Source organism: Cuculus canorus, chromosome 8, assembly GCF_017976375.1.
Source record: "Cuculus canorus isolate bCucCan1 chromosome 8, bCucCan1.pri, whole genome shotgun sequence".
NCBI classification, from domain to species: domain Eukaryota; kingdom Metazoa; phylum Chordata; class Aves; order Cuculiformes; family Cuculidae; genus Cuculus; species Cuculus canorus.
This window is the reverse complement of record NC_071408.1, coordinates 25,858,831-26,000,991: the sequence shown is the minus strand read 5'-3', so window position 1 is coordinate 26,000,991 and position 142,161 is coordinate 25,858,831. Positions and strand designations below refer to the sequence as shown.

At 45.6% G+C, this 142,161-nt stretch overlaps 5 protein-coding genes across 15 annotated transcripts; 1 reads left to right on the top strand and 4 right to left on the bottom strand.

Moving 5' to 3' along the window:
* Positions 1-25,805: 25,805 nt before the first annotated feature.
* On the bottom strand, positions 25,806-47,678 carry MKNK1 (MAPK interacting serine/threonine kinase 1). Of its 5 annotated transcripts, XM_054073198.1 has the most exons (16): positions 47,542-47,632; positions 46,540-46,604; positions 45,936-46,054; positions 44,701-44,769; positions 43,114-43,207; positions 39,654-39,752; positions 38,756-38,853; positions 38,126-38,205; positions 36,586-36,659; positions 33,343-33,447; positions 30,245-30,300; positions 29,559-29,654; positions 28,402-28,596; positions 27,891-28,055; positions 27,239-27,282; positions 25,806-26,306 (listed from the first exon to the last, which is right to left on the bottom strand). In XM_054073198.1, exons 6-16 carry the CDS (start codon positions 39,748-39,750, stop codon positions 26,078-26,080), a joined length of 1,239 nt encoding a protein of 412 aa, XP_053929173.1. In that variant the 5' UTR covers positions 39,751-39,752; positions 43,114-43,207; positions 44,701-44,769; positions 45,936-46,054; positions 46,540-46,604; positions 47,542-47,632; the 3' UTR covers positions 25,806-26,077. The 5 variants fall into 5 exon arrangements, with proteins under 5 accessions (XP_053929173.1, XP_053929171.1, XP_053929174.1 ...); XM_054073196.1 differs by lacking the exon at positions 45,936-46,054 and having other exon boundaries at positions 46,540-46,626; positions 47,542-47,678; XM_054073199.1 differs by lacking the exon at positions 45,936-46,054 and having other exon boundaries at positions 27,239-27,279; positions 46,540-46,626; positions 47,542-47,678.
* A 6,538-nt stretch (positions 47,679-54,216) lies between these two features.
* Positions 54,217-78,878, bottom strand: MOB3C (MOB kinase activator 3C). Of its 5 annotated transcripts, XM_054073646.1 has the most exons (6): positions 78,576-78,876; positions 78,122-78,182; positions 77,515-77,677; positions 69,917-70,416; positions 59,931-60,133; positions 54,217-55,941 (listed from the first exon to the last, which is right to left on the bottom strand). In XM_054073646.1, exons 4-6 carry the CDS (start codon positions 70,332-70,334, stop codon positions 55,912-55,914), a joined length of 651 nt encoding a protein of 216 aa, XP_053929621.1. In that variant the 5' UTR covers positions 70,335-70,416; positions 77,515-77,677; positions 78,122-78,182; positions 78,576-78,876; the 3' UTR covers positions 54,217-55,911. The 5 variants fall into 5 exon arrangements, with proteins under 5 accessions (XP_053929621.1, XP_053929624.1, XP_053929622.1 ...); XM_054073649.1 differs by lacking the exon at positions 77,515-77,677 and having other exon boundaries at positions 78,576-78,878; XM_054073647.1 differs by lacking the exon at positions 78,576-78,876 and having other exon boundaries at positions 77,515-77,684; positions 78,122-78,548.
* A 6,542-nt stretch (positions 78,879-85,420) lies between these two features.
* ATPAF1 (ATP synthase mitochondrial F1 complex assembly factor 1) lies at positions 85,421-97,124 on the bottom strand. Its single transcript, XM_054073642.1, has 9 exons — positions 96,920-97,124; positions 95,680-95,788; positions 95,081-95,131; positions 94,258-94,320; positions 92,787-92,837; positions 90,944-90,991; positions 88,793-88,888; positions 87,092-87,199; positions 85,421-86,182 (listed from the first exon to the last, which is right to left on the bottom strand). The coding sequence occupies exons 1-9, from the start codon at positions 97,108-97,110 to the stop codon at positions 85,988-85,990; spliced, it is 912 nt and encodes a 303-aa protein (XP_053929617.1). The 5' UTR covers positions 97,111-97,124; the 3' UTR covers positions 85,421-85,987.
* A 439-nt stretch (positions 97,125-97,563) lies between these two features.
* Positions 97,564-118,780, bottom strand: EFCAB14 (EF-hand calcium binding domain 14). Of its 3 annotated transcripts, none has more exons than XM_054073317.1 (11): positions 118,433-118,780; positions 115,964-116,112; positions 111,520-111,665; positions 109,565-109,663; positions 106,635-106,745; positions 105,079-105,156; positions 104,053-104,244; positions 103,339-103,419; positions 102,048-102,159; positions 101,122-101,253; positions 97,564-100,310 (listed from the first exon to the last, which is right to left on the bottom strand). In XM_054073317.1, exons 1-11 carry the CDS (start codon positions 118,609-118,611, stop codon positions 100,135-100,137), a joined length of 1,455 nt encoding a protein of 484 aa, XP_053929292.1. In that variant the 5' UTR covers positions 118,612-118,780; the 3' UTR covers positions 97,564-100,134. The 3 variants fall into 3 exon arrangements, with proteins under 3 accessions (XP_053929292.1, XP_053929293.1, XP_053929291.1); XM_054073316.1 differs by having other exon boundaries at positions 97,566-100,310; positions 105,079-105,159; positions 118,433-118,779; XM_054073318.1 differs by lacking the exon at positions 106,635-106,745 and having other exon boundaries at positions 105,079-105,159.
* Positions 118,781-122,571: 3,791 nt separating this feature from the next.
* Positions 122,572-136,303, top strand: LOC104060161 (cytochrome P450 4B1). The gene is made up of 12 exons (XM_009561925.2): positions 122,572-122,960; positions 126,751-126,895; positions 127,594-127,638; positions 128,164-128,291; positions 129,804-129,928; positions 130,046-130,197; positions 130,924-131,030; positions 131,353-131,543; positions 132,105-132,238; positions 133,416-133,480; positions 133,992-134,074; positions 134,829-136,303. Exons 1-12 carry the CDS (start codon positions 122,781-122,783, stop codon positions 134,995-134,997), a joined length of 1,524 nt encoding a protein of 507 aa, XP_009560220.1. The 5' UTR covers positions 122,572-122,780; the 3' UTR covers positions 134,998-136,303.
* The last annotated feature ends 5,858 nt before the right edge of the window (positions 136,304-142,161 follow it).

Here is a 142,161-nt window from a genome sequence, read left to right as displayed (position 1 = left end):
ACTGTGATGGCAGATAAAAGAAAGCATCACTGGGTGGAAAACTGATGAGGGCAGGTCAGGAGCAACAGAGACGCATCTTTCTGTAGACAGGCTTTAGTGCTATTTAATTTTAGAAGTCACTGAAATCATGGAGTTTCCCTTTCCCCATCCCACACGCAGATGGTGCAGGTAGAGGGGAAAGCTGCCCTGACCACTGGTGAGACCCTGCTAACTCCTCCATCCAGCAGATTGATTAAGACCAATGAATTAAGGATGGTAGAGATTTGCCATCTCCACCAGGAAAGTGGCAAATTCAGATTAAATCTCACAGACTCTTTGGCAAGACTTGCAGAGCTGAGAAATCACAAAGTGTCACTGGAAGATGTTGGCTTACAGGAGCGCTTTTCCAGGACCATGGATGTGGTCAAAGCCAGACACCTCTTCCCCCATCACCTCTCAATATGCTTCTCAAAAGACTCATGTTTCATCTCTTCCACAGTCATAAGGGACCAAAAGTGTCAGGCGCTACATAAACACATGATGTCAGGGATTTGTGTCTCAAAAAGGACAGGGGAATGCTAATACACACATTTGGCAAGTGGGAAAGTGAGGCATGGAAACTACGTCAAGGTGAGGCTCATCCCAAGACCATGGTCAAGACCCACTGACCCCAATCTCGAAGCAATGGGGAGAGGCTTTCCAGGGTTTGTGCTGAGATACAGAACAACTACAAAGCTGCTGTGAGCATCTCAGCCCACTGCCCAGGGGACCAGCAGCAACCACTGCCTCTCCGAGGTCTGCAGGAGATAAGGGCTTCACTTCTTGTTTTTTTTTTCACTAAATCATTTATAAAAAGAGAGCAAGGACATTTAACCTGCATGACTGAGGAGTCATTGTTTGCCTATTCCTTAGGCAATAGAAGCGGTGACTAGAATTGTTCACCACCATTTTAAGCAAATAGGAAAAAAAGTAGCCTGTGTATCCAATGTCCTGAAGATAAGGCAATAAACAAAGCAGCAGCTCCGGCTGAAGATAAGAAACAGTGGCTGGGAAAGAAAGCCTGGACAGTGCTAATTCGACTAGAGGAGGTGGTTAGTGCTACAGCAAACTGCTGGGGAAAGATCCGCAGGACCCAAAGAAGCCAGGGCTGATTTATAACCATTTTCTCATGCCCAGCAAGTGAGAGACTGCCCCAAAAATACTGCTATGTGTCTGGATATAGGATGACCTCATCAGCTGTTTTCTGAAAAGCCTGAGATGCTGCAAACACGATTAAGGAAGAGAAAGATAAACCGAAAAACTGGAAAGACCTTGAATAAGGGTTTCTGCAGCTTGTTAAAGGGAGCAAAATGATCTTCTCTGAACATAAGGTTCCCTCTCATCTCTCACGTTGATCATTAATTTATATTAAAAAGGCCAGGCAGTTACTGGCGGTTATGGAGGCATTTCCCTGCTTTCTGGTCAGGTGAGGACTGAACTTCCCTGCTTCCTTAGAGAAACAGGTCAGGATCAGATCTTCTGCTTAGCATTCTTTTGCAATTCTGACCTGCTGCTAATTGCACACCCTGGCCATGCAGTCTCTGACCAGCCAGGGCAGAGTTTAACTCTGTAGAAGAAACCCACTCTTAATGACCATTACTGGATTCCCTGTGGATTTGGTTTTCTCAGCTCTTCTTAGGATCTGGGAATGGTGTTCACAACTGATGAGTGCATGGCATGACCTCTCACCAGCCAGCAGCTCAGCTGCAGCTGATGGCTGTGCACAGTCCCATCCCCTTCCAATTAAGACCTGAACTGTTTTAGCAGCACCACACGGTAATTTTACCATGCGATTAGAGCAGGCTGGCAGCGTACACACAGGCAGCTCTAGAGATTCAGCTAACAAGGGGCACCTCATTAAGTACCTCAGGGAGAGCTTTCAGCTGATGTGTTTTCCTTTGCACTCAAGACGGGCCTGGAGCATTCACACTGACTGCTGAAAGGAGCCTGCTCACAACCACTAACTCATTAAGTGAAGTAAAACTCAATGACTTACCATATCTGACAGTCTCTAAATAATTAAGGGTGTCCCTTATTGCTCCCTCCTGCTCCCTCAGCAAGTTTGCGAGCCATCGTTTCGCTGTCATCTTTCCTCCACTTACTTCTTTTAAGTGCCCCCAGCCTTCCCCCTCTGCTATCCGAGCTGTCAGGCTGCCTGCAAGAGGAGCTGGAACTACTTTGGCAGGAAAGCAGCTCATCAGTTGGTTTCCAGGATCTTTTCCAGGGCCTCCATCCTCCTTACAAGCTCCATCTTGTTGAGGGCACCGCATCTTCTCTGTCTCTAGGCTTTTACCACCAGCTCACCCTCAAGGAAACCAGTCCCTTATCTCTGCCACAGTGCATCCCCAGGCACAGGGGCTCAGCTGGGTGTTTGTCACCTTTAACCCCATTTTACGAAATTGGAGGAAAACGCTCCCCCTATCCCTATCTCACCCAAGAGAAATCTTCTATTGGCTCTTCTGTGTGTTCAAATGGGTGCAATTTGATGCTGGGTGCACTTTACTCTGCCGTGAGGTTTTCTGCTCGCTGCTGGGGCCCGTACAACACCTACTCATCTCAGTGGGAAATGTTACACATTTCACACAAAGAGCAAGAAGCCAAAGTACTGAGTACGTACGTTTTTCACACAGTTCTGTGTGCAACTACAGCTTATTCCAAATTCAATACCATGGTGATCCCAGCTTCTGGAGAGACAGTTTAAATCAATGATTAATTTAAAGTAATTTATATATTTTAACAATTCAAGCATATTTCCCAGGTCAGAAACCTGCAAGCCATGCTGGATCAATGCCTGGAAATCTATGAGCATTATTTCAGGTGTAACTATTTATCCTCTGTAGCACAGCAACATCCTCGCTGCTAGGGAAACAGTTCACCCCTCGGCTCAGCCAGAGTGCTATTTTCTGGCATTTTGGGTCCAGTTCACTCACTTGCTCTCTCCGGGCACCATCCAGCAGGTCTGGGGACGCACAGGTGCAGTTATATATAGAGAGATGTTTTTCTCTTCTAACTTATTCGTGTCGTACCTCTATAGGTGCTTCTGCACTGCCTTAGCCCGCTCTGGACTGGGAGCCAAGGACCAGCTCCCCTGCGGTCCACAGTTCCCCAGAGAGGCTCCTGGAGAAGCCCAGAGGACAACAGGCAGTTTGCAAACTTGAGCCTTCCCTGTGTTTATCACTCAACAGAGTTTTGGTTGTTTATTTCCTGGCCAGGCTATTTTGCTGAGCTCCTCGTTATTATCACACCACCCGCGACACAGGGCAGGCATTTTGGCAGCAGATAGGCACTGAGGAGCAGGGATGTTTGTAATTAGATCAGGTTGTTCAGAGCCCCATCCAACTCGACCTTGAATGTTTCCAGGGATGGGGCATCCACCACCTCTCTAGGCAACCTGTGCCAGTGTTTCACCACTTGTTGTGACGAAGACAATGAGGATATGCACCCTTTCCTTCCTACCTATGTCTTGACTCCTGCACAGCACCTTCAGTATCACACAGCCTCTCTGCACCTTGCTCAGCTCTTCTGTAAGATGTGGTTAATCATATTTTGAGCATCTCAGTCTCTGCGTCTCATGGCATAGAATTTCCCCAAATAGCGCTTGACTGGCTGGCTATATCACAAGCAGAATGTTTGTTAGAAAGCATTACTAAAACCTGCAGTAGAATTTAGAGGAGAATTTGTAGGAAACTTTACACAGGAATTTATAGCTTTCCTACAAATTTTTATGCTGTCGGTATTGAGGGTCTCTTCCAGAATTAAAACTCAGGTGTGGGCCCAAAGCTCTCCCTGCTCTCCAAAATAGGCAGGAGGAGAAAACTCTGGGCAAAGAAGCATCTTTTGGGAAGGCAGGAAACTCTGTGGGACTTAGCATTATGCCAGCAAGGTATCAGAATATCCAAATTGGCTGCTGGTCTCTCCAAGGCAGAGGGAATTGCCCCACACATTGCTGCAGATTCCATGGCCATTGATTCGGGTTTTGATCTGAACTTTTCATTTGCCAGAGCAGACACCAAATGGATATTTGATTTTAGCCCTCCCAGCTGCACCCCTGTCCCTCTGAGAGCAGGAGGCGGAAGGGAGGAAGGGCAACAGCGGGACACAGCACAGGTAAGAGATGAACATATAAGAGAAACAAGAGCAAAGCAGGAAGACACACAAAGACACAAACAGTACCATGTAAACGTAACTTCTGAAGGAAAACTGGCTGAAAAAAATAATTAAGACCTATTCAGCTCCTAACCACCTGTACCCAGCAACAGGCACGTGCATCTGCCCAGGCATCTCAGAGCACTGCTTTTGTGGCACTGCGAATGCAGGTCTATAGCGATGAACAGCCAGGGTCAGACTTACTGTCCTGGGGATGGGGCGTAGGAGGGTTTATGCTCCAAGCCTCCACTTCACTTTGCAGCCTCCACTTCACTTTTCACCCAGGTGCCTGCTCACACCATGGCTTCGTCCAGCCCCAGGAGGCATCCAGCTGAGATCACTGAAGGTGGAGGGAGGAGAAGAAGGTCTATGTAAAGAATGGAGAAAAATAGCAAATAGCAGCCTCGTATGAAGTCAGCCAAGAATTAAACACCCTGATCTCCCAGAGAAAGTGCCAACAAGCACCTCTTCTTGTTATCATCCCTTCTCCATTTGCTTTTAACTGCTCAGCCTATAATTTTGTTGAACAGGATGCCCACTAGGTATCACCTCGGAGCTGACTGTTATACAGGTGCTGCCTTTAGCCTGGAGCAGAAACATATCAACATCAAGACTTGGGATACAGCCAGAAAAGCTGCTGATTTGGTGGAGAAAACACTAAACACAAATTGTATCCTGCTTCCATCCTGTAACAGTTTGAACTCCTTGCAACAGTGGCTTTAAAAATCACAATGCAATCAGGAGATTACACAGAGCAAAGATGAAACACCACAGGAACGGTGCAGGGATAGAGATCACATGGGGGACCCACTTAAGCACCCAGAAGGACCGCATGGTAAAGTTTCAGTCTTTCAAGGCAGGGAGCTATGTCTCTGCTCTGGATTTGGAGGGCAGCACTGGATACCACAGCTGAGCTCATTAGAAGTTTTCAAACCCATGCTTCAGCAAGAAAATCATTCATGTTTTCACCCAAAACATCTCAGGTTTCATTAATCCAAGCTGTTTTTCTTTCAAAGACTAGATGCTGCTTTCCTCCTAGACTGACCAAGGGTTAGCACCAGGTCCTGCAGCCTGCTAGCATGCGGATCAAGCAGGGCTGAGCTCCCTTTTGAGCTTTGCAGCAGAGACCTTGGAGCTTTGAGACTGCTACAGAGATCCCATAGAGCCCGCGGGCCATGGCAGTGTGCTGGGCCAGAGCTACTGATCTCCAAAGCCTCCCACGGATACCAAAAGAAACCAGAGTCAGTGCAAAACCCACCAATGTCCTCGAGCATCTACGAAGCCTGAGAGCATCCAGCTCACAAAGCTGACTTTAAACCAAAGCATGACTCTAAACCAAAGTCTTCTATCCTGCAGAAAACCAGGATTTTTCAGCTTGCTTTAGACATTCAAGGACAGCTATAATCCCCAAACATAAATAACAAAAGCTATTTGGCTGCTTAGACTTCTGTGATGGAAGGAAAGCACTATGCCTTAGACCAGAATAGCCTTCAGTTCACTTGGAAAAGGAATCCACAAAAAAGTATCTGCTTCTGAAATCTGCTAAAGCTTTATTTGCTCAGCCAAACCCAGGGACACCCAGCAAACTTCATGGGTTAGACAGTCAGTGCCTGAAGGCAAATTATTCAGTGTGAAGGACACAGCTTGACTTCAGGCTACTTTGCAGAATGACCCCAAGCTCCAACTTTCCCCTGTCATCTTTTGCTTTCTGTAAAATTCCCTCGGGTAGGCAGCACCACTACCAGGTAGACTGTACTTTAGACCCTTCTCAAAACACTCTTTGTAGCTATTTTTGATGCTTTTTGGAGGGGAGCCCCTCGGCTCCAGCACTGCAGGCTCTGAACGCACATTGGGTTAATGTCCCCAATCCCACTGCATCAAGCACTTACAAAGGTATTCTAAGTCTAGTCAAGGACGAATACTAGTCCCAGTACATCAGAAGATATTCCTGTCAAACAACACACTGTTCAGCTCACCCATAGGCAAACCCCCAGGAGACAAAGCAGTCAAGGCAACACATGGTCTGTCTGCAAGCCCTTCTACCCCGAACACGCTCCTGTAACGTTCACACAGCTCAGGTACTGCCAGGCTACAATCCCCAGAGCCCTATGGACGTGTGAGAAACACTGTTTGGCTACGCTTTCTCCCTGATTTTCAGTGACGTAAGACAATTTTGTGGTCGGCAGTTTCCATCTGCTCCAGCCAGAGCAACTCCTTTGATTGTAGGTGCAGAGGTAGGGTAAGACAGCTCTGACATTAAACAAGACCATTCACTGCAGAACAGCATCCCACCCTGTCCTGACAGACCTGAGAGCTCTCCGAGGCCAATCATCCTTTCCTCCTAGCATGATTTTCTCATTTCTCTTTTAGCTCAGCACAGGTCCCCTTCTTCTACTTCACACATAGTCACCATCATCCTTGGGCCTCCTGAGCTGCAAGAGCAGAGCAAGGCTTCCTGGGGAAACGTGTGCCGATAGGGTGAGGTGACTTTGTGGCTGGTTTTGGTGAAGACTGGCACTAGAAAGCAGTAGAAATGGGTATTCACCCCCCTGCTGGGCTAAACCTTTTGACCACTGATTCAGAAGGAAGGAACTCTTCCCAAGATTGCAGCTGACACATCCCACCCAGAAAGCTCTGACTTTGAAAGTGGTTATTTCAGGATGAAGATGAACTGCTGTCTCTCTCTGTAAGTCTTGTGAGAGCAGTGTGACCCAGTGTTTTTCACCCACCCTCCTTCTGTTTTCATCCCTCAGAGAAAGCAAACATCAGCTCCGTGAGGCCAGACAACTTCCACTCAGGTTTCACCACCAACGATTTATTACAAAAGGCTAGGAAATAGAAACCAGCCTGCGATCACACCAGACATGAGCTAGGAAAATTCTCGAGTTCATCTTCTGTGGTAAGCTGCCTACTACAAGCCGAACAAGAAAGATGATTAAAGATAGTTGTTATTGCAGTTCAGAGCCAAGAGAGACAGCTTGTACTGGGAAGCACAACACATCGTGCCTGAGAAAGCCCGCTCTAAGCATTAGATTACACTAGCTCGGAAAAGCATCACACAACAAGATGGAAAGACTCAAATCTTTGGGCCACAGAATAGCAGCAAAACAAAGAGAAAGCTGAATGTCAATCAAAATGGGGAAGATTAGGCAGAGACAGGGAGTGTAGCTGCACTAAGGGAGTCTTTTAGACACTGCTAAAACAGTGCTGCTGTAGGAGGCAAAGCACGGGGCTGCAGCAGCGAGGGATAACATGTAGGATAACAAAAATACCTTATTACCTGCTCCCTTGCTTCTTATGAGCAAGGCCAGCATCTGCGTCCTACATTCTGGCCACCTCGCTGGGGTGGGCATGACCACTGTGGTGAGTGCAACTGCATCTGCTCTTTGGGACAGGATCGAGCCCATACTAAAAATGCTGGCAAGCAACTCAGACGTGCCACAAAGGAAACCCTTCTGGCCCTTTTTTAACACATTGAGAGGAAGTGGCTTGCATTACCACAAGGCTTTAGTAGGGCTGAGGACTAAACCTACTCTTTTTCCAACCATTATCCCTCACCCATACCATGCTGATAAAGTCTCTGTCCTCATTTTCTCTCTCTGTACCAAACCATTTATCAACTGAGCATGGATCTATCTGAATCTGCAGCTTGTAAAGATACATAACACTTAATGCATCTAACGATACATGAAAATATATGTATTGATCCTATTACTGTGCCAAGCTCACCTTGGAGCAGCAGGGAAGTCTTCTCAAAGTCTTCTCCAGTTCCAAAATCTGCTATTTACACCCTTCTTCCTTAAGTCATGAGCTTGGATGCAGGTGGCCAGGTCTTCTTAATCTAGTGAGACAAAGATGCAACACGGATACCAAGGTCAGACACTGAAGGCAGCAGGCAACTACGAGCATTGCTGACCTGCACAATTTGACCACACATCTTCCTTACTGTGTTGGCTTTTGCTAATTTTACAAATGACGTTTTACTAAAGAGAGATTTTATTCTGGGTTTTACCAGAACTGATCCCTCCACTTGTTCTACCTTTTGCATTAAGTTATCACGATGCCCAGAGGCTGTGGTTCTGTGACACCTTAAAACCCTCCCAGACAGTTCGGGAGGGAGACTGTGTTCATTCAAGTTTTGAAGAAAGTGGGCTGCTAAGAGACAGAGAGAAGAAATTCTCTTGCTGAAGGAAGGGCGACAGTTTGCTACTGTCAAGTGAATCAAGATAGAAAACATCAAGGTCTAGGCCAGGGCAGACTGAAGCTTCTCTGCAAGCGCTAAGACAGCCAAGGCAACTGCATCAATACAAGACACGAGCCAGCACAAGCACCCCGACATTTTCTACAGACTCCATCCCACAATAGCTTGCTTTGGTAAGAAGCCACCTGCAGAAGAGACAATGCTTTCTGCAGCTCCCATAAGGAGACAGCTAGAACTCTGCATTATTGCAGGAGTCCTTCACAGCCCATAAGTAGAGCACTTGTGTTAAGAGACAGACCAATCCTCCCACTCACGCTGCCCTCTCCTAGCCATGGCAAGAGCACTGTGGAATAAAGGACCTCGCCCCTTCAGAGCTGATGACTTATTTCAGATGTTAGCCCTGGCAACTGGGAAGGAGGAAAAGAGAACAAAACAGCAGTAAAAGCTTTATGAAGGCACCAGAAAGCAAAACGCCAGGAGACCTACAGCAATGGTCCCCAGGAAACACTCTTGGGATTTGAGCTAAGCAGCAGGGGCTGGAAGGAGAAGAAATAGCAAGCTCAGCTCATCCCTGAAGCCAGAGTGGTTCTCCACAGTCCAAGGCTCCTCCTGGATCACATAGAGGAGCACGTTTTTAGTACTGACATTGTTTGTTAGTATCAAATTTAATAAGCAACAGTCCCACAGTGTTAGGCTATGTGAAGACACAGACTAAGGTCATGAAGACTGGAAGTCCCATGTAAAAGAGAGGAAAATTAATTATCACATTCCCTTTCTTGAAATCAGGTAAACTGAGGCGCAAAGCAGTTTGCAGGTTAGATATATGCTGTGTGTATAGATCAAGTCAGGGAAGCTAGAGAAAGCAAACGTGTTTCATGCATCAAAATCCCTAGGATTTCAATCTGAAGGAAAGGAATATTGTTTCCAGTGAGTGCATTTTTAACGTGCATTGAGTATTTCATTATATTTCAGGAATCACAGCACATATGTTCTTGCGCCGTACAGACTTGGCCCCTGTCGGGCCTCCAGCTTCTGTCCAGAAATAAAACAATGGGGAAAATCTGTATTCCTCTCTGGAAATGTTCACACAAACAGCAGGACAACTTTAATTAATATAATTAGTACTCATAATATATTTCTGTTCTTACAGCTGTGGCAACCCAGACACCCTGAACTACACTGCTGCCTCTCCAGTGTGAGCTGGGACATTTTGTCCCCTTTCAGCGTGTTAAGCCACCGGCACAAAGAAAGTTCTTTCTAATGGATTTTCCATGGGAAACCCAGGGTGATGGATGATTTGATATTTCACAAAAGCCTATCCCAATTTTAGAAACGGTCTGGTTAGATCCAGCCCTGACCGCACTGCCAAGGCCCAGGCGGTTCCCAGCTCCCTGAAGCAGACAAGTAGGTGCCATAGTCTGTGTCTTTGGAGAATGCGGCAAGAAACCTTGAGCTGGGCTTTCAACTGGGAGGACTGAGATGTGCCATCAGGCAGGCTCGCAAGTTGCTAGTCAGATTGGGAGAAAGACGTGTCCATCATGCGCGGAGGAGAGAGGCTAATTTTTATGAGCCAGCTGAATATGGAGGGACAAGGTGGTATTAAACTTACTTTTCACTTCCCTTTTGCAAAATGTCTTGCCAAGGTCTGTGGTTTGTTCAGTCTGCAGCTGAACCGGATACCTAAGGCACCTGAGGTAAGCGGGTTTCTCTGGAGGCAGGGGATTTAAACACATTTGTTTGGGAGACAGAGACAAACGTGGCAGGGAATAATGGATTGGGAGTTTTGTCAGAAGAGTGGAGAGGGAGACATCCTCCAGACCTTTCCTTCTCATCCCTTCGTCACCGTCGGGCTCACAACCATGCCCTTTGTGCTGTAAGACGCAACTTTAAGAATGGCGATAGCTCTGGAAGAGATTCTGAGAAGTGACCAAGGATGCCAACTGAAAGGCGTCGTGGATATGCCCCCGATGGGCAAGAATCAAAGAGACCTGTTATCCTTGTAAAGTACACAGACACACAGCAGCAATCATTAAGTACAGTGAAGTGTATTGTCTCTTGATGTGGTCTTCTCCTGCAGACCCGATAATTCATCTCATCCTACTCCTCAAAAGATACAATAGCTGGGAGATGTAGCAAGGGAGATCTCACACCACAAGATATCATTAGCCTCACTACATCTACTCAAGGCTGTTTATTTTTCTCCAATGCGAAGCGGAAACATTTAAAACCTTGATGTACAGTCACGAGAACAAATTAACTGAGAGCCTGGCAAATCTGACAGTTGCCCTGCTTTGCATGCTTCTCTGCTAATTCATGACTGCTGATGTTATCATAGAATCATTTGGATGGAAAAAGACCTTTGAGATCATCAAGTCCAACCGTACCTGTCCACTCCTAAAACACATCCCTGAGCACCTCATCCACCTGTATTTTAAACACCTCTGGGGATGGTGACTCAACCACTTCCCTGGAAGTAGAATGCAACAGTTCTTCTCATTAGCAATTAGCAATTAGCCACATAACTCCCATCCACACAGAGCCTCTGCACCGATGCCCTGTGAAACCCTGGCTGATTCTTTTCTCAGGGGGACAAATACACTTCTCACAGCCTCAATGTCCCCTAGACCAGACTGTTTCATTATCCTCCCGCTATTTTTATTGTTGTTAAAGAATTAAATTGATACAGAGATGAGATTGTTTCTACCAAGAGATGGTGGCAGCAGCTCTGAATCTCTAATGAATTACAAAAAGTCAAAGAGGATAAGCCTGCTGAGTGGAAAGAGAGAGATACCACTTGCTGTCATCAGAGGACCTCCTGGGAAGAGCTGAACCCTGAACGTCCCAAAAATTAAGAGTGTAAATTGATATGTGCTCCATCACTTCGCAGTGTCTGTGCGTCATATGAGGCAGGGGTAGCTGTTACCATGGCAACTAATCTAATCTTTATTTTAATTTTTGCTGTAGTCAGATCACAACAGATAGGAAGTAGCCATGCTCAAAATTAGAGTAATTGCATCTGTGAACACATACACAGAAAACATATGTAACTGCTTATATGGCTGCAACTAAATAATAGAAATATGCTTTTATATGGAGAATACACTTCTTAAGGAAACGGAACCAAACTGGACTTGATCTCAGAGCCACACAGAACAGAGACAGCTTTATCACAGCCATCATGTTCAGTGTTGACTTAGCCTGTCACCATTCTAGGGGAAAGGACAGTGTCCAACTTCTATACCCTGCACCTGGAGAACTACCTTATCCCGTCCCAAACTGCCTGTCGGCTTATTCTCCCTCCCATGAAGGCTTCTTCTGGAGAAGAAACACAGGGGCCTCTCAGCCATGTCCTAATACAGAAGTCCTGATGTCATCCCCAAAACTGTGGTCCAGGCAATAATATGCCCTCAACACAGTAACGTTACAGCCCCAAAGTTCTGGATCTCAGGAAGGGACGTGCTTGAGATGTCTTCTGATCTCACCACAAGGCTGGCAAACACTGCTGCCCATCCTCAGGGCAGGGAGACAAACAGAAAGCGCAAACAGCCCAGAATCAGGAACCCCGACTTTGAAAGCCCTCAAATTCCAGGTGTCAAAACGCTTGACGCTCTGAGCAGGGAAGTGTGCGGTGCCTGAGGCACAATATCCCTCGCAGACAGAGGTGGTGTGCCAGACACCCTCAGCGCCACACGGCAGACATGGACAGAAGAGAAACCTTAGCCGTTTTCCCAGAACTGAGTGGTCACCAGTCAGGTACCACCCGAGGCCACTGTCACAGGCCTCAGATATCACAAACCAGATCCTCTCCTGCTCTGAACCTCTCTGTTGCTCTGTTGTGAGAGTTCTCACAACATCAGCAACAAAACTGAACTGTTTTACATCAACTTTGTTTTGTCAAAAAAAGTCCTTTCACGGGGAACCTTTTCGAGTTGTTGTTTTTAGTGTTGTTATTGTTCCCTTTGGAGAGCAGGATTTTCCATGACGAGCTCACAGCCAGAACACCAAACTCTGGCACTGCTCCGATCGATGCAAATCCAGAAGGAAACTTGCAAATTTACAGCACACGGGACCCACCCTGAAACATTCTGACTCAAGAAGAACAACTTCAGCTAAAAACCTGCCAGTTTTCTGAGCTCTGGGGCTGTAGGATTCTTGCGTCATGGGTGAATGAGACAGGAAGGAAACATGGAATAGCAAGTGTCCTTTAAGCTTCATAAAGACTACAAACAACTCTGCCCTTTGCTGATTGTGCAACACACCTCCACTTCATGATACCCTTAAGCTGCTGACTACCAAAGGCTGGGGATTATGGGCAGGGAAAGTATGCTAATTACTTCTCCAGCGTCTCCACTGACAGAAACAGGTTGCAGAGTCAGGATTTAGCTTTCCCCAAACCATTCCTTCTCATCCTCAGCAAGAAGCCGAAGTGTTCCAACCTCCAGTTTAGAGGATGATGAGATTATCAACCCTTCCCTTCAGCTGTTACCAAACTAAACCCCTCCCTTGAGTGCCAGATCTCCCATTCGCGCAGGAGACAAGCCAGGATTACAGAATAACAGGTTCATTGAAGTAGAAGTCCTGCTTTGAAGCAGTGACTTTATTTGGGCAGATGAGATAGGTATTTAGAGAGAGATGGATGCTTGTGCCTGGAACAAGAACAAGTAGAGGAAGCAGCTCAGTAAATGATATGTTTTTAGGTATTTTTAGTAACATAATAAAGCAATAAGAAGGAAAAAAAAAAAAGAAGAGCAAGAAGCAAAGAAAATCAGTGCAGCTTCAACCAAATACAATGGGATCACACTGGTGCACCAAAGCAAGCTCCTGGCCATCACCTTTATGAGCAGTCTGGATTAAATCCATTTCTATGACACTCCTGTCCAATAGAAAGCCTAAACCCAGAGTAGGGCTGAGCACACCCCATCCCAGTGGTTTCTAATCACATGCCACCAAAGACAGATCCCTCTTTGTCCATCTGTTCCTGGCTGCTGCTGGGAACCCTCTCATCACCTCCAACAGCAAAAACAGCAGCTGCAATTAATAATGTGCAGACTCTCTCAGTTGCTCATCTTGGCAGCCATCTGGCTTCATAGCACATACATCCCTGCTATGCAAAGCAAAAGGGTATTTCATCTCCTGCCACCAACAGCTGAAGGATGGTCTAAGAAACAAGCAAGACTGATGTGAAACAGAAGATAGATTATAAACAAGCAAGAGGCAAAGAGGAGGATGCTCAGTGATACATTCATGCAAACAAAAGTGATGCCGCCTTCCAGAAGCAACAATTGTGATTTTACATTCCCTGAGGACCCATTTTGAGCAATGATCCATGAGATCAGTTATTCATTTCGTCTGTTTTCCTTTTTTTTTTCTCTATGATCATCATTTCTGTTCATCCCAATTTCCCTTCTCCAGGCTCTGAGTGCAAACAAACATTACAAGTCAGATCTTTAACCACTCTAATTTGGAGCAGTTCCCTGGATGTCCATACAGCAAAGTTGATTTAATTCAGCCTTGTGTCTTCAAAGGACACTTTAACAGCAATTACAGGACAGATGAGTGGGATTTTAATTTCCAATTAAGCCACCTTAGCTCAATTCAGAAGTGCAAACTTTGCCTAGCTCTGCCATCCAGCAAAATGTTCTGTATTTTATGCAAATGCTGGGAACACAACAGGAAAGAAATTAAAAAACACATCTCCTGGGATTGGGACAATCCCTTGGAGCCATGTTTGTACGTTATTTAGCATAGTAGGGACCTTTGCCATATGTGGGGTTTTTAGATGTACATTTTTTAAGTCAATATTTGAGATAAGAGTCTCTATCACGTTAAGCATCCCATCCCACATCCGCTGCTGAGAATTTGGCCCCAAGACCCAAGATGAGTATCTTCTCTGCGTGGCAGAAAACGTCACACAGTTAACATAAGAATATTGTAGTAGGACACAGCACTTGCTGTAATTATAGTTCAGCTGTAGAGTTTCACCGGGCAGGGATTTAAGATGAGAGTTCTGATTCCCCAAGTTATGGCAATTATTGTTCTGCAAAGGAGATGAGGGACTTTGCAAAAGTCCTTACTTCCCTGGAGGCTGAGTGGCACTCTTCAGGCACCCTGAACTGTTGAACTCCACGCTGATAAGCAGAGGTGAAAGAACAAATGGAAGGAGGGCCAAGGACTAAACATTCATCTGGAAACACATCAGTGTGAATCTTGATCTTGAACAAACTCAAGCCAATATGATCTTCATGCTGTTTTAAAGGAGACTGAGCAATGTGCAAAACAGCATCACTTAGAATTATTTTTTTAAATCTCATCTGTGTCACGTGGACTGTAAAACATTTAGCTTTAAAAAAAAAAAAAGTTGGAAAAGGAAAAAAAATGCTCTCTATACAAACCTTTATTCACATAAAGATGGGAAGAAGCAGAGCTGCCAGCATACACCTACACCCATCCTCAGAATTAGTGCAACTATGTCTCTTTGGTGAGTTAACGTCCTTTCTCCCATACAGCCTTCCTGTTTGCAGATATTGAGACAAAACAAGGTTGCAAAGAGATTTCTATTATCATCATTTTGTTCCATGCACACTTTGCTTTCATACTTTGTTTTTCCATGCAAGGTTTGTGTTTCTTTCATTCTGTTTTTCTTTTTTTGCTTCCTTGCCCACTTAAGACAACAACATTTTGTTCTGTATTTCCATGGCTATTCCATGGTGATTTGTTAAGGATGTTGGGTTTGCGGTCAAACGCCTGGAAAGATAAAAAGTTGGCAAGCTGTTTTCCTCATTAGGGAACACAGCTCTCAAGCGTTCCAGTGCCAGCCTATTTAGCTGAATTATTCAACAGAAGAAAAAACACATTACAAATTATTAAAAAAAAAAAAAAAAAGCTACAACAGGAGTAGGGAGGCAAGGGAAGCTTCTTGATTTTGGTGCTGTTGGAAAAGTTTGGCAGCATTCCTCAAAACTCATTTTGGGGTTAAACCCATCTAAGGAACTCGGGCATGGCTGAATGGCTGCACGGAAGCAGACAGAAGCTGGCATTCATAATTCAGATCTTGGACTGTATTGTCGCTGTCTTGAACTGATAATGAAGGAGCCCAAAGGGGGCATATTTCCAAAACCATAATGCGAGGAATCTGTTCAACATGCAGTTTGTGAGTAACTGGTGGTGTTGGAAATGGTCCACATGCAGCCACAGGCTTCAAGCATTGAAACAACTCACCCTGAGGATCCACAGTAATAGACTGTGTGTGTTCCTATTGTGTAATAAATACCATGTAATTCAGAAGAGCTTAACCACCCACGAGAGAGGAGTGTGTTGCCTCGCGTGTGCCAACAGCAAGAGTAGTTGAATGTGCGGCAGCTTATGCCCTTAACAAAGCTATGAACTGGACCAAAAACTCCGATGGGAAAGTCAGGATTGTCTGTCTCCTGTTTTCATGTAACCTGGAAAAAAGAAAGTGCTTGATTCAGGCATAAAATTAAGCAGAGTGGTGAAGACCTTGAGGATTCTCATATTGCTGGAGAACAACCTGCAACTGGGCAAAACCAAGATCTCAATCGTAATTCCTGAGTAAAGTGACTAAGGACACAGGCCTTGGTGAGAGATTTCACCCACCCGAGGGGTAAAACAGGGTGGGTATCTTGGAGACACCTCAAGAATATGGAGCAAAGTCCTTCACTGGAGAACTCAGTATGCAGACTGGGCTGCAGAGGAGGGCATGGACAACTGTCCACACTCCAGAAGCAGCATGGGCAGGAGGAGAAGGGTGTTACTTAAAAGGTTTAGAAATAGGGATTGTGTAATTTAGGTATCAACAATCAAAACTACAAGAAACCTGGACTTGTCAAAGCCTTTTTGGCTATACCAAAATTATATCTGAGTGTTTTGGCTATGCCAAAAACGCTCAGAAATGAGGAAGAAAACAGAAAACCTGCACATGACATCTCTACTTTTACCTACCGTTGTATATTTCCTGTGTTAAAGCAAAAGGAAATGAGGTGTATAAAACTTCGTAAGCTATAGGAATCTGATTATTTTAATTGGCATCTGATGTTAGGAACATAAAACCTGAATCTGGAGATCTGGGAAACGTGTCCCTTAGCTACTGAGGGGCCTGCAAGAGCAGTGCTGCTTCTGCAGCAGGCTAACACCCACTCACTCATTCCCAGGCAGGTTCGTTCTTTCGCTCAGAAACACTGCAGAAATAGATTTTGGATAATTTTGTGAAGACATTGGTTATACGTACACCTTGCTTGTAAAAGTGACTTCAGTGATGTTAATCCCTGAGAGGAGTCTGCATAGAAGCCAGAATTTTTATGCCACAGTTGTGCTGACAGGAGAGGACCTAACAAACGAGGAGAAAGCAGCGACAACGGAACTCATCAAGGAATTAAATCCTTTTAGCTGATGACCCAGACAGAAAGAGAAGTCAGGCAGTGAGATCTGCTGATGACACTGAGCCATCACTTAGAAGAGGACAAATATCACAAGTGTGATGCTGAGCACCTCAGTAATGTAACAGGGCTGAAATTCAATTGCAGAGAGCAATGCCATTAGGGAGCAATTAGAATTTGTGTTTTTAGAATGAAGACCCGACCTCTGGTCTACTGTTCCCAGAGGAAAGGACTGGATATGCAGAAAGAAGCTAGTGGCTGCAAATACCAAGGCACCAAAGAAATCTTGACATACTCGGATGACAGTTTTCTAGGGAGCAGGGACGAATCAGTGCCAGTGTATAAGGCAGTGACATGCCTTAGTGCATGCAGCTGGAGCCAGAATGGAGAGTTTTCCCACTCAAACAGCTCAGTGTATTTACCTGGACATTGAAAAGCTGAGAAGGAATGGGATTATAGAGAATAATGTTTAGGAAAGTAGATATATTTACAGTGGAAGATGAGGCCATTGCATGAACAAAGGTGTAGAGAGTGGCTACAGCTGTGTTCAGATGTTACCTTCAGGCTCTCCTCCAGCCTTCACAACAGCCCAGACCTCTCATGGCATCTGTACACAGCTTTGAAGGTTGGGAAGGCAAGTAGCCCCAACTTCCAGCAGGAAGATTGAGCTAAAGAGTTTACATCACTTCCAACTCCATGAAGAGCTCCAGGGAAGCCATGAGACACAGGCTGAACAGATGGGGCAACTCTTCTTGGAGCAGCTCCCGTGCCAGCTTAGCGTCTTTCCTAGAGACCCCCTGGATTCAGAACCCTTTGGGATAACGTGCGTGAAGGGAAAGCACAAAATGAAAATACCAACAGGTTGACTTTCCAATGACAGTGTTTGCCATACATTTGCAGTGCTGTGCTGATATACAGCTGCTATGTCCATATCAAGAGGATCAGTCCAAGTTGGCATCTGATTTCCTAAAATCCCCCCCACATCATGCTAGTTTTTTAGAATCAAAAGCAAATTGGCCAAAATGGCTTCAGACACTCAGGTGAGACTTTGACAAATTTGTCCCTGAAATCAAGAAGGCAGGGGAGAAACTATTAGTCTTGAGGCATGATGGGCTTTGCCATTGGTTAAAGCAAAGGTCTTGCTGCTCCACTGACCTCAGGCAATGCTCTGGCATTAGGCCGTGTGCTGACATGGTCCGGCAAAGGGTAATTAATCAAAAGCCAGTGTAATTTAACACTCCCACTGTTGCTCAATTAATCTGATCACTCCCCTTATAAATCCATAATCACAGCCTGTAACTGCAGCACAGCTTATTGATATGCCAGAGAGGTTTCTGGTTCCAAAAGACTCACAGGTGTCTGGGACAGAGCAGGACAGTAGCAAAGCTGGTTATAAAATAAAGCATTTGGCAAAGATGCTTCCTTCCCTCCTCCAAAACAATCAGCTCCACAAGAGGCAGGAGGAGCGAAAGAAAAACTGTGCAGGAGAGGAGGGAAACTCTAAGAAATTAAACCTGCCAAAGATAACAAGAGGAAAAAGGCAGTGATTTATAACAGAAAGGAGGAGCGAAGGGAAGAAAAGTTAATTTTATAGAACCCTTAGGTTGGAAAAGACCTTTGAAATCATCAAGTCCAACCATATCTGTCCACTACCACATCATATCCCTAAGCACTTAATTTAACCCATCTTTTAAATACCTCCAGGCATGGTGACTCAACCACCTCCCTGGGCAGCCGTTCCAGTGCCTGAGAACACTTTTGGTGAAGAAATATTTCCTAATGTCCAATCTGAACCTCCCCTGGAACAACTTGAGGCCATTTCCTCTCGTCCTATCACTTGGGAGAAGGGACGCAACACCCACCTCTCTACCACCTCCTTTCAGGGAGTTGTAGACAGTGCCACGTCTCCCCATTCTGGAGATGGGACACTTGCAATCAACTTCATACGCTTTTCCTTTCTTTTCCCCCACTCTGAAGAGTTCATTCATGATGTCATTCATTTTTCCCCAACGTTGCAGGCTGGTATATTAATGAATAATTAATTTTACAAGACCATAGCAATTGCTCGCCCTGAAATTCAGAGACAGACAGTCACAGGAATATGTCAGAGCTTCCAGGAATGTGGAATGAGGGGTAATGTGGACCGCTTCCTGCCCACAGCAAGGACTGGCAGGGAGAGATGAGACTGTGTGGAAGTTTCAGGATCAGACAGACAGTTCTGCATTTTCCATCCCAAGGCCTAGGGCTGTGTTCAAGCCATCGGTTCAGATATCACTGCCGGTTATCTGCAATGTGAGTGCATGGAGAAGTCGGATGTTCCAGCAGCGCATTTGGCATGAATAGCAGAACAAAAGCTTGCAAAGGTGCCCAAGCAATTTAGACCTAAAATGAAAGTGAGTGGGATGGCCAAACCCCAGAGGGCCCTCATGGTGTTTCCGACAGGAGATGGAGCCTCTCCCAGTTTCAAATAAAACTTGAAGTAAATTGCTCAGAACATGGGGAAGTTTACAAATGTCCCTTCCTTCATTGCAATGAAGTTGAGAGCAGCTGTAGACGCGACAGAAAGCACTGTACTCTGATGGAACACCACAAAAATGGCTTTGCAGGGCATGAAAGCACTGTGAGACAGTTTGAGGCAGGAGATGAGAGAAGCTGCATTCATCCACTACTGGGAGTACACATAGGAGATAAAGGGGATTTTTGATAGCTAGGGGTGACACTAGCCATTAACAAAATGCAGCAAAAATTGTATTGTGGATGAAATCCCCCACTTGGCTCAGAAAACATCCTCAGTCTGCTGTGAACACAGCCCCAAAGTACCCTAATAACTGCATTAAGTTTTCTCTGTAGAGCAGCAAGTGTATGACACAGCTCAATGCAAGGGGAAACCAGCAAGTGTGGGACCATCACTTGCTGAAGTCAGCTGGAAGCTTTGCACCAGGACTCAGGATGAGCACAGAAGGCAGTTGCTTCACTAGTTTTTCATGGCAAGGAATTACGTTCTCTGAAAACAACACGTCCTGGATAACGTCACACAGAAACAAACCAGAACACTAACTTGCAACTTATCAAAAGGAGTTCAGTTCCTGGATCACTCCATGGGGCCTTCCGGTAACCCAACAGCACTGAGTGTGGCTGCTTCTGCCTGTTCCTCTCCAGTGTCACTTTGTTTCTCAGCCCAGTCATAGAATCATTATGGTTGGAAAAGATCTCTCAGATCATCCAGTCCAACCACCAGTCCTACACTACCGCACCTACTAAACCAAGTCCTGAAGTGCCACGTCTACATATTTTTTTAACACCTCCAGGAATGGTGACTCCACCACTTCCCTGGGCAGCTTGTTTCAATTCTTCACTACTTTTTCAGTAAAGAAATTTTTCCTAATATCCAATCTAAACCTCAACTGGTGCAACCTGAGGCCATTTCCTCTTACTCTCACACAGCTTCCCTCTGCTAGAGGAGAAAAGCTGACCTGCTTCATCCACCATCACCAGAAGCAACCGGATTGTTGGCGTCACCAATAAAAGTCACCAGAAAATCTTGGTGACAAACAGGACCACCCACAGAGGTCTCGAGCAAACAGCTGTTTCTGCTCAGAACAAAAGCATTCTGCAGCTCTCGGATCCCCAAAGCCGGCAGGTAGAAATCCCGAATACAATTCCAATTTTTAATACAAAACGAAAGGCAGAGCAACCACGAAACAACCTTGTGTATCCATCAAGCCAGCTGCAATGAAGCCATGCAAAACATATTCCTACAGAGGACTTAACCTTTCCCACGTCCCCAGTTCACCGACTTGTGTCACTGTCTGTGTCTGCTTTCCTCGTGCATGTAGTTCCACAAGTTGTTTCTCCGCTTCATTACAACAGTCTGTAGAGGCCGCGGCAGTCTTCAGGCTACTGCAAGTATCTAAAGCTACTGCAAAGAGAACATATGGATGAAGAATAGGGTGAAACTTGGGAATGAAAAAAAGGAGCAGGAAATAAAGGAGGCAGCTGTGCTTTCCTGACAAGCAGCCTGGAGCGGGGTGCAGGCATCCTGATTCTCAATGCAGCTGATCAGAAAAAGTCTCTGAAATGCAGAGACTGATGATTTAAAGTAATGGAACATTGGAGGAGACAAGATTCATGCCCACACACATACACAGTGTCGTCTAATAACTGGCCATAGCATTTTGATTGGATGTGGTGCCAGGTTAGGTCGTGAGCTTTGCTCTGGATCAAACAGAAAGCATAAACAGAAAGCATCAGACGCCAAGCTCCTCTGCACCTTTGACCTCACACCCTGCTTCTCACTTAGCAAAACATTTCAGGAGGCCCCATTCCCCCTTCCCTCCCACTCCAGAATGAATCAGAGCAAAGTTGCTGAACTGGGGCTGCTTGTCACTCTGCCAAACTTTGCTACCCAATCTTGGTGTGAAAGCAGCTGTGCCAGGCAGCGACAGAAGATCCAGCAAATTAATCAGCGGGAAGGGACTCGGCAAAACACTGGCACTGTCTCATAACCACCGGATGGGTCAATCCTCACTACTCTCAATGTTACAGATGTTGGGTTGGGTGCAGGGGTCTGACGCCCTAAACCACAGTACACCAGCCAGTCCTCACAAAATAATCTATGGATGAAGTACTTTTAGGGTTCTTTTCCTGTTGGGAGGGAATTTGTGGCCCTCTAGACTTACAACAGCTTTATTTGCAAACAATGCCAGTGAAATTCCCTCATCACTTTTACAACTTTTTTGTTTGTTTGTTTGTTTTCTTCCCCAGAGAAGTGCATTTCTGTGCTTGGAGCATTCGAACTGCACTGACCGAATCTGGCAGGGGTAACCAAACGCATCCATCGCATGGGAAACACAACGAAGGAGGGAAGAAGGAAGGATACAGGCAAATACTTCTTTGTCAGGCCTTTTAGTTACCATGGCAGTATGTTACCATGGAAGCCAAATTTGAAGCCTGTTGCTGCCACTGTAGTGGCCCAAAGAAAAAGATTAGTTTTGAAAATTAATCAAGCTCCTCTCTATCTTGAAAGCCAGCCCACCCACAGCCCTCAAAAAAATAACAGCATCTTGCCGCCCCTGATAAAGGATTCAATAAACATGTGGAGGAGACAGCAGAAGAAAATATCACACAATAGAAAAAAAGGAGCTTCCTTTTATGCAACCAACAATGCAGAAATAGCACCGGTAAGCATAAGGCTGAATGCACTTTGTGAAATATTGTGCATAGAGGTCAGCAAGATCCTGCAAAGCATCCTTTGCCACTGGCTTCCGAGGGGCCAGAAGGGGGGTACTTTGAGACCAGTGCCGTTTGGTTGCCATTCATTTGAAGTTACCCGTTCTTAATCATACTGATGTCTCTCCCTTGGTTTCCTCACCTACCTCCCAGGAAAACCTTGGGGAAGGGAAGGAGAATTTTCCTGGGGGCTACTTCAGGCAATGTTAAAGATCAGTTTAGCTGTTGTCCTTGCTGGTAAGAACATACTTTTGAATTCTTGAAAGTCACCTTTTCCTTACCCTTCCCATTTGACAATTGAAAAAAAAACCCCTTCCTCAGCCCCTTTCATGTTTCAGAAGCCAGAGAGCCTGCATAAGCTGCCTGCTCTATTTTATCACCAGTCACTGAAAAAGAGCAGCACAGAGATTCAGCCCTTTCTGAAGGAGAGATGGTGGGAGACAGCAATGAAACAGAGCCATGTCCTACAGGCTGCCTGAACAAGAGACGTTCAGGCAACAAGAGCAAAACCATCACTAAAAGGACTGATCACAGAGTCTCTGGATTTGTGACTTTCACACAAATAAGTGACTTTCACACAAATAAATAAGTGCCTCTTCCCCACTAACATGAGAACAGCATCATGAAGGCCCTCCAATTTAGGCCTTCTGGGGATATAACACCCAAACCCAGCTGAATTCTTGTTGAAAGATAAAGGTCAGAGGGAAAGAGGCACCTGTGATGAGAGACTGTTGGACCATTAGCTGTACCTGACTTCTTTGCCTCAAAATGAGATGAGGACTGTATCACTGAAACATCCCTCTTGCACCACTGCAAGATCTCCTGTGCTCTCTGCTACCCATCTTGCCTGGGAAGAGGAGGGAAGGGGAAGCAGGTGGTTTTACAGCACAGTCCAAGCAGCAGCATTTGATCAGAATATATCAGATTTCCTTTGAAAGAAAGGTGAGTACAAATAAAGGGCCTGCCAACTGGTTTGGGATCCCTGGTCTGTTCAACTTCACTGGAAAAGGGATTAAAACCCAATCATATTTGTCACAGACCAACTCATCCCATTTTGCAGTGCTGCATCCCACCTCGCCAGAACAACCTTCCCCACCCAAACTCAGTTGCAAATTCTAAGCTTCTTCATAGATCTAAAAAATTACCCTGCAAGAGGCAGTCAAAATGAGATTGCACCCAAGAGTAGAACCACCATCTTAAATCAATGCCTCCTCCCTGTTTGGGAGGTTTCCTCAGCTCCTGGCATTACATATCTCTGGCATCTCTCACTGCTTGTCCTTCTCTCTGCCAGAGGTGACTGCCTTGTACAATGAAAAGCATGTCCAGACTTCAGCTCTTCAGTGAAGAGTCCTGAACAGATGAATTTGTAAGTATGCACCAGAAGGGAGCAAGGATGCTCTAATACAGGTCACACACGGAGGCAGCTGCTGGCAGCATCCTCAAAGCAGCTGAGAGCACCACAAAAGGCAGATGGGGCCCTGAGGCATCAGCTGAAAGGCTTGTCAGAATTGTCAGGCAAAGTTCGACCACGGAGTGCAATTCCTGCTAGGCACTTCTAATGTTTTACACACCAGTGCTTAAAATCCTTTGCACTGAACAGATCCAACAGCTGAAGTGTTCTCATGCAGGAGGAGGCTTCAAGCTCAGAGGAATACTTGCTCACCCAGACCGCTGTTCCACTAGCTGAAAGTAAAGGCATGAATATCCCCAAACTAAGATTTTCTTTGGACATTTCACTCTGTCCTCCCAAGCTCTCTTTTGTAAAGGGAAAGCAAACCTGGCTTGCAAGCTTCTTTCTCACTGTGTGGAAGAAACAGGCATTGGATTCACTTTCTACAACAGATTTTGGAGAGAGACGGGGGCAAGTACTGACTATCGAGACCAAAGTTCACCCAAGAACACAGGAACAGCAGTTTCAGCCTTTGCTCCACTAACTCTCTTTCTGGGACTATCCTTACCATCACTGAGCAGCAGCAGGGGCACAGTAGTCTGCAAAGGACCGCTTATTAATTCTTCAACAAATCTACCCTGCTGTCTCAGCACTGTTAATGTCCCCTTTTCACACTTCCATGCTAACAGTGCTGCTCCAGACTTCTGAAGTCTGAAAGGATTCAAGGTTCCATTCAAAAGGAGTATTTTGCATCATACCACCACTCCTGGCCAAGCTTCAGGATTTGCTTCACACACAAATCAGAGGGAAGAACACAAAACATACCAGTGCGGGTAAGTTCCTGAGCTACTGGCCCTCATTTATCTGATATCTTATGAATGTCAAAAGGATCATGGGATCCCTTCCAGCCTTCTTTGTACAGTCATATCTTCATTTTTACCTCCAAAAAGCTGAGATTCCAGGAGCCTTCAGGGACTGATAAAGCAATACAGCCATGGAAGAGGGAGGTATGCTTAGTCTTCAGAGACTTAAATTGTCTTAAATTCTTTGTCACACAGAGAAGTAAGCAAGTAAGTAATTCTCACAGAACTGAAACCACACAGAACTGCTAAATGTGTTAAATTCATAACTTAAAGCATTTTAATAAAAACAAAGCAAAATACATTTCATAATCCATCCACTGGCACAATGTATAAAAACTTTTAAATAACTTTAATATTAGTCACAAAATACAGCACTTTGTATAAAAATAGCTGTATGCACACTGCTAAAAGATAGCGTAAAACCTCTCTGAATAGGCCATGCAAAGACATTCAGCTTTGACCTTTAAAATTTCCATGCGTTTTTTTGATCTGCTATTATACTTTATTCCTTCTCATTCTGCTTGGGAGGGTTTTGTGCCAGCACTTTGGGGCCACCTCCTCCTCCTCCCCACCCTGCACACATTGCCTTGGCAAAGGGTTTTGGAAATGGCTGGCAAGTTTAAGGTGCATCATGTCGGGCATCTTAGTGGCCCAATTTTCACAGTTTGCACTTCAGGAACTGCTCAATACTCATGTCCTTCTCACCTTGGTCACTGAAAACCTTCAGCTTTTCAGCCAGTACCTTTCCAAGTCACTCACGACCCCTAGAGCACTACAGTACTAAAACTGGAAGCAAAAATCTAGACACTCAGCCTCAATCCCACTGCAGGAGGCAAAATGCCACAGCTGCAGCACCATTTCTGCACAGATGTGCCTCTGCATTTGATAATCCTGAATTACTCACACACCACAATTCACTGAAGTCTGTCCATTCACATTAACAACTCTAGGTAATACACACAAAAGGACTAGGAGAAATAAGCTTACAGAAGGGAAGGTATAACTGACAATAGAATTAATATAGGAAAAAGAGATACTAAATATAAACTGTTATATAAACAGCCTGTTATACTGTGGTTATCAGACATAAGAAGGTAACTGCCAGAGAAGGGGACACATGGAACAGAAAAAGAGATGATATGGAGTACATTTTAGTTAAGAACAAAAAGATGTCAGATAAAGAAATAACACCCACCCAGCTTTCATCCCACATCCTGACACACAAACTATCAACAGGATAAAAAAGCAACCCTGTTTTCTTCATTTCTATAAGCCTGGGCAATCCTTGCACCTTCACAGTGCCATCCTCCTACAACTTAAGACCAGTAAAGGTAATGGAGACAGATATTCACCCAGTCATCACCTTCATTTCCTGAGTCTACATAAAGACAGAAGGGCACTGTTGGTTGAAAACAGTCCCTGCTCTAACACGAGCAGCAGCACCTCACAAGATGTGCTACCAAGGAGAGCAGCCATAGGCAGGGAGAGACATTTGCTGGGCAAAGCAAGAAAATGCTTCCTTCTGATGTTTTCAAGTTTGCATTTTAAAGCATGCTCTTCTAAGAAGAAAATAAGGAAAGCTTAGTGATTTATCACCTCAGATAATACAGCAGCAAACCCAACTTCTCCAGTTTAAAAAGATCAGTTACATTATCTTAATGCACCAAATCTGACAGGTAAAAAACATTCCCATAAAAAGCTGTCCCCTTAAAATTACAAGTCACATCACTACAGCAAGCTTCTTATCGAAGTGTCAGAAGCAGAGAAGCTTTTATCAGCGCTGAAAATCCAAATAAGAATACAGGCCAATCTTGCCAATCCATAGCAGGAAAGAAGTTTAAAAGGCTTTATGGGGAACTGGCTGGAAGTCACTGGTTTTGGTGGCATGCGTCATTGCTCTGCGCCTGGCAAGGCGGGACTTGGACGGAGGAGACAGCTTCATAGAGCACACAGCATGGGCAACGTTCTCCTGTTCTGCGCTGAGTTCATTCTCGTGCTGAGACAACTGGCGGTTAAGGGCTATTGCCTCAGCAGCAAAAAGTGTCAGGTCTTTTGTGCTACTGTTCCTTTGAAAGGAAAAAGAAAAAGCGGTTACAACACACAGTCACTTCTGCTCACCACTCCTGCTCTGCTTATCCTCACATCTATTTTCAGGCAGTTTTATTTCTCCTATTAAAACAACAACACAGAGGCAAAATGACCAGTTAATATTTGCATCTCTTCCCATTGTGAGGGTCAGCAAGAGATAACAAACATTCTGGGATTTTGGAAACAGCCACAGTTCTTGTCTTCGTTCTGCCAAGGACTTCCAGTGTAAACCCAGGAAGCCACCAGAGATGCCAAGCTTAATCTCTACATGTTAAAAAAAAAGATGGGCATATGGGGCAATACTGCTGGCTGTTTCCAGAAAACCGCAATCCCACTATAATTGCACACCTGGCTCAAGGAAATACATTTTTGATGGAAAGAACCTGGAATCACCAGCAGTAGACACAGAAATAGAAATGGAGATGTGAGACTCTGGCTCTCTAGCATACAGAATCTGACATGAAATCACTTTAAACGAGGCTTGTCCTACTCACAATTAAATTGATACTGTGATTACCACCAACTACAATGGAAGTTGGATCTGCATCTGTGTACACGATGATTATTCACCCATCAGAATGTGGTCTCTTTTGATAATGCATGCCTCTGTGCCTTTCTCCCCCTTCCTGGGCAGAAAACTGAGAAAACTATCATTATTTCCTGACTAAGATTAGCACTGCACCACAGGAACCTTATCCAATGCCTTTGCCACAAACAAGCAAGATTAGTTAATAAAGAAAAATCACAGCTTTAATATTTCTGATGCTCTTAACAAAATTAGTGCTGCATATTTATGAAGTTCCACTCTCAATAAGGGATCTTACCCACCCTGATTTGTCATCTCCTACCTCTCCCCATTCCTTCAGTAATGATTCTTTGCCAAGTTTACAGATATTTAAAAAAAAAATACCTTTGAAGAACTTGAGGTGTAGGTAATCCCCTTTCAGGAGCCTGCTAGAAGAAGCAGTTAAGAAAAATTAGTTACGTTTCAATAGCTGGGAACCAAGCTTACCCAAGAGAGGCAGCTCCCCTGCATCTTTACAAATAATGGATATTGCATATAAACCAATTTACTGTGGGTTTACAAATCACATTTCATAATCCATCTCCCCTCACAAGAGGATGCTACAGTTTGCAGGTATAAGACTAAAGCTTTGGAAACTCTCCTGAAGGCAAATCATTTCTTTCCTGAAATAGGAATACTAAAGCAAGAACAGACACTGCTGTTCAGTTAAAATCTTATCTGCCAGCATTCTGCATTTCTGTATTAAAGAGTAACATAATAATTTGTGTACTGCAGTGCTTGGTATTCACAAGAAAGCCATTTAAAATGCATAAAATAATAATTAAAAAAAGACAACAAACACTTAAAAGCTTGACAGAGTCATCCAAATATTTACCACAGAGAGCTCCAGAAAGAATATAGCCATTGTATTCCATTTAATTAATCACGATAAAAGCACTAAACCATGCAATGACTCTATTAAAAGCTGAGAGACAGGAAACTGTTTGTCACTCTGGAAGAACCACAACTCTTAAAATCATATAAAGGGGGTACATACTCCTTGAACCCACGAATGTTGCAAAACTTGAGCAGCACTAAGTCGTTCTTTGGCATCACGAACTAGCAACTTTGAGATGAGATCTTTGGCCTCAGACGATATATGCGACCAGTCCTTCTCAGGAAATTCATACTTGCCTTCCTGAATGCTCTCAAAAAGCTTGTTCTAGGAAAAGAAAATTTCTTTAAATTAAACAGTATCTAGAAAGCAATCAGAAGACTTCCTAGACGGGATTCTTCTCACTCAATTTTATCCAACTGACGTGGTGCGTGACACCCGAAACCACCCAGTCTCCTTATGGAGTCAATGGAGAGTGACAGGCAGCTCCACAGGGGGGTTGGATCAGGGTGATTTTGAAGGTCCCTTACAAACCAAACCATTCTATGATTCTATGATAACTGGCTGCACTACAGATGCAGCTCTTCACTGCTGGCATTATGGCAAGTCGTACGCCTTAATATCATGGTGCAAACGACATTCTCCCACATGTGCCCAGGACATGCGCATTCACCTGGCAAACTCTGCAGACTTCTCCTCTATCCCAACCACAGTCCGTGCCACAGTTGCCCACAAAAGGGGGGTAACCACTGAGCATGATGTACAGAATCACTCCCAGGCTCCAAAGATCACATCGCTTATCATAGAACGTGGCCTCCTCTGTGAAGACTTCAATCACCTCAGGTGCCATGTATTCTGCAGACCCACACTAGGAAACCAAATTCAAGCAAATTTTCAAAAGGAGGGTCAAAACAAAACAAAAGTCAGGTTTATCATTTTCCTCTCTTAATAGTGGGCAGCTTGATCTAAAAGCAGAATTTGGCATCAGGGACTACTAAAGTTTACTGCCAGCTTTCACTATAGGTCTCATTCTGTCAAGCCTAATCACAACTGCTGCATCACTCAAATGTTAAATGAGTTGCGAAAAGTTTGAAACATTTTGTGAGCATATTGCAAAGGAAAAAAATAACATGTTTCAACTGTAGGGACTACAGAGACCTAATAAAAAGCTACAGAGTTCCTACTCTTCTTCTGCAGAACCATCAGCTATTCCAAATGACTCTATGATCCTTTAAATGGGGTCAAAATATTAATTTATGTATTTCAGGATTTTAAATCTTATCCGTTAGTTATCAAGATTTTCAGAAATTGAATGGGTATATCATGGGAGGCAATTTTTCCAGCAGACTTCTGCAGAACTGTCAGATTTTAATTTCACAGCCAAAAGCATAGCACAGTAGTTTTTCAAACTAAAATGTATAATAAAGCTACACACTGATTAAAGAGCTTGTACTGCACTCAACTCATGGGTCTTCGCTACAGAGCTCAATTAAGGGGAAATGAACACAAAACTAAGGCTCAAACTCAGTCAATAAGCACAGAAAAAATCTCCAGTAAAAGCTTCCTCAGTTCATGGGGTAAGAGACAAACAGGACCAATGTGTTAATTTCTGGCCAACAGGAGAATTAATACAATGAACTCCTGTGCTTGTGTATATTTTTATGACTGGGAATCCAAGACAGTATTACCATACCACACATACACCTGCTTTAAACGAACTATTCACCACGGAGTAGAGTTGCAGTAAGCCCTTTGGAAGCTTCCTCTGGAGATAAGGAAAACTGTTCTATGGTAGAAGGGAAAAAGCACGAAGCCACATTAGTCTCTTACCGGTGTTGTTAATTCAGGAGTAGTTATTGGAGTACATGCACTGTTCAGCTTCACCCCACTACCAAGATCAAAGTCACATATTTTTACTGGTGATACCTAAAACCAAGGACAAAATAATACGAGGTCCACAAGACCAGAACTAACACAATATATATGAACACAGCACTATATGGAAAACCCCAGGACAAAAACCAAGTTGTTTTAGCAGAAGGGCTAGTGAAATCCAGTCTCTTACAGGTATATTCCACCCCTTGCATTTGCCTCCTCTGTTTTTGTTGCACCCCTGTCCCCAGCATCCGACTCTATTACATCAATTTTTCATTTGGCTAGGCAAGTGCTAGCACACATTGGGGCTGTTCAGAAACTATAAGTGACCTGCCCAGTCTGCCTGTAAATGCTACCTGTCCATCTGGGTACTGCCTGAGAACAGATGAGACGCTCGGTTGTAATTGCTACGCTCTCTCTAACAGAGAACAGTTGGCTTTTTATCTCCTAGACAGATGCTCGCACTTTTACAGCTCACAGAAGAATTTAGTCTGTCTTTAGGGCTCCAGTTCTATTAAATTTAGTTGAACATCACTAACGGGTTCAAAAGTCTTCAAGAAGAGAAAGACAGAGCATAAGGGCTGTCTTTAGAAACCAAGTTAAAAAATACACCTCAGAAGGTTAAGAGGACAGAGTAGCACCTTTTCTGGAGATTCACACAGGATGTTTTCAGGCTTCAGGTCCCGGTGAGCAATACCTAAACAAGAGTACAAATATTCATTAGAGAAGGTACTCTCCTGTTTTAGCTCTCATTACTTCTCTTTATTAGAAGGTGGCCTGGGAAATATTCTAGGCCTGGGTTTGTTACACAGCCCCCCCCTTAATGATACTGCAAATAATTAAATTTCAAAATGTGTTTATGACAAGTCACTGTTGCATCCTGCGATGCCTTTATCATCTTTAAACGTACATGACAGTCAGTCAAGCAAATAAGAACCTGCTAAGACTGGAACTTTCTGGTTTAGCCCAAATTAATTATGTTAATTAAAACCAGCTTATTGACATTGAGCGACCTGTAGTAAATTGGAGTAAAGTTTACTGATGACAATTTAATCAAAAGATTTTTGTGCTTTCTACAGTACGGTTCTTCCACAGCAATCAACTGGTGGTTTGCTGAACTCCCACCAGCACAGACAATACCTGAGACTTTTCCCCCAGATAAAACGCCCGAGTTCTTAGGTAAAAATATCAATCCCTTTAACGGTGAGGTATGTACTCATTCCTGAAGTAAAATAAAAATGAGAGGGTTTGGTTGGAGATGCAGACAAAAAGGCTAAAGGAGAACAACCAAAGGGCTTCTATATTCATTGAACTGCTATCAGAATAGAAAAAGCTAACAGGGAAACTCAAAGTTATCTACCTGTTGTATTCACATGCAAAGGTGGTTCTATGTTGTCAAAGCAGTTCTTCAAATGCCTAAACACAATTCCTGGAAGTTCTCCATTTAATATGATCAAACTTGATGTGAAGGCAGAAAATGAGAACTAAATACTAAATCAAATGAGCAGCTTGGCTGTAATTTAACTGCATTTAAGCTTTGCTTAAAAAAAAAAATTACACTACAAGTACACTTCATACTACTTCAGAGTATGAGAAAAAAAAAATCCCAATAAATTCCAGATAAGGGACTTTCTAATATTTTTTTCTTCAGCACACTCCACAAGACACGTCTTAAAATGTAACATTAACAGCATAGCACTGATCTAAAGGAATCAGAGTTTTCATAAGGATGCAGTTCACATTGCTTATGACAAGAAGATGGGAAACAAAAAAGATGGCCCGTGCCGACATTTACAGCAAGGCTGACAAAACTTCCAGCAGTTGGCTTGGCTTGCAGTATGAAACTCAACAGCACTTTTTTGTACTATAGTTTGAATTCATATGTCTGATTACGTAACATTTTTATTTTGCAGTTGCACACAACTCTGAGAAAAGAAAATAACTGCCTCTAAACACTCCTCCGGTGGATTATTAGCAATAAAGCACACATACCCCAAGTGGGTTTAAGGCAGTATTATCATCCAGCTGAGTTTTAAACTACTCCTGGCAAAAGAATTAGTTGTCTTCATTCAAATTTTTTTTAAAGCATCTAGCTATAGCACTTTGCTGTTAAGCTGTGCAATAAAACAGCTTTAATATCCTGTTTACTTTAGTGTTCTGTATGCTACTTACTAATTACTTTAATGTCACACAGAAGAATTATAAAGAGAACAATAAAATAAAAGGGAATGGTGGTGTAGCTGATTTTGCAAGCCACATTCCCACTGTACCAATTCAAAGCAAATGACAAGAAAGGAAGCGGATTGCTGCTCTAAAGCCATTTTAACGAATCACTCCCATCTTGTTTGGGGAAAAGGGAATTAAAACTAAAAGCTGAAAGAGAACTACAGAAAGATGTTAGCTGAGGTGATGTTAAACTTCCTTGAACAGTTTTCCTCGACTTTCAGTTGTTAAGCAACCTACTACAACCCTAACACATGAAATAAGTATTTCTCCACATGTTCAGCCTATGTTTAGGCTGATATAATACATCCCTTATTTACCCCACAGCTCAAAGCCAAAATGTTCTAAAGACAGGTATTCAGAGAGTATATTTTCTGCAGGTTTAAAGTTGAGTTATCACAGAGACAGGTTACAAAGATTACCAAACTTAATCCAAACTAAGCCTGTTTCCACATTAACTTCTGATAACAGTCACAAAACGTGACAAGATTCCTCACATTTACTACTTTCTTTATTTCTATTGCATTGCTATGCTTCTCTTTTTAACGGGTTCAACCTAGCAAAGTACCAGGAAGGAATGTTGTGAATCCAACTCAAGTGCATAAGCAGTCCTGTGACTTGGAAGTAAAGCCTACAATTAAATGGTTATTGAACTGGGCCCAGTACTAAGCATCTCAGACAGCAAAGACCTGCTGAGCATCTGTAAAACCTGGCTAATCATAATGGCAAAATGAATGGAGATAAAAGTTTATTAGAATAAATGACAAATAAACACCTCCAATTACATATCATTCTATTTAGAGCTAGTCACCTTAATCGAATGAAAGCAAATATTCACTGAAATTGCTTCATCTACGCAAGACTGACGGTTCTAAAATCCTTCACATTACACTCAATACAGATACTCCTGGATGACCTAGTGTGCACAGATATTTTGAAATGAAAGGAAAGTACTCTCAAGTAGAAAAAGCAGCAGGAAAATATTTTAACGTAAAAAAACTCTCTACAAAGAGAACTACTTTTACATCTCAGCAAATCACTAACAAAAGTCCTTCAAACAAGGACTATAGTTCACTTGTAGGTGTCTCAACTCAACAGTGAGAGCCTGAATGTGGAGACCAAAACAACCACTACAAAAAAAGAGGTCTTGTAACCAGCAGAGTTCTGGATAAACACTGAAAAGCATGCATGGACTCAAAAAAGGAGGAAATTAAAGAGAATACCAGCTCCCTTTTGAGTAACCTTTACATGATCGCTTAGGTAACAAGAACAAGCAAACAGATTCAACCCTAATGTTAATTTTCCCTGGATGCCGATTTCACTTTTCTTCTTCAAAAGGCTACATCATCTTAACATAGCCGATTACTTTAACTACCACGTTATGAAAATAATATTATAAAGGAAAACTGAATAAGTCACCTGGCATTATGTATATAGAAATGCTAGCAAAGGCCGACTACTCCATAACCTAACTGTAAAGTATCAATGAGTAAAGATGGAGACAGCCTTCTCTTACCTTTTGTATGAAGAAAATCCAGAGCAGAGGCAATATCTCTCACCACTTTGCTAGCTTCTCTTTCATTGAAGTGCTTCCGTTTTTGAATATGGGCCAGGATTGAACCTGTCGGAATAACAAGTGAAAAGGGAAAACCTTAGTCTGAGTACTGTCTGAGCTGAGAAAAGGCTTTGTCAATACAAGGATAACAATGCAATAGCCACTACTGGTCTTCCATAAAGGCAGAACTGATCTCAGTGTGAACAGGGCCAGAAGTAATTTAGAAAAGTTATTTGCAACTGACGCTCTGTGCTAGTATGTTTACATAGCAGAAAATCAAGTGTCACAACCCCATGTTTTTACATTAAAATAGCGTCAGAAAATAACGATGAACTTGTACCAAGTATAATGAGTCCATAACCTCATTTCTCACATTTCATAACAGCCTTCCACAGCAGGCAACTTCTGTGGGCAGAACAGGGAGATGACTAAGAAGGAAAAGGTACAACTGAACAGCTTCAATACTTAACCATGCTAGAACATAATTTGCAGGCACTACAGCCCTTTAGTTAAAGCACAGCATGAGAGGCAATCCCTTTTTACTGCCCCAGCACGACTGGTCTTTTTTTCCACACCCCATGAATGCGCTAATAGTACTAGTAAAGCTCAAAGATCAGCTAAAGATGTGTAGCACTTCAGCAAAACTCACCCTCCCCCAGGTCATGGGTGGCATGGTTGAAATAACTCTCCTCATTCTGTGTAATGTAACAATGGAAACTCTGCCATTATAGTCAAGCATATGTGGTTTTTGTCTCTCAACACCATGAAAATAAAGATATATTCTGCCTTTAATTGCACATTAAAGTTCCCATTGACATCAAGGTAAGAGCCACACACTGACCTAAAGCAAAATTTGCTCAGGGACATGAAATCTGACAAGAGCTCTCAAATACTGAAGGACTGGCAGCTTGGAGGTAGAGCTCCGCTGGTATCCTTTTTACAAGGGACGAGGGGAGGTTTGATTCCCTTCCTTCTTTAAGTGAACTCCACCAATCTTCTCAAAATATTAAAAATGTCTTTAAAAAACAATTAAATGTAGTCCATAGAGATCTAAGCCCACTAAATAGCCTTATTATTGTCTTCCACCTTCTTACTCAGAGAGATATATTTATAAAAGGAATCAGGCAGAGAAATTCAAGAAGCAACTGCCATTTGTTATTAGACTCCAGTACAGTAAACATTTTATATCTCAGCTGATTTTATTTTTATTCTTCAGTTCTAGATGTCAAAGGAAGCCTCCCACTCTCTATGGCTGTAATTCCTATTCTTATACCATCAATGCTGCTGCCACTTCTCCACAGTGAAGATCCAGACAGGAAACAGGAAAAAAATAAAAAAAAAGAAAGATGGACAAAAGACTCTTTGGATATGCTTTGACATGACAAAAGACTCTTCAGATACGCACAACTATGCTGTGTCGGATGGCTGGAGGAAGGCCACTTTGGATCAGGTTATCAGATTTCAAATACAGGTTTCCCTTGACAAGAACACTACTTTCTAAGCTTGCTACAGATTTCTTAAGGACAAGGAGTTCAAAGGGTTTTCCTGGTATTGTTGTTCTTTACACCTTTAGAAAGCAATAACAGTTCTTGAGTATTTCCATCCTTGTGGAAAAGATCCCAGACTTTGCAGGAAACAATACTGAGCCACCTGAAGTGCTCTTTCCACTCCACAGTTTTATTTCAGGTTATCCTTCTGAATAGAGCTGGTGTTCCAAACTCTCTCAGATAAGAGTTATATCAATACGAATGAAAATACAGTCTACAGACCTTACAGTCAGCCCTCATAAAGGAATCCCACAAACAGAACAGCAGGGCACTCCTGCCACAGTTGTTACCACCTCTTCAGTATTCATCAGAGAGAAAGCATCACACTACGCCTTCCAAAATGCAATTCACAATTAAAAAAAAAAAAAAAAGAGGAGAGGAGTCTTAAATCATGCAAGTCCAGTACAGTAAGCTGGGGTTTAACGCCACAGTTTCAACTCATGGTTTTGCACAGTCATGCAATTAGTGAATACTGTAATTATACTCAATGCAGAACAACATGAGAAAGTCCACAAAGTGCCTGAGGTAGCCTTCATAGAATCAAAGAATGCCAAGTTGGAAGGGACCTCAAGGATCATCTGGTCCAATTTAAACCTTTTTTAGGTTTAAATTTAAACCTTTTTTAGGTTTAAATGAGATGGCCCAGCATCCTGTCAAGCTCAGCCTTAAAAGTGTCAAGTGTAAAGGAATATACCACTTCCCCAGGGAGATTATTCCAATGTTCAACTGTTCTCATGGTGAAAAATTTTCATCTGGAATCCAACTCTAATCTCCCCAGGAGCAACTTATACCCACTACCCTTTGTCTTTTCCATGTGACTCCTTGTAAAAAGGGAGTCTCCATCCTCTTGGTTGACAACCTTTACACACTGGTACATGATAATAAGGTCTCCCCTAAGCCTTCTCCTCTGAAGGTCAAACCAACCCAGTTCTCTCAGCCATACCTTATGGTATGTCCTAGTCCTTTGATCATCTTCGTGACCCTCCTCTGGATCCTCTCCAGCCTGTCCACATCTCTTTTGTATAACAGGGACCAAACCTGGATGCAGTACTCCAGGTGTGACCTGACAAGTGCTGAGTAGACGGGGATAACAACTTCTTTATCTCTGCTGGTGATGCCCTTCTCAATGCACCCCAGCATCCTGTTGGCCTTCTCATTCCCTAGGTAAGCACTAAATGCTGGAGATCAGTGACCACGCATGCTCACTTGAATGGCCCTCAAATCGCCACAAGCAGACTGTAATATAAGGCAGAAGCAAGATGTTCTTCACAACAGTGCCTCATGAGTTTCAGGAAATGAAGTCACTCCTACATCAAGGGAAAATGCTACCAGAGTACATAGATGCTGTATTAAGATCACGCATAATACCTGGCATGCTGCGTGTGCCCTTGACTGAAGGTACTGTGACCTACTGACTAGACTCGAAAGCTTCCACTTTAATAGAGCTGACATTCCCATTGCTTAAGTACAGAAACAGATTGCTAATGTATGACCAGACACATCAATATTAAAGAATATCCATACTTCAAGCTTGTATACTTCTTTGTCTCAAAATTCTAAAGCATTTCTAACAAATTCTTCATTTTCTGCTTTATAATACTGAGATAAACAGGACCGGGACAATTCAGTGAACAAACGCACAGCTATTGCACCATACCTCCTCGCAGCTTCTCAAAGACAAGGTAGTATCTTGTGTCATCTTCAAAAAACTCTATTAACTCCAAAATATTCCTTGAAAAAACAAAAGGGGGGGAAATGAAAGCAACAGGAACAATGTATAGGCAGAACAATGAAGAGTTTCAGCACAGATAACTAGGAAGTGCCAGAAGTAACCAAAAATAACAGTGCTAATTAAACAAGTTGCTTCAGTCGCCTATGGCATTAAAACCAAATTTCAGTCAGAGTTGGAAATACATCAAATATCAAAATAAGACAGGACTGTGAGAGTTCTGCTACCACTCAACTGACAGGAAGATAACTGGCAATGGGTTGCATTTAATAATTCAGAACATTGCACTTGTGCTGAAGGCAAGAACAAAAAAATAATTAAATTGGCATTCTTTCTCTCTGGAAATCACAAGGCAGAACACACAGTGCTCAGAGGAGACAGGCATCTGTCAACATGACATTAAATCCAGCGCATTTGTTACCATTTTTAGACTAACTCCTGTTTAGCTACTGTACAGTCTTTGCAATGCAACACAAATACCCCACGACGCCTTGAGAACGTCAAACATCTAAGTCATATTTTTCTATATTTACAGTACACACAAAATCCAAATTCTGCACATGGTCATGATGGCTTAAGTTTTTCATCAGTCATGTACTGGATGACCATACACCCTTAACCACACAGAACAGAGATATAATCTGCTTCTCTAGAGCACAACTTCTCTAGAGCCCATCAGTTCGGTAAACAAGTTTGTTTTTAAATTATCTTTAAGTACTAAAGATAAAAACTTAAATTATATTTAAGATAATTAAGATAAAAACTTAAATTATCTTTAAGTACTAAAAATTTGTAAAAAAGGCTCAATATGATCTCCACCACCGTAGTACAGATAACAGCTGTTGCTTAGATTCTAGATTAACGCAGACATCTAAAGTAGTTTGGCTTAAACTCATCATAGAGCGCACTGCCACTGGCTGTGTGCTCTTCCTCCTCTTCAGACAGGAGTAGCAGCTTTAAAATTGCATCATCTTGTGGCTGTGTAAAGTCAGCAGATATCCAAATGAAAACTAAATTAGTTTTCGGCTGATCTAAGAGCTCCAGTGCAAAAGCAGGAGGCTGACACAAAGAGAAGGACAAATCACACATTAAGGAAAGGAACAGCAAGACTCTTCCTCTCAACAGCAGCTGGTATCGGGTCAGCTTTTGCCGATAGTGAAGTCACAGGGGCAAATGTCAAAGTGTTAACTCCTCATTCGGACAGAAGTCATGCATCACTGAAGCACATTCAGGCTACACTGATCTGGTTGCTAATCGAGTCATGACTTATTACTTGCAAATATTTCGCCAAACTTCACAGGTAAGAGAAGGATAAATTCTTATTTAGAATGCGTCAAGTCTAAATTTCAACAGGTTTTAAGGAGACTTTTGCGAAGCTCCTAACCTAGTCAAACAAGAGGCTTACAAATTTGAGAACAATATTCAAGATCCTTTAAATTAAAAAATAAACATAAGACTCAATACTTACTTGTTACCCTGACACTGGTAAAGCGTTTCTATTTCACGGAAAACCCGACTCCGACTATGCCCAGCGCTTTTTTCAATGATCTGTGGAAGGAGTTAGAGCTTATATTTGAAAAATTACTACAGGAACTGTGCATGTGGCTCTGGAATTAGAAAACTAATCTAAAGCTTGAATCTCAGACATGCCCTCCAGAGAGAAATACTCCACGTTTTCTCACCTGTCATTTATTTACAGGGTCACCAGAGTTCTGGGAGGCTTTTAAAGGACAAGAGAAATAACGACAGAAAGAGAAGAAAGGAACCACATCCAAGTGTCCACAGTCACTGACCAGCTACCACAAGCTTTTTCTTGCATCATTTTAACTCCACAGAACTCTGTGCAGAAAAGGATACCCTTTCGAGTTCTAATCAAAACTGGATTTGAGTCACAACAGACACAAAACAGTCAAAAAGAAGAGATTTGTCAGATGCACAATCCTTAAGGCAACAGATGTCTCAACAGTTATAAAGCAGGCTTATTTCAAACAGCAAACATTTTCTAAAAGCTTTTGCTATTACCCAATCTATTACCAGTTTTCACTGAAATATTAGGAGGGAGAAGAGATAGACAGAAGTGCTTTTATTCTATACTTACTTTGACCGCATATTCTTTCCCAGTTTGAAGGCTGACAGCACCCTGAACTTTGGCATATGCTCCCTCACCAAGAAGCTCAGCAGTCAGCTTGTACAAGTCTGCCAAAGAAATCCAAAATAAAGGACTCAGTAGCCAAAGTATTTCTATAAATAACATCAAGACAAGCTATTTATCTGGTAAGGATCCCCCATATGACAGAAACTGAAAAAATTCCCTTGATAATGAAGGCAGAAAATAGATTTATGAAGTATTATAGTAGATGGGCCAGTCTTAATTATGTATAACTTCTCACTCCCCACCCCTCCATCAGGCTCCAAGAAAATTTAAAGACTTCAATCCACCATCAAAATTAAGTTTTTTCGCACAAGAAACATTTTCTATCTCAGCAGTTGCTAGGACCTCATTCACCTTCCCTGTCTTCATGTAAAACTAAGAATCAATTTTTTCAGGCGGAAAACATTTCACTTGATCAAAAACATCGACCATACAAAATCTACCTGCAGAGACGGTGTTTTAGATATTGAAATTTGAAGGCTTAAGCCTAGAAGGCTTCAAGGCTTAAACTTAGGAGACTGTTTGATTTGTGATGTACTTTACAATGCTAGCTCCCCACTAAGAAGTTTTTTACTGGTCAGCTTCACAGTATTTGTGCTCACAAGAATTCAATCAAACCATTTTGATATCAGCACTACTCCTACTAAAAAAAAAAAAAATTAAAGAAAGATTATGAATAGGACTCAGATCTCACCACTAAAAGAAGAAAAAGAGACTGAGGATAGAAACACGAGGGATAAAGAAAAACAGAAATGTTAACTTACAGTGTTTGCCAAAAAGAAAACCAAGAACAGCTGAGGGAAAACAGACCACTACAAATAAAAGCCTGGAAGTTGCCACCGACCTTCAAACTTCCCGGGGACTTGATCGGTGGCTCTGGTTCTTTTTTTCTTTTTCCTTTTCCCACTGTCTGCTATGGGGAGAGGCTGACTGCTGACCATCTCTGTGTGGCAGAACATAAAGGTGCCTTTAACACACACTCAATTACTTAAGGAGAAAGTGAGCATGCTCTTGTCTGTTTATGTTTTTAAGCTATCCAAAAGTTTCTCTGCTTGTCTTCATCAAACACTGCCATCTCCCCCCCAAATAACAGAAAAAAACTAAGACGACAATTCAGATCCCAATTAACAGCTTTGGAGAGGTTTGGTAAACAAACATAAAACCAGAAGAAAATAACTTTGAAACCTACACTGAATCCTCCTCTCACAGCACAATAAGGCAAAGGAGAGGAATAACCTTGTCAACACGACCATGAGCTACCCACGACATAACGCATGCCCTGATGCCAGGCAGGATTCCCAGCTCTCACAAGGGCACTATTCTTTAAGCTGTCGTGCTCTTTAACAAGTAGATTTTTTTTCCAGTCAGCTTAAGAAAATGAGCTTCCAAAACAGGAGGAAGATGCGGAGAAATTTCAAACAGTTCAGTGAAACAAAGCAACCACAGGAGTTAACAGGTCAAAGGAGCAATCTAGGTGAGTTTATGCTGCTGAAAGGCCAGAAAAAAAATTCACTTCTCACAGAATCATGATGTACCTTTTTAAACTACAGAAAAGTAGATAACTTACGCTCCAAACAAGCACTCTTTACAGCATTTAGATATTTTTCCTGCACTACTATATGCAGATATCACAAGAGCTCAGTCAGAGATAAGAATTCACAGATGTGAGATAATAGGGCAGAAAAAGAAAACACACATGCATATTCTTATGGAAGGAATAAATAAAAATATTGCCATACACTTTCTCTGCCAGCAGCTGCTTCACACATCTAAGGTATCTCCAAAAAGGTTAAACAATTCCACACTGCAGTCACATGAGCACTTCTCCGTAACATCAGTCGCATCATGCCAAGTTGGCCCTAACAGTCCAAAATCACGGCTCAAAGTCTTTAAGGTAGTAGCAAAACACTACTGTGGCATTTTACAACCAGGAAGATTTCTAAGTAAATTCACAATTAAAGATCTCGTACTACAGAAAAAAAATTAATTCCTAGAAGCGGTGTAATCATGAGGACACTGCTAATGAAAGAAGAGCATGTCCCAAAACCAACAAATTTCTGGCAATTCTACTTTAACAGAGAGCCTTTGGTAAGAGCAGTTTTTCTGCCTTTTACTGTTTCTAAAGTACTCTTAAAACACAGAAGAAGCTTTGATGCAGAAAATATTACACAACCATCTACCAATACATGAAATATTTTTTTGTTGCTTCATTGTATTTTTCTTGTCAATATCTCTCAGTAATAGCTATTACGAGTGTCGCTTAAAACTCACACCTCTGAAAATTTAACACAAGTGCTATTTTGAAAGCCCTTTAACAGCTTACTGAAACACATAAAGTGTCACTCAAAGCCTCAAGACAGTAGTAAACTCTCATGTTTAAGTTTTAAGCAGAATGCGGTAAGAAATCCTCAAAATGGATGACATACGCGAGTTCTTAAATACAATAAGAAATATACATGCATACATTCTACCAACTTATGATGCAACAGCTTCTTTTTAACTCAAACCAAAACACACACAGTTTTGAATTTTAACATAGAGGCAAGCCTTTGACTGCAAGTTCCGTATCTCACCAATTTCAATTCAGCCTGCATTAGAAGTTAGTCGGAACTGGGATCAAAATGACACATAGGAAGCTGCTCAGAGACACGGCTGGTCTGCTTGACATAACCGATTTCCAGAAGGTGACAAACAAGTATTTTAATGACCTAACCTTCTGCAAATCAGAAAGTCATATCTAGACAGGTTGTCTTCTATGTCAAATATTACAGTTTCAGGGTTTGTCACAGACTAAAAATTAGCAAAACGACAGGAGATGAATCCTGCATCTTTAGTACAGCTGACATTTTATCACAAACATCTCCTGCACCCTACTAGCTGGCTATGATATTTACAGTCTGATGTTAATTAACTCCCTTCATTATTTCAATTCCCTTTAGTGTGACTCAATTCTTAAATTACAGAGAAATGTTGCCTTGAAACTGGGAAGTTCACTAGTCATGTATACAGAAACCAAATTACTGAAAAGTTGACATTTTCAGCCTACAGTCTTGATCAAATTTGCTATCAGACAGGCATGAAATGTTTGCTTTATCAGATTCTTATTACCCTTCTGGTCTGCTACTTCACATCATTGAGTAGTTCGCTTCTGCTTTTCCTTTAAAGGTATCACAGCTTCATCCTCATTATTCACTTTGTTATAATGAACCAGTACTTAAATAACAGCTGGTACGACAAGAAAATGCCTTTAGTCCTGCCAAACACTTTCTCAAGTTTTAAAAGAAATGCTGTTTCTGTGACTGTGCATCACAGAGTTTCTGAAGACAGCGACAGTGTGCCTCAACCACCCAAGCAAGTCCTGCACACTGCAGGCGACAGTCTACCTCTGGCAACAGGGCTCTGAGGAACCTCACCCTGCCAGGCAGAAAGCTCCGAGACAGGATTAACTGCTCTGGAGGGAAATAGCCTACAGACACATCTGGTCCATGATGTATGTCTAAATGTGTCATTTTAAGGTAATTTTACAATGCGACCTGAAGCGCTGAACCCCTGCTTCCACCAAACCAACTCATGTACTTGCTTTATAATCTATTCTGGCTGAGTGCAGCAAAGTGGGAGCAGAATGCTGACTGGTATTTGGAGCAGACTAGCCAAACCTTTGCTGAAGAGCACTCCTTGCATCCCTCTCAACCGTAACAGTCAGACTATTCTTTGAGAACTACTGGCTGACTAGCAGTCTGACAAAAGCTGAAGAAACAGGGAAGAGTTCAAATTCTGATCTGTCCTTCTCTCCCAGGCAGGTTAGGATTAGTTCTCACAAGATAATGTAACCCAGTAAAAACCCATATGGCAACCAAAACCAGAACTTTCAGTCTCAGCTGCAGTCCTGTATTTTATTATCATCATAACTCAGTGTTGAGATAGTATTTAATATACGCATTATTCAGAGCTTAAGTGGGAAGGTATAGTTACAGCCTCTCCCTTTTGCTATTGTGCCCTCTACAACTATCTTCAAAAGCATGAAAAAAAACATTGAGAGTAAAAATGACTTGCAAACAATGCCAAGTGAAGAAGAAAAGGCACAATTACCACGAGTTCCACTTTATTCATCTTAAATCAGCTTTCATCTTGCTTCCCAACACTCCATACACAAACAAGCCACAATTTACTACCTAGGCATAACTCTCCTCTCATTCTAGTCTGCTTCCCATAGGAAAGAAGGCTGCATTTAGAAAAAAGCACACACACGTACAGGAAGCACTTGCAGAACATAGTACAGTTGCCTTCTTGTATTAAGATGATACCTTGTTTGTGTGCTTGAATTTAATGGAAGATAGTTTCAGTAGAGAGTCCAGGCACTACCACTTGCTTCAGAACTTTAGCTGGGTTGTTCTGCAGCTGAAAAGGAACACAATCACATTTACATTCAGAAATCACAAAAACATTGTTACTTACATTTGGGTACAACTCAAAATCTCAAGAGATTGCAAGAAACTGTTGTGCTGGGCTTTGTGTAAGCACACAGTAAGAGCACAATTCTGTGTTAAAGACTTTACAACTGTTAAGCAGAGAATGCAAAACACAGTTATTTCTAGCACTCCAACCATTTCAGCTGAAAAGACCCCCTCGTTACAGTCTTGCAAAAACAATGGAGGGATTTTTGGTGTTCATTTGTTCTTGTTATAGCATTGGAGAACCATAAAAAGTTTAGATATAAAATACAGAATTAATGCACAAGAATTATCATAATCCTAACTCAGATCACACTGCTGACATACAGCATAGCAGCTACAGCTGTAACACCATCAAGTTAAAGCACATCTTGAAATTGTTCTTGAAAGCAGCCAAACGGGTTCTAACAGGAGCCTGAGAAAGCATTTTCAACAGCTGAAAATCTTCTCCTGAGAACAGGTACCACTAGTGTTGTATTGACTCCTAGCAAGCGACAAAGAAGGCAGTGACGTAGAGGTAACACCCCATGAAGAGAAGAAGAATCGGGAGTCTCAAATAAAGCCTTCTGTGGATTCACAGACAACAGCCACAACCCAGAATTCTGAATAGCTGAAACAAACTCATCCTGCTGGCACAGGATGTTTTCAGGCTACTGGGGTGGTACCTAAAGAGCTGCAATTACAAAAGTATTACTGCCCCACAGATACTGCAAAAGCTTTTTATTCAGACTGAATAGAAGTCCACCAAGACCTCTGACGAGGCTTTTCTAATTGACATTTAAAATATTATTTTGACTAACTGAACAACTGCACCTTCTGAACAGCATTCAACTTCACTGTCAATTCATGCTTATTTTCAAAGCCATTGTTTACTTGTCTAAACAACTACTGACAGACTGAATAAAATAATTAGGCATGAGTAAGTCCCTCGATTCCACAAGCATGACATACCTCTGACTCTCTGACTTCAAATATAAAAGTGTGTGCTCACACCCCCACACCTTCCCCCTCAAAAAAAAAAAAAATTAAACCACTCTGAAGCTTCATTTTGGACAAAGAAACAAAACGGAAACGAGACTTCAGTCTTATTTTTGTCCCAACTCAGTATCTCACATTGTTCTTGGATCCTCCTTTCTCCAGCAAGACTTTGATCCCTGTAGATGTGGCTCATAACAAAACAGGATTCACTCAGCAGGTGCTGATTCTGCCAAAACCTGCTCATTGTAGGAAGCTCAGAATAATCAAAGCTACATTTATAAAGCAACTACATAGTGATAATTACGCTTGCAATGCTACAAATCAAGAGAAACACAACCTGAAGAGGAAAGACAGCAAATTCTTTAGGACAGTCCCATGTTAAACAGAGAAGAATGTTATTTTAATGTTAATTCTGTATTTCATTAAAGAATATTAATTTCAAATTTTAAGGAGTATTCTTACTGGTCATTCATCTTTACAGCAGATTGCCATAATTCATTCTTAGTTGTCAGGTTTATCTTCTCATTCCACCTGAAAGAAAAATTTTACTATCATTTAACTCATTAATCTGAATTATCCATGAAGGAAGAGGAACTTAAAAACATTTCAACAGCTTCTCAATAAGATACATGAGACTAACACTTTAAAATGAACATCCAAAAGTCCACAGGAAGCCTGAGTAATGTGATTTCATGAACAAGCAAGCCTGAGAAAGATTATCAATTCTGTCTTATCACAGACATTACTGTGACACCTACACAACATAACAGCTGACACCATCCTTCCAGAATCCTTCACTCTGTGATTCCCTTCTGTCACACTTCTAGAAGACCACAATCACCTCATCTTCTGCGTATGCAAGTTGCAGAGTCGTAACTTTTCATAGCCTCAACTAGCCACTTCCCTTGCAAACTAAGTATGGGGTTTCTGAGGTTCTGAGTCAAACCCTCCAGCAATGGGTGGGTCTCACTTTGCAGGAGAGAACATAAAGTTATTTCAAACTGATTTCTCCCACTCCGATTTATTACTTCACCACGATTACTACTGGGGAAACAGGGAGAACCTTAATGGAGAGGAGAGCACAATGTGTTCTTTTCCCTCTCCTGTTGGGAGAAGATAGCATATGTTAGCACACATGCTGTAGACACAAGATCTGCTGCTGAGGTCCGTCTATGTTTACACAGACACACGTGCATTTCTTTAAAAGCATTAGTTTTCATTCAGAATAACAGCAAAAGAACTGTTATCAACCACACTGGAAAGACACAAAGGCAAATGAGACAAGTGTGCTGATCCTCCTACACATTAACAAGAGCAACAAAGGAGAATGAATGGTGCTTAAAAACGTGCAGTAATCTTTTAAACTTCTTGTTCTAGGACAACGTGACTTGAGACGTGGCATACGCTGTGGTTACTGGACCAAGCACCATCTTCCCTCCTTCCACATACAGCAGTACAGCCAAACAAGATATTTAATGCAATTGACCACCAACAGACAGTTCATATTTAACAGCTGCCACCACAGTGCAGTAGGAACGTAGCCGCAAAATTATTTTGAACTCCAGACTACATATATTCTAAATGAAAAAAGTCCTTGCAAGAGTAATTTGACTCAACTACTCAAAGTTTTTCAAACACCAAGAGCACGTCTAAATCAGGGAGATGTGCGGGACAAACAAGTTCTGAGGGTCACTTACTAAACAGTAAGCTGCTTGCTCTCTTCTACATCTGATGGCACCAAGAACTCTCAGAAGACCATCTCTGCATCACCAGTCAGCTCCTCTAACCCCACTCAGCTCTCCTGCTAATTTTAACGCTTAAACCAAAAGAAAAACTTCTTAGAAGACAACTTTTAATTTCACACAGATACAAGATAAGCATTTCCTGTTCTTACTCCACACCCCAACAAATGATCAGATAATGACATTCATCACTGGAAAAGCAGCTACACAACATACTCCCACGTGAGCAAGAAGCCTTGTTTGAAGAGCTTAATCTAAGTGTGTACATGAAGTCTGAAGCAAGATTAATTTTTCTTCTTTTTCCTCCTTGTACTTTCAACTCCAAAATTAATAATCATTAAACTCCATTGGATTTTCACATTTAATGTCACATAAAAGCTGCACCAGTGTTTTAACTTTTGTTAACAGGAAAGTATTGGAATATGAGAAGAAATTTATACAATATTCATACCAGGAAATAACATCATGATGGACAACACTCAATATCAAGAAACTTTCAAGTGTCCATGGCATCCACACCCACTTTAACTGGAAGGCTGCTAATACCAAAACCAATTACCTTTAGAACTGCAGCAGAGGAGGTTCAGCTCCACACATGTATTTTGCCTTGTTTCCATCCAGCACCTGGGAGGCATGAAGAGAAGCTCTGTTCAGAAAAAAATGCCAAAGTGTTCTTCAAAGTTAATCAGAACATATGCCAATCTTTCCAAACTATCTGTGGGTCATAAATTTGTATGAAAAAGCAGTTTTTATAAGCACTAAGGTCATTAAAGGGGGGGGGGGGAGGATCTAAAGGATGACTTACTTCTAAACAAATCTGACACTTCACAAACAAGTGCCTCTCGTGCCAGGGGAATGGGCTAATTTTTGGCTATCACGCATACTGCTGAAGCCAGCAGCCAACCTGTCACCGGGGCTATGCCACCACTTTGAGTCTCCTTCTCTTCCCTCTCAGCTGACTCAGAAGGTCACCCTGGCCAGGCCAACACAGAGATAAAGTACAGATTAAATTGGGGGGCAGGGGAGGGACTATCTCACCGTTTTATGATGGATAGAAAACACAAGAATAACCAAAAGATTACGGGTTCACGGGTCTCACTGTTTTATGACAGACAGAAAATACAATAACTAAAACATTACTTTTGATTTTCAGGGGTTCACAGGTCTTATTGTTTTATAACAGATGAAAAATACAAGAATAATTAAAAGAAAACCTGTGATCCAACCCAGGAACAGGCTCACTTCTCCCTCGCTCCCACAACATTCCTAATGGGAAGCAGCCGTCAGAGAACTTGGTAAAGAACGCCCTGAGGGTGAAACACCACGGTTTCAGCCTTCGAGGAACCACCATCCCCAAGCACCAGGGAAGCGCCTCGTCCCTGGAGGCTCCGCACTCCTCCCCGCGGCCCCCAAACACAGGAATCGCGCCATGGGGACAATGCGTTTGTTCCTCCTCTTGTCCCGGGGCGAAGACTCGCAGCCGCGGGGGCACCCAGCGGCACTTCAGCCACGGACCGGTTCACCCCTCAGGGCTCCGATTCCCCGCGCCCCTTGCCCTCACCTTCATGGCGGCCGCCGGCGTCCCACAGGGGAGGGGGCGGCAGCGCGGCGGGGCCGCGCGCCTCCGGCTAGGCGCGGAGGGTACGCTGCGCATGCGTGGTCCCGGCCACGCCCCTTTGCTAGTCTGGTCACGCCCCCTTCCTGGCCACTCCCTCCACAATTTGCATAGTCTCGTCTCCGTGATCGTGGCCACGCCCCTGTACCCTTGGCCCCGCCCATGGCTCGGGGGACTGGCCCCGCCTACCCGCAGTCGCGGTGTGGGGGCACAGAGTGACACAGTGAGCTGGGCTGGAAGGGACTGGAAGGGGTTATCGAGTCCAGCTCCTGCCCCTGCGCAGGAGAACCCCAATGTTCGCATTGTGTGTCTGAAGCGTTGTCATAGGATCATAGAGTCATAGAATCATAGAACGGTTTGGGTTGGAAGGGACCTTAAAGCCCGTCCAGTTGCACCACCCCTGCCCTGGGCAGGGACACCTCTGGACCTGGATCAGGTTGCTCCAAGCCCCATCCAGCCTAGCCTTGAACACCTCCAGGGACGGGGCAGCCACAGCTTCCCTGGGCAAGCTGTCCCAAGGCCTCACCACCCTCATAGTGAAGAATTTCTTCCCAATGTCTAGTCTAAATCTTCCCCCTTCCAATTTAAAGCCATTCCCCCTCATCCTATCACTCCATGCCCTTGGAAAAAGTCCCTACTCAGCTTTCTTGTAGCCCCTTCAGCTACCGATAGGCCACTATAAGGTCTTCCAGGGGCTGCCTCCGTGCTGAACAACCCCAACCCTTCACAGCAGAGGTTCTCTGGCCCTCTGATCATCTTCGCATTGTCCAAATGCTTCTTGAGTATTGTCAGCCTTGGTGCCACGACTGCTTGCCTGGGGAGTTGTTCCCGTGCTTCACTACCCTCTGAGTGAAGAACCTTTCCCTAATGTCCAATCTAAACCTTCCCTGGCACACCTTCCTGCCATACCCTCAGGTCCTATCATTGGTCACCAGAGAGAAGAGATCAGCATCTGATCCTTCCTCTTCCTTTGTAAAGAAGCAGTAAAGTGCTATGAGGTTCCCCTCAGCCAGCAGCAGAATAGATACTTATGATATTCATTTCCTTATCTGCTCTCTCTTTCTGCTTCCTGTGCTCCCCACAAGTGTTTCCCATGAACCAGTGATGTTTCACAGGTTTCCCATTTGGCTTCGGGATTAACTCTTGTGTTGCCATATCTCAGGAGTTGCTCTGGTGACAAGAGAAAGTGTCCTGTGCATTCGCCTTCAGAGCAGTGTGGCCACAGCAGAGGGGTTTGGGGACATTAGGTAAGCCAGGTGCACCTTCAGGTAAGCCAGATTAAGAACAGAAAAAAAATCAAGTCGTAACTACAAGAGCTAGGGATAAACCTAGAGAGGCACAGCATGTGTCCCTACAGTGGGACACGATGTCCAAAGGTCTCTGGGAAGGCAGTGCTGTACACCCAACTTGCAGTTTCTCCTCTACAGCAGCTCTGCATGCCAGCCTCGCTTACTCCCACATTCTTTGGGATGAATCTCAGTCTTTCCACATTAGGATGCATTTTCTTTTTTTTTTCTATGCTGTCTTAGCCAGCAGCTTTTCCCAAAGGTACGTCCTTATCTCCCCAAAGCTGCTGCCTTTTTTTTGTCTGGCAGCGAAAGAGAAGTCTCCTTCTTTGTGGCCAGTATAGCTAAGAAGAGCAGCCGCAGAGTGTGAGCAGTGAGGCATTTACAAACATGGCACTCGAGTATTTTTATATATATTTTTTAAAATAATTGCTATTGAATGAGGCTTTTAATTTTACCAACTTTACCCCTGTTTAGATTGGTTGTATTGGCTGCAAATATGTTGAACTGGAAAAACAATCAGGGTTTCTTCTCAGCAGAGACACAAGGTGCCAGCTCTGCAGAAGAGCTCCAAGAGAAAAAAGGCTCACTATGCAGAAATCTTGTTTTGGAGTTTGGAGATGAGTCCCTTCTTTTAGTTATGCAAAGAGAAGCTCTGACCTACTTCTTAGGTGTTAAAAAGGCTTGGGAAGAGACAGCTATCAGTGCCATTTCCTGCTGTAAGGCTGAGCAGGAAGGTGGATTCATTTGCAGCGAAGTATCCCTGGCAAGAAATAGCTGGTTTCCGTATCGACTCAGACTGACATTTTGTAAGGTCAGTTTCCATTTGGGTAATATTTCAGTCCTCCATTCTTGTAGTAAACTAAATAAAAAGAGGTAAATTTAGTAAATTTAGTGTCCATGTTAAAAAAAAATTAGCAGATAAATCAAGTCCAATGAGAACTCCTGTGAGATAGGGCTCCCTACCTCATTTGTGATATAGGATCTTCTCCATAAGCATTTCAAACATCAGTAGAAATACTAGCTTTGCTGGGAAGCAGAAGGATGTTTGTGCTGAGAGCATTGCAGGCTCTGCTGCTATGTGTGTGTATGTGTAAGTACGGCTAGAGATAACAGATAGATAATGGGAAACTTTGCAGCAGAACCTGACTATATGTGGAAAAATCAAAGCAAATTTCAAGTTACCAAGTTAGCAGGGCTTTAACAGTCACCGTATAGAAGTTCTAACTCATTTTGGTATGCATTTCAACTGGGAGATGGTAACTGCCACATAGCAAAGAGCCTGTAGGACTTTGGATGGCAAAGACATATAGCTCCCAGCCCCAGAGCACCAGAAACCATCTCCTAGTTGCCATGGAGGAAGAGCAACAGGAGAAACAACAAATTCAGATTGATTAGTGAATTATAGCTTTACCCCATCAGCATCCCGGCACCAGCATTGGCCCCACCGATGGTTTCAGTCTGGACATGCACTTTGGTACCCACAACTCTAAAAGCCACAAGATCATCAAATCTAAGGCAAGTTAAGACATATGCTGCCTCCTTTTGCTGCTTTGCCTGCCAAGGGGACAGGAAGATGAACCACAGTTTGAGTGAGGTGCCAATTCCTCACCTGGGTTCAAAGGAAACACCCCAGAAGCAGAGATGGCTGAAGCCTGCAGGTCCCAGGACAGGATGGGGGTACTGAATATCAACGGCATCTTTGTGGTATCCTCTCCTAGCATGCAAGTATGCTTTGTGATTTCCACAAAGCTGGCATGGAAGACCGTGTCCTATAAACAGCAGAAACATTGAAGCCTGGTTTCTTAAGGATGCACTCACCATATTGATGCTCTGCTAGTGGACAAAGTGCAAGCCATAGCAAACCCACCCCTGGCAGCTCTTTCCCATGCGAATTTCTGGAGGCCCATCCAGGATGAGGATGCTCCTGTTTCCCTTTCCCCTCTGGGAGGGCATTACTAGTCTTCATGGTCCAGTAGCCGCCCATCTATTTCCACTGCACTTAGAAACATTTTATTCTTGAAGGATCCAGGACTCAGGTCTGAACATCTTCCCATGGATACTTCCACCTGAATAGAAGTAGAGGGTAGTCTCAGAGAGCAGCTCAAATCCATGCAAGGACATTCAGACTCTCGGTATCTAAGACTCTGGCAGTTCAGAGCAGATGGTCTCAAACTTTTGTAGCCTGTTTTCAAATTGAGTCTTCATGTTTTTTCATTCCACCCATTGCTTCTTGTCACACTTCTCTTCTCTGGGTTAAAGGGCTCTTATATAACACAGAAGCTTTTATCTGTTGAAGTAGGTCTTCATTCTCAGAGCAGGATGAATATCAATTCAATACTTGAACGCTTCTTGTTTTTCTGTCCCTTTTGCTACTTGCAAAATAACCCACCTGCATAACATACTCAACCAGAGGGCAAATCTTATGTTTCAATCTAGCCTGTTGTACAGCAGAAGGAAACAAAGAAGTATTTTGGTTTTCATTTTGTTGGTTTTAATAGAATAGGCGTGGCATTTCTAGGAAATGGTTATGCTAATATTTCAGGTCTAAGTCCCATGAAAAAGGAAGAAAAAGCACCTCCTCAAACAGTATAATTGGTTTATTAACCATAATAAAACAGGTTGTTCTTCTACATGATATTTTCTTTCATTTTTTAATAGCTTTTCAAGTACATGTCTGCCTTTTACCCATGCAGCACACCAGAGAGGATAGGGAGCCATCTATGCTGGCTGTGAGGTAATTAAGAAGTAATTACCAAAGCTAGTTCTGATTTAGCAGTGTTACAATTGTAATACAGTACTTTGTCCTAAGTTTTACTGTTAAAATTATTTCAAGCCTTGACTAGAACTATTCCTCTCTTATCTACCCATTGCCAAGCACCACCTAAATCTATATCTAAGCACCTGCAATCTAGTCTAGTCTGATTTTCAGGACACAGAATATGTACTGTTCCCTCTGCTGTCCAAGGAATTTGTACAGGCTCAGTTTCTTTGAAAATTATATTTCTCATTTAGGCAATTAAACCAAGAGACAGGCTTATGCAATCACATTTGCCAGGATCAAGCTTCTGTATCATGCTTTTGTTGTGAATGTCCCTTCATCACCAAAACAAGAAAAAAACAAACAAACAAAAAAAAACCCCCAAAAAAGAAAGAAAGAAAGATAGAAAGAGAAAGTGCTGTTTCTTTCAGGAAACCTTATGATTCACGTGTAACATTATGGGTCATGTGAGATATCTCTAGCTCTGGAGATTGTGTTTCAGCGTCCCATCTGGCAAAGCTGTTCACAACAGGGGATAAGGAGAGGTTCTTGAAATGGGCATTGAAAGTGTCTGTGTGGATGTTTGTGAATGCCAGGATGAAACTTGCTTTTCCTATAGCTGCAACCACGAGGAGTACTCATACCTTCACACAGTGACATCCTACTGCCATTGGGATGGAGATCCTGCAAAACTCATGTAATGTGGGACCTGGGAAACATGTGGTCTGGAGACCAAGAAAGCAAACCTGCTGGAAATAAGCAGAAAAATGCTTGTGTCCACTGTGCAGGGTGATCATTAATGGCTGCTACTGCATGCCCCTTACTCCCCCATCAGCCCCAAACATCTGCTCAGCAGCAGCACAGTGACTTCTTCCAGTCCAGAACCCTTTCTATCCTCAACAGCCCCTCACTTTTCTGCCAGATTCAGTAGGACCTATTACAAATTCTTCCAGTCCATTTCCAGCAGCACCTGGACCCAACTCTTCTGCAAGAGAAGCCCTACATTCCAGGATTCCTCCAAGTCCTGAACTTCTTTCAAGTTTTCCACAAAATTACATGATTGAATCAATGATTACATTAAATACATGAAGAAAAGTGCCAGATTGTTTTAAGAAGCAGAAGGAGCTGCTGGATTCACTTAGGGTCCAATGGGCTTCATCTGATTGACCCAGTTATCCTTGTTGGTGCCAAAGAATCTGTGGCTGACTTGGCGGTTGGATGGGGTGGAAGGTTGGGTAAACTCAGACACTGGAAGAGATCAGAGACCCTAAGGCAGTCAAAATGTGGCTAGCACCAAGTGACTACACATATAGTGAGTCATGCCCTATGGATGTCAGTAGCAGATGCTGTCACCCAGTATCTCAAAGCATCCAAGTAAGGTGCCTCATTGGAGCTGGATGGTTTGTGTTCCACTGAGGCCTTAAGCTTCAAGAAATTTGCAGGCAGACCATGCTTTTCTTTTTTCCCCATGGCCACCTTTACAAGAAGATAATTTCTTGTGTTAGAGACCTTATTTGCAGTTGCTATGTTCTGCATCTGTGCAGACATGCAGTAGTCCCCCAGGCACTGCTGGCATTTCAGCTCTGACTCAGGGTCTCTTTTCATCAGGGAGCTGAATGCCACACTCTTTCTTCGAGGTTTTCTTGACACTTATGAGTCATTTGTCCTTCCCTGACCTGCACGAGGGAATCTAGCCAGTCGGGCTGCACTGTCGAAGCTATCAGCCTCCAGAAAGTTAAAACTGCACACATTGAAGAGAAACACTCTAGTTGTGAAACTCTTTCCTACAATCAGCATCTTACCCCAGCCCCAAGAAAGTGATTAAGGACTAGATCTAGTGTTATTAACCCATCCCACTCCTTTCTGATCCCATGTGGATTCATGGTCATCTCCCAGCATGGACGGATCTTTCAACCTCTGGAAACAACAGCTTCTCCTTGGCTCTTCTTTCTCTCTTCCCAAGTCTTCTCTTATATTTTACAATCTTTCACCAAGAGAGGAGAAATATATCAGACCAAATCACTTCATGGTTACCGTGACCAGTCACCCAAGACTGCCCAGCCTTAGCGTAGGCTGGCTTAAACCCAGGAGCCGCCACTCAGACCAGCAACTGCCCCACCACAGTCCAAGCCCCCTGGGCTGCCACGGTAGGTCAGCCTTGACTCCGTCATCTCCTGCCTCTGCACCACACAGTGATTTGTGCTTGCAGTTGCAGACTGAAAGAAGAGGCTGCAAGGTGGATCCCCGAACTCAGGAACCACACAGCACACTTCAGAAAAAGTAGTGAGCAAAATTCACCGGAAAAATACCTTCTGGTGGGAGGCTGGTGGAAGGTCTGCAAGAGGAGGATGCAGACCAGCAACATTAGCCTATGTCAAGCCACTTTCTGAGATGCTAGCTGAGGTCTCAACCTCTTTGAGATCTATCAATGTTGCGACCCTCAAGGGAAAGCCACTCTTTAAGTTATCTTGGGTGATTTTTCATAGTACCAGTCTCACTACAGATTAATCAGGAAAGAATGAAGTACACCAGGCTTATTAATGTTTCTTTAATCACTTACAGAACAAAAATGTTTGGACTTTTACTATTTCTTTTACACAGAAAATATTGTAATGATGTATCAGGTGTTTTTGTGTCCATTTTGCTCTGTTTTATTTCCATGTAAAAATATACATCTGGTACACAAGATTAAAAAAAATAGATTTTCCAACAAAATAAGTGTTTTGAACACTAAAAATTCACTTGTGCACTTTAATTTTGGCCTAAATATTTACATTTTCTAGCCATATCCCCTCCCTACCCCCAAAATGGGCAAACCACAGATTATAAACATCAGCTGTGTCTGGTATACAAAACTTTCCCAGAAAAAGGGAAGGAAACACAAACATAACAATGCTGTGGCTCAGACAATTTGATTTTAACTTCTCCAAAACAGTATAAAAAAATACTTCAATTCTTTTCAAAAGAAACATGGCACAGGGAACACAACACTGGTTATCAGGCATTGCAAACAGGAAAAGAAATTTTGAGATGTGATACCTTTTAGGGGAATAATGGCACAGACCAGGTAGACGTGGTAGGCTTTTAAAATGTCAAAAACGCTTAAGAAAGACAGATTTTGCCTTTTTGGAAAACCAGAGTAGATTAGGTATCTTTTAAAGTCTTTCTTCACCTGATTTACTATGCTGTAGGGTTGGATAATGGAAACAATTTCTACAGCCAGCATCTGCTGATCTTGAGCCAAGACAGTGTGTCAGGAAATGCTGACGTGTTGAAAGCGTTGCTTTCTGGCAACAGTTTCTTTCCACCACTTTCTAAGTCTTTCTCAGGAAGACTGTGCTGGTCACACTGAAAAGTGGCCTCGTTCACCTCCTCTGTCATGGGGCCATCTCGCCATTAGTTCAAGCACTGTTGGATGTATCTTAGAACATCTTGAAGCCCGCTCTGCCAAGCATGAAAAATCCCTTGGGAGGGAAAAAGGGTCCCTTTGGTAAAGCATGAATTAGGGCAGGAGAGACATTCATAGCTCATGGTTAAAAACAGTACATCGGTAACTAACTGCATGAAGGCAGCTGGGATCAAACGTCAGCAACCTGGCAGAGATGATCTCAGATGTAAACAAACCCACTGCAGGTAGGAAAGGTAATAGGCGTTACTCAGTACCCAGTGTCACACCTGCTCACAGGATAGGAATCATCAATACAGCTGAAAGAGGATGGATTTACACTAGATATGAAGAGGAAATTCTTCACTATGAGGGTGGCGAGGCACTGGCACAGGTTGCCCAGAGAAGTCGAAGATGCCTCATCCCTGGAGGTGTTCAAGACCAGGCTGGATGAGGCTTTGAGCAACCTAGTCTAGTGAGAGGTGTCCCTTCCAACCCAAACAATTCTATGATGATTCTGTGATTTGGAGATCAGCATAGCTGAGGACAAAACAAGGGGAAAGGTAGTGAGTGGATGTTACGGACATGGGATTGAGTCTTAGAAACCAGAGTGTGCAAAAGTCAACTAAACTTGCCTTGTTCTCCAGTAAGTCAGAGAAGCCACGCAATAGAGATTGGGATCTATAAAAAAATATATATATCTGTCCAGAGATGCTTGGCAAGCTGAGGATTAGGCTCTGTCCTGAAGGGGCTCTTCTGCAGTGTTGATAGTTCATTGAGTTGAAATGCCCAGAGGGAGTCCTTTGGGAAGAAGTCTTCCACCACAGGGTCTCTTCTTCGATCAGATTCCAAATGAGCCAGCTGAGTTCGCTTGCCAGAATGCTTCAGTGGCAGATTCGTTCTGTCATTTCTTTCTGCATTGAGGGAGGAGAGAAGAGAAAGAAAGAACCAGTAAGTACAAAGGACAGGTTTTAGTAAAGTGATATGCCAGGCAGTTTGGTAGGTGTCCAAAAACAACCCAAGGAAGCAACTGTGGGAGTCTCGGGGAGTGGTTCTGTATTTCCCATGCCAGCCCCCTTGGGAACTGCTCTGCCTCAGCAGCTCCTTCCTGGCATCCTCCTTGGTCTCTTTGCCACAAGGTGATTTTGGCAGTGCCCCAGCTTTGCGAGAGTCCAAAGAGAGAACATTGGCAGAGATGTTGAAAGATGCAGGTCCTGCTCCTGACTCAACCCTGAGCAGCCAGACAAGGCAGTGCCACTCTCAGAGCCTCCATTTACATCTGCCTAGGGAGACAGGACATGGAGCTGCTGCCGGCTCTCACTCTGGGATGTGACAACAGCTCACCCAAAGGACCTGTGGTTTTGGCAAGGGATCCTATGGCCACACTGCAACGCAAAGTAGTGCTAATAACAGAGTGGCACGGGAAACGTCCTGCGAGGGTGAGCTCTCTTTAGGCTGACAGACTGTTTTCTTTAGCCAGGATGGTGTCATGCCAGCTGCATGAGGAAGATGGTATTTGTCCCTGCCTTAAGGAGCTCAACAGATGGCTTGCAAATCATGGACATTTCTGCAGTGAGGAAAGTCTGTGATCCTCTCTGGTTCATCAGGGTCATGGCTTGTGAATCTGTGTGTGCACACAGACCCCTTCATGCACCCCAGAGAAAAGTTTGCACATTAAAATGTACTCCCAAAATAGATCTGAAGTAGGACTGTCTGTGGAGAGGGAAGGATGCAAGTCTGAAAAAAGGAGAACTAGGAAAGTAGGATGACCCTTGAAGAACCCCATAAAAGGCCCTTTAGTGATATAACCAAGGTGGGCAGAAGCTGCAGTGTCAGTTCTTTAGTTCTGAAAGCTTTGTTTTTAAGATCCTTTGGGTAAGAATGACTAAGAGAGGACGAAATCATTAAAACACAGAACCCTTCCATCAAATGAAGATAATGCTCTGCCACAAAATCATATTGCAAATAAGTGTTTGCAAATATCTCAGAAGGAAAAAGAAGAGGGGGTGAGAGACTCTGAACATCCTTCTGTAACAGCATCCAGCCCACTCCACTAGCACAGCACAATACACAAAAGCAGCCTTAGACAGGATGGGTTGGGGTGGCCAGTGGACTGCCAAGCTGCTTGTGAGCTCCTCAGGCTGCCGCCAAATTCCAAGGCGCTCGGTACACTTGGGAAATCCCCACAGCTCTGCCTCTGTATGTATCCAGCTGGATTTCTGCCAGTGGTGCTGCCCAGCGCCATGACTTGCCCTTATCAAGGAAAGAAGTGCACGGCTTCTCTCTGCCCCCACATTTCTTGATTTGTTAAGAGACTGAATCAGTGCCTTTCACTAGTTCTGCCAGCGTAAAGGATCTCACATTCTTGGCTCCCAAGCTTTGCTGCTAAGAAAATCTTTTCTCCTCAGAAGAAAGCCCACATCTGGAAAGCTCCAACCATAATGCAGCATTCAGTCTTGCTGTCCTGCTCCAGGTGTGTGCTCTCCACGTGCTTGGTGGCCTTCCATAGTCACATGCAGGGAATGGGCACCTCTGCAGGTAGGAGTATCCTCTGTCACGGGATTGATGTGGACTAACTCTGGCCATCTAAATGCAACATTAGGAAAGCTGTCTGGCCTTATGAGGTGTTCAAGAGACTGAACCTCTCAAGGACAGTTTCTCTCGCCACAATGACAGATTATTTCTTTTCAGAAACCTTGAGAGCTCACGAAAACTAAACCCCGCAGTCTTAGTCTAAAATGAAGGCAGATGCAACACACTGTCTGTCCTTGCTTAAGTGTCAAACCATCCAATGAAACCTTCAGGATTTAAAAACACTTAGGAGCATGGCAATAGCTATGGTGCAGCCCAGTGAGAAGGGGAATGAGCAAAGCAAGTCACTGGTGCTCTATCCTCAGCTGGATAATTAGTCACAGGAAAGAAGTCTGAGGTCAAGTATAAAGTGCTGCAGAGGCTGGATGTTACTATTTGCACATCTTCTTCATCTGCTGATGAAGCAAAGCCAGAACAGCATGAATGCTGGGCTCCCCACACACCCCACAGCACAATGAACCGGAGCCACACCAGGCTCACAGGGGCTCATTGGAAAGCCTGTGGGGTGCATGTGAAGGAACTTCCCATCATTGTTTTCCCTGCCTGCAGCAGAGACAAACAGTGTTTGAAGCTACTGGATCAATCCTAACCCATGCAGACTTTAGGATTGATGGTAGCATCAATCTGCAGCCTGCCTGAAGAAACAGTCACAGTCCTTGAACGTTGTTTATAAGCTGGAGCAACTTATCCCTCCCTCCTCGACTCAGCATTGCATCCTGGACACAGATGTACTCTGATTTGCAGGACACTCTCATACATGCCTACAGCAAGTCATTGCCGGAGGGAAGAAGGTCTCCAATGTGGTTGGGTCTGCCTGGGGCTTGGATGCCAGGCGATGGGCACACCAAGAAATGAGACATAGATAGACCAAAGGTAAACATGTCTCATTTCCTTGCAGTTTAACCCTGGTAGCCCAACAGGAAAATTTGTTCATCTTAGATTCATCCAGAGCCATAAATCACCTCATGTTGCGTGTGAGTCACTGGCATTGATAGCCTATTTAGCAATGCCAGTCTCCACTTTGGCTGTTAGGTGCTAATTACTTACATTAGTAAGCATCAATAAAAGGAGATGACAACATTATGGGCTGTGTACCGATGCTGAAGAAGTTTGTGATGAGGAGCAGTGGTGAGGGAAACTAACAGAGGATGGAGTGACGTTGAGCTGCCATTTTCCACAGCTGAGGCCATTGTGATAATATAGGTCTCAATCAAACTCTACAAAATAATTAATGTAGACTCAGTTGTCATTCAAGTCTCCTCTGATTACATCATTATCTCTCCATGCTCCCAGATCATGATCAGAGCAGACAGACAGCAAATTGAGACAAATGAAAGCAGCAAAGGAATAAAGTGCTTAGCACTTAAGGGCAGAGGCATCCCCTTCCACCCCCACACTTAAGGGCAGAAGCATCCCCTTCCACCCCCACCTACTCCTAAACAGGAAGGTCATGCTGGGAATTTCCTTAGCTCTTTCCTTCCTGGGATTAGGTCCTTTCCGTCTTCCCTGGCTCTCCACTGCTGGATACAGCCTTTTCTGCAGCACAGCCCCTATTACAGTGTGCTAACTACTGAGTCCCCTATTAATTCTTCTCCGCATTGCAACACAACCATACTCACCCTTGCCTGTGACACACTTGCTTCTCTTACAAAACTAACTATGTGCATTTGCTAGTTTATGTGCCCGGGCTGTCTGGCCCCTGCTTCCCACCAGTTCTGCTGTTTCCTAGGACTCCCACTCTGCCTGGCTAATTGCTTCCCAAGAGAGGCTGCAAACAAACTTAGAGCTCTGGTGGAGCCTCTCCAGTTTGACCTCTATACTTGTTGTCTGGAGCCGCCTGTTGGGGCTTGCCTTCCTGCAGCCTCACAGTAATTCACACTAGGATCTCAAGCAGGGACATTAGTTCACTAATAGGAAAAATCACAACTGTGGAGAGGAGACTGGGGCTCAAATCTGACCCCTGAAAGCCATGTGGACACAACACTTCGATGTGCAAATTACATGAGAACTACCAAGACAGCGGTCCTGAGGTTACAACATTCATAGAAATGGCAGCAAAAGCAGAGTTTAAGGAGAGTTTTCAAAGGGGAAAGGGTTTCCTCAATGTTGCTGGGAAGTTCTCTCTCAGAGCACTAATGCTCTGGTTACAGGACAGAAAACACGAGTGTTTTTCTGAGGTAGGGTGGCTGAAGGAGTCTGGAGAGGGTGACTGCTCCGCTCAGAGTCCAGCCTCCACCTGAACAGACCAGTGCCGTGTTCAGTCCATGCTACTCTCACGCCCTCCACTTCCCCATCCCTGGGTCATCCTTACCAAAGGCTCAAGCTCCCGATGGTCAATGAGGCTGAATTCCCTGATGAAGTAGTAAAAGTGCTTGTAGCAGGTGTTGACGTGAGCCTCAGCACCCATGTTGATGATGCTGTCGAAGTGGTGGATGTAGACATGGACAAACACACGGAAGAGGCGGGTGAGGATCTTAGTGCAAACTTGCTGGAACTGCCTGGGGAAGGGAACACCTGCAAAGCAGAAGCAAGTTGGAAGCCATTTGACCATTTCCAAACAAACCAGCTAGCATTTATATGTCACTGTTAGGCTTAACAGGCCGTCATGGGTGATGAGGAAGGACTCCCTTGGCAAATGTCAAGCGTGACAGCTACACTGGGGCAATGTGCCATCTCGCTATCCCCACATACTTCCTCATTACCCAACTAATAATTTCACACAGGCATGATCTGAGGATTTGGAGAGTTTCCCTACAGAGAAAGTGTCTCATCCAGTGGAGGAGGCCACACCTCTACACATCTGTCTCTCTCCAGAGCAATCTGGCAGAGGATCCTTCTGTGCTCTTTTCCTGCCTTTCCCCTACAAGCCTGTGCAGACACAGCTTAAATCAAACTGTATTTACCCAGGTCCATGAAAAAAACAAAAACTCCACCTAGCAGAAAAGATACCTTCCCTATTCCTCTGAATCAAAAGCATGGTTCGTACTGTTTTTCTTGCTCCATACACCCTCAAACGTCACTTCTGATGCATCAACAGAAGCAGGCGGGGCTCCTACCTTTTTTCCTGATTCTTCTTTCAAGCAAATATCTCAGTAAAACAGGAAGAAAACTGCTCGTCTTACTGATGTTTAGGTTGTAATTTCATGGCAACTGTACAATGCTCCCTCCTGAGACATTCTCTCAGGTTATTCAAGAATGGGACCCACCACATTGCTGTGTGCCTGTAGCCTTGTTCCACACAAGGACACAGTTTCATACTCTACATTTCCATCCTTGTCTAAATGCACTGCTATCACAGTGAAAATCTCAGGGGTATGATACAGTCACTATCAGCAAGCTTGGAGTAAATCTCTAAAGGAAACACGGCTTTGAAACCTCAAACATGTTTTTCGGAAGGAAAGAAAATGAAACAACTGGAGTTTGTTTTCCTGAAGCTTCTTCCTCACCCCTGAGCAATTCAATGCAAATTTGCAAAGAACAAAATACAAACATCCCTTCCCACGGCTGTAGCAGCATCCTCCCTTAGGTTCTTATTAATGCAGCACATAACTCTTCAAAGTCTTTCCAAATAATCTCTGCTCAACCATGGCCAGCTCACACATTTTGCACTGTGGAAAGCATCAGCAAATCTCTTAGCTAAAAAAAAAAATTTTAAATGGTAATTTTATCTTTGAATCTTTCTCATCAGCCTCACTAGGCAATTAAACTGTTTTCCCAAAGGCTCCTGGCAGTTTTGTTTCCCAGCAGCAATTCCATGCCCCTCTCCTCCATGGGTGGCAAACGCAAAGGATGTATCCTTCCAACATCTGCATGGAACCTGTGTTTTCAGCGGCCAGGGTTTGGTGGGTGCTTGGTTCAGCACAGAAAACAATCTTTGGTCTAAACCAGTCACCCTCAGCCCAGCCTGGTCTCACTTTGGTTTGTGCACAGCGTGGGTGCAGCAGGCAGGATGGAAGCCTGTGTGTTCGTGCCACAGGTGGATATCTCAGACACCACTTGAAGGAGGACACTTATCTCAGCACCACACAAAGACAGAGGGGTGTTTTTGAGGCTGATTGACTGCTGCTGCCCTGCATAACCAAGAGCACGCTGCAGCCCAGGGCTGCTCCCACAGCAGGGACCACAGCATGTCCTGTTTCACTCTCCGCTCTAACAGATCATGTTAGGATCTCTGGGAAAGGTGTTCACATCTGGCAAAGTACAACCAGGTTCTCCCTGTGCCAGCAGCTTAGAGATGGTATTGGAGATCTGCTTCTGCCCTGCACCCTTGGCTGCAGACCTCTCCTGTTCTGATACGGGCAGGGATCAGACAGACACCTCTGGGTTTTCCTGCAGTCAGGAGGGACACAGTGCTTCATCAACAGCTTCAGCTGAGGTTTTTGCACTGAATGAGTTTTCTGGGCAAATAAAAGTCCCTGATCACCCAGCTGAGGGCTCATACATGCCATTACGGTGGCCTCTGCAGACCAGTTTTGAAGAACCAGTCAAGAAATATTTCTTTTAATAAAGAAAAATTCATCACAACAAGTAATTTCTGATGAGCAGGCATTGCAGGGCCCTGGCTGGGGAATACACACTGTTCTGAACAGCCTGGCTCCCTGGCACCAGAGGCAAGCTGTTGCTGCCAGAAACTCAGCAAGGCAGACAGCAAGGCATTTCTTGCCTCCAGTTGGTCACCCTGGTGCCTCCTCGGGTCATAGAATCATAGAAAGTCAAAGCAGGCAGTGAGGAAGAAATCAGACCTGACCAGGAGTTTATCACCAAGCTGCAAAAAGTGATAGTGAAGGAAAGCAGCAAACCTCAACTCAGTCCTGAGCTGAGAGAGAAATAAGATCAGGCACTGAAGAGCAGACCAAGAGCATCTCAGGCTGATAACATCTGTGATCCAGATACTGGTGTTAGATGAGCCACCGCCAGAGCTGGCAGATGGTGACAAGTGGCTTTCCGCCACTTTTGTGCTGAAGTCAGTGAGGAACTGTCTTGTCCTATAAATCAGTTGCCAGCAAGTCTTCATGGATGTGCTGGCAGCTGAGAGACTTAGAGGGGCAGACAACTTCAGCTACAACCTGGATTTTCCAAAAGCACCTCTTGCATTAGGGAACAAAGATCTGTCATAGACCTTGTGGCAGTTGGCAACTATGGGACCTGCTGAGCTATTCTGTACCTAATGACGCCTGGAAAGATACCAGCAAGCTGCCCGGACCTGCAAGTACTCTTCAGGGCTACCCCACCACTGCGCTTTCACATGAACGGCTTTTGGGAGGTGAGGCTGAGCTGCTCTTCTTTGTGCTCATCACAAGGTGTCAGTGTGTGGTCAGCCCCTCCAAAAACGGCCAAGAGGCAGTGGGTGGCTGACAGTCACCAATGGACTTCTATAGGTCACCCCTCATCCTACTGTGTCATGGTGCCACCCATCCACTATGGCCCTTTGGGTCCAGAGATCACTGGGGTCCAGCTGTGGCTCTCTCTGCACACCTCACCCTCTCACTTGCGCACACGCCAGGGGAGGTATGGGCAGCCCGAGTGGCGCAGGGCGCAACCGTAGGCCACCAGGTCTTCCCAGAGTGCAGCCACGCCTGCGTCTCCTGTGCCAGGACCCTCAATACAGGCTACGGACGGTTGACTGAACCCTGCGCCTGGCATGGTAAAAACGCTTCCCCCTCAGGAAGGAAGCAGGGTGTGCATCTGATAAGCGGGTTGCCTCCACTAGCAGCAGTTGTGCCTTGCTGCTGATCTCCAGCGACCTGGAAAGCAACCCACAACAGCCCCAGCAGGCTCTGGCCACACCAGCAAGGAGCTGGAGAAATACCCCATCCCCTCACCCAGAGCTGAAAGGAATGGAGTCTCCAGTAAAAGCTGCATCTGACCAACCCGGGGAGAGCGGCAGAAAGCAGTGCCATAAATACCGCTTGCCCTGGGTCACAGCAGCTGCCGCAGCGGATGTCCAGCAGACAACACATGTGACATCCTCTCTAGCACACGAGGGGACACAGCCAGAGCAGGCTGTGCCTCCTCCCTGCAGCCAGGCGTGCGTTGCAGCCAGCACATCCCAGCAAAGGGAAAGCCCTGGGACAGGGATCTCGGCGCTGGCCACATGCCTGTCCTGCAGATGATTATTTTAAACTGAGCAGCCAGCCCCTGGTATGTTCACATTGGAGTCATCCTGGCTGCTAGGAGGGGTCCCTGCACAGCAAGGGGGGAGCAATGGGGTCCATACCCCATGCGTGTGGGCAGCAGCCTGCTCCCACCTCCCTGCCATGCCGGGATAGGAAGATCAGTGTTACAGCAGGCAGCAGAGGGACCACATTAGTGGCCAATGTGCCAATAAGTGGTGTTTCTCACTTGGGGTCCTTTCTCCATCCCTGAGGTGGTGCCCAAGGGCACAAACCAGCAGGAGTAGCAGCTTGGTGAGCTGAAGAGGTGAGGCTGGTGGGACTGACTCTGCATAGTCGATATGACCTATTAGCAGGAAAGTCAGGATGTAGCCCTGAGTTTTGGCAAATTACACTGACAGTGTGATGTTTCTTGGGTATCCTTCACCCTCCTCAGCCCTAAACATACACGGCAACCCAGCAACGCCATCCCAGTGATGCTGGTCCCAGCTGTCCCAAAGGACAGCAGAACTCCACGAAGACCATCTGGGCTGATGCAAAGGCATTGAAATTGCCTTTACATTTAAATCACTGGTGCTCACCGTCCTGCAGCCTTGGAAGAAGCAGCAGCGAACCCACAAGCTAGCCCCCCTCTGACAATTCTTGTGTGGTGAGTGATGAGAAGAGGACAAAAGTGAGCTTGCTCAGATGCCAGCAAAAACACTTACACCCTAGGTAAGCTCTTTTTCTCCATCCATGCACTACCCAGACGTGGCACACGGATCAAATAGCTGGTGGCTGAAAGTGTCACCTGTCCCAGGGCAGAAATACAGCCTGATTCCAGGAGGAATGGAGCAGAACAGCCATCCACAGCAGCAGAAAAAGGGGAACGTTATCCATTCTCCAAGCCAGGGCAAAAGCTGCAAGTACAGCGGGTACAATTTCACTCACTGCAGCACAGCCAGGGTGCTGGCGAGCGGTGTGACTGTCAGCCCTGAAATGAATTAGCACCTTCAGTTTATCTTGGATATTTCGCTTGAAAAACTCCAAGGTGTGATTTAATGCTCTGAAAAATCTGTTTTCCCTACTCTGTGCTGATTGCTTCAAAATTTAAAGAAATCACGTGGGACTACACATAAAAGGAAATTAAAATGAGAGGTAACAAAGTTCCTGCGCTTACCATAAGGGACTGCGAATGGGTCTTGGATCTTTCCTGTCATTTCTCCCATCCTTAGCCCTCGTGCTCCAGCCAATTTAATTTTTTCATGATGAATCAGTACTGGGAAGCTATTTTGCTTCTTGGCAATTGTATTTTTTTTCCTCTGTAAAAGCAGTAATGAACTACGTGATGAATTATTGTTTTTGGTATTATTTTTCAATTCCATTTTGGCCACTGTGGTGTTCAATGATTCATTTTTTCCTAAAAATAAGTCTTTAAAGCCTCATTTAAAACTAACGGCGTGATGGCAGCTGCAAGCTGGTGTGGTGTTAATTTTGGAAGAAAATAGGCAGAAAAAGAAGACAAATCATGTAAAAAATAAATCCAGCTGAGAGAACAGCAATAATTAGCTGAATTCTGAACATTTTTCTCCTGTTGTTATGGGGAGAAAGTAACAGATAATTTTGCACCAAGTTTTCTCTGTTTTTCATAATTGTTTTGGGAGCATGCTGGAGTGGCAGAAGAGTTTTGAAAAGCTTTCCAAGAACTGTTCCAAAATCTCCTCTGACTGATGCTCTTTAGAGCCACAGGCACGTTTGGCAGAGAGCACAGGGTGTTTCCGGCACTGGATCTGATCCAACCCCCGCATCCGCACTGATTTAATAACAGAGAAGTTTCAGCATCCACAACAATGCTGGTGTGGGACAGCTGACCTCGTGCAACACACTGACCCATGCAGATGCAGCTGACTGCCACGGGCCCTGCAAACCCCATCCACCCAATCCTCCTCCCCAGCATGCTACCACCAAGCAACAGCTCCCTAAAACCAGGAGCCATGGTTTGGAATGATTACCAGAAGGAGCCAAGATTTTCCAGATGGCAATTGGTTCACATGGCCACTCACTGGAGAAATCTACTGATACCGTTTTACCAGCTGGTAAAAATACACCTGTAGAATCATTTATTCTTCTCCCTGCGTGGAAACAACGCTTATTCTTCATTTAAATGTATTTTTCAGGACAGCTGTGTTGGTTGGAAGAGCAGAAACAGATCGCTAACACATGCAAACTGATACTGAGTCATTGGGGAAAGCTGCTGCTGCTGTAGATTTATAGCAGTCAGGCTGGCATAGCTCACCCCATGCAAGGATTTGTCTCATCTAACTGGCAGACAAACAGATTTCCGTTCCAGAGGAAGAATTATACAGCAAAGCCCTTAAGTGGGACTGAGTCCTCCAGGTGGATTTCCCTGGGGATGAAGAAGACACAGCAGCATCCTTGCTGTGGTACACAGAGGGCTCGGCAGCCCTCCCTGTCCCCATTAAGCCGCCACAGGGGTTTTCCATTGGTGCCAGCTGTGGTCCTGCTGGTTAACTCTGCCAGATCACAACCCATCTGCTGCTGTTGGGCTTCCTTGCTGCTATTTCAGATGTCAGCTGCGCCTCCGGCCTCACTGCAGAGCTGGCACAAGCTCTGCACCATTCAGTCTGGCTAAACCCAAGGTGTTTGTCCCTCGCGTTGCTCTGCTTCCCTCCCACCTCTACAGCTCTGACATGTGCTGAAGGACCAGATGCTTTAGTGGTGCAAAACAGTCCTGCTCAGCTGCAGTCACTGGAGTTGTGCCCGGGTGCCCCATCCAAGGTCTCCCCCATGATGACGAAGGACCCTGTAAGCCCACAAACCAGTGAATCATCTCTGCTCATTTCCAGCTGAGCCTGTCAGACCAGGGTGAAGGATTCTGACCCATGAAATACCTTCCCCTGAACTGTCAGGACAGCCACGAGTGAGTGAGCTCTGCTGAATCATGCGCTGTTTCAGGCTTTGTAGGTTTCGGATGGAGATGTATGCTGAGGTTAGCCTCAAGCAATGTTAGCAAGTTTCTAAAAAAAAGGGGAAAAAAAGTAGCCTGTTTTGTCTGCGGTCGGGTGGCCTTAGCCAGGGAAATCTTTGTGCTGGGACAGTTGTATTGCAAATGGCAAAGAAGGGCCAAGAGGGAAAGCTGAGCTGCACACAGCTCATAAAATACCTGCTGAGGTGGTGGTCAGTCATCCCAGTGGACCTCTCCTCTGCAAGCAGGAGTGGGACAAACCTTCATGCTAAAGCCCATCTCTACTACTGATACTGGGGAGCCTCACCTCAACCTCAAAGCATGAAATGCTTTTTCCCTCCATCATCTTAGAATCATAGAATTGTTTGGAAAAGACCCTTGAGATCAGCAAGTCCAATTGTACCTGTCCACTACTAAACCATATCCCTAAGCACTTCATCTACCTGACTTTTAAACACCTCCAGGGACGGGGACTCAGCCACCTCCCTGGGCAGCCGTTCCAGCACCCGATAAGCCTTTTGGTGAAGAAATTTTTCCTGGTGTCTAATCTGAACCTCCCCTGGTGCAACTTGGGGCCACTAGAATCCTCTCCCCTCCTTAAAACAGCTCACGTCTGCCCTGTGTCCTCTCGGTGCTTTATTCCTCTTGTCCTGCACCTTTTCCCCAGAGGCTGACTCTTCAGAAGGGAGGCTGAGCATCTCTGTTTGCTCACCCTGGCCACCGTCCCTAAGCCTCGCATCCCCCAGCTTCCTCCTGTCAGCCGGTGCCATGAGGAGGAGCAGCCTGTCAGCAACAGGCGGATTTGACATTTCCCTTAGGCCGAACACCTCCATCTTCTGAAATGCCAGAGGTGCCAAGCAATTACCCGGCGCACAAGGCAGGCCAGTGAAAGGCAGTTAATTGGGGGCATATTGATGACAACAACAGCCTTTGTTGCATTTTAAAGTGCAGTCTCAGGCTACGTTCCCTTTTACACATGTAAGGCCAGAAGCACCAAGACACGCCAGCAAGGGGACTGAAGTCACTCAGGGACATGAGGGTGCGTCCCCCTCAAAGAAGGCTTGGATGAGAGGCCCTGGGAATGACTTTAAAAGAGAAAAAATATAGGTTTGCCCCACAACTGCCCATAGCCAGTCTGAATCTCACCCAGAACGTCCCCCATGCCAAAATGACAGGAGAAGTAGAAATCGGGAGCATCAGCCATCCCTCCTCACATGGGGATCTGTTACGCCTTGGAGGGAGAAGAGCCAGACATGGGGTGAAAAGCAGCAGGACCGTGACTGTACTTGGTTTTTGCACCTCTGAGGGAGATGTGGGAGAAAGGCGGGTCACACAATGCTCCTGTCCCTCTGTGGCTGTGGGCTTTGTGCAGTGTTAAGACCCTCTGTAGCCCTAACTACCCAAAGCAGCTTTCAAGCAGCATCACCTCCCAAATCCTACCTGAAAGGCATGGAAGTGGACAAGGGCACTCCTATCTGGCAGAGGCAAAATGGAGTAAATCCATGTCTGCACCTCTGCTTTTAACAGCAGGCAGACCTTCTCCTTGGGAGCAAGCCACCTTGGAAAATGGAAGATCCAGCCTGAACGCTGTGGCTGCTGTTTCGCCCCTTGGCAGCATCGAGCCTGTGCCCATCTGCAGCCAGAATCAGCAGGGATTTTGTTGTCCCCAGCTCTGGGGCTGCTGGCGTGGAGCGTCCTGCACCGATGCTGTTGGGCAGCTACATTTCCAGCCTTCTCTGTCTGCTGGGATGTGTGCAGCCCAGAGCCCATGAGGGAGGGATGCCTCCATGGCTCAGTGAATGCCCCTGGTGAATTCCAAGGGCTGACTCCTCCACATGCCCTGAAGACAGCCTGTCTGCCTGTCCTGTGGCATCAGGATCCGGCACTACCCAGTCTGCCAGTGAGGGGAAGAAGGCTGCTATTGCCTGCAGGGCTTGGCTTCAGGTGAGGAAGGCAGACAAAAAGAAAGCCCCAGAAGGCAGGTGGTACTGCTGTAACCCCAGGCATAGCCAGTTCAGCCAGGTCAGACCAGTCACCATGGGGGAGTCACCCCATGCTGGAAGGCTGAAAGTAAGAGTTTGGCACAAGCAACCTGCAGGCTGTGCCTGCCTCTTTCTTGCAGAGACCTGTAACTCCTCTGAGCCTCCGAAGGCCAGAGACTTTCCCAAAATAGACACAATTAGACTCTACAGCACAGCCAAACATCAGCTAGTGGCAGCCAGTGATCCCACACAGACCGGTTTCTTCAATGTTTCCCAACGTATTAATGAAAATCCTGAGGCTAAACTGCGCTGACTTCATACATCTCTTGTCATCCTTGCTGCTTGGCAAAACAAAAAAGGTCAAGAAGATTCACAAAGCCAGGTATCCCCCCCCCCAAACCTCCTTAAATCTTCTTTTACATTCAAGAACCTTTGCATTTCATCAGGAAAGCAACCTATCCAATGTGCGACCTGAGGCTCTGGCAGACCCACCACCCACTCCAACCACTGAAGTCATCTTCCTAATCTATAAGAAAGCAGCTATGTAGCAGGGCTGATATCAGCCGTGGCAGCTGCCAAGCATTGCAGGTCATCAGCAGAGGGGTTAGTCTGCAAGCTGTGTTACCTTTGGCAGCTGCTGCGAGCTCCTGAGGCCAAATTTTTGAATGGATACATCATACACACTGGGCAGGGGCAGATGGAAAGGGCAGATCCTAGGTTAGGCACCTCTGCTTGTGCAATGCCTCAGCTAAATGGTAAGATTTGATGAATTAGCAGAGATGAAAATGCTGGCTGGGAAGTGGAGTGGCACGGTGGGATAAAGGTTAGACCTTGGAAACATGAACATAGTCGGAAAAGCAGACAGAAATGGAGTTGGCTAGTTGAGAGAAGAGCACACTGCAAGGGTGTGACGATCACCTGAATGCAGACCTGCAGCTGAGCTCTTTCAGGAAAGGTAAGGAAGCTGATGACCTACCAGCCCTCATTTCTCACAAGCACAGAACACATGGCAAAATTCAAGCACAAAAAAGGAGAATATTCTTTTCCACATCTCCTAGGAGATAAATGAGAAACCCTGAGCTCACAGCAAGGTACTGTGGGATGGCAACTGAGGAGGAAAGGCCACTATCCTTGGGATCACAAAGTTCAGCAATACCAACCCTGAGGCACATCAGTGGCTTGGAAAATGAACCGGCTACAATCCCAGCCTTCCCATGAAGAACCAGAGCACACTCACCTATCCTGGTGGGGAAGATGTCCTCATTGTTAATGAGCATCTCGATCCAGTCCATCAGCATACACATGTACTGTGGGGCTGACAGCTTGGTTGGCTTCTTGTATTTGCTATCATCCTGCCATCTGTACTCATACTTGAGCCCCCCCGACATGATGGGACAGCTCTTCTCTGTGCAGTACTCCGACATGGTGCCATAGATGAGGTTGATACGGTTGAAGAAGTCCACCACGTGCACAGCGATCCAGTCGTTGATGCTTTCACCAGGAGGCAGCTGGACCACCGCCTTCAGGTCCAGCCCAGACTTGAGGGAGGCCTGGGCTTTCTTGTATAGCTCAAAGCGCTGGGTGCCCGGCTCAAACTTCTTTCGAGGACGAAATGTTTTGTCTTTGTTGAAGACTTGCTTGAGACACAACGCCATTGTGGGCAAGGCTGGCCAGGGTGAGGACAGAGGCTTGGCACAACGAGAAACCCAAGGCTGAGCTCTTCAGGGGTGGAGGTTTCTGGAAGAAGAGAAAAATTTTGGTCATGCATGAAGATAGTTGCACATTTGGGCACATTTGCAGGGACGAATTCACACCAGGATGCTGGCTGCAGCAGCACATGGAAATAGAGATTTGGGGTGAGTTCCCAGCCCTTCCACATCCCAGGGTGACCTGGAGCAGCTGCTGCCCAGCACTGGAAAGGGCAAATGCTGCCACACATAACCCGTGCAGAGCTCAATGGCAGAGAGAGTCCTTCCTCCCTCCTGAGCCCACCAGGAGCTCGCTGGCTCCAGCCAGGCTCTTACCTCTAGGGCTTTTATCAATAACTGCTGCAATAAGCTGAGAGCCACAATATCAGCAGAGTTCACTGGCCCAGACAGTCACAACCTGGTGGCCCCTTCCTCTTCCAGCAAAGAGGAAGCATCTCTTTCCCAGGGATTCCTCAGTACAAATAACCCCTAACCCTGCCGCAGCGGCTGGCGAGCGATGCTCCAGGGACCGCGCTGCGACCACAGCTGGCTGCTGGTTCACACAGCCCCAGCGCCGAGATCAATGGGAAAAGGATGGATTGTTTTTGTTGCTCTGCCCCATGTGTTTGTTCAAAAGAACAAAACCTGCATGCGAAGAAGGGAAACGGCAGCCCAGCTCAGCAACGTGACGTGCCAGGATGCGGCCATCCCTCCGGCATGCACACAATGCACCCAGGAGCCGGCTGGGTGGTGAGCGGAGCAGCTGATCCTTCGGGTGCCTCGGTCTGGAAGGCATTGCTCTGCGAAAAGCTGAGCTCACCCCTTCCTGCCCAAGCTTAGCAGCACAGACAAGGGCTATGGTCTTTTTTTCTCTTCCTCCCTGAAGCTGCAGTGGGAATCCTCTCCGCCTCAGGCTGTCCCGGACAGGCTGAAACTTGTTTAATTATCTGCACTTATCACCAGCGGTGGTAACAGAAGATCAAGGCCTCCTTTTGATAAGGCTTAGGGAAGAGAAAGTCTTCCAACTGTGTCTCCCTGATGGGAGGAGATAAAGAAAGAGTTAATAACAAAGAAGACAAAGATTCACAGAAAGGGGAACTGAGTTACTCAAAGTCACGAGCAGGAGGGAATGGTGCCTGTGCAAAACTTGGGTGTAAATTTATTATTAAAAAGACAGCTTTTAGCCAAAAGCTTGCTATATAAACTGTTTTCTAAACTGAGTCCTGAGCCACAAGCAGATCCTATTTTGCCCAGTAGAGACCAGCTAAACATCTTGCAAGAGAAACCCTGTGCTCCACTCAAGGTCCACCCATGGGGGCATCACTGGGAGGCAGCAGGACCCAGTGATCATCCCAGACACCAGCAGGATCTGCCCTGTGGGGATTTCCACACCACAGCCAGCATGTGGCTGTGAGGAGAGAGCCCTGGCGTGGGTGCAAACCCTGGTTTGAGGGCAAGCCCCAGTGTAAGTGCCGTTCCTGCACTAACCACAGCCTTTCCCACAGACTGGATCATTGCTTTGTGACTGCTACGTAGCTTGCAGCGTAGTGGAACCAAACCATGTTCTGTACCCCGGTACAATCAGTATGGTTTAGGTGTTTTTTGCCCCTCTGAGGGGTTCACTGCCATCTCACAATGTTATGCAGCATGACTTTAATACCAGGGTACCTGCAAACCTTCCCAAGCACATGTGGTTGGATGGCATTTTAATGGCTCTGACCCTGTTGTCCTCATTTATTGCCAAAAGGCAACGACTGGGGGATGTTTCTTGGATGCTTTTTCCTCCCTTGCCCCAAACAGCCGGCTCTGGCCACATCAAAGATCTTATTCCCCACTGATGGAAGGACCTGGCATCATGTCATGACTCCTACCTGTCCCGAGGGGCAGGGACTCCAGTACAGCAGCCCTAAGAGAGCCCGGTGAGGCCAGGGGACGCCGGGCACAGCAAGGCTGTAATGAAAGGCCCTTATCCAGGGCTTCCCACACGGCTGTCACATATTCAAGGTACATCGTGTTGATAACACCTCTAAGAAAAAGCCTGCAGGGAGTTTGCTAAAGCAGAGTGGTTTCTAAATAAGTACATATACATACGTATATATTTCTGTGTAACTACAGCGATAAAGATCCTAATCCAGTGGCGTAGGAAGTGCTGGGCTTCCCTCTGGGATGAGGCATCCAGTGTGGTCTGCCTGCATGGAGGTAGGCGCGATGGAGCTGAGCAATGGGAGGGAAGGGGGCCAGCAGAGCCTCTGCTGCTTTTGTCTCCCCAAAGCACTCGTCACTTGTCCTGCTACCACGTCAGCCCGGCTTTGGGGCTGTCCCTGCTCTCATACATGGAATATTTAGCCTCTCTCCTGACATCAGCCAGCAGCAGAGGGCTCTGCCTGAAACAGAAAGACCGCTCAAATGAGCTAAAATAAGCAATCCTGCACCTAAAGAGAAGTCAGGATCTCCCTGTCTGACACTCGGCAGCTTCCAAGGATGGGGATGATGCGGCACCCACTAATCTGCCCTGCAGCTCCCTCATCCCCACCTCCAGCCAGTCCGCAACCCCTGACAAAGCTGAGCAGCCCCTTTCCCCCGCACCCAAATCAAACCCAGTGACTGTCCCCCCTGCAGGGCTGTCACACAGCACCACACCAAGCCTGTGTCCAAGCCCTCTTTGCCAGGGAGATGGGAAGAATGAACAACTCGGTTATCCCCATGTTAGACCAGACTGATGCCACGAGGTCCACAGTCCCTCTGGGTTAACATCAGTACAAGTGAGGACTTGGATCTAACCCAGGAGGTTTCCCTGGGATTCCAGCAATGCAAGTTGTGCCAACAGGTGTTTCTCCACGTTGCTGCTTCTGCTGGTCTTGGCTCCATTCGCTCGGCTCCAGGAGCTATTGCTGTTTGCAGGCTCTTCCAGGCAGAGGCTATATTTGTTCTGAGATGATGAGAAGCTGCCCTGGCAGATGATATCACATCAAACACACCACTTGCAGGGTCCATCAGCAGTGAAATCTGTTCTCTGTGAACATGGTGGGTCCCCACGTTCCTGTGTCTCACATTGAAAGTCTTCTGCAAATACTGAGTCACTCCCTGGGAAATAAACTGCATCGTGTCTCTCAAAGCCATCCTACTGCCCTGTAACTCATCCCACAATGCGGTCTCCGTGTTACCCTGCAAGCTGCTCTTACTCATCAGGCAGGTGGGAGCGTGCTTTAGGCTTCAGTCCCATCTGAATAAAACACTGGTTTTAATTAGAAAAAAAAAGCAACAAAACTGCTAAACATCTCCCACCTTCTCCTGCCACGTCTCTGTTAGAGATCACCAGGAAGCGTGGAGAACAACCCGCTGCTGCCCAAGTGCCTGGAGCAGACTCGACCCCTGTCCCCTGAGCCTGCGGGATGCTGGCACGGCACCACCGCCTCTCTGCTCCCAGGGCAGCAGCGTATGCCACAATAACACGAGTGGTTTTGCTTTCAGAAGCCTCACCATCATCGCTAACAAATTACCAGATCACTAAAAGGCCTTGTGATTCCTTATTGGAGAAAAATAGTCTTCAGAAATTAAATTTAACACAAAACCAAAACACATCCTGGGATTTGAGACCCAAAGAAGCAGAGAGAGGCACTGGGCCAAAAATCTGATTTCTTCTCTACCTCACCTCAAAGTTTTCACTGCCCAGAGAGATCGATGTGCAGGGAAGGATGTAAGCTGTGTAGGGAAGGAGCTGCATGGAGATCAGGATCAGGGCTTGAGATACCAGCTACAGCCGTGGCAGCTGAGGCACTGAGGTGGGACACACCGCGCTGGAGCAAACGGTCTCTGCAGAGTCACCCATACTTGTTTCCCCCTGGGCAGGGACTCAGCACATGACTGCGCTTTTTGGGAAGAAGGGCAAAGTCCTCAAGGGAATGGACCCAGGCGCATCCTGAATTTCACTGGTGGAAAAGGACATCAGCAGCAAACACAAGGCCAGATTTTCCCAGTGTCCACCTTTATGCATCCAGCTCAGCTAATGCTCTTCCATCATGGGTCGAGTATTCGAGACCGGTCCATATAAAGATATGGAAAATAAGAGATCCTCCAAGGTTTATCTGTGGCACGATATTCAGCAGCACCTGCATTTGGGGCTATCACGTTCCTGGAAATCCGGCCATGGTCCACTGGGGCTTCGGGTGAGACAGGAGATTCGCCCAAGTCCACATCGCTGCTCACACTACGTGTTTTGGGAAATCCAAAAGGCGAGCTGCCATTCAACAAGCTTAGGCAGCAGCTTCTTAGGACATGACCGTACACGTCCCGCTGCCGGGCCATGCCGCCGGTGCCTGGACCAGTGCCGCGGTGGCAGCCCGCGGCTCTCCGCCTTCCTTTCCCACATGCAAAATCAAAGCTTCCCCAAGAGGAGCCTTGGCAAGGGCTGCAATCCCACTTCACCACGCTGCAGTTCCCATCACGGGGTGGTGCTGGCAGCCCAGTGGCTCACATATCGCTTTCTGAAAGCATCTGCAAACCCCCAAATCGAACCTCATCCTGCGCCTGGGAGTGGACAAGGAGAGGAGCAGGCAGCCATGGAGCCAGAGTCTTTCCCCGCTGTCACTCCCTGTCCCTGCTGAAGATGGTCAGAGGAGGATGAGTGAAGCTGCCGGGTGGAAAGAGGCTGCTGCTTCCCATGGGACATCCATGCCAAGGCATGCTCAGCGCTCACCCCCATCCGCGCTCCAGAAATAGCCTCGGCTTTGCAGAGGGCTGGCTGCAAACCAGCTGAACAGCCGCAAAACCCCAGCCAGGGCTACGAAAGCTGCTGCCTTCCGTCCTCCCCCTATGTCTACAGACAGAAACAGAAGCAAAACTCTGTCGGGTTTAGCAACAGCCAAACGAGCCCAGGGTTAAGCTTGGCAAGGGCAAGGCAGAGCTGCTGTTCGGGATGTAACAGGCAGAAACACGTGAAAACCGATTTCCTAGACTGCTGGCAGGTCCAGAGATGAAAGGGAATGAACTAGATGGGGGAGCATGCAAGTTCAGGGACAAACTAAGCCACTAATTTCAGATTTGAGGGCTGGTTTGGTTTTTTACTGAAGCTTTTTTTTTTTTCTTCTTGTTTTATCATTTGAAAACCACAGAGGAACACGGCAAAGCAAAAGCTTTGTTGTAAATTAAAAACAACTCTGAAAGGTCTGTTTAGAAACAGGGAAAATAAAAGGGGAAAGCAGGCAGAGTGGTGGGAGAGTGGCTTCCTCTCCCCCAGTCTTGCGGGCGCAAGTCAAGGTCACCACCAAAACCCCCCAGTTTTGACCCCAAATAAGCTTTAGTTAGAAACCCAGCAGGAAGGATCAGTCAGACACTCTGCCAGTCTCCAGGGCGATGGGCACCAGGGACAGTCCCACACTCCCTGCCTCAGTTTCCCCAGTTTCAAAACTCCTCCCTCTGTCTGCCTTTATATTAAGCTTGCAAAAACAAAGGCTTGGGGGGGAAAGCGCTTTGGAAGTGGCTCTGGGAAGCATTAACGATCACAGAGGGTAAGCAGAGAGAAAGGCTCTGATATTGCTCCTCCCGTGGCTCTGGTGTCAAGCATATCCTCTCTGGATCTGGCCTGAGACGCTTACACACTTGCACAAGCATCTGGAAACCACAGGCAACTGCTTCAGCAGCGCACTCCAACTCTCACCAGTGGTGCAACAGCCGGGGAGCGCAACAAGAGGTCCAACGCCACCAACAATCCACAGGGAGACTCTGCCTCCCACTGCTTTGTGAAGCGGCTATGGAGGAAGGGCGCAGATCCGTGCAGCTCCGGGCACCACAGAGCAAACTGTAGGTTAAATATACAGCTCTGCACATCCCCCTCATCTTCAGCCACTCAGATGTCTACTTCTGCTTCCCTGCTTTAGGGGATTCCCTTCTCCCCACTAAGTCCTCTCCTGCCCCTGACAGAGGAGCAGGGCAGGCATCAGCTCAGCTGCTGTCTGCTAGAGTCTGACACAGCCACCCACCAGACGGGCAGTCTGACCAGAAACCAGCTGGCCCTGGGGCTCGGCTGCCTTTTCACTGCTCTAGGATGCATTACTGTCTGGCTGCTGACTCGACAGCCTGTCTCTGAGCTTCCCTTCAAGCCCTAGAGAAGTCCTGCCACAAAGTTTGATCTTCAACCTGTCCTAGAGCATCTTTGCAACTGGGCCGCCTTCTTCGTGCACTTGAAAGTATCTCAGAAGCACCTCGAAGGCCAAAGCTGCCTCTCCCAAGCATCCCTTGCACCACAACCACCCCAGCTCCAATCTAGACAGGGGCTGTGGGCATATGGGGATCCCAGAGAGGGGAAAGTATCCCCTCTTTGCCAGCCTTTGCAATAAAAACGTCTGGTTTGAATAGTCCAGGGAAGGGGGGTTGCAGAAGAATTATGCTGGGAGTACGGTCTCGGGGTGCTGGCCCCACTCCCTCTGTGCTTCCTGCTGGAGCCAACCCCTCAGCTGGGCTGTCCGTGAGAAACGGGATTATTGGCTGCTGATCCCAAATATAACCCAAACGACGGAAAATTCCAGGAAACAAGCCAAGACAAGATGCCGGGAGGGGAATCAAAATCAACTCCCAGAATATGGTTTGGGGGAGCTGCAGAGAAGCCCTGAGCTCTCAGCAGCATCTCCCTGCTGCTAAACCCTCCTTGTGCAAACCCCTGAGTGCTGCAGAGACCCACAAGAGGTGTGCGCATCCTCTGAGGCAGCCCCCAAGCACCCATTTCCAGAGCAGCCACCTCTGGAGCAGCAGCAGGACTCAGCCCCCGTGTCCCAGCTGGGGTCAGCTGCCAGTGGGAAGCCACACTGGTCCTTCATGGCTCATTTGGTGCTTGGAAATCCCCAGCTTGTGCAAAATGGACCCAGCAGAGCTTCCAGCAACGGGACCACATGCCTAGGCTTGCCCCCGCAGCCAGATCTGCTGTTCCCCTGGCCCTGACCTGCTCCTTGCCCTGTGCCTCTGCCATGTCACTAGCAAAGCAGCAGCTCCACGAGGACCACAGTGTGGTCCAAAGGCACCAAAACAGTTTTTCCCAAGTCACCCAAGATGCCTCCAAGCAGAAAAGCAAAGCCTCATCTCTCCAGGCTACAGGTAGCCTGTCCAGTTCATTCAGGGGTGACACCCTGTGGGGCTGGGGGCCTTTTGGGGATACCTCATTCCTGGGAGCTGGGATCTTGCTGCTGCCACCAGTGACTTGCTGGGAGCCCTGCAAAGAGGTGTCAATGGCTTTTGCTTTGCCCAACTGCTCTGCCGCAGTCCCAAGAGTGAGTGCTCCACTGTCAGAGTCGTAATCCCAAACACTGGGAGATCGAAGCCTGCAAACTCAGGGAAGAAGATGAGAGTAGATAAGCAAGTTGCTGAAAATCCATCTGTACTGCTCGCTCCCACTCAGCTCCCCCCACACACAACTTTTCTGCATTCCCTCCAACACCACTGCCAGGACTGTCCCACATGGGAAATGAGTGTCTGCCCACCCCATGTGCTGCCTGCCCCTGCCCGTGCCCCTTTCCCTGCACACTGCCCGCCATCCGCACAATCCGCGCTCCCGCACCCTCCTGCATCCATGAAACAGGCTCCCTTAGTATTTACACACTGGCAGCTGAGCCGAGACGCACCCGTGCCCCATTTGGGTGAAGGATCACTCTTTCCCAGGCTAACCTCGACCAGGGCTTGCCCAACCCATGGTTAAAAGCACCCCAGGAGCATCCCGGGGGGTGCAGAGGGGTGCAGCACTGGCTTTTTCCACACCCGGCACTCACCTCATTCCCCAGCACAGCCAGCTTCCAGCCCCAAATGCCCTCGCTGTACTTTCTGCTCTCACTGAAGAAAAAGAAAACAAAACTTAAGAAGAAAAAAGTCCAAGTCGGGCTCCCTATCAGGACTGTCAGCAGTTTGGGGAGAGCTGCTGCGCTCTGGCGTTCGCTGGGGTTTCGTTAGAGAAATGCGGGGCCAAGGGTTTTTCTCCGGCCGGTGATGTCACATCCTGACCCTGCTGGCAGCTCCAGCTGTCCCTGGAAAACCCAGCCAGCCTGCTGGTCCCCACCAGCCCCAGCAGCAGGCACGCGTGCTCACAGACAGGGACACACACGCATCATTCCTGGATGCTGAGGTCCTTGTTGGCACGCGGTCCCTCTGGCTGGCTTCAGCCTTTCACGGGGCAGCAGCGCGTCACTGGAAAGGAGATGAAATCCTGCAGTGTTTCTCCCCACACACCTTTTGCACAGTCCTGTTCCCTTCTTCCTTCTCCTCTCTGCGTGCACACAAAAACCAGGCAGAGGTTTCAGTGCCAGGCCAAGCTGGACGCCATCCAAAGCAGAAAAGGCAGACAAGGGGAAAAGAATAACCCCAGAACAACTTTCACTGCATGGAGCAGACTTTCTGTCTGTTGGTCTCGGAGGTGGGGTGAGTTCTGAACTTTGCTGCGGTATTTAAATACTGCTCGGCGAAAGCAAGCCTGCGCCAGCATGCTCAGTGCTGAGAGGAGCAAGCAGCCAGCGTGGGATGGATAGGCGTTCGTAGAGACTCTGCTTTGGGATCAGGCTGCTCAGGTGGGGATGTAAAACTGGTGGTGTACCCCGTGTGGGATGCTTCCAGGGGTGATGGCGAGGTGGGAGGCAGCAGAGCGGCCCCGTTGCTCACCATCGCGTGTCTTTCCCAGGGGAGCAGCTTGGCTCAGTCTCGGTGAGATGAGATACAAGCTGCAAATAGTTTGGCACTAGGACAGTTCTAGTGAGGAAACACTTCTAGGCTTTACTTAATTGTGTGTTAAACTCAGGCTCAGCCAAGCTTTTGTAGTTGATGCAGCGAGGTGGGGTAAGGAGTAGCAGGAGTGTGAGAAAGGAAACCACAAACCCATCAGCTTGAGATGATGGGAGGATCTGGTTGCTGGGTGGGTCTGCACGAAGCAGGAGCATTTAAGATGAGGGTTTGCCTCCCTGGACCCTGCCTGGCTTCCCCTGCTGCTGCTGGGGATTTACCTTCTGACTCCACGCAGGCTGTGCACCCAGCGGGATGCATCTCTGCAGGATCTGGACTTCTTCCCCCATCACGGGGCTTCTCAGCCACAGGCAATGCCAGGGTTTGCCCTGGAGGCACAACGGTCAGAGCCAGTCTTTAAAAATAAAGTTACCTGCCCAGTGAGGGCAAACAACCTCAACCATCCAGTTTAGACTGGACATTAGGAAGAATTTCTTCACCATGAGAGTGGTGAGACACTGGAATAGGTTTCCAAGGGAAGTTGTGGCTGCCCCATCCCTGGAGGCGTTCAAGGCCAGGTTGGATGGGGCTTGGAGCAGCCTGATCCAGTGGGAGGTGTCCCTGCCCATGGCAGGGGGGTTGTAACTAGATGATCTTTAAGGTCCCTTCTAACTCAAACTATTCTATGATACTACAATCCAGCAGCCTCCTGGAGCAGACAGACACGAGGAAACTCAGCCTGGACCCAACACGGTATCTTCTCCCCTTTCCTCCCTCGCCCTGTGCTGGTGCAGAGCCCAGCACAGCGCTGGTTCTGTGCAGGTGCAACAGAAACGTATTTGTCACCTGCAGCAGCATATTATTAGAAGCAAAGAAGACATCAGAGGGCTGGTAGCACCTGGCAGCAGCTGCTAGCGGATTGCTTTTGGGTGGAGACAGAGGGAATCAGGGCTCTGGCAGGGCTGAACATCTGCTGATGGGGTTTTGCACAACCCAGCAGCCCCTTGCTTTCCTGTTGGGATGTGGCTGAAGGGCAGGTCACGGGCCAGGTGATGGGAGAGGGATGCACCAAGGACACATAGGATTCACCTGTGTTTGGTGCCCCTCACAACAGGAGATGGCCAAGATGCCTCACGCCTGCAGCACGTTTCTGCTGAAAGGAGGGCAAGTGCCCTATGTGCTTGGCTCCTGGGGCAGTAGGGAGGCACAAGCCAACAAATTCAACCTTCCGGCTGCTTCCCACCCTGATCATCAGCTAATTCAGTCCAACAGCCATAACCCTGAAAGCTCAGCTTGGTATGTACATCTTCCCTAGGACCTATGGGCTGGTTTACAGAGGCAGAGCCTTTTCTGCTTCAGCCTGGCCCTGCTTCTGAGCAAATCTCTCGTGATCAGTGCAGATGATCTCAGGGAAAAAGTAACATCCCTAAAACCAGGATCTGGCCCAAGGAGAACAGCAGGCTCCTCCTGGCTGCCAGCAAAGAGAACAATTAAATGAATTGGACGTACAGGTGTCCTTGTACCTGATGATCCATGGATGACCATCAAGGACCATCCAAATACCAAGGGAGCTGCATGATGTCACTGCAAGGTTCAGGCAGCAGCAGCTCCGCAAAGTCTTTTTTCAGCATCGGGAGAAGTATCCCAATATCCCAACACTGGATGCTCCCTTGCATATCAGCCAGCCCGCGTACCAGCAAGGGCTGAGCAATGCCGCCACCCTCCATCCCGGGGACTCAGTGGGCATCAGTGTCCATTTTCGGTCCTGAGGGATGTAGGATACAGCCTCAGACCTCATGAGCAGGCGGCAGAGCTCTGCCGAGCAGATGTAACCGCTAACGCTGAGCCACGAGGAGACTTTCAACTGAATCCTCAGAAAAAAAAAGAAAAAAAAATTGGGCTCAAATCCCAAAATGAAGGGGCTTGGCCGTATAGCAAAGGTCCCAGAGGGAACTTACAGCCAAGATTTATGTCCAGGCAAGATGGAGCCAAAATACTTTGAGGCGAGATGGGGTCCTCCCACCCTCAGTGATCCGGAGCCAAAGAAGAGGGGCCAGGAAAACAGCACAAGGGCTGAAATTGCATCAGTGAAAGCCCTGCAAGTCCACGGGGTTGAACAGCATCTCCTGTCAAGGAGTTACCCCCTCACAGGAGGCTTTTGGGTTTGGAAATCTCACAGAGCAGAAACCGTGCGGTCCCAGAGCTGCTACAGGTTCCAGCTGTGAGGAGAGCAGGCAGGAGCTGCTTGGGAGAAAGGAAAAGGTCAGAGGGGCAGGTCTGGAGCAGGAGGGATGTGTTATTGTGAAGAGGGCATTTGCCTGCCCCGGAGGAAGGAAGAGCGTGGCTTGGCCCTGCTCCTAAAGGCAGGTGCATGGCTGAATTTATCTGAGGGGAAGGAAGCAGGGAAGGAAGCAAGTCCAGAGCCCTCAATGGCTCCATCGGATCTCACAAGTGGTCATGGGAAGAGGCCCAACAGCGACGCGGCTTTGCACGGCTCAGCAGGACACAGCTGTCCCAGGGGGAGGGGGTGCAATGAGCTCTGCAACAGCCGCAGTGCAAAGCTGGGCTCTCCCCAGCCACGCAACGCCCTGTGCAGTGTGCACCCCGGCAGCACTGCACCCCATCATCCAGGGAAATGCGTGTTCCCAGGCAGGGTTTGAAGGCTCTGCAAGCCTCTGCAGACCACAAAACACAGCGAAAGGCAGCAGTGGGTTTGCTCCAGTTATTCCCAGAGAGGCAAAGGATGTGCCCAGGAAAGACTGCTGCAGCTACGCAGCGTTAGGCGCAGCCAGCTCCCCATCCCAGCTCCATGAAGCCCTGCAATATCAGAGAGAGTAAGTGGGATCTTCCTCAGCCATGGATCAGGGAGCCGAACGAGAGGAGCTGTTTCCTAAGGCAGGGAAGAAACCAAGCATAGCTGAAGAAGAACTGGAGTCAGCATTTTAAGCAATGGTAAGAACATTATCCTTCAACCTGCACTTCCTTGATTGCTGCAACAGCCGCCTTGCAGAGGCCAGGGTGTCTCTCTGGGGAGCAGGATGGGCTCCTGGGTTTCGTGCTGATGTGGGGGTACAGAGGGTGACAGCAGTGAGTGGGCAAACCTGCTGCTAATAAGAGCCTCTGGCTGCAAAACTTGTTCCACTGCTCCTAGTGGGAACTGCTGCCACATCCCACATGCAGAGGACAAGGAGTACAGAGGGAAAGGGGTTGCTCCTGCAGCATCTGGTTCAGCTGTGAAGACTCTGGACTTACAAATCACTGGAAAACCAGAAAGTGACCTTGAAAACTATTGCGGGATTACCCGCTCCGTGAGGCAGCTCATCCAGGATCCAGGTCAACAGGTGAGGGAAAACGTTGGTCTGACTCGGTGTGGCCCACCACATTATCGACCATGGAGCAACAGCTTGGGTATCGAAATGTGTTTTAGCACAACACACCCCGAGTTCACAAAGCTGAGCAGACAGGCTCACGCAAGTTGTGTGCTTGCTCGTAGCTAAGAATAAGGAGACAAATCTTCCCTCTAGTGGTTCTATGGCACGTAAGTCTCACAGTTACATTCTCTTCCCATGTCAAGACCAACCACACTGCTTTCCCCAGCTCTTAGGCTCAACACAGATCCTCAGTGCATCAAATCTCTTACAAACACGCTGAGGCTATGGCAGACAGCAGCAGTGCTGTCCACACACAAGTGCATCCCGGGCACCAGAGAAGCCACACAGACTCGAAACACCACTGGCCTGTTTCCGCAGCAAGGATGGTTTGTATGGGCAATTCTTCAGCTGAGTTACTCCCTCTTACCACAGGCATTTAGCGGGCTGGAGAATCAGGCCTAGAGTTTCTCCAAGGACCTTTTTATTACAGGTCTTTGTCCCAGTTTCAGCTTCATCACCACCACAGATCCTAGGCTGCACTGCTCCAATCCTATCTGGAGTACAAGCACACAGATTAGCATCTAAATTTCCAAAAGAACTCATTCCACTTTTCCCCCTACACATTAGGGATCCCATTCACACCCTGTCAAACTTGCACCCTACAGCTGGGCCACCAAATATCGAACCAACTCTGTTGTCCACGGCCAAGATGCCCTGATGGTGCAGCATCTCAGAGTACAGGGCCATCTGCTGTTATCTGTATTCTTACGTGATGTCATAATCTGTAGGAATACACGTTACAGTCTGTATACAGATCGTACAGGAATACTATAGGAAATAGTCATCTGAAGCTTCCCCACTCACAACAGCATTTCAATGGCACAGTCCATCAGACTGGCTTTCCGGAGGAAAACACAGCACTAACATTTTATGGGGCTGCAGCAAACCCCAACCCCAGGAGCAGATCTGGGAACACCTCCCAGGAGGTTGTGCAACCTTCAGCTTTGTCTCCCTGCCATTGCACGCACACTCACCCACACTAGTCCAGTCAGCTCTTTGCTCCTCAGGGAGATGCAGTACAGCACCAGATCATGGATCAAGTCAGTAATTTCTGCGCCAAGTGGTCTCTCCCTGACACAAGAGCTGTGTTATGCTGTGTATTCAAGGTACATGAACACACCTGCAGAAAAACACCCTTGCTCCCTCCATCAGCCCATTCTCCCTCCGCCAGAGCCAGTAAATGCAGTCTCTTGCCAAATGGCTGCAGGTGATACGATCAACTTGGCCTTTTCAGTTTGCGTCTTAAGTATAAACAGTTCTTATGCATGCAACACAAGAAATATTTCATTTTCTTGAATTTGCCATTTCTGTCTGCCTTAAACCCTCGGAGAACTTCTCACTTGGGATTAATTACATGGTGGGTTGAAAAGAAAACCCACTCAATCACAGGCAGTAACTACTACAGCCTTTAGTAGAGAGTTTGGTCTTTTAAACTCAGAAAGAAGCTTGAGTGTAGGTTTGGAAGCCTTGAATTTCACTCCTGTTGCCCATTACTCATCCAGGGATGCTATATTATAGCTATATTAAAAATAAATACAGCGACTTTCACTTTTTCAAAGCAGGAAATGAATACTGAATCAAACCTGCCCTTATTCCAGCTAAGGGAAAATGATAAATGGGGCATAAATGCTACAAAAGTAGAAAGGCTCCTTAATAAGGGTGATTTGCTGTTCAGATTGTAACAGCCCTATCCACACCTCCTCTGATTATTCACCTGCTGCGCACACGGTCAGAATCAACACAGAAACAAAAAGGTGCCATTACCAGGGAGTACAACCGTCTCCTTCAGCAAAGCCCCAGGAGATGATGCGCCTCTTCTAAAAACATCTTACGATTCCCTGAATGGACAGGAGTTCACGCCCAAGATATATGAGTTGCTGCTAAAACAAAACGCAACAACAAAACCTTACTATCTACCAACAGCGCTTAGCTGAACACTATTCAAGTCCGAAGAATGGGCTGAGAAAGCATGGAATGATGGCGAGTATTACAGCAAGAGGGCCCTACAATTACACTAGCAAAGTGATTGCATAAGAGCCCTTTATAACTCATCAAACCTCTGTATCAGTTCACGGCCAAAGGTAGCACAGAACATCTGCTACCAGCCCTGACAAAATAATTGGTCTTCATCAAACAGACAGACAAGTTGTATTCTTGCCTCCATTTCTATGACAAAAGAAGGAAAGCTTTCCAGCGTCAGCAGACTGATGGGAAGATGCAATGTGACCTAGACATAATGGATAATTAGCACAATGGGCAAGTAGTGCCAACGATTTGATGTGGATAAGGGAAATACTTCAATGCTGCTCCTGCAAAGCTCCTGGCTGTCTTCTGTTCACTTGCTTACCTGTGCAGCGGCGGCGTGCTCATAATCCACACACAGCCTGCACCTCACTTAGCACTGCTCCACTGCACCCTTGTCCACAGACGCACTGGCTGCCCCTCCTGGGAATGAATATAAGAGAAGCTCAAAGCACAAATGCTTTCTGATTCTTTTGTGGAAGGCGAGTATAAAAAAAACCAAACCAGCTGCAGTCCTTAAAAGCCAGAGTCTTAAAAACATATTCACACCAAAGCACTTTTTCACGTGTTGTCACTTAGCAGCTGAGGAACCTGTTGGTGGCCCTAGCTTTGTTACTATGCAATTCCATCTCACTTTTATTGGAGATAGCAGCTTTCCTGAAATGGGAGCAAGAGCTACGTTTTGTGCCTTCAAACACCATTTGTACCTGACCTGCCAGTCTGTGAAAAATTAATTCTATAAACTGTGCAAGAATTCCTCTGCACTATTCAAAAATATACAAAAATAAAACTGTGTTTATAATATCCTACTCCTCTAGACCTCTAGGTGTCTAAACACCTTTAAGATACAAACACGGCAACAGGATAAAGTTAATGTATCAATTAAGAACAAACTTCCCAGAACAAATCTAGTCACTATTTTTTAATCCTGAGAATAACACAGGTCACAGTATACATCTGTGTAAGGAACTTCACACACAAAGTAACAAAAAGGAGTCTGTTTTAGAGCATCGCTCCTACTGTCTTTTCTTGCTGGACAAGCCTGTAGAAATTCCGCACAGATTAAAAAGCGCTGGACCATGCAATTATAATGGCGGAGGGCATTTAAAATGCATTTACTGAGAAGAAACATTGATTGTTATCTGTCTCCTGATGTCAGTGCAGTCCATTACATCTCCCCTTCTGTCACTATTTCAGATTTCAAAAACACGGCATGCAGCGACAAGTTACAGGATAGGAAAATGGTTCGTTCTGATGAAGATACACTGAAGTGCAGGGCTCCACTTTGGCAACCAGTTATTGTCATTCAAATGGCCCAAGTCTTGCATTACTGCCAGACAGCCTTGTCCACCACACTCCCAGGATGTCTCCAGATCCTTTCTGTGTCCAAACCCCATTTGTAAACCAAAAGAGACATGACCACCCCAGCTGGGAACCGCTCTGCCTGCTGCTGGCTCGCTTCACACAGGCCAAGCTCTACGACTTGTCAGAACCCTGACCAGGTCTCAGTCCTCCTCCAAGTCCGCTTTGCTCAAGCTCTGCTATAACTGACATATATTTAAATTCACTAGATCTGTGGTTGAACGTCTCCACTAATTTGTAGGTCTCAGAACGATCTGTTGCATAGAAGAGCTGCACCTGATTCGCCAAGCACTGTGCTTCATGGACCACCTGCAAGTCAAAAACCAATTTGTTACCATCTGGTCATGCTGTATTTGAGTATCCTGTTGAAAAAAAGACTCTTCAGCAGCTGAAAGGCTGCACTCCAACTCATCAAATGCCTCAAGTCACCTCAGTTTTGCAAATATCTTAACAAATGACCTCTCTCTTGTTCCTGACCTACTTACACACTTCAACACTGCACCTACAAACCACTCTCCCACTGAACGTACACCTCGGAGGTCAAATGTCTTTTGTGATCCCTGAACATTCTAAGGCACCAAAGCCTCATCTTTCCCTACTTACAGTTGACCTGTTTGCAAAAATTAAGATTGTCTACCCTGAGATATAACAAATGCATTACAAGTGACTCCTCTGCGTATGGTTTCAGAACTGATGTAAGTAGGTCAGTTAGAGGTGGGATGCTTTAGTTATCTTGTTCCACCACTATAATCCCTAGTGCTATTAGTCCTAGCGCTGCACTATTACAGACATGGAAATAACTGCATACCCACACAGGGTGAAAAGTGCAAAGGCATGCAGAAGCCCTACACGAAGCTTTGGAGGTCTCCTGATTTGACACACAGTATTAAGCTTCACTGTTTTAACTTGTTGGCAGGTAATAACAGCTTTCACTTAAATTTGCTTCCATTCATAAAAATACAGCAGTATTTCTATTCTTTTTTTTACAACAATAAAACATAATGCCCAGAGTAAGGAAAACAAAAAACGCAGAAGCTGAAATCACCAGATAGACAAGCCTGATGATTCAGCTTTCTCTAGTACTAAGCAGGGTAAAGAAATCTACTAAGTCTACTCTTTGGGAAAGGGTCATTTAAGACTTTAATTCGGCTTTAATTCAAAACTATAGGAGGAGCTGCAGCATAAAATGAAGGAAGCCAATGAACAGATATCTCTTACCAAGAACTTCGAGTCCATTTCTGCTGTCATTAGTACAATCCCTTTCTCCTTCTGCAGCTCTGGGTAATGGTACAAGATCAACTGGCTAGGAGCAGTTTCACCCTGGGTCTGAAGCAGATAAAGAAACCTGTCAGTATCCCATAAAGAATTTCAGCTCTGTTGCAGATTTTGAGGCTTGGTTACAAACACTAAGCAGTTACCTGCTCTGAAGACAGTATTTTTTCAAGGCTTAAGGGTCAGTTCTAATTAAACGTTCATCATCCCTGACATTTAGAGAAAACAAGGGATTGGCAGTTAGCTTGGGTTTTTTCTCAACTGAAGACCATTCTGCATATAAAATAACCCACAATTTCCAGAAAGACATTAAAACTCATTAAGCATCTACTGGTACTTTAAGCAGTTTCCACAAACAGTTCTAAAAAGTTTGGCAAGAGCTTCTATTTTCATGGAACCACACAGAATATCCCGTTTTGGAAGGGACTCACAAGGATCATTGAGTCTAACTCCTGTCCCTGCACAGGACAACCCCAACATTCACACCATGTTCCTGAGGACGTTGTCCAGACACTCCTTGGATATTGTTAAGCTTGGTGCTGCGACTGCTTCCCTGGGGAGCTGTTCCAGTGCTCCACCACACTGTGGTTGAAGAATCTTTTCCTAATGTCCAACCTAAACGTTCCCTGGCGCATCTTCCAGCTGTTCCCTCAGCATTCCTTCTTTTTGCAGCTGGTAGAGAATCAGGCTTCGCATTCCTTTGGCAACAGCGTTTACACCACTTCTTTATATGTAAATGCTCAAACAAACCAATAGCACAAAGAGATTTTAGGAGAAGAAAAACCAGAAACACTGTAAACTGATGCAACCTTGTACCTAACTGCAAATCTGAAAGTTACTTGGTTTCCAGCAAGAGAACAAGCCAACTCAATGGAAGAGAACACAGACTGCAAGGAGCATCAACGGCTGCTACGCACATGCCAACAGGCAGTGAGGTCTGGGAGCACCAGGTAGAGATCACCGACCAAGGGACTAGGGATGTGGGGAAAAGTGAAGCATCTTTCTCTGCAGGATTCCATAGCGTTTTGTTAACTCCAAAATACTAAACCACTGCTTGTCTTCAAAAATGCACTGTTTAGTCTGAACAGCACATTCCCTGTGAAAAGGAGGCCTGTTGGAATTCATTACTTTAAAATTTTGAACGAACACGCTAGTTTAGCAAATATTATATACTGTCCTGCATTGCAGAACGATGTCTTTTAAAGAGTCTGAAGAATTTGACGAGAAAGAAATTGTGCAGTGTAATACAGTACTCTATAAGATTTATATACAAATTATTTTGAAGGCATCTTCCATTGTGATGGCATTAAGCTGTCTTAACCAACCCTTCTGCCTGGCTTCACAAGAAAAGACAGAAACCTTCAGCTCCATGATGCAGTTGGCAAGTACAGTACTTTACAGTAATGACAATACAGTAATACTGTATTTAAATAATTATTATGTGATGTATGTGTTATGCTAATGGTAGGTTAGGTTACGTCAGGTCAGGTGTATGCCTCAACTCGTTTAATGACAAAACCCATTAACAATGCTCTGGTCAGAACCATGTACCATCGTTAAGAAAGGCACAACAGTATTGTGGTACGCTGATACCATATTTTTCTGGATTCTAAACCATTTTTCGACATTTTTATTTCAACCACTCACCTGAATGTTTATTAGGGAAGTGAAGTGCAATTCCGTTCCTGACCACTGCCCCACAAAGAACTCATAGCCTTCTTTTCTTGGCAAAGCATATAGAAACTGCAGAGAAATGATAAAAAAATAATTCTCCTTTTCACAGAAAAAAATGATGCCCGTGTCATACTGGCCTCCAGCATAAATGCTTTAGCAAGAGAACCACAATAGAAAAAAAAGGTTTATTTGCCCCACTAAGGAAGACAGGACAGCAGGAACCAGGCTTCAAAGCAGACGATAAATCAGCATTTCCCTATCAGTATTATTTCATTAGCAAATATATTGACACATATTTTTACCAGTTTTATGAGTGACAGAAAAAAGAAAGGAAAAGACAGTGAAGCAGATTCAGACTCTGACTGTTTTGTTCACTTCTAGAAAATTAACAGCAGAAATAGTCAAATGTAAGGTAAGGAGCATTCAGAGTATTCAATTCTGTAATTTCTTTAACTGCTCCAGAACAGGCAGCAAGCATTCGCTCTCTGGAGATTTACAGTCTGTTCAGCTCCTTAGTCTAGGCGCTTACCCGTTTTCCGACACCAAGGGAAAGGACATCATGGGAGCATAAAAACATGCAGGATACCTGAGATTAAATACCAACACACTGTACAGAAATGCACCTAAAGCTATAAGTAACTTTCCAAGCTCCAGGTAGCTTGGCAAGCCAGATATATTTGATCTTGCTCTCGGCAAATGAAATACCCAGGACCATTCCATCAGCCCAGTGAAGTCTCCTATACAGATCTACAAAAGCGTTCCTCAGTGCAGCTAAGTCTACCTACTTTGTTTTCATAAAGGAATGCAGCATTTCATTTCTGTCTCAGCACAGTGAAATCTGAACAAAGGCCATGCTTCAGCACACCAATTACTGTAAAAACACACTTCTTCCAACAGGCAACAATACTAATCCAGCAGCACGTGGTGCGGAACGGCAGAAGGCTATCCTTTAGCTTGTTAGCTGTTCTGCTCTTTTGTAGTTTAACTTCTTCAAAGCAACAACATGCTCGTTCACACAGGAATCTTCTAATTGAAGCTTTTAAGATATCCACCAGCCCATATAAGGAACAGTGAATCCACTCATTTCTGAACTAACCGCATTATGCATGCTCGGCATTTTATACTTTGCTGTGTTAGCATCCACCTAAGACACAATGCACAGAGTATTTACTCTGTGTCTGTAATAAAGGGTTTGACTACACCCAATTCCTCTCTTTCTCCCCATCACAGCTGTTGAATTGCAATGCTGGGCAACAGAATTTACACTATTTAGTTTTGCGGTGCATGCCATACAGGTTTGACAACTCACACTCCTTTAGTGTGAGTTGTCAAATGGAACTTCCAGGATGTCAATACAACATGGTGCCTACCCAGTCTGGCTTCCACGCAAATAGCTCGTTATCGCTTACCAGTATTTCCTACAACAGATCACCAGTGTGGTGCAGAAAACACAGCTACACGCATTTATGACGAGGAAAAGCAGGCTAATAGATGACAAGGTTCAGCTCGTTCTGTGCACAGAACCCCAACATATCGATTTCTTGCCTTTTCTCCCTTTCAGATACTCCTGCTCATCTTCACTTTCAACAAACATAAAGAGGAGCAACTCACACCAATCCTAAGACAGGAGACCTCACTTTCTCCATAAACACGCAACATAATGCAATGGTGCCATGCAGCTATAGTTAACAACAGTTCCTTCAGGTTAAAGCAAGGATGCTTTAAGCAATAAGGAAAAATACGCAGGGACATCAATGAAGCTGCCCTATGAGGCTTGGCTCTTCACAACCCTACACAGAAGAGATTTAATCACAAGACATCAATTAATGGAAACCAGAGGCATGCACCTAAATCCATCTCTTGGGAGATTTTGCACTCTCGTTACTAATCTCTACATTTTTTGTATCTAGACATCCAATGCTGAGGTTAAAACTGTTTAATACAATACGAATAGTTGCTTTTATCTGAATACTAAGGCAAATATTTGAACCCCTGAATTTTACTAATCGAGCTGATATAAAAAGTCTGAACACAGAAGGGTCAAAAGTTTACAAGTTTGGCTTTAGAGAGGACAAATGCATTACAGTTATATATCCATGCATTGCGAGTCTCTGCCATACATACCGATGGACATTTCTGGGCTCTTTTCCATATTAAATCAAACTTCTCAGCCTTTGGGGAAGGAGAGAGAGAGAGAAATTCAATTTTCATAACACAAATGGAGATGCACAGTCATTCAGAATCATCTCATTAATCTCTACAGGCCTCAACTTCCATCTACAGAAGCTCTCACTGCAGGAACAGATAACAATGAGTGCATGGAAAACTGTATGTAGTTCTTAGTTACCTAAATGTCACTGGTACCACATTTTAACAATGCTGTCTCTAAGATGTCGCAGCAACCCCTTGGATTCAAAGCTTTATTCACTGGAGGTGGGAGGCCCATGCTTTAGGCTTACATTACATCCTTTTTCAGTAAAAGCTCCAAAGCTCCACTGCATCATGTGGTGTCAACAGTTGAGCAAGATGACACATCCCTGGCCCCAAATTGTGGATTTTACATTAGCCATCTGTTCTTCAGTATTAAAATGCAGTCTAGATACTTACTCAAATAATATACTTATTGCTTCAGTTTATATTAAAACCACAAGCATATTTGGTCAACCCTGATGATATCTTGCAATCTCACTCATGTGCACTCTGCATTCCCCCAAATCTTTTGCCTGCTTTTCTCTTCCCAGCACCAGATATTAATACCTCCTCTAATGTGTTAATGAAAGAAAACACATGCTATTCATCAACACAAAATTCCTCCGTGTGTGCTTTCGAGCACTCGAGAATTACGCGAGGCCTTTCTTCCAGCCAACAAAATGCTTCTGGCAAAAGAAGTAATAGTTTCTTTCCCTGATGACACCATGAACTACTTCCTAATGTGCCTGGAATCTGGTTTGCGTTAAAGCCTTAAAAGCTTCCAAAGCTCCTTCTAAAACAGCGCACCGCAGAACACTGCCAGCCCCACTAATGAAAGACCTACACCGTAGTAAATGGAGTCCCTGGGTTTGGCCCTCTGCTACAGTAAAGGTGCGATTCAAACTATTTTCACAACATCCACATGTTGGGAAAGCTGAAACACAAAGCTGCTTAACCTCAAACCCCATGCTGCCATTTTCAGAGCATACAGAGCTTCTTACATTTAGAACACAGCCTCCTATCACTTCAGCCTCGGCTCAAAGGGCCCCGTACAACTCCAAAACAGACCCCAGATCTGAACGGGGTTTCAAGAACTCGAGAAACACACAGTTCGTGCCCAGCTGTGAACAGGCAGATTTAAGAGATCATAATCACATAGAAACTCTGAAACAAAGAGTAAAAAGAAATCCCAAAAGCAAGAAAACCTGCAGCAGATTAACAATTAACATCTGGTGAAGTTATCAGGCATAAGAAATATGATCTTATCACAGGAAGCACCACGCAATCTCAGTGAAAGACAGTGCTTCCAATAACTTTCAATGTATGAAAGAAGTCATTAAGTGATTACCCATGTGCAAGTTATTACCCAAGTGCGCTAACACTGCCATGTTATACTTTAGTTAGCAGTCAGTGCTGCAGGAAGAAGGGAAAGAAATGAGAAACGCTGAGAAAAAATTATGTGAAAATACAAATGCTACATTAATAGTTACTAGGGCCCTGCAAAGAGTACTGGACACTCATAATAAAAGATAGTAGGAAATTCAAGTCAGGCGTGCATAAAAAAAGTACTGGCTTTATTGAGACTGATGCAAGTGAGGGAAAAAGGGAGACAAAAGCCTTTACTTGGGCCAGCAAGATCACTCAATCTGGAAGAAAGTTTGTTCTTGAAACCTCATTTTCCTTCAATGATTGCTTTTAAAAGCAACAGAATCACAGTTAGAAAGGAAAACTTTGCACACTGGCCTTTCAAGCACGTAACTAAAGGGGAGTTACTTACAGGAATAACAGCATAAACTGTATCCTTTGCAGAAAAATACTGATTCCAGATCTGTAGGAAACAAAGATGAGCTACAGTTAAAAATCAAGCATCTAGCAGCAATATGAAATGCTTTACAAGGAATTCCTTTAGCCAACTAGCATTTGTAAGGACTTTGAGAAGTCATTTTTCGATTAGGCTTGACTGACTTTCCTGCTAATGTAAAACACTTCTCCTAAGGTTCCAGAGTTGTTGTACCAACTGACAGATTTGGATTAGGTAACAGAAATGAGCAGCAGGCTCAGAGGTGGCCCAAGATTTACCAGCTATCAGAAACGCTTTGTACCCAACAACCACACTAATGAGCTCTAGAAGGTTCAGGTGGGTGGGTATTTTTAATAAAGAACATACAAAACACTTTCAACAGAAGACAAGACTTTGCACAATGCTCCCCTGCATTCACAATCTTTTTCTTCACCTCATTGGGATGGCAATACCTACATAAACCTCAAAGTCCTTAATAAAAGAAGTACAATTAAAAGCCGAATCCAGGACTCTCTCAGTTGCTCCTTCCCGGTCCTATGTAACTAATGAGAACTGTCCATACAATGTTTGAGCAATGAAATGGAAACAGAGGCACTCAAAGGATAATCATGAGTTATCAAATGCACTCCCTGCTAGAACTGGTTGCAGACCATTCCTTGCAGAGCACATAAACACTTCTATAATGTTCCTGAGCTATCAGGAAAGCAGCTAGATTTCTGCTCTCCAAGTTGTACGGGAAGGGTCCTTTGTATCTGCTGCTCCCCTCCAACACTCATCCTTACATGAAGTTTCTTGGCACACACTTTGATTAGGAAAAAAAATAACAGATCCAACTCAAGCTACATCAGAAATGTGGAACAGATGTGACTGGTAACTAGATAAAAAGGAACACAGTGCAAAGCCAGGCAGATATTAGGGAGAATAATATGATTCCCACTGTTCTTCAAACAGACTTGGACTCCCTCACAACCTCCTCCTTACCCTAACCTTCGTTAGTATGGGTACTGAGACCTTGAGTAAAAGGTAATGCAAACAAAGACAGAAGACGGCAAAAGCTTTGGCTTTATTTCTGCAGAACAGACATAGCCAAATCCACATGAGCTACCGTGAGGATTTCCCTTTACCTGGCCTCAAACCTGATGGGAGCTTCCTGATGCCAATTCAACTGCTACACATTAAATAGCAACAGTAAGAATTACATCAGAGACATTTTTTTGAGTCATCAAGTCTAGATGTATCATTTATCAGGTGGGAACATCCTAGGTGGACTTACCAATACGAGGAAAACCTTATCTTCTACACTGATATGCACGTGAATCTGCTGTTTCTAAATACACATCCATAGCCACATTTTATTTTTCAGTCTAAGTAAAATTTCCCATCATCACACACAGATTAGTATTAAGCACAGATGTGGAGCAAAAGTTATTCCATTTAAATTCATCACCTGTTTTATCTCCTCCGCTGATTTTTCTTTCACCATCTCAACATTAAGGATTGAATCAAGCGTCTGCAAGAGAAAGGATAAGGAATTTGGCACAATGGCAATTCTCTGATTCAAAGAAGAATCCAGAATGAATGGATGCAATTACAGAGAACAAAAATCAAGCTGTGAATTGAACTAAGTTCCTCCGATGTGACTTAGTCCTCTGAATTGCCAAAGAAACTAGAAAATCATAAGCAGTAACACACCGAGAAGTGGATTCGCACACCGAGAAGTGGATTCACACATCAAGGCAGAACAAAATAGATTCTGTCAGGACATAGAACACACTTTGCTCCAATTCTGCAGATCTCTACTGAAGCTGCAAGAGGAGCTGCAGCCTTTCTCCTTCAGCCCTCTCAAGCACATGCTCTGTTGGCAGATTTACACAGAAAGTTTGCCAAAATACAAGTATGTGAAAGCATAAAACCATTCTCTTGTCCCTCTGCTGGCTGATCTTTGGAAATGAATTTCCATGCTGTAAAGGCAGTTTAACCCTTTCAATTTATTACTGTCAGCATCCAGTACAAATCCACTAACCAGCAGGAACTTCCAGGATGTCAAGAGAGAAAGGACTGGATGACAAAAAGACAGACTGCTGGGACTTTTAAGACCTGAACGTGATCTCAATAGTAAATGAGTATTTTATACTCAAGTGCAGCATAAGGAACATAAGTTTTATCTCAAGAAGCTCTTGGCTGAAGCACTGATGTAGCAATACAAGTTCATCTACATTCTTGATTCTTTAAGCAAGTCCTTTTCTAACACTTAGGTTCATTTCCCTTACCTTATCTTTTGTGAAGCCTCCCTTTGATGCCTTTGTGCCCAAGCCTTCTGCCTAGAAGAAAACATTCTTTAGTTTTTATAGCTGATGCTTTCATACCATTTATTTGCCTTTTGTGCCACACATAACATTCCTGCTGAAAAGATACCCTGAGTTCAAATTTAAGACACTTACAGATTGCTGCACCATGTTTTATTAAAATAAAACCTTGATAAGGAGAATAAGATGATGAGTAGTTTAATGTGAACTATGAATTTCAAGATCAGGATTAACTCAAACTATTATGCATTTTGGATCCATATTATTGAACAGCTTTTTTTCATTCACTACAAGATGATAAGTGCAAGAATATGTAATTCCATCTGACCAAACTAATCTGGAACTAATTAAACACTTAAATAAGGCCTCAAGAACAGAATTTACTGCCTAAAAAAATGAAAAATAATATGTTGGCATACAGAACAACATTTTTAGCCATCAGAGTGTGAAATTCCAGGGTTTCTTACTAATAGGAACACTGCATATTTGTAGCATTGTGCTGATCCTACATAAATGACATTATAGCTTTAATATACAGAAATTAAAAAGAAAATTTGCCTTGCCTTTTCCTCCATGCATCTGATAAACTCTCCTTGCTTGGAATATCCCACAGGCTGCTTTTTCACTTCATTTCTTTTTTCCATACGGGATTCAAATACATCTGGACTGGATCTGAATCAGAAAAGGGACTATTAACAGTACTGGGTGATTAACACCATTTGGCTTTTTAAAATGCTTACTGTGGTACTGATTCTTGCTTTTAACTTAAAATTTTAACTTCTTGTTAGCAAAACTATCTCTTATGAAGCTGATCCTGTTGGGAGACTCTCACTGACTTGGCATCAACTACATACAAATTTCAAGAGAGCATTTGGCCTTAACTAATTAGCATTTAGTCTTAACTAACTTAGCTGGAAAGGGGCTCTTTATCAGGGAGCACAATGATGGGATGAATGGTTTTAAGCTAAAAGAGGGGGGATTTAGATTAGATATTAGGAAGAAATCTTTTCCTGTGAGGGTGGTAAGGCACTGGCACAGGTTGCCCAGAGAAGTCACAGATGTCCCAACCCTGGTGTTGTTCAAGGCCAGGCTGGATGAGGCTTTGAGCAACCTGACCCACTAGGAGGTGTCGCTGCTTATGGCAGAGGTGCTGGAACTGGATGATCCTTAAGGTCCCTTTGAGCCCAAACCATTCTATTGTTTTACGAGTCTATGAAATTAAATGGAAAGCAAGTAGAGGGGATGTTACAACTCAAACTTTGCTTCCAGAAGGAGAGAGCCTGATAAGCAGGGCTGTATCTAGACTGCAGGGTGGCCCTCAGCAGTGCTGGTGGAGTGCTCATTGGGACTGGGATATGTGTGCAGACTCTGACCTCTCTGAATTTGGGCCTAGATCATTAGAATGAGCTGCCAAAAGCGGACGCACTGAAAACCTTGTGGACTCACTGTAGGGAATGCAGGGATAGGACGATGGGGAATGATTTTAATCTGAAAGAGGGGAGATTTAGGTCAGATATTAGGAAGACAGTTTTTACTGCGAGTGTGGGGAGGCCCTGGCCCAGGCTGCCCCGAGAAGCCGTGGCTGCCCCATCCCTGAAGGTGTCCAAGGCCGGGCTGGATGGGGCTCGGAGCGTCTGATCCAGCGGGAGGTGTCCCTGCCTGGAGCTGGACAAGCTTCAAGGTCCCTTCCGACCCCAACCACTCTACGATTGTATGAATTAACTTTCTCACACGGTCTCAAGGCTTAAAATACCCTCCCTTCTCCGACCTCCCCCCCTTCCCCTCAGGGCCCGCCCCCCGAACCTCCGCAGCTCCTGGATCTTGTCCCGGTATTTCCCATAGAAGGGGTTCTCCTCCAGCGCCGCCTCCCCCGACCCCGGCCCCGGCCCCGTCGCCTCCCTGCACGGCGGGGCCAGCAGCCCCAGCGGGCGGAGCGCGGCGCGGCTCCGCAGGGCGGCCCCCAGGCCCCACGCCTGCAGCAGCGGCGCCGCCATGACTCCCCCCCCGGTCCGCCCTCCTCAGCGCTCCCCGGTCCGCCCGCCTTAGCGCCCCGCCCGCCCCAAGGCTCTGGCGCCGCGTTCCGACACTGCGCAGCCTCCGACCACCGCCCAGGACCACGCCCCCACATCGGGGCCACGCCCCCACATCGCCCCATCGCCTAAGCCACGCCCTCTTCACGCCGCAACACCGCGCAGGCCCCACGGCCCCGTGGCCGCTCCCCTTCCTTATCGTCCTGCCCACAGCTTGGGACCACGCCCCTCTAAGCGCCACGCCCCCTCCTCGGGGCCCCGCCCACCGCTCCCGAGCCCCGCCTGCAAAACCGCGCAGTACAACCTCACAGCCCCGCCCACCTCCCATCGCCACGCCCCCTCCCGAGGCCACGCCCTGCAAAGCACCTGCTGCAGCCACAGTCCCTGGACATGTAGTTTTATTCGGATTAATTAAAAGCCGCGTTACATAAGCAGAGTCGTGCAGCACTGTAGCTCAGAGCAGCTCCGCGTACAGACCCAACGGCGTCTGAGTGTGCTCTCTCACACACACACAGCCCCAGCTGCACCCACACCCTCCTCACCTCCATTTAGTTCCATTTCTGCTCTCCCGTTTTCCTCCAAGACTGCCAACCACTCCCTGGAAACACGTGTGCGCAGGCACGAGCCGCAGCGGAGAGCGGACACGGGCGTTGATGCCCACCGCCCTCCGCAAGGTGCAGGGGGGAAGGAAGCCGGGCAGCGCCAGCCCCAGGGTGTGGAAAGCGTGCGGGATGGATGAAGACCAGCAGCGTGGCAGAAACCTTGTCAGGATGGGAGCAGCTGGCTGGGGATGCATTGCCAGCTTGCAGCACATCCCCATGGCCAAGCTCTGACAAAGAAAAGCAACCTCTGTTCTCAGGGATGATCAGATATTTTTAATCAATAGCACAAGTCCATCCTACAATAGCAATTAGCGATCAACCACACTCCTGCCCTGCAAACGAAGGAGCTGTGCCCGGCTCCTTGGCCTCAGGGTGAGGACATGGGTGGCTGGAGCAGCCTACACTGTCTCTGGTCAACAGTTTCACTACTGCTGTTGAAGAGCCTTCTAAAAGTAAAGCAGGCTGCAAGAAAACAAAACACTATAAGATTCACAGGGCAATACAAGAATCTCTTAAATTTGAAGGTAAGTTGCATACAAATCAAACTTCCAAAAATATTTTGCAAACTCTGGCTTGTAGCTATGATACAGTGCGTACAAATCAAACACCAGAATGGTTACATTTTATTGCTAGGGTTTTTTTTTTTTTATTTGGTTAAGGAATTACATAGTAGTGTGTAAAAGGGCATTGGAAGCAACAAGAAGCAAGTGTTGGCTTCTTGTCCTGTCATAAGCCAAGGCTGGTTGGTTTGGCTTTGTTTTTAAATACTGCATTTTCAAACATCGCATCAAAAGCATCTCCATAACGAGTCCTGTTTGCATTACCCAAACAGGATCAAAGAGCAACAGTGAAAGAATCCCAGGCAATAGGCAACAGGGTTCTATTTTGTGCATTCCTTCACTGATTTGCATTTCCAGAATACAATAATTCATGAAACTATAAGCATCCACTCCAAAGTTATATAAAAGTCAACAGTTATGAACCAACTTCCACATGAACCGATGGCTTGGCAAGGCAGACAACTTCGATTCATTAATCGTGCAAAACACTCCCAAAAGATCAGTGGTATTTGTGAGCAAAATCATGCAGCTTGGCCCTGGTCTAGTCTGCAAGAGAATACCCTCTGCAAAAGTCATTCTCTGCGCTCCAGAAGTTTACAAACACTCTGCGTTTAGATCCACTGGTATAAACAAACCATTCAGTTCCTCCATAGTAAGAAAACCTCACTTACAAAGCATGCGTCAGTAGAGAACGCTGATGCGATTGCACACTCCCATCCTGCTTTTTACACCCTCCTGCTGGCGAGAACACAAAAGGTTAAGGTACCAAGAAGCGATCATGTTCATGTTGGTCAGGAAACAGCCCACGAGTCTCCTTTGGGCCATCCCCACCTGCTCAGGCACCTAGCGACCAGGAGCTTTACTCAGGGCACTTAATGGGAGAAACGAGCAGTATCCGCAACCCTGTTGAAAAGGTCTCCAGTGACCATCAGCACATCACCGGTCATGCCTGAGGCTACTCAGGTGCTACTCACCAGGCTGTCTGGTGGACTTATTTTTACCTCTTATGGACTTGTTAAAGTTGTTCAATACTTCATTTTAAAAAATAAAACAGATAGGCTCATCTCAAAATGTAATCTGGATGCAACCCAGCAAAGCTAAAAGGATGCTGACGTGAAAACCCAAGCACTTGGTAGGTAATTGCTCCTATAGGCTCATGATATAAAAACTCTTTAAGCTCTTCACTCTAAAAATAAATCCTGCTATTAGATGGGCACAATTTACTATCCCTGCTTTCCTCTGACTGAGTCCATACTCATTCCTGGACGTACTTAGTCAAAATTAGAAGTTTAGCTGAAGCTCTTAACCACCCCTTCTATGCTCAGTTCCTTATTATAAACAGCTCACTACCAACATAGCCCCTGATGCAAATGTCTCCTTAAATATGCATAATTTACTCTATCTCAAATATTTACAAGCAGAAGCAGCCCATCTTTACAAGACAGATTTCCTTCTGCTCTACGTAAAGTGCAGCTCTCTAATTTAAGGCAAATTTCAGTGAAATATAAAACCATAGTTTTATTTTAATATGTACACATCTTAAATTAAAAACAAGAACTCTCTTGAAAAGGAAAGAATAAAAGTGTTTCCAAGTTTAGGAATCTTCTGGATTTTAACACAGTCTCAATATTATGTCCTCTCAACATAGAAATCTGTAAATTTCTTTCCAATAAATGCAAACAAAAAAAAAGAAGTGGCAACGCATACAGTAATTTAGCCCCAAAGATCAGTAAAACACTGGGAAAGTGCAGACATAGTTTTCCGTGTCCCACAGTCTCCTTTAGCTACAGTAGCATCCAGCAATATCACATTTCTAAATATATATTCTATACATTTAATGCTAATCTCAGTTCTTGTAATGAGTATTTCTCATCTCCATCTGTGTCAAATTTCTTAAAGCTCTGTGACTCTTGGGCTGTAGAGCCAAGCAGTTTTTGAAGATCTTCATACGATAGTTTTCCATCAGCATCTACAGTTGCTCTTTCAAACAATTTCTGAAGATCTGCGAAGAGAGCAAGGATTTAAAAGTATCGCCTTTAAGTACACCAGAATATCCTATAAGCAGCTCTTCCAGCTTTACTGCACTATGTCTTACTATCTAGTAATTAAATAAAGCATCCCCAAGCATGCAGCTTGCCTGCTGTCAGCATAACAGTTCAGGCAAAAACAGTACAAACATTTCTGGATTAAATTACATTAAATCTGAAAAAAAAAAAATCCCTTTTTCTGGCTAGGACTAATAGCCCATTCTACAACCACCAACTGCATACGGACGCAGTTATCCTCCACAAAAGCAAGCTCAGAATGACTGTTGCTATACCAACAGCACCAACGATATAAAGGGAGAAGTGTCTATTCATTTCCTGATGCAAAGCATTGCCCTTTCAGTAGCAGAAAAGACTGAACAGCAAGATCCAGAAACCATTCATTTGGCCAGGCAGTGTTCTCTTCAAAAAATAAAGAAAAGACCCCAAAACATACAGACTCACACCCACTTCATTTTCCTTGAGCACCCTAATTCTACCCTTGACTTCTCTTTCAGTCTCTGGGGCACTTGATATAGTATTCTGCACTCAAAATAATTACAATCCACTTATAATGAATACTCCCAGTTTCTTTTCTTTTACACACTAGTCTTTATTACCTTTTTTATTACTTTTCTTTTAAATCTATAGTTCTCAAGCTTTTAAAATTGATCTCCCTTACCCCAGAATGACCAGACACACCATCATAATTCCAATTATACTTTTCATCTCCTGAATATTGACAAGAAATATTCAGCAAAAGAAAAGGTCGGCCGATAAAGGACATACCTTCCAAGCTGGAAACTCCTGGTAAGGACAGATGTCTCAGCTGTCCACTACTCTCTGTGTTGCCATCAGCTGACCTCGAAGCCAGCTTTGAAAGGTCTGTGGGCTTTGCCGTAGTACTCGGACTACTTTCAACTGTTACAAAACAGTCTCTATCAGTCTTATTAATTCCAAGGAATTACAGTTAGCAGAAACAAAAGAAATCAAGTAAGACTAATTTCAAAATCATTTCAGAATACAGCAGTGTTTTTTCCCCATTTATTTACCAGTAACTGGGAGAACAGAAGGAAGGAAACCCTTTTTTTTTTGGACAGTTATAGCTTTACGCTTTCATGCTGTACTAGAAGATGTGTATTTGTACACCTCGTACAAAGAATGCCTTGGAAGTGCTTTCTACCTCTCAGTCTGAAGTACTGAACAACCTTTCACCTGCCCACCTGGGTTGCTTTTACTTTGTCAGGTGTCCATCTTCCCCCAACACCGAGGTCTAAACTTCCAAGCTGCTGCTTAGTAAGTTAAGTACAAGCACAGTTCCACTTTAATGAAGTATTTCAAATCTTATCCTCAGCACTACCTGAATACGTGTAGCAAAAGCCCAGAACTGAGATCAGCCAGCAGAGATGCAGACCTTTCTTCTGTGCTACACTCAGATTATCGAAAAGCAAAAATAATGTTACTGGGCAAAAGTTTCTACCAGCTAAAAATACAAGCTACTGATGCACATGATTCCTGCTACATGCACAGAAAGTCGCCTTGGAAATTCGTACTCATATATAGCTTTCTGGTTTAGAGCCAACAGTTTCCTTCCGCTTTAACTGAAATAATCTCCACCAGAAGCCTTAAGAAACAGTCTAAACTACCGAAGTCCAGTAGTTATTCTTTGAATTATAAGTTCAGGTTTCTGGATTACTATCATACAGTATTCTTACCATTCTTTGATGTCTCAAGGGGTCTGTCATTTTCTGGCTTGCCTGTGAGAGCACTCATCATCTGAAGCTTCTCTCTTAGTTTTGATACCTGAGAATCTCTAGTTTCTATTTCCTGCATGTGTAGAAAATAAAGCTTCTTAAAAAGCACCCTTTCAGTAGATGGAGAAGATCAGAAAAAGTAGTAATTTAAAATACATAAATACTTTTGAGTGACTTAAGAGGTCTCGAGGCTGATCAAGTTTAAAACGAGATTAAAAAATAAAAATAAAATTAAATAAATCCATGGAAAGATGTAAGGAATACATTCACACTGTCTGTAAGAAAACAGTAGAATCCATACTTCAGCCTAAAATGTAAGCAACTATTTTGCAGACTGATTTCAAAATAATCTGACATTTAATTCCCATATTTCTTATATAAACGAGCAATATTCTGAAAAGAAAAAAACAATATAAAACACATACTTGGAGAGAACATCCATACGTTAACTGAATTGCAGAATTGTTTTAAATATTTTTCTGCAGTACTGGCTACCTTGTGTCAAAGTAAAACCACCAGTTCTTAATCTGGAACTCCTTTGCTCTTTTTACGAGTAGATCCTAGACGACAGGTTGAGTTCACATCAATCCAAGCCCAGAACTGACAGTGTAGCCCAGTTCACTCACCTGCCTTCTTTCCAGAAGATGGCAACTGCCCTCAGCAGCGCCGCCTCTAATCCCCAGCCCACAATTTGGCCATTCAGTTAGTCTGGCAAACTCGCTCGCAGCCAGACATCAGATCATTACTGAAAGGCAGCTTTCATCAGTTCCTAGACTCCACTAGTGCAAAATTTCTCTCAGTCGACCCACGGAAGTTTCCGAACCTGGATAAACACCAATACCCCATCTGTGGTGTGAAGGCACAGCAGCTGGGGTAGCTTTGCTGACAGCGTGGCCGTGGGTACTCAAATGAGCTGGCTCAGAGTCCCCTGTTCCACTGGACCACAGTCAGAAACACCCGAGATTTTTTGCAGCTGCACAGAGGGATAGTAGAGCAGCTCTGCTATGTTATTCCATATTCAGACAGAATGGCAAGACTTTGAACTATTACAACTTTTCTCTCATCCTAACTGACTTCCTGCCCCTCATGATGGGGCAGATAAGCTATCCTTTTTACTCTGGACTTTTAAAACAAACTAGATCAGATCAGCCTGCTTGCAGATCTTTCCTCAATTAAGTCTCTTTTAAAACATGATTATAAAGATAATTACATGCTCTACTAATCCAGTGTAATTTGTGTTTCCTTGCTTTACCTTCAGTTCTTTATTTGCATGAGTTTCATTATCTAGTTGATCTTCATTTTCCACTTTTAGCGAGGTAGTTGCATCATTCCCCTACAGGAATAAATAAAGGGTAGATGAGTTTATACATGTGCTTATTATTTTTCACAACAGTGTTTCTTTCCTTCAGAGTTGGCAGGCATGAAGCAGAAAAAAAACCCAGGACAAATACATTAGAATAAACATGAAGAAAGCAGGCTATGAAATTTACCACAATAACGTCAGCATGTTCCTTATCACCAAACATACAGAGCACCTTCTCAGAGACAGCCCCCGGTATGGCACACCAGAAGGAAATATGAACTTATTTAGTATTAATCATTTTTTTTTTAGCATTTAAGCACCACTGAACAATCCAGAGGCCCATCTAACTCCTCAGTGGTCTTAACAGACAGTTTATGAAACTTGTCCCATTAAGCAGCCACCCAAGTCTTAAATGTCACAGTGCTTTGGACAACTTTTCTGTAGATTCTGCAGGGAAGAAATGACTACTTCGGAGATACTCCTAAAGTTGCTTATCTGTTCAGAAATAGAAAACAAATTCCAGCCTTTTAAAATTAAATCCTAAGTTGTCTTATGTTTCACTCTGATATTTTATTTAGCTGAGTTTGAAAAGCTGTATGTGAGGTGTATGGAAGTATTGAAGCTACCAGCCTGAGCAGACACCCTTACACATCAAATACTTACCACATATGTAGACAAGTTCTCTCTTTTGTCCAGATTATTCACAGCAAGGGGGGAGTTTTCTAACAGCACAACCCTCCGGCTAAGGTTACCAATAGCCAAATCCACATTTAGAAGCTTGAGGTCGTTCAACTTTTGGTACGTCACTGCAGTATTATTTAGCTCATCCAAAGCTGCATGCAGCGACTGGCTTTCCTGCAAGATAAAACCAGCACACATCCATTTACTCAATCTCTGCAGCGCTCTCGCTATTAACAACATAGTGACTGACCTGGTTTAACCAGCCAGGCTCTCCACCGACACCAGCTGAAAACACCCAACTGGAAGCTTCCAGAAAGTTATTTCAGCTTTCAAAGTTTGAAACTGAGGTTTTCCTCAGGGCTAACTTCTTTGTTGCTAATGTAATCACTTCAGCTGTGCCAACAAACACACAAAGCCCATTCATCTAATTTTCCAGGGCAAGCTTAGTAACCACCCCAACTATTTTCCCCTAGCAAGTGTACCAGGCGTATTTGTACCCAAGATTCATTTTTGAGGAAGATATTGACTGTTAAATGTAAGTAAATGCAGTCATGCCATTCTGTCCCATTCACATATTATCCTTTTTTTGTTGCCGAATCCCTGGTTTCCACACCTCATGACAATGAAGGTGACTCAGTACATGCCACTCCTAGATTTGCTCAGATTGGCACACACCTGCCATAAAATCCATTTGATAAAAAGCCTTTAGCTCATTTCCATTTACACGAGCAAAGTACACCTATAATTTGTTTGATATCTGTTTCAATCACTTTACTCCTCACCCAGTTAGAGCACAAAAAGGTGCTCTCTGATTAGATACTTTCCTGTTCGCACATTCACAGGAACAAACCACAGCAAAATTATCTTGTATTTCATTTGGAAGGGGGCTATCTGCATTGCCTTGACAAAAACATCCCCTTTTATACACTACAATACTGCAAAACGAGCAAAAACATTAAGTATCAGTGATACTTGTACCGATATACATTATGCAAGGGAGAAAAATACCTTTATGCAATTTTCTGTTTGATTTCTCTCAGTCCTTGGCACAATAGTGGAGGGAAGTGAAGGTATCTGTTTTAATTCCTTCTAAGGAAAGAAACAGAAAAATAAGTTACTGAATTTCTGTAAAAAAATACTAAGCTTTTAATAACTGTCAGGCTGTAGTTAAGGATGTTTTGCTACAACTATAATTGCTCATGTCTGTTGTGCACGCAGCATTTTAACAAGGCTAATACAGCTTTCTCTTTAAAAAAAAACACAGGGTCCAAATTTATTTTAATTAACTCCCCAAATTAGCTCTTCTTCCTTTAATGAAGTATAACACAGATTTCACTACTACCATACACAGTCATATCTGCAATGTTTCCTCAGCACCCACTGATTGAATCAAATTCTATGAAATCCTTAATTTAGATTTTATCTGCAAGCATTCTGACTAATGTAATGCTGTATTGCAGTTTATCTGAAAAACTTTATTTATTGATTCAGTCAACCCTAAGTGAGAGGTCAGTATAAATACAGTGAGTAGTTTATGGTAAAGGTGGTCAGTAATTACATCCTTAATTCAACCAACAAACTGTACCTCCATGCTTCCAGCAACCCCGGTTCTTAAGAGAGTGTAGACAGTTACCACAGAACTATGGAATGGTTTGGATCGGAGGAAATCTTAAAGCCCATCCAGTTCCAACTCCCTTTTATGAGCAGATCCTCCCACCAGATCAGGTTGCTCAGTCTCATCCACTCAGCCTTGAACACCTCCAGGATGGGGCATCCAGAGCTTCTCTGGACAACCTGTGCCAGTGCCTCACCACTCCCACAGGAAAAAATTTCTTCCTAATATCTAATCTAAACCTCTCCTCTTTCAGCTTAAAACTGGTTCCCCTTGCCCTACCCCTACACTCCCTGATAAAGAGCTGCTCCCCAGTTTTCCTGGAGGCCCCCTTTCAGTACCGGAAGGCTGCTACAAGCCCCAGAGACTTCTCCAGGCTGAGCAATCCCAACTCTCTCAGCCTGTACTTATATGGGAGGTGCTCCAGTCCTCTCATCATTTTTGTGGCCTACTTTGGACTCGCTCTAACAGATGTGTCCTTCCTGTGCTGAGGGGACTTCAGAACTGAACAGAGGAGTCCAGGTGAGGTCTTGGGAGAGCAGAGTAGAGGGGCAGAACCATCTCGTTCGACCCACTGGTCACACTTCTTTTGACACAGCCCTGAATACGACTGGCATCCATAAGCATAAGCAGTTACCGTAAGCAGTAACCTGCATCACACAGAATCAGAGGCTCCACATCTGCGTGGAAGGAAGCAAAAATCTGCAGGAAAGAAGTATAGAAGCATAGAAGCAACTAACAAGTCTGGCTACAGAAAAATATGTACTTGCTTCCTTATGGGAGATGCCACACAGGCATTATGACATTAACAGTATATTAACGTACCAACCAGCGCCAATTAGAACTTCAAAAGTATTTTGAAGGCATAAGGAAAAACACCACACAGTTCTTAAACTTGCTTTATATTAGACAGGTATCATTAAAACAGCGTTAAATCAGTACATTTCCTTACCACATCATTCTGGAGTATTTCTATGGATTTCTTGTACTCTTCAATTACTGTCTGTATATTTTCAACGTCATGAGAAACACTGGTAAGAGTGCTACCTATGTTTGCCACGGTCTGGAATAAAGATAACGACAAAAATCTCAGCCTTCCTTATACTGCACTGTCCCAAAGTTTCAAACAATTCTTTGCTAGTGGAACTGCTGGCAGAATGCCACAAAAATACACATGTGAATTTGAAGAGCTTTCTTTGCGGACAAAACTGCAAATTATAGCTAGCGCACCTCCAGGCCAATAAACGAAGACTTACTCTTCACCATGAGAGCTTAAGCTAGATAACCAAAATTACAGGTTGGCTGCTCGCACCCCAATACAAATGGTCTGGCATTAACAATTAAAAAAAAAACCTGAGATGAAGACATCTTAACCCCTCTCTACATGGAGGATTTGTATGGAATACAAGGATGCTGATGTTACCCCATTTACCTTGCCTTGTCTTTCAGGGCTACCCATCAGACACATTATACACTGCAAAATGTAGTCTCCCAAAGATTGCAGAAAGATTTTCAAGCAAGTATTGCTTTCTTAAAATGAAAGAACAGCTCTGAAGCATTCAGAAAAGCTCCTGTGAATTCCACAGGTACAGTCAGGGTGCTGTGACAGCAACTTTGTTTCCATCTACTGCAGTGACACCTTTCCCTTGCCTTCACCTATGTGAATGCCTTCTACTCCCAGCTCTTATGTCAGAAACTGGTCTGTAAAGCTGCACTGACATTTTAGCAACTGACAGCACAGCAGCTATCACAGTCACATTGTCAGCTGTCACATCCGCAAACACTAGTGGAAGTTACAGTAACAGGACAGAGCATGCTCTTATGCTTCTCATTCCATTTTCAATACTTTCTTCAACCACTAAAACAAGCAGAACCCACCTAAAATCCCCACTTCCTATGAATCTGTTATGCTCTTAGAATTATAGAATCACTAGGTTGGAAAAGACCTTTGAGATCATCAAGCCTAACCGTACCTGTCCACCTAGAATCATAGTATCTCTCTCACGGCCCTGCAATGACGCTCTAGCTACCCAGACTACATTCAAACAATATCCACATAAATCTTCCTCCAGCTCTTCGTTTTGCAAGTGTGAACACAGCTTCAGTAAGTAATCTCTCTGCCCTGGAGGACCTCAGGACACTGTAAGCACCTTTCATCAGTCTGAACAGAAACTCCTGTTCAAGAGGAACACCCTCAGTAATCCTTCAGGATCCTAACACCAGCAGGTAGCTCCACATTTTCAGGAACAATACCTAAGGGGAAAAAGGCTTAAGAAAAACAAAACCGTGCTCTAAGAATGGCAGCCTTTCCTTCCAAGAAAGGCAGGCAATTCCAAAGACAGTTGGATGCAATGGGCAACTGAGATTTTTCACCAGGGCTATCAAAAGCCAGGCAACCAACCTACATCAAATGCTGTGTGACAGGAGATAATGCAGCACACACACTGAGCTGAAGAGAAGCCCGAGTTTTGAAATTTAAAAGCTTTTCGTTAATATGACACTTACAAGCCGTTAAAACTACTGTATTTAAACCTCAGAATAGTTTTTCTACACTCAACACCTCCCAGAAGGATTCGAGCTCTGGTTTTATTTTAACAAAATTCCAAAACATAAATGCAAGCACGAAGGCATGAAGAGAGCAGTGGAAACAGATGCCACATCTAACAACTTACAGTACGGTAATCTCTACAACAGTAAAGATTGGAAGGAACTCAAAAGTTCCCAAGATCTTTGATTTCCACCAAATGTGATGAAGGATGGACTTATTTTAACACAACAAAGCCTTGCTGTTCAGCAGATCGCTGCAAGCCAAAACCTTTTGGCCTTAACACTTTGTCCTGACAGTACTGAAGGCAGCAAGATGACAACAAGATTTTTCCGTATCGCATAAATAAAGCAGGTGCAAGTTTCTAGGCACTGCCTTAAGACTTACTTCTGATATGACATAGTGGAAACCCAGCAAGCCCATAACACATTAGAAGCTTCGGAAATAGCTTTGTACTCCTCCCAGAACAAGAAATCCTAGCAGCCCAATCAGCCAAACCACACTAATTGCTTTGCATATGATAACCTTGTTGATTATACATTAATTTTGTAGGGATAAAAAAATGAGAAGTGGGAAGCCACAAAAGCCACAAAGACAACTGGACTGACATCAGGTGTGAGCCCAATATAAATGTTTATTGCTAAATAAACAGAACTGCCATGGAAGAGCTGGGCAAGTTTCAACGAGCCATTCTTTTTACCAAAATAAACAAGACAATTCTTTGGTAAGTAATGCTCAGCTAAGGCACATGGTAAGACTCTGTACAACAGAAGATATTTTAGAAGTAAGTTTGTGCCACCCAATAGGGCTCATCTTTAAGAGACTGTCAGAAATCTATCCCAATACAATTCATGTTTTGTTGTGCATGCAGAACACCAAGAAAACTCCCACACTATGGGTTCCAGGCCCACCGCTCCCAAACAAGACTCCTACCCATCTCAAGACTGTAAATGCAAAGCCAGATGTAGAACTACGTGCTGCTCAAGATGAAGAAGCTTTCCAAAAAGCAAATAATTTTCTTTTCCGATTAAAAAAGTTAAACTAAGGACCTATTTGCAGACAGATATTTTGCAAGTGTCTTACGTGATATTAAGGTCAGAAAGCTGAAGGAAAGCAACCAGAAATATCAGCTCTAAGGTAAAGAAGTGAACGTAATAGAACCAGAAACAAATGCATCTATATCAAATACACAAAGTCCAATTCAGAAACAAGATGGAGAAGCATATATTCCTCACATGCAATTCGATGACTCCTCTTGTCACTACTGTCCCCAAGAGCCCAGCTGGAGCTTAGCAGCACAGGATGTGTTTAGCAATAGCCACATTTACAATACTTGCCTTCTGAAGTTTCTCTACCGTGGAAGGAAGAGAAATCAAATCAGAAGCAGACTTTACATTGGTTTTGAGATGATTTACTGTTGAGGTCAACTGTGTCAGCTGAAAAAAAAAAAAAAAAAAGAGGAATATTTAGTATTACTCAACATAATCCTGATTAACGACCTTTCCCAATACTAATGTCTCAATCTGCAACTTTAAAACATAAGGCAAGACAAAAGTACATACATACACACACACAAAACACCTTTGGCTCCAGGCTGTAAGTCCTACCTAGGCAACACTAAAAAAATCCTTCAAGACAGGTTTTTTAAAACTGAATTAAAACCACAGAAGACTCTTCTTTTCAAAAGGATACCTTCTGCCCATTTTACGCTCATCCATTTAGAAAGAGGCTGTTGCCCAAAAAGGGGTTTTAGAATTGTGCAAGAAGCCTTTATGCAGAGGAAAGAGTCACCTACCTCTGTGTTTAGCAATCAAATCCACCTAGCAACACAGGGTGAAGACAAGCAACTTCTCTAGCTGAGCGACAGGCAAAGAAGTTCCACGTATCACCAAAACCTTTTGCTATAGAAGCAGAACAGTGACAACCTAGGTACAGCAGGTAATCTCAATTTCTGTCAACTGCTTGACCCAGACAGCAAGTTATCCAATGGGTCTTCAAGCTTACTTACTCATTCCAATTAAGAGGTTGTCAAATTAGTAACAACTGCATGCTAGTCATTAATTTCTAACCCTAACACTATCACTTTATGATTAATTTGTAGACATCTGTAGTCAAAACAAAGTAAAAAAATTCTTCTCACACCTGACAACACAAAAGTAGGGCAGCTGAAACCCCCTTTCTTCTTGTTTTGAAGGCTGAGGAAATGGGCAAGATCCTAAATTTACATCAGGTCAACGCTGATCAGCTGGCATGCAGAGCCTTTGGTTCTGCAGCTGTGAATACTGGCTGAACTAATTCCCAGCAGGACATCCAAACAATTCAGGGAAAACAACAGTAATTAAGTTTTGATCCCCAGAAGAGCTGGCTCAGCCTGTAACCAGATCCAAAACAACTTAAGAGCCTGCAAGAACCACATGCAAGTATCTTTAATGTCCAGGTGCAGATGATAGCATTTTAGAAGTCCAATTATATGTGGATAATGCATACTGCCAGATGCCAGAGGAAGCAAGTCACATTTTCAAATATATTTATGTACCCCACTAAGTGCTGAACCACTGCATGGGACTTAAGAAAAATCAATCTAAGCAGGCACCTCAGTAATCTTAAAAATTAAGCCCAAAGCACCAGAGTTGGGGAGAGTTCCCCACACAGACCTCTTGATACCACTAACTGTGAGCAGCTCTCGACTGCTGCCCTCTGAGGCAAGAACTTCAGTAAGAGCCTTGCTCGATGCTTTGTTTGAAGCATGAGGAAGCAGCTTTCTGTTAAGTGGCTTAGTTCAAGCCACATAAACAGAGCTAAGATTTACACCGGCCCAGATTCCAAGTGTGTATTAGCAGATTTTAGATTCACAAGAAACCACTACCACATTTGTAGCAATGTGAGCTTGCACTGATTCAGGCAACTCATTTCAACACTTATGAAACGTTTGCAGATGCTCTCAGAAATCTGAAATGTCAAATCTCTCATCATAAGCATCACAATTATTTGGCAGGAAAATTAAGAACTGCACAGTTCTCAGGTTCTTTTAAGTACTGCCTGAAGTTTTTCCACCAGCTGTATCATTTCTCCTCTTTGCAATCAGTCTCCAGTCCAATCAGATGCTCAAACGTTTTTTGCTTCTTAAATATTCAGGGTTACACTCCATTTTAACTTTAAAAACAAAAATCTACCATATGGTCACAGAAGTCCATAGATAAAAGCTCAGCACTGCACTTGAAATTAATTTGTAAAAATAAATGTGAATGGAATATTTTACTGTCTTTTGAAACCAAGCACTGATCCTTCTCACCTGTTTATTGATCTCTGTGATATTGATCCAGATTTTACTCAGCCCCAGTTCTCCAGTCTCAATTTGTTCTAGTTGCTTTTGCGTCTGCACCAAATCTTCATTCAGTTTAGGAATTTCTTGGAATGATGTCTTTTGATTAGATTCCACTAAAAAAGTGAAAAAAAAAATTCAATTTGCTTAAATAAAACCCCAAATTCCAGGTAAACAGCATTGAAAGGCAGAAGACAAATTACAACAGCAACATCTACAGCTGCTACAGAAGGCAATAACAGTTTCTGCATATGGATTTACTGCTAATTCAGAATTAAGTGTTTGTTCAGAATGACAGCTCTTTTTTATTTTAAGAATATTTATGTCTGCAGGGAGACTCCAAAGAGACTGTACTAAATTTAACACTTTCCCATAGTACTGTAATTCTGGCAAGCCTCAGCAGGACTTTATTTAGCGCAGTTATGTTGCATTACTTTCAGAGAAACAGAAAATAGTAACAGGATCATGAATAAAAGCTGCCAACAGTACCAGGGCAAAGGTGGCACCTGAAATTAACCTCCATGCCCTTCCCAGCCTGCAAAGGGGCTGCTGAGGATGAAGTGAATTCCCGAGATTAACGTGATTACAGTCCGTGTGACAACTGAAAATAATGTGCAAGCTTTCACAGGAACGTCTGTTGGTAAACAAACGTCTGCACAAGGTCCTTGGAAATAAAGTCAGTTGTTATTGCCATACTACTACAGGAAGGGGGAAACACACAGCCCAAACCCATTCAAGTGAGCCTCAAAAATGCAGCTCTTCCAGGTCTGCAGTGACGCAAGTTGTTCAGCTGCAAGCGCTATTAAGCAATCCTAAATCCCTAGGTCTGGGAAACAAATAAGCAAAGGTTTTGAGATGAAGATGACAAGTTCTCCAAAACCTGCATCTCCACCCTGTAACGTAGCACTGGAATGTGTCATAACAAACTGCCGGCGTTCAGAGCAGGCTGCCAAGGGCAGGGGGACCTGCATGGTATGTAGCTGTCAGCTCCCAGAGCACATCTCCATGTGTGACCCATCTGGTCAAAAGGGGAAGCCTTCAGAAGTGCTTCAAGCCTCTGGAGTGGATGTTGAAATACACACAACTGGAAAGCTGTGCATCTTCAAAAATCTACTTCACTTTTCTCGAAACAAGTCCTTAAAGTAATTTCTACCTACAGAGTAATCTGCACTGATCACCCAAGATCCAAATAACACTTTCAGTTAAGTAAGATCTTGAAAGGTGGATTTTAGTCAAAACAGACTAAGACCTAACTGTGAGTTTGACAAGCAGTTCACACTAAATCTGATGTCCCATAGGCTCTTGTATACAAAATATTTTCTGGTTTGCCACTGTCACTGTGTACAAGGAGGCTCCACGTAAAGAGTTTTTTGCAGTGCCAGAAAGGTTAAGTACTATGTGCAATCTTTGCATCATTAATAACAAATGAAGGGAAGCACCACAATGACTTCCCTCTACCCCAAACACTAGATGCAAAGATGCCTTATTTTAAAAAGCACTCCTACCATACTCAGTTTATTCAAAGAATATCAGAACATTAACAAATACCACCATGGGAACCTGCTCTTATAGGTAAAAAAATGGATGAAGATTTAGAGGAGGAAGATTCTTTTTCAAACTTTATGACAGAGGGATTCCCAACCTTTGTTTCTCCATCCACCCACACATCTCACCAAAGCATGTTACCTTTTGAAACCAGGTTATTCTTGCGGTTTGCTTTTTTTGTTGCCGTTTTTAATGTTGTGCCTCATTATGAGACTCCTATCCAGTTTCTAGGCACGCTATTACAGTGACAAGGAAATCTAAGACTACTTTATCGCTACAGGAAGTATTAAATGCACGGCTTTTCTATCTATCCTATTAAGGAGAAAATAAGTACATCTGTAACCGCCTGACAGTAAGCTTAGAGAGAAAAACTCTGTTAACAAAGAGGCCTGTGTAGAACAGGAATGATGAAACTTAACTACACCAAAGCCAACAAATGTTGTCATCATGCAGAACTTGTACTGCCAGTACACATGTAAAGCAGACCAGTCCACAAAGAGCATTACTTTCAGAGGAACACATAGATCTACAGTCCCATAGTAACGGGACTATTTTATAGTGTACCCAGAACACAGAGACAGCTACTGCAGAGCTGTTTGGTAAGCTCGCTGCCACAATGCAGCACACGTAACTAAAGACATCCTCCATACCTGATGAATGCCAATCACAGCTAACTTTGAGAGTCCAGTATCAGCCGATACAAAAGCACATCTATCAGCAATGCTTTCTCTCACTCTCAGCCAGCAGGTTCTATCTTGTCAGACAACTCCCCAAAGACTAACAGCAAAGGATTTGTACACACGCTTGCTCAGTACCTCTTTCACCACAAGCAAATCAAGCCCTCTGCTTACCTCCAGCCCTAGCACCCTCCTAACTTTTGAGCTGATTTCAGCCTTATTTTTTAAGGCTTCACAGAATCACACAGAATCACAGAATCACACAGAATCACAAGGTTGGAAAGGACCCATTGGATCATCGAGTCCAACCATTCCTAACACTCCCTAAACCATGTCCCTAAGCACTTCATCCACCCATTCCTTAAACGCCTCCAGGGAAGGTGACTCGACCACCTCCCTGGGCAGCCTGTTCCAGTACCCAATGACTCTTACTGTGAAGAATTTTTTTCTGATATCCAACCTGAACCTCCCCTGACGGAGCTTCAGGCCATTCCCTCTTGTCCTGTCCTCTGTCACTAGGGAGAAGAGGCCAGCTCCCTCCTCTCCACAACCTCCTTTCAGGTAGTTGTAGAGAGTAATAAGGTCTCCCCTCAGCCTCCTCTTCTCCAGGCTAAACAACCCCAGCTCTCTCAGCCGCTCCTCGTCAGACTTGTTCTCCAGCCCCCTCACCAGCTTTGTTGCTCTTCTCTGGACACGCTCCAGAGCCTCAACATCCTTCTTGTGGTGAGGGGTCCAGAACTGAACACAGTATTCAAGGTGCGGTCTCAACAGTGCTGAGTACAGAGGGAGAATCACCTCCCTGGACCTGCTGGTGACCCCATTTCTGATACAAGCCAAGATGCCATTGGCCTTCTTGGCCACCTGGGCACACTGCTGGCTCATATTCAGTCGGCTGTCAACCAGCACCCCCAGGTCCTTCTCTTCCGTGCAGCTCTCCAGCCATTCTTCCCCCAGTCTGTAGCACTGCATAGGGTTGTTGTGCCCCAAGTGCAGGACCCGGCATTTGGCCTTGTTAAACCTCATCCCATTGGTCTCGGCCCAGCAGTCCAGCCTGTTCAGATCCCTTTGCAGAGCCTCCCTACCCTCCAGCAGATCCACACTTCCTCCCAGCTTAGTGTCATCTGCAAACTTGCTGAGGGTGCACTCAATGCCTTCATGTCCTGGGCACAAAAATTATACCATAAAGACCAAAGCTGTGGGACAAAACCCACAGTCAAGGGCAGTGCTCTTCAGGCAAAACGCAACTAGCTTTCCCAAAGCTGCCAGAGACCACCTGACTGCTTCAGCTTCACTCTCTGCTGGTCCATTCACACAACTCCTCAGCTTATCCTTGCTTTTCCAACATTTATGATTTTAAATGCTACAAAAATAAGACACCAGAACACACTTTGTGTCCACAGGTGAGGTACAGAGAACCGAGCATAAGTTATGTAAAAATCTCATCATTTGTTACACCTCAGCACTACAGAAGTTATAATATAAAAACCTTACATGGACGGGGAAAACCTGAGTCCTACAAGCAAAATGCTTAACTTCATACATCCAAGTACTAAACATGATGTAACTCCATGCCATATGCAACACAACATAAAAATTGAACAAGAACTGGTCAACGCAAGCAAGATAAACATTCAGAGGATATGAAGAAGAAACATAATACTGAAACAATATTCAAATTGCAGCAACACTACAGCAAATATTAGGTGTTTTCAAAAGAGCTCAAGACAAGGTGTTTGACGGATGAGTAAATGAAGTGCTTAGGGATAAGATTTAGTACAGTTAGGCTTGATGATCTCAAAGATCTTCTCCAACCTAGAGAGTCTATGATTCCACTGTGCATTTTGCAGCAGACTGTGTGGGCTGCTCTCTAGGCATCACGAGCAAAGAAAGCAGTTTGCACAGCTGAGAAAAAGGATGCTCAGCTTTCCCTTACGCTGGGGATTTCCAGATAAAATCAAGAAGTTTAGAAATATATGCACAAACAAGTACAGTCCCACCTAGCCCAGCATCTCTGCAAGACTATGTAACATCTGCCTTGGATTTGCCCAGCCTCCAAGTATTTTTGACTCAGAAGACTTCTTGATCCAGGTGCAGTTAGTCTACTCAGTACTTTGAGTAAGCAGGCAGAAAAGTGAAGCTCTGCATCCTGCCCAAAGCAAATATGAAAATAGTGCAGTTACATTTATGCTTACTTGTTCGAAACTTCTCCTTTATTGCATCCAGATCCTCCTTGAGGGCCACCTGCATCCAGACCAAGCCAACGCAGGCTACCACACAAGCAGCAAGAATGACAAATGCACACAACGGGTAACAGAACTTGCAGCATCGTAGATAGTCTCCCCTGGGTAAAACAAAAATAACAGATGGTGAATATTCAACAATACCTAGAAAAGTGTTATTTTAAATGCTGTTCTATCAAAGCAAGGGACAGCACTGGAACAGCACACATTTTGGCTGTCAAGAGCTAACAAAGTGCTCTTCCAAGAACAAATACAGCTGTACAGTGACATCAGGGCTACTACTCACCGCTCAGTTTATCCTCAGGAGGTACATCTGGCACACTTAAGAGCAGCTGTCAGGTTTCCCTTACTGAAATTTCCTGCTCTCCTCACATAAGCTTACATTACGAACATCTGCTTCCTAGCTCGGAAAGCAGGCTTCAAAAAAGAACACTATTCTATTGCTATGACAAGTACTCCTAGACCACCCGAAACATCCTAAGTTTCTCTACAAAGCACCTACTTCTTAGAGGCACATTAATAATGCTGTTATTTAAATGAAAAGTTTATTTATTGGCAAAAACACATCATGACCACCAGAAAACCAGCACTGTGACAGCTCACAAGTACAGGACTGTGCCATGCTGGGCATAACTGCGCTCAACACTCCAAAGAATCAGAACGGTTTGGGTTAGAAGGGACCTTAAAGATCACCTAGTGCCAACCCCCCTGCCATGCAAAGGGACACCTCTCACAGGATCAAGTTGCTCAAGGCCCTATCCAACCTGGCGTTAAACACCCCCAGAGATGGAGCAGCCACAACTTCTCTGAGCAAATTCTGACCCCATGCTGCTCAAAGGACAAATAATTATGAAGGAAAAAAAAAAAAGAGGACAATTCAGATCTGCTCCTATACCAGGACAGGCAACCCAACCCGTTCGGCAGGATGCAATTCCTGCTCCCAGCACCTGGCAGGCACCCTACGCCCCCCAGCTGCCAGGCTGACCCAGAATCACAGAATGTCCTGTGTTGGAAGGGACCCACAAGGATCATCAAGTCCAACTCCTGTCCCTGCACAGGACAACTTGAACATTCACAGAATGTGTCTGAGGGTGTTGTCATAGAATCATAGAACGGTTTGGGTTGGAAGGGGCCTTAAAGCCCATCCAGTTTTACCCCCTCTACCATGGAGGGGGACACCTCCCACTGGATCAGACTGCTCAAAGCCCCATCCAGCCTGGCCTTGAACACCTCTAGGGATGGGGCATCCACAGCTTCTCTGGGCAACCTGTGCCAGGGCCTCATCACCCTCATAGCGAAGAATTTCTTTCCAATGTGTGATCTAAATCTTCCCCCTTCCAATTTAAAGCCACTCTCCCTCATCCTATCCCTGTACAGGACAACCTCAACATCCCCACCGTGTATCCGAGGGCATTGTCCAAATGCTGCTTGAATATTGCCAGGCTTCGCACAGTGACTGCTTCCCTGGGGAGCTGTTCCAGTGCTCCACTGCCCTCTGCGTGAAGAACTTTTCCTAAGACTGCACCTTGAATACTGTGCTCAGTTCTGGGCCCCTCGCTACATGAAGGGTGTTGAGGCTCTGGAGTGTGTCCAGAGAAGAACAACGAAGCTGGTGAAGGGGCTGGAGAACAAGTCTTGCGAGGAGCGGCGGAGAGAACTGGGGTCGGTTAGCCTGGAGAAGAGGAGGCTGAGGGGAGACCTTATTGCTCCCTACAATTACCTGAAAGGAAGTTATAGATAGGAGGGTGCTGGCCTCTTCTCCCAAGTGACAGGGCACAGGACAAGGGGGAATGGCCTCAAGCTGCTCCCAGGGAGGTTCAGACTGAGTATTAGAAAACAAATTTTCCACAGAAAGGGCCATCGCACCCTGGCAGAGGCTGCCCTGGGAGGGGGTAGGGTCACCATCCCTGGAGGTATTTAAAAGATGGGTAGATGAGGTGCTCAGGGACATGGTTTAGTGGCAGAGAGGAATGGTTGGACTCGATGATTCAAGAGGTCTTTTCCAACCTGGTGATTCTATGATTCTGATATCATGAATCATTAGGTTGGAAACGACCTTTGAGATGATCAATCCCAACTGTACCTGTCCACTACTAAATCGCACACCTAAGCATTTAGTCTGCCTGTCTTCTAGACACCTCCAGGGATGGGGACACAACCACCTCCCGGGGCAGCCATGCCAGTACCTTAGAACACTCTCAGTGAAGAATTTTCCCTAATATCCAGCCTAACCCTCCCCGGCCCATCTTCCTGCCATCCCCTCGGGTCCTGTCATTGGCCACCAGAGAGAGATCAGCGCTTGCTCCTCCTCCCCTCGAGGCACCAGGACGCTGCCTCGCGGCCCCCTCAGCCTCCTCTTCCCCAGCCCGAGCGGTGTCCCCGCTCCTCTCGCCGTCCCCCCCCGCCCTCCCGGGGACTCACTTGCAGCGGCCCCGCGCCGCCGCCGCCGCGAACTCGTTCTCCTCGGAGCTGGACTCGGAGTCCGAGGCGGGCGGCTCGGTGCGCAGCAGCCGGTGCCCGGAGCCCTTCTTGGCGAGTTTCTTCCTCCGCCCGTCGGCAGCCAGGCCGATCAGCGCGTTCAGCTCCTTTCGCTTCTTCATCTTCTTGTGCGGCGTGGGCGGCGGCGCGGCGGGCGGCTGCCTCCCGCCGTCCCCGTCCTCGCCGTCCTCCGCCTCCCCCGCCGCCGCCAGCGCGCCCCGCACCGCCCGCCCGAGGCGGCTACAGGCGCTCGGCGGGGCCGCTGCCCCCGCGCCGGCCCCGGCACCCGCCGCGCCAACCGCCCCGCCCGCGCCATAGCCCCGCCCCAACCGCGCCGCGCGCGGCCATTGGCGCCGCCGGCACCCGCGGAGAGCGGCCGGGGCGCCGCGCGGCCATTGGTGCTGCCCCAACGGTGCCGCGCGGCCATTGGTGCTGCCTCAACGGTGCCGCACGGCCATTGGTGCTGCCCCAACGGTGCCGCGCGGCCATTGGTGCTGCCTCAACGGTGCCGCGCGGCCATTGGTGCTGCCTCAACGGTGCCGCGCGGCCATTGGTGCTGCCTCAACGGTGCCGCGCGGCCATTGGTGCTGCTGGGCTTGCAGCGCCGCCATTGGTGCTGCTGGGCTTGCAGCGCCGCCATTGGTGCTGCCGGGGCGCCGCGCGGCCATTGGCTCACGCCAGGCCACCGCGCTACCATTGGCTACTGCTGGGCTGCCGCGCTGCCATTTGACACTGATGGACTGCCACACTCCCATTGGACCCTGCTGGGGTGCCGCACTCCCATTGGCTGATGCCGGGCCACCACGCTCCCTTTGGACATCGCTGGGCTGCCACACTCCCATTGGACACTGATGCACTGCTGCGCTCCCATTGGACACTGATGCACTGCTGCTCTCCCATTTGACACTGCTGGGCTGCCCCACTCCCATTGGACACTGCTGGGCTGCCGCACTCGCATTGGACTCTCCTGGGCTGCTCCGATCCCATTGGACACTGCTGGGCTGCTGCACTGCGATTAGATTGGACACTGCTGGGCTGCTGCACTGCGATTAGATGCTGCTGGGCCGCCACACTCCCATTGGCTGCTGATGGACTGCCACGCTCCCTTTGGCTCTGCTGGGCCCCACTGAGTATGCTGGGCTGCCACGCTCCCATTGGACACTGATGGGATGCCACGCTCCCATTGGCTGCTGCTGGACCCCCTGAGAGCAGCTGGGCCGCCGAGCTCTCATTGGATACTGCTGGGCTGCCTCGCTCCCATTGGACGCTGCTGGGCTGCCATGCTCCCCCTGGTTGAAGCTGGGCTATCCCGCTCCTACTGGACAATGCTGGGCTGCTGTGCTCCCATTGGTTGCTGCTTGAGCATCTCTTTCCCATTGGTGCCACTGGGCCACCCCACGCCCATAAGTTGTTGCTGGGACCCATTGGACACTGCTGCGCTGACCCATGTGTGGCTTAAAGGCATCCACGCCCTCTCCACCAGGGCCAGAAAACATGTGGGGAGATGGGTTGGAGTCCCGCACCAGGCAGGTGGGACTGATACCGCCAAAAAGAATGAGTTTGGTTGGAAGGGACCTTAAAGATCATCTAGTTCAACCCCCTCATCATGAACAGGGATATCTTCCACTAGATTATGTTGCTCAAAGCCCCATCTAACCTGGCCTTGAACATTTCCTCTAATGGGGCATCCACAACTTCTCTGCGAACTTGTTCCACTGTCTCACCATGCTCATCATAATATGATTTCTCCCAATACCCAATATAAATCTACCCTCTTTTAGATTAAAACTATATCCCCTTGTGCTGTCACCACAGGCCTTGATAAAAAGTCTCTCTCCATATTTCTTATAAGTCTTTATATACTGACAATATAAGGTCAAAATAAAGTCTGCCCAGACTAAGCAGGCTAAGCAGCTCTGACTCTTTCACCCTTCCTTCATAGGAGAGGTGTTCCAGAGAGAATATATTTCCATCTTACAGGCATACAGATACATTTTCCCAGAAATCTTATGCATATTCTATTACCTTCCAATGACTAATTTTAATGTTGTTATGAGCTTCTCAATAGTCAGAATTCTTGCTAATTTGGAGCTTTGGAGCCAGCTCTGCCTGACCTTGCATTTGAGGTGGGGAAAGACTTCAAACAGAGGTGATTATAGAAGACATATCTGTTCAGCACAGATCACACTGAACACAAGACATTATCATCTCTAAAGAATGAACAGTGTCTGGAAAAACACTTTGGAAGAAAACCATGCTATCAGAGGGACATTCTGTCTAACTTTCAATGAATACAATTACTTAGATGAAACTTCACTTTAGCTTAAATAAAAAATATGCCACTTTTTGTAATAATAATTACTGCTTGCATCAGGACAAGGGGTTGAAGGAGGCGGCTAGAAGCGGCTGAGCGAGGGTCCTCAGCCCAGCCCGTGCCTCCCTCCACGGTTACCCTCTATCTCCTTGCCCACCAGGCTTGGTGGGGGCCCTTAGTTCCAGAGATAAAGGTGACAGGGAAGCGGTGTTGCCTGGAGCTGCCTTCCCTCTGCCAGCCGCAGGGCTGTGCAAAGCTGCCACCTTACCCACCCAGCTGCTCAGCTTGCACAGCACCGCCAAATCATCCTGGTGTAGCACTCATTGTGCACAAGATCTTGTCTTGTCCATTTTTAAGATGCAGTTTAAAATGATCGCTCGCTCAGGGAAGCGTGGAGGGGCTGACAGCTGTGATGTCAGGATGGGAATGGATGGACATGAGAATGAAACCCTGTGAAGCAGGACTATAGAATCATAGAACCATAGAATCATAGAATGGTTTGGATTGGAAAGGACAATGAAGGTCCTCTAGTCCACCCCCTCTGCAGTGAGCAGGTACATCTTCAACCAGATTAGGTTGCTCAGAGCCCCATCCAACCTGACCTTGGATATTTCCAAGAAGGGGGCATCACCTACTGTCTGGGCAACCTGCTCAGTGTTTCACCAACCCCAGTACAAAAAACTTCTTCCTAATATCTAGTCTAAACTTCTCCTCCTTCAGTTTAAAACCATCACCACTTGTCCTGTTGCTACAGGCCCTGATAAAAAGTTTTCCCTATCCTTCCTATAAACCCCCTTTAAGTACTGAAAGGTGGCAATAAGGTCTCCTTGGAATCCTTTCCAAGCCAAACAACCCCAGCTCCCAGCCTCCCTTCACAGGGGCGGCATTCCAGGCCTTTGATCATTTTTGTGTCCTCCAAATTGTATTTATTTTGATCATTTTTGTGGCCCATCATCATATGTGATGAAGACCTCAAGTGGAGGAAGCCCAGGCTATGCCTATTTTCTCCTTCAGCCTTGTGTGCATTAAAACCTGAAAAAAACCCACATTTAAAGGAGTGATATTCCCAAGTGCTGGCTTCCCACGCTCTCACACAGGCACACACAACCAGGCTCTTTTATCCTCCCTCTAAAAGGGCTACAAGGATCATCAGAGGGCTGGAGCACCTTCCATATGAGGATGGGCTGAGAGAGATGGGCTTGTTTCGCCTGGAGAAGAGAAGGCTCCAAGGAGATCTTACAGTGACCTTCCAGTACTGAAGGGGCTACAGGAAAGCTGGAGAGGGGCTATTCATAAAGGCTTGTGGTGATAGGATGAGAGGGAACGGGTATAAACTGGAGAGGGGCAGATTTAGACGGGACATTAGGAAGAATTTCTTCACTATGAGAGCAGTGAGGCCCTGGCCCAGGTTGCCCAGGGAAGCTGTGGCTGCCCCATCCCTGGAGGTGTTCAAGGCCAGGCTGGATGGGGCCTTGGGCAGCCTGAGCCAGTGGGAGGTCGCTGCCCATGGCAGGGGGTGGAACCAGAATATCTTTAAGGTCCCTTCCAACCCAAACTATTTTATGTTTCTATGATTCCATTACAGCCGCGATGCTCGGTGTTCGCAGGCAGCAGCCGGGGCGGGGGGCTCCGTGGCTGCCCCCGGGCTGTGTTGGGGTGGCCGGGGGCAGCCAGAGGGGTTTGGAGGAGCGGGGAAGCTGCAGAGCCCGGTGCCGGGCATGTGGCAGCTCTTTTCCTTCCCTCCTCATCCCCCCTCCCGGCGGGGAAGCGCAGCAGGCAGCATCCCCACGCTGCGAGCAAGCGCTGCCTTCTGCCGAGGTTCCCGCGGGGCGATGCTCCCCTCCCAACAAGCTGTGTGGTGATTTGGCAGCAGCTCGGACTCTGAACCTGCCCCTCCGCCCTGCGCTGGCTGCAGGCGGTGCCTCCCGGGAGCAGACAAACGCCTCCTCCCGAGCCAGCGCCGCTGCTGCCGCCGGGATGAAGCTCTCCTGGCTGGGCGTGGATGTCTCCCGAGTGCTGCACTTGGCTGCTGTCTTCTGCCTGACCTGCGTGTTGCTGAAGGCCATCCAGCTCTACCACCGGCGGCGGGAGCTGATCAGGGCGCTGGCTGACTTCCCCGGCCACCCGACCCACTGGCTCTTCGGCCACATCCATGAGGTAGGGCTGGAGCTGGGAAGGGAAGGAGGGAGAGCAGCGAGGGAGGACTGATGCTGGTGGGAGTTGGCCCCGTGGTCCAGGAGAATTGCCTCTCCCGGTCCCCAGCGTAAGGGAAAGCTGAGCATCCTTTTTCTCAGCCGTGCAAACTGCTTTCTTTGCTCGAGATGCCTAGAGAGCAGCACACACAGGCTGCTGCAAAATGCACGCTGCAATCGTAGAATCTCTAGGTTGGAAAAGACCTGGGAGATCATCAAGCCCAACCATACCTGTCCACTACTAAATCTTATCCCTAAGCACTTCTTCTACCCATCCTTCAGACACCTCCAGGGATGGTGACCCAACCACCTTCCTGAGCAGCCGTTCCAGTGCTCGACAATGCACTCAGTGAAGATTGGAATCCTGATGTCCAGTCTGAAAGAGGGGGAGCTGGCTAGCGAGAAAAGAAAGCAATAATATAATGTGGCTGAGGCAAGGTCATCCCGGGCTTTAACCCACCTCTGATGCTGGAGGCAACAAAGCTGCGCTGCTCTGTTCCCAGGGCAGGCTCCGCTGTCACCTCTCTGCTCCTGTGAAAGTCAGGGTCCGGCCGCAGCAGCTGCCTGTGCAATGCTGTGCAGATGCACCCTGCTCCTGGCATCCAGAGGCACCTTCTCTCCTTTGCCAGCTTGCATTGGCTTCACAGCCAAGTGAACCAGACAGCACATTGATTGTTTTGAGTCATGTTTCAGCTACAAAACACATCCCAGGTTTAGCATCCAGCACAGAGGCCACAGATATTTTTAAGGCTGCATTAAAACCATGACTAACTAAACCCGTGTATATAAACAAGCCTTGTTCTTGGGGCTCATGGTGTGGAAGAATATTTCCCAATGTATGTGCTTGCCTGCACAGATCAGCGTGGCTGTTTTGGCCTCACAACTCATTGATGGGTTTGCAAGGAGTAACTGAGCTGCCTGATGTGAAGGGCTTCCCGATATGTGGTAAAGGATGCTTCGAACTTCCCTGACCTCTCCTGGGCTCTGCTGATGCGCTGCCCTGGCTAAATCTGTGGCATGTTAAATAATTGGCACCTAGAAAAGTAGCTGGGAAATCTTGAAGTGACCTCCAAGGACTTTCTTGTCTCTGTGCCGTGGCAGCCCCAATTTTGCTGTGCCAGACAGGACAGTCAGTATTTTGGCAACATAAGCATGAAGATGGGCCAGTTCAAGGTTTTGTAGCACTGCCAGTTAGACTTTAAAACTGCAATTAAATTAAGTATGTTTGCCTGGGTTTCAGTTGTGACTGTCCTGGAATATGATTTAACCATTTGTGCTAATTGCTCACTCCCAAGTTGTTCGCAGCTTAACTTTTGCCTTGGACAGTATTTTTTGAAGAATTCCAGTTTTGGAAATTTAATCATTTGCTGATTAAATGCTGCTGAGTTCCCCAGAGCCCAGCAGTTCATTGAACCAGTGAGGAAACTGGCAGTGCTCTGGGTACTTGCTGAATACAAAGTTTACACGCATTTCAGAGGAGGACCTGAGAGCTGTGTTCAGAGAGAGCACTGACTTTCCTATTCTGTTAATGTCAAGTGATTAATTGCCGGGTTTGATTTAGGTCAGATTAGTACCTTAGACATATTTGTTACGCTATGGGTGGGTCTCTGCTTATCCAAATCACTTGGTAGACACTACGTTAAAATAGCAGGAGAGGTCATGTAGACCTGTTCGGTCTCATTGCAGCAGCGCAACTTAAACCCCAGAGTGCCAGCCCTGAGCTGACCAAACTGACTTTCCAAGGCCGTGGTTGGTGGGAAATAGAGGAGAGCAAGGAGCTGCCCCCTGGGCACAGGGAAGCTGGCAGTCCCTAGGCAGCCCTTTGCCTGCCTGCCCTGTGCAGGTGGCTGGAGGAAGGGAGTCAGCCTGATTCTGAGCACTGTGCAGCTTCCTGCCCAGATTTCAGCTCCTGTGTTTTCTGTTTCATTTGGTATCGCCGCATAGTCGCTAAAAGCGCCTTTAAGCACCTTTTCCCAGATGCTTTTAGTGTTGGATCCATTTCAAAACCTGCATTTCAGGCTGAGAACACACTATTATCTTTCTTTCTTAGACCCAAGCAGAGGTTATGCTTTTCTTTTAACCCTTTCAAGAGAGGAAGAAGTAGAAGTGATGGTCTTTCATATAGAGACTGGTAGCTGGAGCCCTCTTTAAGAAGGAGGATCTTCCTGTTCCTGTTCTTCCACAGCCCACAGGACTTAATACCCTCTGCCCTGGGAGTGTTTGACACAGCAGGTAGAGGTTACTTACCTGGGGAGTAACATCTCCTCTCAATTAAACCCATCTCACCATCTGCCAGTGCAGGGTCATTCTTGGTAACACAGAGTCCAGTGTTTCTAAAACAAGGTGGAATGCAAAGGCTTCTAGCATTGGGACTTCTGCCAGCGAGGCTTGCTCAGCATCTCCCAATTACTTCCATTTATGTTTTCTGTGATTTAATAAGTCCAAAATCTTGAAATGGAGCAAGACAAGTTGAATGATAACTTTCTGTCATGAATGACACCTGGGTGTAGTTTTTCATTCTGCTGGATGCAAGAGACACATGAGATGTGCTGCAGGGATACTCACAGCTCACAGGGAAGGGCGCAGCCTTGTGCACAGAGCCTGGCCGTGTCCTCATGCAGCCTGCAGAGTCCCCTGGCAAGTGCCCCTTGGTTCCTGAGCATCCTCTGGAGACACACCTGACGTGGGTGATGATTTGTGTACAAGCCGTCTCCCGGGTTGAGAAACAGTAGCCAAACTGAGCCGAGCTTAGCACCAGAGAAATTGAGCAAATGATTATTTGAGTCAACCGACAACATGACTTTATGGCTGGTTTCTACACCAGTATGCAGATGTAATTAAACTTCAAGCTTCAAGTCAAAGCAGCAGCTATGTCAGCCCTAGCTCACCAAAATCCTTTCCCCTGCGTATTGTGGCAGAGTAGTTTCTGTTCAAAGAAAGGGGAATTCTCACTCAATTTTGTATCTGTGATATTTTTTTTCTCTGCCTCTGACTTTGGATCTTTCAGTTGATCTTTTCACTCATTCTTTGGCTATTGCCTTTTTAATATACGACAGCACTGGCTATAGAAACAGTACAATGGTGATCATTTTCAAAGAGTGTTGCTGGTACGAATGCTGGTGCTCACATTACTCTTCAGTGTGCAGCTTCCAAGGACCAGAGATGGTCCACCTCTTGTCCAGAGGAGGGCCACAAAGTTGGTGAAGGGTTTAGAGGGGAAGCCATATGAGGAGAGGCTGAAGTCACTTGGTCTGTTCAGCCTGGAGAAGAGGAGACTGAGGGGGGACCTCATCACAGTTTACTGCTTCCTCACACAGGGAGAAGGCTGCCATGAAAGCGCTGCTGTGTTTTCTCATGACTACAGGGTGCTAATCGCTCAGTCATGTGAAAGTGGGAACATATCTGCATGCCACAAAATGCAGATGCTTTTGGGGGTGAATCTGTCTTCTTTGGAGTGGCCATGGAAAAAGAGCAGATAACATCCATGCACTGATAGGCACCACTGCTGTCCTTCAGGATGTTATCCAGAGTTATGGCCAGTTGATAAGGAAGAATTATTTTATATGAGGTTTAAAAGTAATAAGCATCTCTACTTCTGATGCTCTGCAAACCCAGAGGGACAACCACTTGTTTGCCGTTACCTGGTTTTGTATTCCGAAAGACCTTGAACTTTCTAAGACAGTGTTTTGGAAGGTGATTTATTTTTAACTCTGAATCTAAGTGGTCTTTCTCTTTTTATTTCCCCACAACTACAGTTTCAAAATGAGGAAGAGATGCTGGAAAAAGTGGAGACCTGGGCACAGAAGTACCTATATGCTCACCCTGTCTGGTTTGGGAATTTCTCGGCATTTCTGGTTATCAGTGATCCCGACTATGCCAAGGCTGTGTTGGGCAGAGGAGGTGAGGAAGTAATGCCTTCAGTTGTGGTAGAACAACCACAGCCTGCAGATTTTCTGTGCCAGCCTAAAAATTCACAGCAAGGCAGAGTTTTGCAGAGAGGCTGTCTTGCAGAAGTCATCTGAAGTCACAGAGAGATAATTCTCCTTCATGCCGTGCCCCCGGCCCTTCGGGCACAGGGCTACGGGAGTGACAGGGGTCCCTCCAAATCAGTTGCTGTCAAATCAAACTCCTTAAGTGCTCCTTGAAAGGTCATCTTGGTGCCTGACCCCAGCAAGAAGACAGATGTAAGCTTTCTTCTCAGCTCAGACTCCTGGCATCTATTGCATCTTTAGTGCATCCAGAGGGAAAGGTGCTAAACAGTGCTGCCTGGGAGGGTTAATCATTTATCACACAGCACAGACTTTGGACTACCAATATCCTTGTTTATTCCAGTCTGGGCATCTGCTTTTATACATGTTCCTCACAGCTGGGCCAAATACTTGAATATGAATTACTGATGAATTCATCGTTAATGATGAAATACTGATGAATTCTGCAGGGATGCCACCAATTCTGCTTCACACCCAACCAAAAGTGAGAGCTCAGAGGGTTCTGGTTCATACCCAACGAAAAAGTGAGAGCCTAGAGGAAAAAACAGTGTGTTGAAGCTACTGAAACAGTTACCATTTATTTTCTTTTTCTTGCTGTTTTTTTTACAGATCCCAAGGATAACATGAGCTATAAACACCTTGTCCCATGGATCGGTATGTATTCCCAGGGCTTTACCTAAGAATGACTCTGAAGTTAATCAAGAACTCACTGTAAAGAAACAGCATTGTGCTTGTTCCTTGATGTAGTTATAGCTAAAAGATTCCTGAGATAATTACATTTATTGGAAACAGTGCTAAATAATGCTATTTCTTGTCATTCAAGGAAGTTCAGACATAGTTATACATACATACAAAAGAGAACAACTTACACGTCCATAGATGGCAAAAGGGAGTGATAGGAGAAGCTCAGATTCGGTGGAGGATCTGTGGAAAATGCATCTGCTGATCTCAACTTCCCAACTGCAGTGTTGGTGTTTCTTTTCGGAGGCAGCGCTGTGTCGTTTCAGTGAACAGGGCTTTGGTCCACCCTGGGAACCCTGACGGCAACATTTGGAAATTCTCCTGGCAGCTCAGATAGCTGATTTAATGATGCTCCTTGCAGGCAGAGGTTGAGTCTGCAGGCAGGTGGAAGCAGCCTGCTTGTGCCCCGCAAAACATGCCTTGCCTATGTTTCCCCAGGGAACGGTTTGCTGATCTTACATGGGCCAAAATGGCACCAACATCGAAAACTCCTGACTCCAGGGTTTCATTACGACGTCTTGAAACCGTATGTGGCCCTGATGGCAGAGTCTACTAATGTGATGCTGGTAGGACTCATATCTGATGCTCCTCTCTCTGCCCTATTTTCTTTTCCCTGATCCCAACTGGTTAGGAGGTAAATGCAGGAGTAGGGTTTTCTCAGCAGTGCTCTTATTCATAACCTGGTAAGTGTAAGGTTTCTGAGCCACTACAAATCCCTTGGTCTGGAAGGAAGGAGCAGGTTGAACCTCCCCAGGGGGAACTGTGTCTCTGGTACTGCTTTGGGCTCTGTGGCTAAGATTTGAGGGATAACATTACTTCCACCCCCAAGCTGTGATAAATCTCAATTCCAACTGCAACTTATAGGATGTTTTTGTAAATGAAGAACTGAAGTAAATAAAGGTTCATAATAAATCCCAAAAATATAAAGACTGGAGCAGAGCTATACTGTGACTTAGGGCTAAGGGGTATCATTTACTGTCAACACACTCATGACTGGATTGCAATCCCTGCCTGGCCTGATACACAGTGGAACTGCACTGTTCTTCCATCTGGTGCTGGGCATGATGGAAACCAGTATGAATTACAGGTGAGGAGCACCAGACTTCGTGCACGTGGACTTGCAGAAGTCTGGGTGCCAGACCTATTCCTTCTCCTTTACTTTCCTCCATCCAACCTCCCCAGCAGTTCCATACAGCTGTCCTCCATTCTCGCCAGCCCAGAGGGCCCCCAGGAGTCAGGGGCTGGAGAGCCAGGAGAGCTTTCACAATGCACACTAGTGTCTGTGAGTTTATAATTCCTTGGAAACCATGTAAAGAACCCGTTGTGGGAGCCCATGCCACCAGGTGGCAATCGTTGTATGTGCTAAGGACGTAAGTCTGTCCTTATAAGCACTGCTTCTCAGCCTGGTTTCATGCTACAGGAGCTCAGATGTGACTGTGCTCCCCCATCTCCTCCCTTTCTTAGCTTTTGAGATCACTGTTCCTTGCAGCCACAAACAAACAGAGGATTCAACACCATTTTGTGTTTGCCAGGCAAGAAAGGCACTATTTATAGTTTCTCTAGGGATGCCCTATGGGAGGAGTTAAGCAAAAGCTCCTATGCTGGTAGAACACAGTGGGAGAGAGATTCTGAGATGCAGGCTTGCATTTAGACACCAAAAGCACTAAAGTCACATGTGCTTGCGAGGGAGAAGCAGAAAACACAAACTCAGTGAAGCCCGATGCCAACATAGGCTGCTCTTGTACAGGACACACACTGCACCCTAAGAATTACTTTGGCATAATAACTCGCCCCCTCACCCAGCGATGCGCCCATCCCAGGCTTCTCTGGGGTGCCTTTGCCCCGGGGTAGGGTGTACCAGGGCTCACAGCTGCCAGGGTTCAAGAGAGGTAAATCTTTATTCATCACCCTGCTCTTTGCTTCCCTCCTCTGGGATTTTGATCGCAACTATGAGATCCTCGTCTTTTTTCCATTTCTCTTGAATGTATCCCTAGATAGGCACTCATTGACAAGAAGGTGAATGCAGATCATGCAGAACTGGCCCTTGCCTTCTCATTTCTGTCACCTTTGCCCCCTAGGATAAGTGGGAGCAGCTGATCACAGATGAGAAACCAGTGGAGCTCTTCGAGCACATCAGCTTGATGACTCTCGACAGCATCATGAAATGTGCCTTTAGTTGTCACAGCAACTGCCAGACCAACAGGTCAGTGCTGGCTGCCCCAGACCCTGGCAGAAAGATTGCAGCTCTGAAGGAAAGCAGGCAAATTGCTTATCACGATGCTCCTAAATTTACAGTCTTCCACCATTCCCCTCTCTTCAGAAAAAATGCCTACATCCAGGCTGTCTATGACCTGTGCCTCATGGTGCACCAGCGCCTCCGCATCTTCCCCTACCACAATGATATCATTTACTGGCTCAGCCCCCAGGGATATCGGTTCAGGAAGGTCTGCCAGCTTGCTCATGACCACACAGGTATTTTCCTCCTTCATCCTTTCCCGAAGCTTTCAAGCAGGTTGGGTGATGGCTGAGCAGAGGCAGTTGAGTTACCTCCTTGCCCATGCAGTGATCCTGCCCAGAGGCTCAGAACCAGGATCCAAGCAGAGCATCAGCCTGCGGTAGTGGTCCAATCTAGGCATGAAGCAAGGGGGTCTCACAGCTCCTGGATTATTAAACTGGGCTAACAGAGGAATTCCCTTCTGGGAACACTCCTATTAAATGACCAGAGACTGATGAGACAAGAGATGGGTGCTGCAGGCAATGCCAATGCAAGGGATGGTTATCTTTTTTAGTCCTGGCATGATTTTTGTGCAGGAGGACATCATCACTCCCCTTTGCAATAGCTGATGGAATAGAATGTCCCCTCCTAGGGGACAGAGATTTTATAGATATAGCTAGGACACTATAATAATACATAATATTATATGTATGGGTGAAATACATAATATTATATATATGGGTAAAATAAGCCATGGAGTCTGTGGTGAACAAAGAAGTTTGCAGGAAAGGATGGCAAAGTGTACAGCATTTGTTGCTGTGCTGCTAAAAAAACCAAACTGCGTCTGATGTGTTGCAAAATCACACATCAACTGCATCATGAACTAAGAAGTGGTCCCCACCCTTGAGTGAGCTTTGCATTAGCGGGACAGTTTTGCAGCTCAACATGTCCTGTTCCTGCTGAACCCTTTCTTTCTTCCTTAGACAAGGTGATTCAGGAGCGAAAGGAGTCCCTTAAAGATGAAAGGGAATTTGAAAAGATCCAGAAGAAGAGACGTTTGGACTTTCTGGACATTCTGCTGTATGCCAAGGTGAGTAGAGAGGAGTAGTGTTGGCAGCCTGTTCTGGGGAATGCAACATGCAGAGGGATTTCATAGTCTTGCTGGGCATGGGGTGGCTGAGATAAAGGGATTTATAAGCAAAGGAAAAGAGGCCCTGAATTCAGTCTAAACAGGCTGATTTTGTTTATACGCATCCTAGGGACATCATCACTCCTCTTTGCAATAGCTATTGGAATAGAATGTCTCCTCCTAGGGGACAGAGATTTTATATATATAGCTAAGCCACTATAATAAATACATAATATTATATATATGTATATGTGGGCTATTGAATGTGTCTCTGGCCTGCAAGGATGAGAATGGAGCTGGACTGTCCGATGAGGACCTGCGTGCCGAGGTGGACACATTCATGTTTGAGGGCCATGACACGACAGCCAGTGGCATCTCCTGGCTCTTTTACTGCCTGGCATCGCACCCAGAGCACCAGGCACGGTGCCGAGAGGAGGTCCAGACGATCCTGGGAGACCGAGAGACACTTCAGTGGTAAGGTTTCACGTTTCCTCAGCTGGTAGCCTTATTTCCATCTCTGTTATATTTAAGTGAGCTTTGTGTTCAAGGCTCAAAGGCTAGGGTGCCAAGGAACAGATTTGTAAGGTTGCTGCATGCACGGAGACTTTATAGGATGGGACAGATAATATGTCCTCCAGGTAAATTTCCCTCCCTGCTCTTCAGGGCTTCAGGGCTCCAGTTGCCAGGGCAGACACAAGAAAAAACTTCCATTCATCCTGCATGCCACGCCAAGACTTGGGCCACTAACATTGACCTTGCTTGCTCCTTTTTTCTTGCCACAAGAGGTTCTAGTAGTGGTTTTTCAACTTTTGCTGTCACTTTGCACTTAAGATTGGTCAGAGGTTGTTAAGGTTGTTCAGAGGTGTCTTGGGGTCCCCAGCTTGAACAGCCCCTGGTTGGATGTTGTGGGTTCCTCCATATGCCCAGTCTGTTGCAAGAAGGTCTGCCCAGGGGACTGGTGGCCGTGGGGAAAGGGGCCTCCTGGCACACGGCTGTTGGGGGAGCGTGCAGCTCAGCCTTGCTCTGTCCCGGCAGGGAGGACCTGGGCAAGATGACTTACAGCACCATGTGCATCAAGGAGAGCCTTCGCCTTTACCCACCAGTGCCTGGTGTGTCCCGGCAGCTCAGCAAACCCATCACCTTCCACGATGGACGAACCTTGCCAGAAGGTCTGTAAATCCCATTCCTGCTTCATAAAATCATGCTCTTGGACTTCAGCCCCAGCCTCGCTGCCTGCCGTAGAGCAAAGGCGACAGCCCTGCCTCTGTGACTACCAGCACAGACATTCGGAGAGGACTGTGCAGATGTTGGCATCCCATCAATAGGCTGGGGTCTGGGCAGGGTGGTGGCATCCCTGTGACATCCTTCCTGCCACCACTGCTATAGGGCAGCCAAGTTTTTTTGCCTGCGTCAAAAGTGTCTTGTCATCCTGGCCAAGCACAAGCTCATGGTTCACCTATTTTGGCAAACTGGAGGCACAGGGGGACAGGGATTTGTGCAGTCCCAAGTGGTGGTGTGGGAATTTTTGAGACCTTATCTGCAATACTGTGTCCAGTTCTGGAATCCTCAATGTAAGAAGGATACGGAGCTGTTGGAATGGGTCTAGAGGAGGGCTACAAAGATGATCAGAGGGCTGGAGCACCTCCCATATGAGGACAGGCTGAGAGAGTTGGGCTCGTTCAGCCTGGAGAAGAGAAGGCTCCAAGGAGATCTTATAGCGACCTTCCAGTACCTGAAAGGGGCTACAAGAAAGCTGAACAAGGACTATTCATAAAGGCTTGTGGTGATAGGACGAGGGGGAACGGGTATAAACTGGAGAGGGGCAGATTTAGAATGGACATTAGGAAGGATTTCTTCATTATGGGAGTGGTGAGGCACTGGCACAGGTTGCCCAGGGAAGTTGTGGCTGCCCCATTGCTGGAGGTGTTCAAGGCCAGGCTGGATGGGGCCTTGGGCAGCCTGATCCAGTGGGAGGTGTCCCTGTCCATGGCAGGGAGTGGGACTAGATGATCTTTAAGGTCCCTTCCAACCCAAACTATTCTATGATTCTATGAACTGCCCTGTTTTGGGGCTTTCTCCTCTGATTTGGCACGCAAGCAGCCAGTGTCAGTGGGGGGACAATGTGCCTGTGGTGCCAGTGCCCTCCTCATTTCCACATTTTGCCTTCTTACAACTAAAGAAATGGAAACTGTTTAGTTTCCTCTAAAGCAAATGAGAGAAATCTCACAGATTTCTAGTTAGCAGATAAGACCATGATGATTTAGAAGGACCTTTATGCAAGCACACTGCAACCTCCCCTTTAGCTTCGTCACTGAGCCCTTTTCTCCTCCTGTGATTGCTTTACAGGGAGCATCGCTGCGATAAGCATTTATCTCATTCACAGGAACCCTGCAGTATGGAAAGACCCTTTGGTGAGTTTTCTTTTGCCCTTCTAATAATTCTTCTGCTTTATGCTGTGCCTCTTCCAATGTCCCCTGTCAGCAGGAGAGCAGAACCTCCTCTTGTTGCTGAGCATCTTTGGCCACAGGAATGATGCTGAGATGTGGCTGCCTCGTGTCAGTCTCAGTCAGGGAGGGTGATCAGACAGCAGCATTAGGCCTGGATGCTGCCCGAACAATAAGGCAAAGTGCTCTGAAGAGCTTGTATTACCAGATAAAAAGATTATTTTGCTCAGCCTGTAGGTGGTAACCTGAATCCCAGCTGCCCAGTTTCCACCATAGCTATGTCTGGGTTATCTTGGCAACTCTCTTGCAAGGGTCAGCAGAGAGCAAGGGAGTTTAGGGTATGAGTTTCAGTCCATCCCAAAATGAATCCTGTCTTCAATGGGGTTGCTCAGAAATTACAGTGTGTAGCATTTTTTAAGATACCAGTCTTTATTCCTCAAATAATCACTTTTTCTTGCTGCATATTCTTCATTGCCAGGTGTTTGACCCTTCGCGGTTTTCCCCGGAGAACATGACTGGCAGGCACTCTCATGCCTTTCTGCCCTTTTCTGCTGGGACGAGGTAAAGTGTATTGAACACTGAAGGAGTAGTGGGGAGAGAAAAAAAGCATCCCTAGAAACTGCTCAGCCCAGGATGCGTGTGCTGTTATTATGATTGCTGTCGGGGAAGCACTCGCGAAGTGCTTTTAAAGACCTCCGCCTGAAGTCCTGGCTCTGCGACATGAAATATTTTGTGAGCATATAGAAAGCATTTGTGCTTCAGAGGGGTTCTGATACCAGCAAAATGGGAAGGGGATGTCACCAGGCCTCTCCTGGAGACAGGGAATGGGCTCCCAAAGTTGCTGAGAATCCTGCTGGCATCATGCGGAGAGCCTGCAGCATCCTGCGCTCCTCTGCTCTCCTCTCCTTGATGTGGAGACCCCATCTCACCCCTCATCCTTTCATTCCCCCTTGGCTCCTCCTGCCAATCCTTCTCTTCACCCTGTCCTCACCCCAACAAGGCAAATATGTTGCAGACCCTCCTGCTAGAGACTCTCTACCTCAGCTCTGCTGGCCTTTCCACTGGCTTCCCCATCTCCCCTCCCTCTCTGTGTTCATTGAATAAACATCCAGGAGCCCCTCTCCCCCAATGCTCTCCCCCATTTCCCCCACTCAGCCCACGTCCCTGCATTTGCCACCCAAAATGCTTCCTGGGGCTCCCAGAGCTGCAGAAGGGAAGGGTTATGTGCTGGCATGAGAGTGTTGGGATCATGTTGCTGGGGTTTGCTGTGCCCAGAACGGAGATGGGGTGGCTGAGCTGCTCTGTTTTATCTCAGGAACTGCATCGGGCAGCAGTTCGCCATGAACGAGATGAAGGTGGCACTGGCCCTGACCCTGCTCCGCTTCGAGCTCTCCCCTGACCCTTCCAGGCCTCCCTGCAAAATACCTCAGATTATCCTTCGCTCCAAGAACGGGATTCACCTGTATCTAAAGAAAATCCGCTGATGCTGGAAAACATCCTGCCTTCACGGGAGGGAGGGACCAAGCAGATGATGGGACAATGCTTCTCTGAAGCAAAAGGTGCGGGGCAGGATTCGGGAATGAGGATTCCTTATTTCTGTGCTTCTTCCACCAGTTGAAAGCCCTTTTCAGCCTGGGTTCAGGTAGGCTGGATGGCATTGCTCAGACCCATTGCCATCAGCTTCACAAAGGCTGGTCTCAGAGCAGGTGGACGTGGCCATGCCTCTTCACTGGCCTCCCCCTCGCCCCACTGTGACAGCTGCCCTGGCCTGGCAACATCTGCAGGTCCCACCAGCATCCTCCTTTCCAAATCCTGCCTTTGCACTCATGTTTTGGCCAAATCCGTGGCCATTCCCAGCCCTGCTCGGTCATTCACACACACCTTCCTCAGTGCCTAGAGGTCAGCTCTTCCCTCCTGGAGCAGGGACAGCCCATGGCAGACCTCTTTCTCTCTCTCTCTCTTCTTGCACTCACTGTGTCTCTTTTCTGTTGAAAGCACTGATCCAGTTTGGGCTCTGAAATTCTTCCTAAACTGCAAAATATTCTGTAATTTTTGTGTTAATAAGCCAATAGCTATTCCTGTAACAGCAGCTGTGCTGCTTTTTATTGCTGATGCTTGCCTGCTTTGTCATACATATGGTTTTAAACCCTTTTGGAAATGGGAAAGGGAGAGGAAACCTGTGAGCAGCAAGAGACAACGCAGGTCTGGCTAGGCCCTTGCCCACAAGTCTCCAGCCGCAGCCAGCACAGCATCTCCTTCCACAGGCAACCCCTTAACAGGGGTCCAAAGTGTCTTCATTTAGGGCTGCAAAGGAGGATTTCTGATAGTTAGAAAGGGGACGGTGTCTCTCTTTTGGTTTTATTTCCCTAAGCTGATAAAGTTATGAGAGTTGTATGGTTGAGGTACACTGGAGGACACTAGCGAGCTGTCCTCTGCCTCTGTAGGAATCATTACTGGGGTGGAAAGTGTCAGATTGGGAAATGCCAAATGCCGCTGTTGCATTTAGCATCACGGTGATGTCAGCTGTGGTTCCCACATCGTGAGCAGGTTGCTGTGTGGTAAGAGTGGCTGACTTCACACGGCTCTCATCTGCAGAGATAAGGCAGATAGAAAGCAGCGTGAGAAACAGGAAGACCTTTCTTGTGGGATAGACTGTGCTATGCTATCAACACTGTGAGCCCAGTCACTGGTGAGTCCATTAGCAAGGTAATAGCAAAGTTTTGTCCAATTTTCATTTTAAATACACAAAGGGTGCCCATAATGAATAATAAAAATAATACAAATAACTTATGTCATGTCTCACTCTGTGCATATTACCAACCTACTGCAAAAGTCACACTGAGATTGTCCTCAGAACAGCTGTAACTGAGAAGCTGCAAAAACCAAGCCAGTATATTGTGAAAATGGAGTTGCCCATGCACCCTCTCTGCCACTTCACCCGTATCTCTTCTAACCACATCTGTATCCACAGCTACCTCCAAGTCCCCTACAAACCCCTCCTGTGTCCTCTCTTACCTTCTGAGCCAGCACATCCAGCTGCCATGAATAACACCTGCCTGCTGTGGGGTACTTGCTTAGCCAAGCAGCCTCAAGAAGACACATCCATCAGTCAGCTTCACCTCCGATCTCTATACCGCATGGTGCTCCAGGCACCCAAACCACAAATTAATTCCTCCTATGAGCAAAACCTCCAGGATGCCCTGAAGCAACCGCTGTGATTCAGTAAGATCCCATTTCAGAATAAATGACAAAATAAATCACCTGCATGCCCTGATAACACTAAGGACATGAATGTGTCATCCAGCTTCACCCTGAATTCAGTTACAGCTTTGTTAAGCCTGAGTATACAAAAAATACCGAAGGATTTCCACTCTGATATGGATTTGCATCAATAGCTTGTGAGAATTAAAACTTAGGTCACTCCCGTAACCTGGAATAAATTAAGGGAAAGCAATGATTCTTCCTGATGAGGCTCTGGTCAAGGAGAAAAGCAATAAATGCACCTGGTTCAAAGTTGCCCAGTCACAGCCTCTAGTGATATGGCAAGTAATAAGCTGACAAAAACCAGTTTCTTCAGTTGTGTTCAATCGTATTTCAGGGTTACTGGGTAAAAGCTCGTTGGTTAAAAGTTATGAAGTCACCTCGGTTACTCAGCTAGGGCTGTTTCAGCTATGGCAGCTCCAGGAGCTCTGTGTCAAGGGTGACACTGATATTCCCACGCAAATTTTCCATGCAAAAAGTCATATTTCACACTGAACAAACCCAGTGTGGTGGCGCTCAACATAGCAGAGGGATGCAGAGACCTGTCGCAGCGACAGCAGGAGTGCTGGGTGTGAAGCACAAATGGAGATAGCTGTGTATGAAAGCACTAGAAGGAATAACATAAAGCAAAGATGGTGAAAAAGGCCTGGGTCAATGACCGAGGACACAAGTGACAGCAGTAAAACGGGTCAACACCGAGGAAAGTGTTTATATCAGAGCAGGTGGCCCCATGCCAAGGCAGCCACAGTGCAGATTACTCAGCAGAAGACCTGTGCTGTGGGCGTAGGAGGATGGAGTAAGGTTGCATCACCTTGTACCTGCCATTCCCTTCCCTGTCTTTAATGGATTGTAACCCCTTAGCTTACCATTTCAAGGGAGACCTGAGTGAGACATTGCTGCTTGGTGAGCTGAGACAGTGCAGAACCTCTGAGAAAGACAAGGTGTCAATCAAACCCCTTCCTTCTCTCCTCCTGCGCTGAGAACTGAAGCAGTTTGTGATGAGACCACCACAGCTAGAGACTGAATGAACAAAACTGGCCACAAATTAAGCTGACCTTGGGCTGTCATCCACCAGAAATTCCTTTTCTCCTCATGCTCCGGAAACTGTATGCACAGGAACTGTTTTGTGGGGCCATGGAGATGCACAGACATCCCAATAGTGGGAACAGGAGCAAATTACAAATGTAATTTAAAATTCATAGTTAAGAGTTTACAAAGGATTGAGGATTTAAGGCAAAGAAAGTCTTAGTGGCAGGAAGTGTCTGGATTCAGTGCCTAGGTTTGATGTGCATCATCTTTGTGGCCTCCTCTGGACCCCTTCCAATAGATCCATGTCCCTCCTGCGCTGCACACTCCAGAACTGAATGCAGTACACCAGGAGAGGTTTCACGAGAGCAGAGTAGAGAGGGAGAATCACCTCCTTTGAGGCGATCATATCCTTTAGCTGATCTGAGTGGGTAAGCAGAGATGTCAGAATATGGCAGATTACTTTATGCACCACACTGTCTGGTAAAAAAAGCATATGAAAAAAAACAAGCATCAGACCAAACTTCAGTCTAACCAAATTATTATTTTCTGGGCTCAAAAGAAGAAGAGATTCAAAAAGCCATTTCTGTTTTCAAACTTCTCATTCCCTTGAAAACCCAGACTTTCAGAGATAAAACCTCCCAGGAAGAAAAATATTTACTGACTTAAAAATCAGAAACTTGTTGAACCCAGCATTATTATCTCGATGATGATGCTACATGTTTCCTTTTGTAATAAATTCCACAAAAAAAAAGAACAAAGATGAACTCACAAAGTGAAATATATGCATTTTCAAAATACTTTTAAGCTTATGCATGTGGCAGTGCTTGTCTAGTAGCAGCTCAGTCAGCATGCTGTCTTAGCAGTTGCTCTCATTTATATACGTAAGGATCAGGACTCTAGAAAGTAAAATGAAAATGAGATTTTTCAGTAAATGTGCTTTTCCATGTGCTTTTCCATCTTGATTTTGACAATGTTGGCTTTTCATCTATGTCAGGAAGACTGAATCCTAGTCCAACATATTTTTGCTTCCGAGTTAATTCAATTTGTTTTGGTGTAAACCAGCTCCTCTCAAAGAAGCAGGAGCAGTGGCACAATGGTAGGGCACCCACCTTGCAGCCGCTGAGCCAGGGAAGCCCGGAGGAATGAGTGCCCACACACTCCAGCTGCCCGTCCCCTCTTTGGACTCGAGGTGCAGCTCTTGAGTTGAAATCAGAGATATCGTGCAACGGATAGAGACAGAGAATGCTGATTAAAATTTAAAATGTTACAAAACGCACTTTGGAGGGCAGCATTAGGATTCACAATTATCTTGGGAAATTGAAAAAATTCTGAACTTAATAGGATGCGCGTCCGAGGCACAAAGCAGAAGAGCAGGCACAGCCATTGCACAAAACCAAGAAGGGGAAATGACCGATAGGCAGCAATCTGTCCCAGGGGGTATTTTTTACATATAGAACCTCACAAAGGTAATGCAAAGCAATAACATCCTGCTGTGGTAATCAGAGAAAACATCATGCTTGGATACATAGATACAAGTATGTTTCAAAAATTTTTCATTTGCATCTCTTTCACTACATGAAATGAGACAGCTGTTTGGAAATTTAAGTATAAAGGCAACTGCATTTGCTCTGAAATGTACCTTGCCTACATTTTGTAAAATGTAAAGAGAAAATTTTTAATCAAAATAGCTGAAGTCACTGGAAGCAATGACATGCATCTCTATATTGGATCCAATTCTCTCTGAAGATAAGATTTGAAAAAAAAATATCATCTAAAAAGGAGTGGCTGAACTTCGGCTTGCAAACACGAAAGATTAAAGCAAGAATATCTGATTAATGAGAGCACAAGGCTGAAATCTGGTGGAGCCACTGAAAGCGAGTGGGTGAAAGGGGATCAAACTAAGGGAACCCGGCTTAGCAGTCATCATGTAAATAATTGGCAGCTGCCAAACTGTGTTTAGATAGATACAGGTTATATAGGATAAAGCACTCCCTAAGGTTTCTTAAGCCTTTGCATAGTTTGCCTGGGGAATCTGTGTCACCACTGTCCTGTGTCACCAGGTCACCATTTTTGCTGCATAATCACAGAATCATAGAATCGTAGAATAGTTTGGGTTGGAAGGGACCTTGAAGATCATCCAGTTCCACCCCCTGCCATAGGCAGGGACACCTCCCACTGGCTCAGGCTGCCCAACGCCCCATCCAGCCTGGCCTTGAACATCTCCAGGGATGGGGCAGCCACAGCTTCCCTGGGCAACCTGTGCCAGTGCCTCACCACTCCCATGGTGAAGAAATTCTTCTTTATGTCCAGTCTAAATCTGCCCCTCTCCAGTTTATACCCATTCCCCCTTGTCCTATCACCACAAGCCTTTATGAATAGCCCCTCTCCAGCTTTCTTGTAGCCCCTTCAGGTACTGGAAGGTCGCTATAAGATCTCCTCGGAGCCTTCTGAACAAGCCCAACTCTCTCAGCCTGTCCTCGTATGGAAGGTGCTCCAGCCCTCCGATCATCTTTGTAGCCCTCCTCTGGACCTGTTCCAACAGCTCCATATCCTTCTTATGTTGAGGATTCCATCACTGGACACAATATTCCAGATGAGGTCTCACAAGAGAGGAGCAGTGGGGCAGAATCCCCTCCCTCGCCCTGCTGGCCATGCTTCTTTTGATGCAGCCCAGGACACAGTTGGTTTCTGGGCTGTGAGCACACATTGCCAGCTCATGTTGAGCTTCTCATCCCCAGCACCCCAAGTCCTTCTCTGCAGGGCTGCTCTCAATTACATCAACTGCCATCATGTAGTGAAATTGGGATTGCCCCGACCCAGGTACAGGACCTTACTTTTGGCATTGTTGAACCTCATGAGGTTCTCCCAGCCTCACTTCTCCAGTCTGTCCAGGTCCCTCTGGATGACATCCCATACTTCCAGTGTGGCAACTACACCTCTCAGCTTGGTGGTAATAATAACAATAACAATAACTCAAAATCCTAGACGCCATGAATGTGATGTAAGGCTACAGCAGGGTACCTCTGGCCTGGTTTGGGGGAGCAGACTGAATTAAGGGTAGAGGAAAGGCTGCATTGCTTGTTTTCCAATTGGATAGTCCATTATGTACATGGTCCTGGCTCTGGGATCAGTTAGGCTGCTCCTTCCTCCTCCCTGCTCAGGCAGTGGCCACCTCATGACTTTTAGGGCTCACTAAAACTCTGCCTCTTCATAAATGAAGAGGAAAAGGAAAGGTGTTCTGCACTATTCCTGTCCTCCTCTCTGTGTTGCACCTGTGGCTTCTTGGCAAGGGAAGAGAGCAAAGCCACTTGCCCTGCAGCTGCATCCCAAACCAAACATCAGATCTGCACATAAAACTCTCTTTGGTGCTAAAACCTTTCAAGGCCAGGAGCTAAAGTCAAACTTTTCTAAATAATACCATGCATGGCAGCCCAGCTCCCACCCCCCCCTCAGCCACATGGGCCAGCGTGGCAATGCCAGGGCAACCAGCCTGTATCCCACATCCTCCATCCTGCATCCCGCATCCCATATCCTGCATCCTGCATCGCACATCCCACATCCTGCATCATCCCACATCCCGCATTTTGTGTGCTCCATCACGTATGTCATATCCTGCATCCTGCATCCCGCATCCTGCATCATCCTGCATGCTACATCTTCCTTGACTGCTCTGCTTTTGAACTGGGAAACTGGACTAAGGCTGCAACAGGGCTTCTGGGGCAACTGTGTCCCAGTGCCAGAGTAAGCCAGATCTCTTCAGGATGTAATTTCTGAGTGCCTCCTCCTAGTTACCACTTCCCTCCTAGATATTTAAGAGACAGCAGTAATAAATAGACTTGGTCACATGGGATGTATAACTGAGAGCAATAAAGACAGTCAAGGACTAGATGCAGAGAGGTTACATCATTCTTTAATCCTTCCCTACTTTCTGCCAAAAGGATAATTGCAAAGGTGATGAACTGACCTCAGGCTGCCTGATTCAGATCTTCAGATAACTAATTAGAGAAGAGTTCAGTGAGAGGAGATATGCAGGGTGCCACAGGATGTCTTTGATTTAAAAGATCTTGGATTTTTTTTATTGCTACGGTTTGGTCTTTCAATAAGAGCAGAGCAAAGATGCCATCTACTCACGCAGTTATTCTTTTCCCCACAGAGATTGCTGTAACAGCTGTACAGCCACATCCCGGTCACACAAAGGGTACCCGTCCACCACAATCTGGTGGTGGTACTTTCTTGGACACTGCCAGGCACAACAGGAGTAGCAAAACCAGGAGTGAGAACAGCTTGCTCACACCATTAAGGGGTCAGTCCCCACACAGGACCCACGCTGCTTTCCAGCAAACTCCTTATCACATGGT

Excerpts from the sequence above, each read along its gene's own strand:
- MKNK1 (XM_009561927.2), bottom strand. The coding sequence starts at position 39,768 with ATGTTCTGCCACACAGAGATGGTCAGCAGTCAGCCTCTCCCCATAGCA. Across the intron at positions 28,056-28,401 it reads AAGTCTGCAGAGTTTGCCAG|AACAAGCTTTTTGAGAGCAT; the intron begins GTGAATGCGCAT and ends TTCTTTTCCTAG. Across the intron at positions 26,307-27,238 it reads ACACCTCAAGTTCTTCAAAG|GAACAGTAGCACAAAAGACC; the intron begins GTATTTTTTTTT and ends TTCCTTTCAAAG.
- MOB3C (XM_054073649.1), bottom strand. The coding sequence starts at position 70,334 with ATGGCGTTGTGTCTCAAGCAAGTCTTCAACAAAGACAAAACATTTCGT. Across the intron at positions 60,134-69,916 it reads CATCTTCCCCACCAGGATAG|GTGTTCCCTTCCCCAGGCAG; the intron begins GTGAGTGTGCTC and ends TCTGCTTTGCAG. Across the intron at positions 55,942-59,930 it reads ATCGGGAGCTTGAGCCTTTG|AAAGAAATGACAGAACGAAT; the intron begins GTAAGGATGACC and ends CCCTCAATGCAG.
- ATPAF1 (XM_054073642.1), bottom strand. The coding sequence starts at position 97,110 with ATGGCGGCGCCGCTGCTGCAGGCGTGGGGCCTGGGGGCCGCCCTGCGG. Across the intron at positions 92,838-94,257 it reads CAGCGGAGGAGATAAAACAG|ATCTGGAATCAGTATTTTTC; the intron begins GTGATGAATTTA and ends TGTTTCCTACAG. Across the intron at positions 86,183-87,091 it reads AAATGGACTCGAAGTTCTTG|GTGGTCCATGAAGCACAGTG; the intron begins GTAAGAGATATC and ends TTTGACTTGCAG.
- EFCAB14 (XM_054073316.1), bottom strand. The coding sequence starts at position 118,611 with ATGAAGAAGCGAAAGGAGCTGAACGCGCTGATCGGCCTGGCTGCCGAC. Across the intron at positions 111,666-115,963 it reads AAAGGAGAAGTTTCGAACAA|TGGAATCTAATCAAAAGACA; the intron begins GTAAGCATAAAT and ends TCACTTTTTTAG. Across the intron at positions 104,245-105,078 it reads AAACAGAAAATTGCATAAAG|GAAAGCCAGTCGCTGCATGC; the intron begins GTATTTTTCTCC and ends TTTATCTTGCAG.
- LOC104060161 (XM_009561925.2), top strand. The coding sequence starts at position 122,781 with ATGAAGCTCTCCTGGCTGGGCGTGGATGTCTCCCGAGTGCTGCACTTG. Across the intron at positions 126,896-127,593 it reads GGCTGTGTTGGGCAGAGGAG|ATCCCAAGGATAACATGAGC; the intron begins GTGAGGAAGTAA and ends TTTTTTTTACAG. Across the intron at positions 127,639-128,163 it reads ACACCTTGTCCCATGGATCG|GGAACGGTTTGCTGATCTTA; the intron begins GTATGTATTCCC and ends ATGTTTCCCCAG.